At 38.5% G+C, this 125,128-nt stretch overlaps 1 protein-coding gene across 5 annotated transcripts; it reads left to right on the plus strand.

Annotated features, from left to right (window-relative positions):
• The first annotated feature begins 18,414 nt into the window (after positions 1–18,414).
• COBLL1 (cordon-bleu WH2 repeat protein like 1) lies at positions 18,415–104,837 on the plus strand. Of its 5 annotated transcripts, none has more exons than XM_055718409.1 (14): positions 18,415–18,494; positions 66,662–66,841; positions 73,570–73,771; positions 74,725–74,953; positions 76,599–76,637; positions 77,530–77,624; positions 77,761–78,000; positions 86,619–86,763; positions 87,776–87,844; positions 93,341–93,599; positions 96,121–96,206; positions 97,552–99,170; positions 100,180–100,362; positions 103,356–104,837. In XM_055718409.1, the coding sequence occupies exons 1-14, from the start codon at positions 18,430–18,432 to the stop codon at positions 103,440–103,442; spliced, it is 3,498 nt and encodes a 1,165-aa protein (XP_055574384.1). In that variant the 5' UTR covers positions 18,415–18,429; the 3' UTR covers positions 103,443–104,837. The 5 variants fall into 5 exon arrangements, with proteins under 5 accessions (XP_055574384.1, XP_055574386.1, XP_027666381.2 ...); XM_055718411.1 differs by lacking the exon at positions 18,415–18,494 and adding an exon at positions 18,505–18,631; XM_027810580.2 differs by lacking the exon at positions 18,415–18,494 and adding an exon at positions 52,507–52,615.
• Positions 104,838–125,128: the final 20,291 nt, after the last annotated feature.

The following is a 125,128-nucleotide window of genomic DNA, read 5'->3' on the forward strand; positions in this document are numbered from 1 at the left end:
TTGCCATCCTGTTAAGTCTCAGTCTATGGCTGTGACAACCTGTTGACATGCTATATTCTAGATGCTGTGAATGATATGCTCAGGTACTTTGAAACCTGGCAGCTTTACAGTTCCTGCTTTCTTGGATATTTCACTTGCAGACACCTTGATAAATGCCCAGTTCAGTTTATGCAACAGAGTGTGAAAAGGAACCTAGCTTGGGAGCTCTGGTAAACTCCACCCAAGGTGTCTAGTCTGTTTTTAATGTATTAGCAAGTTAATTAATGTGTTTTATTTGAATAGTAAAAGCTTAACACTGGCAGTAACTGCCTTGAGGTATCTGTACTGGAAAGAAGAGAGAGATTTGACAAAGAATCAAAAATGTGACAAATGGTATTACTGGTGACAGGCATTTTGTGAAGGAAGGATGAATTAGATTGGTCTTTGACAGGACAGGGATGTATAGAGTTCTAGTTTGCATATCAGTGGAGACAGCTACAGAACTCACAATTAATGTAAGTCTATGGCAGGTAACAAATTCTGGGTTATGTAAATTCCAGGAAAATGCAGGTAGAGTATGCAGTACAGTGGAGTTTAGTAAAAGTAAAAATTACAGGTGTGCATATACACACACTCATGTGCACGCACACACGCTTAAAACCAAAACCACCCATGCATTCTTTGGAAAGGAGAAAATGTAATTTAGAAACAGGGAAGACTTGTAAAACAGATAATTGACACAGCATGCAAATAAAACAAGGTACTACTGGTCTTTGTCTCTTGCTGCTAAGGCCATTGTTATAGACTTACCCTTAAAGATAAACTTTCCATTAGTGTTTCAACAGATGGATCAGGGGAAAAAAGTAAAGATTTATCTGCTCTTTGTTAGGTTGGGCGTAAAAGGAGGGTTATTAATATAGGACCTTCAAAAAAGCATTTTCAAGTAATCACAGTTCTTATAGTTGCTCTGTGTACTCCTCAATGCTTGGCACACCTGCAGCATCCATGAGAAGCATGTCTCTGTTAGGTTTTCTGCTGTAAACTACTAAAATTGCTGCATTCCCAGCAGAAAAAAAAAAAAAAATTACTAAAATGTAACTTAGGAATTCAATTAAAAACTGTGTAAGAATACATACAATGTGATTTTCACGGACCTGAAATATAACTTAAGATCTTTGACAGACTTGGAATGAATCAGACTACACAGCAAGTCCAAAGCCATGTATGTATGCAGACTGACTGACTTTCATGTATGCTGTGGGCATGAACAGAAAAAGGAAGGTATTTTTGTAACTGCCAGTGTCACAATAATCCAGTTTGGAAGCTTTGTATGCTGTGACATGTCTTTGAACTCAAAGCTGATCAAATAGTTTTCTGCTCTTCAGTTCTTATTCTACTGGCAGCTTATGCTTGTGTATGTAGAACATCTCTCTTTACTTTCTCAAATACAGGAATGAAGTCATTTGTTCGTGTTTTCGGAACAGACAAGCATTGTAATGGTGTATATTGATTTTGTGGACTGTAAGCATTACCTGAACTTCCATGGCAGAGTTAGGGACAAATACAAGCAAGTAATTTATCTATACAGCTAGAGTTTTTGAATGCAGCTATTACTGTGTACTTTGCATGAAGTTAGAACTGCAGCTTATGTGCAACTTGAAATCAAGGCCATTTGTTAGAGTGAATCTACCCCTAAGCAAGATGTTTTGGGCATGTTTTCATGGAAGTGGTCAGGAGCTCCTTTGGAAATAGCAAGGGTGACGGTGACTATTAAAATTAAGTAGGGCCATAGATTTTTCTTTGTCACATCACCATCCTTTCTTGGTTTTGATTTTTAGTACTTCTGTTGATTTGTTACTCTTTTTGCATGTGACATTTACTGTGCTCCATATGGTGTCCATCAGTCCTCTTATTCCACTAAAGACTGTCTTTAAAAGCCTTGTTTCCTGCTCCAAATTCATAATAGTCTTCAGTTTTATTCACATTCATCTTTGGCCAGGGATTGAGATCGTTCTTCTCTTAAACTGAGTGTACATATTTATATTTTTGTTGATCTCGTCCACAGTAGATTTGGCCAATCAGAAAACCAGCATGGGTATGCTGAGATAGAGGTCATGGGACTGAATGTCATGGAGTTCAGGCACGCAGTAGTTGCTGACTGCTGTTTTCTGTGGAGAATAGGACATTGCTATGACAGAGGCTCTGAAACCTCTGGCAACATGGACAGAGACAGCAGAGCATGCCTATATAAGGCTGATGGTTTAGCATCTGTTTTGATAATAGCTTCAACTGGAAGCTATTTTCACATGATGCTTGTGGGCTACCTAACACATGGTGTCCCCCACACTAAACTGGCCCCTCAGGAAAAAGCAATATTGGTTACCTCAACACCTGGCTCTTGCAGTAGATTATTGAGGCTTTAGAGAGGGGACTTTTCTCTAGATCAGAGACCACATGGCATAGAATTGGTTATGTCCACAATACCTATCAGTTGGCCCTTGGTGTCCCCTGGACACAACAGAGTACTATTCTGGCTGTAAGCATGATTTGTGTGTGCCTGCACGTGTGTGTGAGAGAGAGATGGTTTTTGAGCTCAAAATATTTAGAAGGATGTGCAGCAGTTCATGGGACTGGTAAAACACACAGAGATACCATTATACAGAGGGTATTTGAAAGAATACTAGCTGGTACAGTCAAACCATGCCAGGAGTGTTGTAACAGTTAAGCAGGTTTGATGAACAAGGCTGTGAGGTTCAGTATTACTCCATGTTCCTATGTAATTCAGCAGTGTAGACACAGCCTGCCTTTATGGCTGGTGAAAAGTCTGTGATAGATGATCAACTGTCTATCAGCGATATCAGGAGATTCACAATGCAACAACTGAAACATCAGTGTATTATCAACATTATTATTGTACTAAATCCAAAACACAGCACTGTACCAGCTACTAGGCAGGGAAATCAACTCTATCCCAGCTGAAACCAGGACATCACGTAAAAATGGTAAGCTGTATGCAAAATTACCATTTTTTGGTAATAAGGCTTATAAGGAGTAATATGGACTTCCTTATTTAGTACCTACTTAGTAAAAATAGGCAAACTGAAGTAAATTCCAGATTTATAGTGGTTTCTTGTTCTACCTGCAGAGGGCATTCACACTATACTGTACATCATTCCTCTCCAGCTGGCAGTGAATTGAAGAGATTACTTATGCTTATGTCAGTTAAGGGTGCATGAATCAGGAGGCTTTTGATACTTTGTTTTACTGAGCATACTTGCCTTCCGTAAAGACTCTGAGAACCTATGGCTAGGTGTGTATGAAACAGCTGAAAAATGTGCTGTGAGAAAAGTTGTAAGAGTCAGATAGTTTGCTAAGCAAAAATACTGTTTTGCTTGCTGAACTACTTTTTCATTTTATTTACAGATTTTAAAAAATTATTGTTCTTACTAATTTCTAACCCTTTGCATTTTAATAAATTCCTGCACACAGTGCTAAACTCTTAAACTCCTTTCCAATAAAGCTACTCCATAGAGCTTGCACTGAACTTGCAGAGAGCAGCAAAAGTTGCAAATATGAAAATTTTGGAAAAGACATAATGAGATCAAGCTATGGTTTAGAAAGAAGGTATTTTATTTTCTTGGAACCAAGAAGCATAAGAGGGAAAATAACATTATATCAGGGCTATTAATCAAAATATTTTTCAAAATATTTATTTCAGTTTTAAATTTATTATGAAAGTGTTCATTGTTGTTTTCTTGAAGAGGGAGCATGCCCCTTGGGGAGGCTCAGGAAGTATCTTCATAAAGGATCTCCCCATCCTGGAAGTGGTGAGGGCAAGGAATGTAGACTAGCTGGAAGAACAGGTCTGATAAATGGTAACCCAGGCCTATTGTATCAGACAATGGCAACTGCTGAACAAACACTGGCAGGGCAGTATTCGTCTGCACAAGAGACAAGCTAAAGCACAGAACACTTGAGATCCTATTCATGAGATAGTTGTTGATCCTTAGATGCCTCTGGAAGAGAAGATGACTGTTGGAAAGTTAGCAGTCTGTAACAGTTGAGAACAGAGCTTTAAGAAACAGAGAAAGAGAGAACAAGAGGAGTTTCTGCCTCTTTTTGAGACTAGTCATTCTACTTTTGGCCATTCATTGTTATCACAAGCCATAAGACAATATTCTGAGAAAGCCTGTATTCGTTATGTCAAAGTGACTGTGAAGTATATCACTGAGAATCCAGGGCACTGAGATGAGGATAAGGTGCTTGTCAGGAAGGTCATCCTTGGCAGCAGATGTACCTGTACTGCAGAACACAGTGTGGCTAGAACTGCGGTTTCCTTTCATGTAATAATCCAGTGTGTATTCATGAAACTGAGAGTGACTGAATGCTATATTCCAACTTCTAAGTGCCTGAAAGCTCTCCCCTTGGATGCATATATTTCTGTAGTCTCTTTGTACTGTCACAAGCTGTTTGACACATAGCTTTCTCCTCTGAACTCTCATCAGCTCTCTGACAAAGCTTATTGACTATTCCTTAGTGGAACTTACATAATAAATATTTGAGTGCAATCACTGCAGATGGTGTGCTAAGACTTGCTGCTCTCAGTCATATTTTTAATAGAGGCCTTTCTGCTTATTCACACTTCCAGTAAAATAGTTTATGAGCCTTAATAATTTGAAAAGTGACTAAGGTTACAGTGATTGCCAGGTGGAAGAAATTCAGGAAAGCTTTTCTTGTTGGCTGACACAGATCTCTTTCTGTACAATCCCCCCATTCTTACAAGAGGCTCTGTAGTATTCTAGTGAATGAGGCTTATAATGCCTAGTGCATGTATCAAGGTGTGGGAATAAAAAAATATTCTTAGGTCTGCCAGGTCAGATGTTGCTAAAGAGATTAAATTGCAAGAGTGACTTTTGTATGCCTCTGGGTAGTGAAAGGGAGAACCAGAGGAGTTGTTGGAACTTGCTGTTTGTTGTAAGTTTGGCAGGGGGTTCTACCCATCTTACTATTCCTCTTTGCTGTTTCATGTACTAAAGAGTAAACACGAGTGTTATTCAAGCAGGATCTGCTGGTGAGGTAGATCCTGAAGCAGATAAGGATGGAGATTTCTAGCAGAAGTGGGAAAAGGCATACCCTTTCCTTTACCACTAGTTTCATGGTCATAGTCTTAAACAGTTTGATAGATTAGATTATCATTCCACTGTTCCCAAAAGGTCCCATTTTGTCTCATGCCTGCTATGTGAATTTGAAGCCTGACTTCAGTGGTGTTGAGCTTCAGTAAAAACGCTGGGTTTTTTTCATTGGACAAAGTGAAACCATTAATAATCTTTGGAAAGTATATTTGGTCTTGGTGAGACTTCTCACGTCATGGTTTAACCCCAAGTGGCAACTAAGTACCACGAAGCCACTCGCACACACAGTGGATAGGGAGGAGAACTGGAAAAAGGTAAAACTTGTGGGTTGAAATGAAATGAAATGAGAACGGTTTAATAATTGAAATAAAATATAATAATAATAATGATTAAAAGAGAAATAACAAAAAAAGCGAGAACAATAAAACTCAAGAAAACAAAGTGATGCACAGTGCAGTTGCTGGCCACCTGCTGACTGATGCCCAGTCAGTTCCCAGGCAGCCATCGGCCTCTCCCAGCCAGCTCCCCTCAGTTCATATACTGAGCATGATGTTCTATGGTGTGGAATATCCCTCTGGCTAGTTCAGGGCAGCTGCCCTGGCTTTGCTCCCTCCCAGCTTCTTGTGCACCTGCTCACTGGCAGAGCATGGGAAACTTGAAAAGTCCTTGATTTGGGGTAAGCACTACTTCGCAACAACTGAAACATCAGTATATTATCAACATTATTCTCCTACTAAATCCAAAACACAGCACTGTACCAGCTACTAGGCAGAAAAATCAACTCTATCCCGGCTGAAACCAGGACATTACGTAAAAATCATAAGCTGCATGCAAAAGATGAACTATATACAATCAGGTCCTGCAGTTTTCCTGTAATATCCAGCATCCTTTTTTTTTTCATACCTTGCTTTTACCAGCTACTTGTTTTCTCCTTCAAGAAATTAAATCCTTTCTGTTAATCTGTAACTGAAGTAGAATGTTTGCAAATGAAATGTTACAGTTCTAATCAGATTGCAGTCTACTATGGCATTTTGCAATGTGTGATACTCGCTGGTATCTGGTGCAACCTGGGGAGATCTCTGGAAAGGCAGGTTTGCTGGATAAACACAAGGAATGAGCTGTGTTGCATAGAAGAATTTAAGAAATATTATTTCACTTTCTTCTTCCCAGCATCAGGTTAAAGTTACCATGGCTTAAGCACGATTCCTGGTGTTCTCTCTTGTGTCATACTGAATTTGGATACATTTTCTGTGCTGTACTTTTGGTTTTTACCTGGATGATATTTGACTTGCACAGTAGTCAGAGAAAGCCTCCAGATTTTACTCTTTTTTTTAAGGAATCTTAGATAACTTAGATCCCCATTTTGGTAGCTAACTGTTACATAATTGCTGCAGCTCTCAAGAGAAGTTTCTCTTCACAGTGGCTGCAATAATGAATTCTGAACGTTGCCCTCACTATCTGCCCCATGTTCTATTTTGCTGAAGATTGCGAAGTGCTTCTTTTCTTATCATACGCCCCAGATGTCTAGGATTCTTTCACAGAAGTAACTTTCAGAATATACCTCGTGATGTAATTTGGAGTTAAGAGAGAGATTCAGGTAAAACTAGAAAAATGGACATGTTTAAGGATAGAACTTCAATATATTATAAAATAGTTGATCTGAAATCTGCCTTCTGGCTTTTTTTCTCCTTCAGCACTGTTGTTCAAATCTTTCTCTGAACTTAGAGAAAACTGCGGAATGTGTTCAAAACTGACATTGAAGGAGCCTTCAGTTAGGGATGATCTTTGCAATGATCGGTAATTGTTATTGGCACCCTTCCAGGCACATATATATAGCACAGATGGAAATCCTGGTACCGATTTACTCAGAAGACAGGACAGTAGTTTCCAGCTGTTTGCATCGTGCAGGTGAACAGGCTTCTGATTAAAGTCTCAGTCATAAACTATGCATAACAAAACTGCTGTAAGTAGAATAAAGACTAGAAGTCTTCATAATAAAAAATATATATATGAGACAGTGTTACGTCATAAAGATACATGTTGTCCACAATAATAAAATGTATTAGGGATGAAAAGAAAAAAAAGGAAAAGCTTCCATGTACATTTAAAATAATTTAAGACAATTTCCCTGTCCTTGTAATGCCCCATGTAAATGATCCCTATCTAAGTCCTGTCTTTTGCCTGCCTTTATGAACTAATTTAAAGTGAAAAGGGGAATTAAGTATCTGTGACCTTTGAAAAGTTACACTTCTTAGCCTGAATGGTACAAAAAAGGAAAAGCTAGAAAACACTTATCTTGAACCTTGAAGCATCATTTAAATTTGCACCCCTAAGAATCACAAAGGATCCTGTCCTTGAAGCCAGTAGGTTGGAGTTCATCCATGGTGTCTGTGTGTTCTGCATTGGTGAATCAGTAGAATAGGTTCTCTTCTTTGTAGAGAGCAATTCCTGTTACATTTCACTGGAGAAACAAGAGATGTTTCTGTGACTCCTTGGCTCTTAGACTACAACAGATTCACTTCTATTGTTTACTTTGCTTTCAACAGAACATGTATTTGGTCTGATTTGCAATTCAGATGCAGCATATTAACAGAATAAAGATGTATTCAGGCTACCTATCAGTGGTTTAAATCTTTATGAACCAGAATTTACTTATTGTTACAGCTACAAATTCATTTTGTAACAGCACAGACCTTGAAGGGTACCAGCACTGAACTCTCTCACTCTTGATTAAGCATGAAAGGGGTGGCAAAATTCATACTGCACCTTCTTCAAGCACTCCACATTTTTTTTTTTTCATCAGTGGTATGTGAAGTGGGAAAAGGTGGCTAGAAAAAGTGAAAAAAAATTTAAAAAATTAAAAAAAGGCAGTTTAGCTTAATAGTCACTCTGATCTAGAGAGGATAGAGTGACTTGGGGATTAAAGCCTCAGTATGCAACGTTAACCAGCTGTCAAGCCTAAGAACATGATTTTTTACTTGCGCCATGGCTCTGTTCCTGTACCTTCATGTTCCTTAACCATGTAGTCTGGCCTTGGAGACATTTTTACCTCTTGGTTCTTTTCCTTTTATCTCAGTCTTCATATTTTATGCTGAAAAATGTCATGTTTCCTTCTAACACTGATAATCACAGTCCATGTTTAAAAACAATTTCCTTCTGCCCTCACAGGAATCTATCTCCTGAGCCACTGTGCAGCTTTATCTCCCTGGTGTTTTTTTCATTCACTTTAAATGTTTCAAAAATTTTCTGCCCTTGGGCCAAGAATTTTCTAAGGTGCATCTTTAAATACTTAAAACGGGTTATGCAGCAGGGTTCTGTCTGTAAATTCGAGACAAGAGTTGGCTCGCTAGGGAAATGCTTATGTAACTCAACCCAAACCGATAATATTGACCAGAATCTACAGCTGCTTATTTCTCAAATGCAGTTTCCTAAGTAGTAAAATACAAACCATTCGGGGTGACTCTTTATTTCTCCTTATTTTCTCCTGCTTCTGCATCTGGGCAGCTCAACCTTGTTTCAATCTTTTTTGAACTGTTTGGTCTAAATAGGCTCTGATGCATTTAATTAGCATATCTTTGTGAATCTTAGCCTGGAATGAAGCCCAAGAACTTGTATTTGACTATAATGGGCTGACTTTCAAGGTTCAACCAGGTCAATAAGCATTTCATACACTGCTAGGAGAGATAAAACATCTCCTTATCCCAGTGCTGTCACTTTCACACATGCTGGCCTCAGAGTTGTTAATAAGGCCATTCAGCATCACCACTTTACACAGAGCTTCTAAAGTCAATACCCAAGCAAGCCATTCAGCAAAGCTGTAATTTACCTTCTAACACCACCAAACTGCCTTTACCAGCTCTTTGAATGCCTAATGCTTGAAAGGCGTGGTGCATTATAATGTAAAAAATGAGACTGAAGGCAAAATCTTGAAATTATAATTACAGTAGGTTCAAAGAAACCACAGACATCCATAGCACTCCTTTACCTTTATTAAAAAATGAGGCTTTTCTCTTTTAAAGTCAGACTTCCAAACATATCCAAAGAATCTCAAAACACAAGGATGGCCCCCCTGTGTCAGACTGTCTTATCTAGGCCTGGTATCCTGTCTCGAACAAAGTCCGAATATGGATGTTGAGGGAACGCTATAAATGAAGGGAAAGCATATATACTTCCATAAATATTCCTATCATCAGGCAATCTGTGGTTCAGGAACTTCCTGAGCCAGGGATGGTGCTTTGTATTTAATAACTCCTGATAGATTTCTTTCCCATTTTCTTGCCCAGTCTTCTCCAGGAAGAGATAGGGGAGATAAAACTGGTGCTCTTTGCATTTTCTAACCTTTATTTCTGGGAAAAACATTGGCACCATTCCACAAAGTCAGAAACAGCTGTAGTGCTGTTATAGCAGCTGAGTGGCCTACAGGTCCAGTATAGAGTGACAATGGCAATTTCATATCTCCTGGCATAAATGTGTGATGCTACAGCTACACATTGGTCATGGAGTGGGCATTCAAAATCTTTTTGCTGTATTTAGTTGGGTTTTTGTTTTCAAAGGAAAAGTGAATCTTCAGATCTTTTAATTGTGCAGTTGTACTGCTATGCATAAAATATTGCATAGTCTTCCAAATCTGGTCTAATGCCCAAGTCAAATTTGTTGAGCTAAGGGCATTTCGGTTTGCCGGTTCCATAAGGAACATTTAAAGCTCTAGCTGAGGTTGTTTTGTTTTTCACTTTTTAAAAATTAAAATAGCTGGACAATTTCATGCAACCTTTGTCTCTGGTTAGTACACAGTACTTAACTAGAGTGAATTAATAGATGCTAATGTACAGTAAAAAGCAACGCAAACTGCTGCATGTATACATAGTAATTAGCATGTGAGAATTCTAAGCATCATTATACTTGTTTTTATGCCATAGTAAACAGAACAAAACCAGACCAGATTGTTAAGCCTTTTTTTTCTCACCTGACTGCATCAAGACTGGAATTAAATTTTCCAAGCCATGCCATACTCAGTGGATAGTAAGCAGTGACTTTAGCATAGCAGTTTGAAGGGAAGGAAGAATGAAATAATAGCAGCTCTGATGGCAGGAAGAGTGCTTCCTATGTTGTATAGACACAACCCCTTAATCAAAAAAAAGGTAAAAGTAGTGGTAGAAAATGCTCCATACATTTCTTAAATAAAATTAAAATTAAGATACAACTTCACTGCTTAAATTAGAAGTATTTCAAGATGCTGAACATATACACTGCAGCTTGGTAAATCAATAGCAAATAGTTACACATACAAGTTATGTTTTTGTACAACACACACAAAGGCTAGACAGCTTTCTCAGTCCTTGTTGCCGTGGGCTTATTCTTATGTGTGAGACTACTTTGATGCTTAATTACCATTTTTTGTTTACAGGGTGATACAGTGAAATATATACTGGTGCATACACACCACAGAATATACTTCTGCTACCCTTGAGCTGTCCTGTCCTGTGTACTGCTGCTAAGTATAGCCAAAGAGATAAAGAATTTCTATTCCATATTCTCCAGGAAACCTGGCTTTGAAAATGAGTTGTTAGCCCATGCTGAGCTTCACATAGCTGCTAGTTTCAAACTGTCTTTGACATGTCTGCACAAGCTGTGTTGAGAACATACAGATGCTCACTAACAAGGTAATTCTGTAAGGAGACACTGGCAAACTGCAGAAAAGAAAGAGTCAAAGAGTCAAAGCTGGGCTTTAAAATGACTTGAAATTATTTATGCAAACTCTCAAACTCAGATCAGTAATGATTTTTAACTGAAGGCCTCAAAGAATTTCTGCAATCAATGCTTCATCTCCCCCTGATGAGGCAAATACTAGATATAAAGCCACATTCAGCTGCAACATACAGCCTTGAGCTGCTGTCCCTGTTCATTCTTGCTCAGAATTACAGCGATAAGTGATATAAGTGGACAATGTGTTTGAAAAGGTTATGGGAATTATCACAGTTGGTAAACTCTGCTGGGCACTGAGACTGAAACTTTTATGTAAGTATCTGTTCATGACTTTTATTCAAATGTTTATCAGAAAAAAAATTTCCAGCTTTCTAAAATCTTGGAGTACTAATAATTTCTGGATCTATGAAGCAGCATGTGTGACTTAAATAGAACTTGGTGCAGTGTTATATTCTTGAAACTGCCACCATTTGAAGGTGGGTTAAGCCTTTTTTTAACAAAAAGATTTCTCCAGGTCCCTAGAATTCAGTGTATGTGAGCAGAATTATCCTGGATTTATCTGTACTGAACATCTCCATGTTGTGTTTAAAACAGACATGATAAATACTTCCCTTTGGAGCTCTCTTGTGGGGTTCATTCCAGCAGTAGGTCCCTAGAGCATACCTGAGTAAGCGTGCTGCACGCTGATCAGCGTCCCTTTTTTGTTAGCATTCCAGGGGATGAGTGCCTCTTCCTTCTCTCCATTTATTCAGTTGTCTAATCAGAGCATGCTATTCGTAACATTCAAGTTAAATGCTTAACTCCCTCTCCGTGCTTCAAAAGCGTCTTAATATATGGCACTAGATTCCACCTAAATGCATGTAGTGTCTCAGAGGATGTCCAGAAAGCATGAGCCCTGTAAAGTTACCCAGGCTAGTTCTGAGTGAGCTAGCTAAAATAACAAGAGATACAAATATGTGCAGCATAAAGTTCTTCTGGGCTAATATGTCTTGCTTTCATGATACAGTACAACCATAGCAATATAGCTTTCAGGACCTAAGATAACTCCTCTACTGATAGCTTAGCTATTGCCACATTTTCTGTATCTCTGTTGAAGAAATTCTCAAATCTCTTTTGGATCTAAGTATTTTTCTAATAGGAAAAGGAGATTATGTTTCTTTTTGTATTATTGTATGATGCAGTAAGACATAAGCTAATGCATTACTAATGACTTGAACAAATATTATGAATGTATTTTTGTCCAAAGGTGTTTTGCATCATAAAGGTGTTTTCCATCATAAATATTTATTTTTAATGTTTAGACTTTACAGACTTCAGTGTTAAGGATTTTTTGCACAGCATACATTCCTAGTTATATATGAACATTCATAATTTGTAAATTTATGGCATGATAGCAATTTAGTGAACTTGCAGTTTCTTCTAAACCCTAGGTAAAATAAACATTTAGATTCATTCTTATCTATCCTTCATTGCAACTGCTGTGGTTTACATGATTTGAAATCATTATACAAAGTTGTTTTAACAAATAATTAACAGTGTGACAGGGTACTTCGGGGATATGTGAGTCTGTATCTTAAATCACTCACTACTCTGCATCATCTGAATCTTCCTAATGTTACTCAAGTGCAAAGTTATTCCACATGAATACCTCACTAATTGTTATTTAATGCATTCCTGAAAATACGGTTCAACAAACAAAATAACTTACAAATCATGACATGTAATGTGGCAAAACGTTCACCTTGATGATCCAAAGGCAAAAATAAAACACCAGCAGCGTAAAAACATAATGGTAGCAATAAGAATTCAGCATGGTATCATGCTAATCTTAAATACGACCTAAAAGGACAACGTATCTCTAGGAAAGTAAATGCCTGTAATGTACACATTAGGAACAAAATATATTTGGGACAGTATTAATAAAAGGAAAAAAAAAAAATAGATCTGATCTTGCATTTATTGTTATATGTGGTAGTAAGTATTGGGAAAACCCTCTATAAAAGGCAAAAATGACTTAGTCCTGTATCTGACAGTATAGGGTGTAGTCTCATTTAGTTCATCTATCAGGCCAAAGCATTAAACAGATAACTGCATTCTTTACAATTTAGCATAACGTGATCTGTCTCCTTCTCAGGGTGAAACCCGTCTTTGTGTGGGTGGCCAGCATAGATATTACCTACATATAAATTAATAAACTATAACATTAAACACAAATGCTAAATGGTACTATCGATGTAATCCTGTTTATATTAGCACAGTCTGTGACACTTTAATTATTGTAATTGGACTCCGTTGCAAAGCAGTACAACAGTACAAACCCAGCTGTAGGGTAATTTTAATATTGCTTTGGGAAACATAGATAGGGCAGTCCTAACTTGGACTATTTTCTACTTGTTCTTTGTGTAAAAAGAGATAAATCATTCTTTTATGTTCCATTGCACTTCAACAATCAATTAGTCCAAGTGGTCAGGCAGTTGGACTAGATGATCATTGTAGGTCCCTCCCAACTGAACTATTCTACTCTACTCAAAAGAAATATATCACTAGCCCTACCATAAACTTAATATAATTCCATCAACATAATGTATAGGATGTCTTCATGCTTGGATGTTTATCAAATCCACGTATCAGCACCCTACTTGGTAAATCTCTGATGCAAATTTTGAGCCTACTCATTTTAAAACCAGTTTTATAATTTTCCATGTACTTGAAAACATAGCATCCACCCAGGCAGATGCCTTTTGTTATTGTAATCTAATTTTCTTTAAGATCACCTGCTGATGACAGTAGAGAATACAGCTGGTTGTGATACCAAGTAGTGCTATCCCAGTCAGGCTGTCAGCTAGCTGTAATTTTAGCAAGTCGTGTAATCTCCATTTATTTATCTTACCTAACATAAGAAAAAAAATAATTTTAACTTCTTTATAGTGGTAACATTTTACTGTTTAGAAATGCTCCCTGAGGTCCTTAGAAAATAGATGCTAACAAAATGTTTAATATTCCTCTTGTGTATTTATAGATGAGATCATAGAATCGTAGAACTGTTTACATTAGAAAAGACCTTTAAGGTCATCAAGTATAACCATTAACCCAGAACTGCCAAGTCCACCACTAAACCATGTCCCTAAGCGCTGCATCTACATGTCTTTTAAACACCTCCAGGGATGGTGACTCCACCACTTCCCTGGGCAGGCTGTTCCAATGCTTGACCACCCTTTCAGTGAAGAAATTTTTCCAAATATTCAATCTAAACCTCCCCTGGCACAACCTGAGGCCATTTCCTCTTGTTCTATCGTTTCTTATCTGGGAGAAGAGACTGACAGCCACCTTGCTACAATCTCCTTTCAGGTAATTGTAGAGAATGATAAGCACCCCCTGACCCTCCTTTTCTCCAGGCTAAACAGCCCCAGTTCCCTCAGCCAGTTCCCAGAAGACTTGCACTCTAAACCCTTCACCAGTTTTGCTGCCCGTCTCTGGACACACTCCAGCACCTCCATGTCCCTTTTGAAGTGCAAAGCCCAAAACTGGATAGAAGATTCAAGGTGCGGCCTCATGGTGCCAGGTGCAGGGGTATAGTGTTCTAGTGTTCTTCAGTTAAGTGCACAGTTCAGATGGGCACAAAACCCTGTCCCTGTGCCTACAGCAATCCTTTCCGTGGCTATATGCATGTGTGTGCATGCTTCCCAAAACCTCACCCATATGCTGGAATGCAAACACAGGAAAGGCAATGGTTCAACAAGATGCAGTGCAAGGTGATTGCCTGCTCTGTAGAAAAAAAATACATGCAGATTTAGTTTTCATTTAAACAAAAGCAAGAGTCATGTAATAATTCTTTGTGTTATCTTTATGCTGTAAGGGTAAAAACCTGATTTTTGTGATGTCTGCTATACTGACAGAATAAAACAGCTTTCTAATATATTTTAATTATGCATCATAAAATTAATTTAACAAGGAAAACACCCTTCAATTCCATATTCTATTTCACACCTACTTTGCACAATATTATTCAAAACAACAACTGTGTGATACAGTATGACTTTCTATGTACAAAACTACATTAAGAGAGCATTCAGCTTACATGCTTAAATCACAAAATGCCATTAATACGCTGTTATATATGAATAGATTTAAAAAGAAAGACCTTGTAAACAGACCTTTACAACAGTGAAAAATATTGTAAGACTCCTGTGGCATGTTTAACCTTTATAATAGCTTTCACCACAGGCAATATTGGGCATACCTGTTTGAAAATCATATACAGTCCATTACATTTCTGCAGCATCTTTCATCTCAAAATACTTGTATTCCACATTTCTGGCAACCTCGAACAGAGGAAAGCAACCACCAGCACTATGGGTGGAGGCATGGAGATTTTCCCAAAGCCATGTAGGACAACTCCTGACTGTTACGAAAAACGCCATGGGATATTACTGCTTTTTCAGAACAGTCAGGACTTTGTTTTTAGTAATTTAACTTGTATGAAAAACCCATAGTTAGTAAGTTGTCTGGAACTCCAGGTTAGACGTTCTTTAAATAGCAGTTTAAATAGTTAACAGTTCTCACTACAAGCAGAACTTGAAGGTTATGCTAACAGTAATGAGAACTGGGTATTAATCTACAAACATTTATACTGAATATACAATGGCACCAAGTACATTCACTGAGCACAGGGGGTGGGGACTTGTCACACAGATTAATGCCTCCAGATAAATGATTGTTTTACCTCAAACCATAGACAAAGGATGACATTATTGCAACTGTGTGTGCAATTAATAACCTGCCACTTCATTAACTGCTACAATGCTATCTTCACAGATCAGCTTGAAAAAGCTAAGGAACTTTTCTTTAAATGTTTTTTCTTTCCACTGTTCAATGGGAGAGAGACAAAGAGTGTTAATAGCCCACTTGGTTTTCTCTGCTGCAGCGATCTGTTTTTTGTGTGTGTGAGTTGTTTGCTTGATATGAGCAACATTTTGAGGTCAGGACAAAGTTGGGAACTTTATAAAAATAGAATAATAAAAAAAGAGCAGTTGACTCCGTCAACAACTTTTGAAACTCTAACGCAGAACTGATTTTCTATTATGAAAAAGCAAAGTGCCATAGGAATCTAGAATTTGTTTTTAGAAACTGAGATCCCTAGGACAAACGGTATCTCCAGAATCTTGTAAACCCAACTATTTTAAGGCTAGTCATAAAACTGTCACTGCAGAACATGGCCTTCAGGCACTCAAGTTTAGAGTCTACAGTGTTTCTAGTGATCAGTATTTCAGATCTGCTTAGTTATCAATGAAGATTTGGATAAGAGAAGTGGTAGAGTGAGGAGATAAGCATAACCTCCCCCCTCTTAAGTGAGATTGGCATTATTTAGTGAACTGCTTTTTGAAACAATTCCCCAGTCCCTGTCGGAGATCGCCACCACTGACAATTATTTTAGATTATTTTCCCAATGTCACTTTTTTTCCCTGGCATTGCTGAATTTCTATTATTAGCCCATGTGAGCTATTCAATAGATCGCAATCTTCTTGGCATTAGTACTTGCCAAAAGAATTAGACGATACCATACATTGGTTTTCAAATGAGATTTTAAAGAGAATGCTACAACAGTTCCTTATGGAGGTCCAGTAATGTTTATTAGAACGGATGACATTGCAGCAACAATTACCAGCTGTAATTATTCTAATATACAATCAGCTACAATGGTCTTCTATAGATTCAGCTATAGTTGAATCATCTCATGCCTTTCCTACATTGGAGTTTCATTACATTTTAGAAGATGCAGTCACCTAATGGTTTTCCCCAAGAAGTATCTGGTTGGAAACATGAAGTTCTTTTGTACTTAAACCGAGGCTACACACTGAAAGCAGAAAGTTACCCAACCCTGAGTGCCGGAATAGCCAGTACACAAAGGAATTTGTTAACCTTCTTCCTCACCTGGGAAGTGGCCAAACAATTTGAGGAGCGTGACAACAGAAGTGGACTGTCAAAAGAGAAAACAGGTCAGAGCTTTACGTAAGGTCTTCAGTAGGATTGCTCTTGAGATTCTTCTTACTGATCAATTTGTTGAACACCTTCTCTTTGAAAACTGGACCATGGGAAATCCATCTGACTCATCAGTGATTAATTTTTTGTCTAAGAAACATACACAGATTAGTGGGGTGTGCCTGATAATGGCATGTGGTTATTCAGGGTGTGAACCACCACTAGGGTCTGTCAAAACAGGCAGCTTCAGGGTTATTCAATCTCTATTGAAGAAGCAGAAAATAAAAGCAGAAGAAAATATTCAAGAAGCACAGTACAAATGAGAAAGGTGTACAGGGAGAAGCAAAATGTTATTGACGTACAGTATCTGTATTGTACCGTGTACAGTAATATTCTAAACAATGTTCATATTATGAATCGTATTAACATAGAATGGTCAATTATAATATTTTTTCCAGATGTGTGATGTCAGAACTAGTCAGGGCAAGGACATTTATACTAGAATGCAATGTTCTACTCTTTTCCTATTAAAAAAAAAGGTATAAATGCTTTGTCATTGGCTGTTTTTCCACTTCTGTTAAGCACTGGCCAAAGCATCACCTGCATAAGGAGCTGTTTGGCTGCGCAGTGCCATCCCCCGGCCCCACGGGCAGGGCGCTCCGTGCTGGCACGGCTGAGGAGCGCGGACCGCCGGGTCCGCTGGCTGGACGCTGGGAAGGGGCAGCTTGTCACGCAGAACAGACTGAAGTGCCGTCACGCTCCGAGAGCAAACTGAAGATCCAGCTGACACCGCTCCTAGCACGGTAGTTAGTCACCCGTGGCGTGGGCAGGTCACGCTGTGCCTCAGCCGCCGCAGGCATCCGCGGGGCGCAGCGCTGGTCCCTGCGGCCGGGGCGGGGGGCGAGCCCAGGGGGGCTGATTTAGTAGCTTCATTAATGTTCAAATCACCATAGCTGTTTCCAACATGTTCTGGTCAGGGTGATGATGCAGAGAAAATGGTTCTCTGGCCAGCGCAAGACACACACCCGGGACAAGTCCCCGGCGCGCTCGACGACAGGGACAGGGTGACCCGGCTTGGTGGCTGCGCTTTTTGCCTGAGGGCGCTGGATCACACCGCGGGGTCTGGCCGCCCCGGCCGGCTCTCCCCACCTGCGGGGATTTCGGCCCGCGCCCTGGTGGCTGGAATGGGGAAGGGCCGAGCCCGTGGCGGCCGCCGAGACGCTTCGCTCGGGGAGAGGAAAATTCCAGCCGGGAGGAGCGGCCCTGCCCCCGCTGGCCGCTGACAGCCCGCGGCCGGGGCCGAGCGGAGTCCCCGCACGGGCCGGGCGGCCGCTGGAGGGGGAGCCGGTGTGTGGAGGCGGGTGGGCGGGCGGGGCTGGGACGGGAACAGGGAGTCTCTGTTCCTCCGCGGGTGCCCGCAGCGGGGAAGGTTCCGCGTTTCAAGTTTCTCGCCACGAAGTTTTTGTGGTGTTTTGGTTTTCTTTGGTGTTGGGTTTTTTTTTTGGGGGGGGGTTTCCCCCTCCGCCCAAGGTGCGGCTTGGCGAGCGGCCGCCCCGGCGCAGGCAGCTCGGCGGGGCCCCGTGCGCGGCCGCCCCCCCGGGAAGGCGCCCCAGGGCCGCGCCGTGAGCAGCGGGGCATGCCCGGGCTCGGGGGCGAGGCGGCGCCGGAGCGGGGCCGTCTCCCTCAGCCCGCCCCGAGCAGGTGAGGCGGGGAGCCGAGGCGCTGTGCGGGCGGATCCCAGCGGCTGCGCCCGCCCTGCCCCGGGAGCCGACCTGCGCTCGCTCAGCCGCCGGCATGGACGGCAGCGCTCCGCAGGCGGCCGCCCCGCCGCCCGCAGGGTAAGCGCAGCTCGCCGCAGGGTGGGGGCGCGGGCAGGCCGGGAGCGCGGGGGTCGGGTGAGGTGAGGTGCGAGGGGCAGCTCGGGGCGCGGAGGCGCGGCCGGCCGGGAGCGCGGCGTCGGGGCGGCGGCCCGGGGCGCTCGGCGGCCGCCTGGCGCGGCCGGGCCAGTGCGTGCGTGCCCCTGCCCCGGCGGCGGGAGCCAGGCGGCGGCGCCGGGAGCGGAGGCAGGTGGAGCAGCGCGACCGTTAAACGGCTGCCGGCGCGGCGGGCGCAGACAGGCAGAGCGCCGCCCCGCGCCTCGACGGCACGTCGGCTGGGTCCCCTGGCCGGGAACGGGCTCTCCGGCGGGACGAGGCCGCGGGACGCGCCCGCCGAGTCTCCGGCGCCCTCCTCGGCGGTGCCCGGGTGAGCAGCGGCGTGTGCGGCTGCGGGCGGCAGCATCGGGCTCGCCCCTGGCCGCGGGCATTTCCGCAGGGACGAGCCGCGACCCGCCCGCCGGCGCCGCCGTCCGGGGCCTCTGCCGGGCTGCGGTTCGCCAGCAGCCGCTAGCGTCGTACCCCGCCGCCCCGCCGTGTCCGTGTGTGCGGGACGCGCCCGCCGGGCCCTCCGCAAGGTGTGCGAGTGCTGGCGGCGGCGGCCCCGGGCGAGCGGGGTGCTGTGCTGCTCGGGCAGCTGCCTGCGCGGGGGGCGTGCGTGGAATAAACAAGCAGGATCTGTTAGGAAAAGTAAAAGGGTTGTTTTGTTTGCTTTTAAATGTTAGACTCCTCTGAGGAGTTGCTTATAATCTGTCAGAAAATGTAACTTCAAAGAATGTGTTTTTATATCTAACCTGCCCCCTTTTCCGGACCAGGAGGAGGAGGGTGGCTTCCCACGAAGCATTCAAGTATGTGTGAAGAAAATTAATCCACTCCATAACTTCAGAAGCAAGTTGAGGGATTCAAAATACTATTTCTGGAGTTACCTGTAAATAGAAGGGGCGAAATACATGGTGACTGTATTTCTTTAACACCAAGATTTTTTGGAAGCTTCTATATTATATGCAAAAGTATTAATTGGATTTCTGACCAAGTGACTGCAGGGCAGGCGGGTGTACCTGGTGGTGGGTCAGGTCCCTGTGGTGTTTGCAGTAGCTATCAGTTCGGATGGGAGCTGTGGCTGTAGGGAATGTGGAAGGCTCATGGAGGAGCGGGATTTATTCGCGTAGGGCCTTGTGGAAGTGCCACATTCACGTATGGCCATTGAGAAATAAAGTGGATATTGACTGAATGGCTAAAACAGCACGTTTTGGAAGTCCGCAGTTTTACTTGTGGGCAGGGGCATGAAAACAAGCACAAAAGCACAATTAAGATTTTGGTTGTTCTGACAGTTTCTCTAGGCCTGTTGCTTGCCATGAAGCTGTTGGTTACGCTGGATTTTGGCTGCTGCTTGACTTACTAAGTCAGGAAAAATAGTTTGTTCCCTTAATGTGACTTCAAGCATCTGTCAGCATTCACGTCTCTGTTCTAAAAAAACACGTAGCTAACAGCAGTGCTCCTTTGCATTAGTCCTGCAGATATATTTTCAGGCCTTTTATCATCTGTTCCTATGTAATTTGGTACTTAGGAAATCAGTTTACCATTCCTTTTTTGTTACAACAGGAGTTCTTTATTGGCAGTCTTAATTATTTCCTGAAGATAGGCTCATTTGCTCATCGAAACGCTGGATCTGAGGAAAAAAATCTGGATATACCAGCAAAAACGGCAACTCCCAGTTTACTGAAAATGATCCACAGATATGTTTTTGAAGAGTAAGCAGTACTGTAATTCTCTCCCTGAGACGATAGGAAAAATTGTGCAATCTGGGAAGAATTTCAGTTGAAATAGCAATTTTCTTTAAATGTATTACCAAATGATGTGACAGTGCGGTATATCTCTTAACTTGTCTAGCCAGGTGGAGAATGCTGTTAATCCACAGCTGAAAGCTGTTTACCAGTGAATGTGTTCTTAAATCACAGTTTGGAGATATGTGGTGTAATTACTGATAACTCTTCACAGCTTAAAAGTCTATTTATGCTAACTGCCAAGAAGGCCAGAGGCGTTAAAGGTGTTTTGTGAGTTTTCAAGGATTGATGTTTATTTAGCCTTGGAACTTCTATATAACCTAATAATCGGTGGCTCTTCAATGTAGAATTTTGTTATCAGTTCTATGGCGACAAGCTTTGGGAAAGGATCCTGTAATTATATGTGAAAGACAATTTTTTTTGCATGCAGAATTATGCTGTCCTATTGAAAAATTGTTTATTAAAACTGGGTGTGGATAAAAATGTTTACTTGAATTTGGGGAAAAATATGCCAGTGCGATTTGCACTGTACAAACAAGGTAAATCAGTGAAGATTTATTAAAAACAGTCTCCGCTGGATATTTTTTTTTTTAATAGGGTGAATAGAAGGTGTGCCCAGTAACTAACTGGAATTTTTGTGGAATATAGTGAATAGGAGGTGTGCCCAGTAACTGGCTGGACATCCCACATAGTTTCTTCTGGTAGCAGAAGAAACTTGGCTGGACCTACTTTTAGGCATTTTATAGCTCATCTATCTTGCCCTGAGTCTGGGCAGCACTCATAATTCTGTGCTCCTGCTAGGCCAGTGACACAGTCTGCTCCTGTTCGTCACAGAGCTGAATTGGCTTTATGTATTGGCTGCATTACAGGATGATAGGAAAATGTGTGGTTTAATACTTTAAAAAAAATAATGGCTGTGGTTGGTATCCTACCTTTTGAATACAGTTTTCCTGCTGTTGCTGGATAGCAATCATGTACCCTGGAGTAAAAAATTTTTACTTTATCGAGTAGATTTCACTACATGATACAGGCTTTTATGATGAACTGCATTGTAAATTAATATGCTGTTAAAATATTGGAGCAGATACGGATTTCGGTAAATGGACAGTTGGTTTCCTTTGAAATATTAGAATGCACATTGAGGTTTGCTTTTAATTCAACTCTAATCAGTTCCTGATAATTTTACATTATTTCATTTGTTCCTTTAAATCACATTTAAAGCTGTATGCTTACTTTCAGAATAACGGCTTCTGGCCTGCTTTACCTAAGCAAAATCCCTTTGTTTTGTCATTTTCTTTTTGTGTCTGATGAAATCTTGCTTAGGAGATACAGCTGGTCTCAAGGGGCTGAAGATCAAGATGGTTGGGGTGGGGAGGGGGCAGAGCCCAACTGAGCTTTGGTTGTTAGCTTACTGTGAGAAACACTCCTTGTGTGTTTTCCTGCTCCTGTTCCCTGGTTGCTTGGCCCAGTGAATGTATGTGAAAAGTTTAATAAGATCAGGAGAGAAGTCTTTTTTCCATGGTTAGGGCTGTGTCAGGAATTGAGAGATGTTTTCAGAAAGAAAAGAAATTTATCTTTTCTCTTGTGTGTGTAACTGTTGAGTTTTTATCAAATTATTTCCATCAGAATATGGATCTCTGAAGACATCAGCTGTGGCTGTGTTAAGAAGTATCAAGCATCAAGCTTAGAATGTTGAGGTGAGCTCTCTTTTTCACGTTGTTGGATGAGCGAGTTCACAACGTTAGCCACAGGTTTGTTCAAGTAAAAGTGAAAGTCCTCCCTGTCCTGGAGTGTGGGATGGGACAGAAGGTGTAGAAATAACTTCAAACCAAGCATTGTATTGCCAAGCCACAGGAGCAGACTGGGTGTGTGTGTGTCTGAATTTGCTCAGTTTGGTGAAATTTAGGTCAGGGCTAAAACTACGTCTTTTTACCTTGCAATGAATTAGCTGTTGCTACTGCTCTGTATACTATGTTATTGTATACACTTACTTATGAACAAATGCAAGACCTTTTGTGCTTGTGGTTAGCACTATCTAGGATCAGAAGTCAGGCTGGGATGGGTCTAACAAGTAGTCTAAACTTAGATGTGCTTTATCTCTTAGACTGAGGAATTCAGGATAAATAATTTGCTCATTTTTTCTCAGCCCCATGACCCTGATGAAGATCAACTAACTGAGCAATAACAAAATGGAAAGAACTTTGAGTATTTGTGACCAGAGTTTGCTGCATGTTTGAAATGGGGAGTTAGCCACTTCATGGGTGGATGCCCATCAAGAGCCACTTGAATGCTAATCATTCCAGGGGGTAATTTGCCAGCTGAGTTCTGAACATATATGTAATACTTTGAGGTGATTATGTTGTTCTTTTTAATGTATCTGCCTTAACCAAGGCAACGTCAAACAGTTACATGACACAGAGGTGCCATGAACTGAATGTTGAGTTTAAAAACTGGTCTGATTACTCAGATTTTGTCAAGTCTGAAGTCATAGCTGTGTGCCTATGGAGTAGTCAGTGGTAATGTTCACTGTTGGAGCGTGTTGCTGTGGGAATGAGATCAAGGAAACATCAGGGGGTTGAGGAATGTGGATACTAGGGTGAAAAAATGTGTGGGAGGGTAATACACAAATAGAGAAATCAGCAGAGTTATTTCAAAGCTTTGTCCAAGTCTGATGATATTTTGTGAAAAGCAAAAGTGAGAGCTAGTTGGTGAGGTATCAGAGGCATGTGGGGGGGAAGAAGTGCTTGAGACTGGAAGGTGGGTTTCAGTGTTGTCTTAGGACAGGCTCTTTGTGTTGTTACTAGAGGTTTTTTTGTTTGTTTTTTTTTGTGGTGGTTTTTTTTTTTTTTTGTGAACTTTAAAGGAGACTACAGTGCTTATGTAAACCTGAAGATCAGCGTTTGTGTTGAGTAGGTGCATCTGTGTTGGGTGGAAGAAGAAAAGAGCCCATTGTAGAGGACTAGAAGCTTAGATTCCAGAGGAAACTGAAGATTTTGACAGGATTCCTGTCCTTTGACAAATAAATTAACTCACTAGGGATATTTTGGTCACAAATAAATGGTTTCTCCTGTAATCTGGCGTAACAAAAAAAACCCCCAAAACCCCAACCCCCCCCCCCCCCAAAACCACCCAAACAAACATATAAATAGCTCTCCCTTCATGAAGTCCAGTACTGCTTCTGACTTCCTTGACTGTGGCTTGGAAGAAAGTTTCTTCTAGCTTGACTGCTGTTGTTTCTAGCTACGGCTCTTGTAATTTTGTGTATGCTGGGGGCAGCAGGTGCCAAGTTATCCACCAGTCATTTGAGTTGCAACAATGTTACACTGCTCAACTAAATATTTTTGTTTTTCTAGCAATTAACAAGTCAATATGATCAGTTGCTCTGTTAATGTAGCCGGGTACAAGGAATGCTGGGTGTTCTCTTTTATGGCTGCTTGCAAGTTAAAACAGATCTGATTGTGGCGTGCTTTGCACCTGGCTCTTGCTTCCCCCACAGCTGACCTGCTGCTCTGATTTAAGTTCACACAGCGCTCTGCTGTTGGAGAAGGAGTTGCTCTTTACTATGAGTATTTGCTGTCACTATATACTACTTTAAAACTCAGAGCTGACGTCAAGGTGTTCGAGGATGACAAGAAGCCAAGATGTTGGCTCCTAGGCTCCTGTAGTGTTCTGTGGCCATGCCCAGCATTAGCACAATGAAGAGGAAACTCTGACAGTGCAGCATGCGACAATGGAGAGTTCAAGGGGGAAAACCACCCCTGCTGTTTTGAGCTGTAACAAGCAGCTAAAAAGTTGAGGTTTCACCTGAATTCTTTCCTGAGGTAAGGTCCCACAATGAAAAATGCAACTCTTTGTATGAAATTAAACTTAAACATTTATTAACTGGAGTTCCAGTAGATGCGTTCTGGCTTGAAATCTGCATGGTGATGGGCTAGTAGATAAAAGTGCATTTTTTTCATAGTTTAAGAAATGTTTTTTTTTTTATGCATGAGAAGTGGAATACCATGTGAATCTTTACAGAATTGGGAATTCCTGGATTAGTTTTTCATTTGCTAGAATGTTTTCCAGTTCAGAAGGGGCATGTACATTTATGTGTGTCTTTTGGTGGTTGTAAATGATTAAAATGCTGTGGGTGGTTGAAGGATGGATCCCTAATCTATCTATGAAATATGTCCCTTGGGAGCTTGCATATATGTCGACTGAGATGCAAGACTAGGGTTGTCAGGATTGCTATTTTCAGTTAAAGAAAATAGAGCACGTGAATATTTTTAGCTAGGCATAAGCTTTCTTCCATGAGAAAGCATCAGTTTTCTTGGAAGCTTTAGTTTTACAGAGGTTTTCATTAAAGAAATAGCTCCCAAGCTGGACTTTCTTATCTGTATTTAAAAAACCCTTTCTGCACATTTCTTTGACTTTTATTTCTCTTCTGGAAATATAGCTACTTGGTTTGGAAAACACAGATAAATCTCATTTAAAAACAGACAAGCAAGCAAACCAACCTCTCCTCCTCCCCAAACAATGCAAACAATTGCTCTGTGCTAGAAATGTCATGAGCTTGAATTTTTCTCAAATACCAACAATGGTACAGTTTTGTTCTTTGTCCTATATCTCTCCTATGAAGTGATATGGTCTTAATTAAAAAAAAACACCACCACCACTCTGTCTCAAAATAGCAGCATTAGAAATGTGGATATCCTTCTTTAAAATAAGATTTCCTTTAAATTCAATATTCCTGAATATTGATTTACTGTTTTAAAAATCTTGTTATTTTCATGGGCCTTGGTTTCCCATTGGGAATTAATTTTTCATTTTGGTACTTTACATGGCTTTCATGTCAGACCTTCAGGTGGATTTTCTTCCAAAGACTAAGGCTCTGTACATGAGTTTTTAGCAGGTAACTTTTAAATGTTTTGCTATGGGTAAGGCATAAGCATCTATTTCAGTTGTCCCTATAATACAATTATTGACAAAGTTGCCTGAAGGGACTGCTTTTTCTATTATTTTTGAAAAATTGATTTTTTTTCATTATATGTTGCATCCAATTTGACATTATTTTTTTTCCTAGGTTGATGTGCTGGGGGCTGAATAAAGTGAGTTAAATAAGAATGTCCAAGGATAAGGGACCATCAGTAGGGTAGCAGTGCAAACTTTGGGTTACTGTTGCCCAGATGCTTTTCATGTGTAGGTATCAGGGGAATTAGAAGGACAAGAGGGAAGAATACAGTTTGACAAACTTGGCATTTGTCATTTATTATTTTGCCGTGTGTTTAAGTATCATTGTGTATTGCTCTTGACTTTTGTAAAACCCAGCGCAGTCCCTTCTGTACTGTCAAACTAGACTGACTAAACAACTGGATGTAATGCTGCAGGTAGAAGTTAATCTACTACTGAGGTGTCTGTTGTTTGACTATTCTTGTGACAGAAATGCTGAAAGCATTTTTTACTTGGGAGGAATAATGTTTTGCCTTTCAATCTAGTAAAAGAAATAAAGGAGCCAAAATGTCTGTTAGTTAGAAAGTTAAGAAAACAAATGTTTATAACTCATTGTGCTCAGTTGTAACCCCTTCAGGCAAAAATGACGTACATCTTTCTTCGGTAGGAGCTGTGGACTTAAACCTTTTGTTCTTTTCATTAAAAATGCATGTTGTGCAGAATTAAATATGAAACCATTCTGGTTTTGAGAGCATAAAAACTATTTGCATGGATGGATTTTTGTGTGTGTGTGTGTGTGGTTTGGTTTGGTTGGTTTTTTTTTTTCTTTTTTAGTTCTTCAGTTTGAAAGACAAACAAGGCCCAGAGTGGAATTTCTGATGATTTTCAGGAGTTTGATTGTGTAAAATCACAAATTCAAGCCATAACAGAAATCTGGGCTTTGACTCCTTTTGATTTTTAGTTCAGAAACTTTTAATTCCTCAAAAAACATGTACCACTATGTTGTCCCTAGGTTCTCAAACTTTCATTTCTGAAGAGTTATTGCTTTCTCCATCTATTCTATGAAGTCTCCAGACTCAAACTTTTCTGTATCCTCTGCTGGTCTCTGATTCATGGTCTCTCGCTTCCCCTTGCCTGCAGTTGTGATCCTTTCCTTCCACCCACACTACAAAGCAGCCTTAGTAATTCCATCCTTGGCACCCTCCTTGAGCTATTTTTACCTCATTCAGTTTTTAAAGTACTCACTACTTGGAGAAAGTCCTGTTTTGCTGAATCCTAAACTTTGATGTGCTACTGCTTCTTTCCTAAAAACCTTTCTCCGTAGATCATGCTTAGGAACTTTGACGAATTTTAACAGTTCCTAAGGCACCTTAACTGTAGTGGTTTTGCAGATTTGGAAGGCAAGGTGGACTTTCTCCATTGCTTCATTGTTGGCAGATACTCTGGAAGACAACACTTGGGTTTTGGGTGGGTGTTTGGTTTTAGTTTTGTTTGTTTTTTTCTCTTTATGAGGGGTAGTAGATTTCTTCCTCCTATTACCTTAAACTGTTTTGAAGTGCATGACCCAGTCCTTAAACTCTTTCATAGACTCCTTCTATTTCTAGCTTTTTGGATTCTGTTTTTTCACGTTCTTTTAAATTTTGAGATTTAAAAAGAACCTGGCCCTTCACATTGGTCCTTCCATCTTTTTTTTTTTTTTTCCTGTGTCCCATTGTGCCTGTATCTGATTTCTCTTCCCCTGACTTCATGCTGAAACTATAGTTGTCTTTTCATAAATGTGGCTTTGTGTTTAAATATTATGTATCGCGTTTTACCTAGGTTAATACATCTTATTCCCTTGTACTTACATGGGCGTGGAGGCTATTTTTGCTACAGCATTTAAGGGGTGAAGGGCTTCGCAGGCCCTTTCATATAAAGCTTTAAGGAGGGGTCATTGGCTGTCTTTGCAGTTTTTGTCTGCTTGCTTATCTGTGGTTGATGCCTTAGACATCACAGGACTTGGAGCTGAGATCTTAAGGCAGCAGTGATAGCTAGAGACATGAAATAGGGTTTATTTTATTATTTTTCTACTTTCAACTAAATCAGAGTTTACTTACAACTTTGTTGTGACAGTAGCAGTAATTTTCTTAATGTATTAAATGCTGTCCTTCCTCGGAATTGTATATATTGATGTCTGCATGACAGGTTATCAGGACATTTGTTGTAGAAGTGAACTGATGGAGCGGAGTCAGATGTGTCTTTCTTCCTTCAGCTCCTTAATGCTTCTCTCTTGTTTCTTTTTGGTTAGTTGACTGGGGTTTTTTTGGGAGGTGGTGAGAGGGCTCTGTTTTGCTAACAGATGATATGTACAGGGATCAGAGGATTTTGGAATCTGGGTAACTTTTGGGGTTTGTTTTGATTGCTCTTCTGCAGTGTAGGGCGCACATTCCCCCCTCCCCGTAGGTATCGTTGACCTTGACATGTCAGATAATGCTTGTTCAATTTTATAGAAGAGCAAGGTGAAAATCTAGAAGGTATGGAAACCCAAAGCATTTTATAAGCGCTTCTTCACAGCTGATTGTTGATAGTGAGTGGGATAGGAGAGAATCTGAAGTAGCTTATTTTGGAAAAGTAATAAGGATCTGACATCACTGTCTGAACTGTTGGAATCTCTGTCTTATTTCTAAGCATCTTTCTTTGACTGTTCTCATATTTCCACTGCCCAAACATTCTTACAAACTTTCCAGTCATCCTCCCAAAATACACTGCTGTAATGCCTCTTTATCCATAAATCTCAAATGAATAAAGGAGAAGGAGAGAAACGCAATGAATTGTAAATGTTAAATGAAACCTTAAAAACATACAGTGATTTAATTTGGGAAAAAAAAGGGGTTGGTGCTATGATAATTTTAGAAATAGTCAAATCAATAGATTTTTATTTTTACTTTTTGATGGTGTTGTTTAAGATACTGCTTATAGGCTTCTGTCTCTTTTTCTTCCTGCTTGTACTTACCAAAAGTTTTCCTGGATTCTGTAGCTCCAATATGTAAAGCCTGCCAGCTAACGGGTTTACAGGATTTTTTTTTTTTTTTTCCTAACGACTGTTTGCCAGCACTTAATCCAGTATAAGTTTTTATGGTAGAATTGAGAATGTTTGGAAATAATGACACATAACATAAATGCTGAAATTTCATCCTGTACAACGCCAAGCAGTATTTTATACGCTTTGACTGTAGATGAAGATATTTTAAAATTACTTGGTACCCTGAGTGGTCTTGTGGAAAGATCTGTATGGTGTCTGTCAAAGCTCTGCCCCTCTGCAGAAGAGACAGATGTCCTGCATGCTGTCTCCGCTAGAGATGAAGAACTGGATTTTCCTTCACATTTCCTGAATGAAATCTGTCCACACTCTGACAAGCTGATGCTGCCTCTTCCTGCTCATGGTGCAGAGATCCGTAGTAGGAAATGAAGTGCTCAGTGAATTATTTTGTAAATAAATATTTGTCAGAGTCACTTGGAAGAACTTTAGCAACTTAAGATAGAAATACCCTTGCAAAATCCTACCCTGACTGAGAAATGTGCGGTTAGTTTGTCAACAGCATGCTCTCAAGAGAGGAAAGATGGTTGAGTGTCTGAAGAGTTTTGCTACGTGTAAAAAAAAAAGCTCCAGGATTAGAAATAATCATTTCATGAGGTTTTAACTTTAATTAAAAAGAAAAAAAAAATAGTCTGGAATGCTCTATCTACGGTTACTGGCCTTTCCCGCATCCTGTCACATCATGTTTCACCTCTCAGTCATACACTGAGAGTGTTTCCTTGAGTCAGCTTGTGGTATCATGTGAATAAATGCTCAGTGTGGTAGGAAGATCTCCAGTCTGTTTGTGAAAGAGCTCGTTGTACTTTATCAAAGGTAGGAAGAGATAGCTAAACATGGCATAACATTTGTTGAAATTGTGAAAATGCAGTTATTAAGCTTAACCCATTAAAAAAAATTTGGCTTCTGACAGTAAAATGAGAACCATCAGAAAACATGAATCACATCCTCAAACTGACGTCACTGTACCAGTATTATGTACTGTTGTGTTTTTCTGTGGCTTTGATTAACAAATATTTTCAGTTAAATATTGAAGTGGCAGCGAGAAATAAGTAGTTTGGTGACTTTAACGAGAAAGACTGATTCATTCAGAGATCTGGTGCTGGAGCTGGATAGGAATGTTCACTTTCTTCCCCCCCCCCCCCCGTTTTTTTTTCTCCATTTTTTTTTTTTTTAACAGTAGTAGAATAATTAACAGAGGTTGCATAACTATCTCCTTGGATAATCTAGGTGGAAGGAAGTTTTAGTGTCTGCTTCTGAGTAGGTTTGTGGCTGCTGTTGAGCTGGTGGAATGTTTGTTGCAGCTTGGAGAAGTCAAGCTGTTTGTAATCACAGAAATACACAGAGGTAATTCCTTTTTCTCTTTTTAAGGTAAGGCAATGCTTTTGTTGCTTTAGGCCCTCTTCCCTTGCCTGTATTCACCTTAGGATATTCTTTTAGTTTGGGGATGTTTTTGAAGTGTTGGCTTTGAATTTCTGGATCGGAAGAGAGCCTTTCTGCTTTAAGCTAGCACTGTTGGTAGTGACTTTATATCCATGTAATAACATGACAATGACCAGATTTTTTATAGTTTTTATGTGTGTCAAAAGAACAGCCGGATGGCCATCAGCCACAACTTGAATTTCTTCTCTGATGTGAAGCCAGAGCTTTCCATGGTTTTCCTCCTTTGGGTGATGTTCGAAACCCAACCCTTACTTGCTGAGAGAAGGAAAATGTGGCACTTAGGAGAGGTCAGTGGGGTTTTGGATTACTGGCATTTAGAGTTTTACTGGGTATAGTGAGGGTGGACCTTTCAATTTCACAGAGTTTGCAGCTGAATTTTAATGCTCTCTTGTTTGTGTCTCTTTCTGCTTCTATCATCTGTGTAGATAGCTGCCCGTGAGCTTTTTTTTCCAGATTCACTGACTCCTCTGCTTTTCAGCACGCGAACTTTAGTTTTATAACAACATTCTGTGAAGCGCTGACCGACTGCAGTTAAGTTTGGGGAAATTTGAACAAATTTTGAAGACATTTTGTCAAATGAACTATCTGTAGCTTGTCCCTGGCATAGCTTCTACCACTGAGGATGAGAGCTGAAACTTTGGTCTAGCTGATCTACACACCTTGTCACTGAAGCTTCTGTTGCTGTAGCTGTGTTGGTGGTAATTTTGCCTATTCTTTACCCCACCACCCCACCTCCAGGCCTTTTTTGCCCACTGTAGACAAATTCAAGGTTCTCAAGTGCCCTTTAATCAGGGTCAATACTTTCTAATTAAGAAGTTTGCACTATATTGGTGTTAGTAATTGCCTTTTTGTTTCCACTGGCATTCTGCTGGAGTGCTACTTACCACTTGCTTGAAGGTAAATCAGTAAAAAATGTGGGTGACGTAACTAGTGAAGCATAACTCATTTCATAAGTTTTTAGTGACTTAATGTATTCAACAAGCAATGTTTTCTTCTAAAACTGTTTTGAACAAGTACAGTGGTTAACAGTTAAGCAGTCTTGGTCTTTTTCTAAAGTATGACAACATGTCAATGGCATGTTCATGAGTTACTGCATGGTTACAGAATAGGAGCGTGTAAATCAAAATGCGATTTGGCTGGTAGGAATGTGGAGAATACTGGATTTCTGACAATATTCTGACTGTTGTGATGGCACAGGAGAAGTATGAAATATTTGAAATAATCTGAGAGGTATCTAATAAAAAAAAAAAATCAATACATACATTCTTTTAAGCATTTTACAGAGATTCTGTGTTATACCCAGGGAGCACTTACAGAAATAGTTTCAGATCTCAGGAATGTGTGTGTGTGTTTTAAGGGCTTTATGAGATTTTACAGCTTAGATCATTCTTGCAGTATTTCTGTCCTTTCCTCTGAAAACCATAAAGTAAGAAAATCCTCTTCCTCTGAGTTTTCTTTGGAGTTTTTAAATGACTTCCTGGGTGGGAGAATATTACTTTTTTTTTAGTTAATATTTATAAACTAAGTCACATTGTTTCAAAGCACTTTGGCTACTTCTATATACTCTGTAGATCGGGTAGGTACCATATTAGAATTTTCAGAAGGAAAGACCCAGAAAGTTTGAAATGCTGCTAAGTTGGAGGGTGCCCTCTCCCATAATGAGAAGGCGCTCAGTTATAGGAACTCTGATAAATAAAGCCTGTAGACTAACTGCCCATCTGTACTTTTAAGATGAAAACAGGATGTTGGTTGTATTGCTGGAGGACTACTGTATAAATCAAAGGATATGCTATTATTTCTGGGTAAGGAAGCTGTACTCCCTTAGAGTAGTTCTGTATATAAAAGAATGGTAATTGCCATGCTTATCAAGGACTGGCAGCTCTCCTTTGCTAATTGTGACCTGGTGAATCCACCTCTTGTTCATGACTTAGAACAAAACGTTGCCAGTTATTTTAATCCCCTATTCAATAGGACAAAGAGAATGTGGTTATTTTTATCTCTTTATGGTTCCTTAGATTATACAAATAGAAAACCCCTTTCCTCTATTCAAGCCAAAGGTGGTTTACCAAGAGGGATGTGGGTCGTTTCCCCAGTGCCCGTTAAATCCTGCCAGTTCAAGTTGTGTCCACTTAGTCATGTCACCTGGAAGTGGCCACGTGGCTTTCTCCCCTCGCTGATGTCTGATTATTTCCTTCTGCTAATTGTGGTGTTTTTTTTGTTTGTTTGTTTTATTATTATTCACTTCTAGCCCCTTTACATTTTTGTTTGATAGGCTAAGCTGTTTTTTGTTTATTCTCAGAAGGAGCACTTCTCTGCACCTGTTGCGCTCTGTGTGCTGTTGTACTGTTCCTCAATGCCGACTAGAATGATGTTGCCTTTAACTTTCTTTTTAAAATCGATTTTATAGTTAAACCACAAGAAGTTTGTATGCTTCTAACCATTTTATCCAAATACACTTTCTCTCTTTAGGAAGGAAATGTGTCAGATTACTTTTCTGCTTTTGTTTTCCACCAGCTTATTTTTCTTTTTCAGAGAAATCATAGAACTGTTTGGGTTGGAAGAGACCTTTGAAGATCATCTAGTCCAGCCCCCAAGGTAGATCTGCAGTACACTGTAGGATAGTCTAGATTGTTATTTAAGAAATGTAAGTTTTTCTTAGGCAGAAGTAGCTGAATCTGGAACAACAATAAGTGCATGGATAAATGTTAAATTGATGATCCTGTAATATTACATGTGTTTTTATAGAAAAATTTTTGGGATGAGTCCTCAAAATGAGAACTGTTTTGGTAGAGTCATTTTAGCATAGGTGTTTACACTGGTTAGTATAGAGCTGTCAGCCTCTCAGTATTTGTACTCAAGTGCAGAGTTAGCCTCCCTGCAGTAAGACTCCTGACCGTGAATCAAATTTGAAACAAGCCCATGCTGCTGATGCCTAGATGGTAGAGGAACGGCCTGATAAGAAAGTGAGAAGGTGGCAATGGTAAGTCAGTTGTGCAGGACTGTAAAGGAAAGCAGACACGCTTCGCTCCTGAAAGAATCTTCACTCTGGAAGCCTTACATCATAAACTTAATATTGTTTTAATATTGATTTTACATTATACTGACTTATAAATTAATCTTTCAGATTCATAATTTTCATGAAGTTTGATATTCAGAGTGACTTTTCTGTTGTTCACTATCACTTATCTACAGTTCCCTGAAGTTCTGTGAAAGATGTTGCAGGAGCTGTTCAGGCTCACGTAACAGGTCATTGTAATACCTAAGGAAAAATATGCCTATAATGTAATGTTCTGAAAGATGTTTCAGTTTTGTTCAGATGGTAACGCATTTGCAATAGCAGCTTCTTTAAAGGGCTACATAGTGCTGTTATTTTGGAACACTACTCATTACTCCTATAAATTTTTGCAGCTGAGAGAACTGGTTGTGTTAGGTTAAACAAGCTACACACCCCGTGGTTGAGCTGTTTTCTGAATCACACTTACATGGCCACAGATACCTATTGGAACACTTTCTGTCATTTTTTTTAACATAAATGCTGATGGAATAACTTCAGATTTAAAACTGGAATATAATTATGCCAATATCAATTAACAGATATATTTTTGAAGAAGTAAGGCCTCGCTAATCTGCTGCTTTCTGCTTTTTCACAGGGGTGGATTAGGAGGCAGGAGTCTCAAAATCTCGAATTTATTTCACGTCTATACTAAATAGTTATAGGAATTAATCAGGAGTGAAGTCTTTTTGTTGAAACACAATGAGTTCTGTAGTAGAGATTGAATCGTATCAGAGGTACTTGGGAGGATACCGTATGACATGTAGAGATATGGGATTTCTATGGAGGGAGAACCTTTTCTGAGGCCACAGACTAGTTTATATGAAAACATATTTATCAGTTATCAGATGACTTAATGTTTGCAGTCGTTCATCAGATAAGAGTGGCTACTGATTTAGGGTAGACCAGTGATTTTGAAAATGCATGTGACTTTTTGGTAGTCGTGCCTGTGGTCATTAAAAATAAATCTTAAATTCTAGCTGTTCGTATAAACACATGGCATTCTTTAACAGGCCAGAAGCATGGTTATTGGGAGACATGCTGTGGAATTACCCTGATGTGACCTTTAACTGGTGGATTTGAAAAGCATTAAGCATTATTTGAACTGGTCCAGTACTCTGAAGGCCCCTTAATTATACTGCCAGTGTTATTTTCCTTAAAACTTCCAATGAAGGGGAATGTGTTCTGGAGTGCTTGTCTCAGTTATGCACTCACAGTTTTCACTGTGCAGGTTGTATTGTACCTTAAAATGGTTTTGATTTGTTTGTTTTTTAAAATTTTTAAAATTTTAAGCTAGTATCACAACTTTTCACCCACAAAGCAAATAGCTGTTGCTTTTGATTAGTAACTTAAACCTTGGCAAGTATGTAAATTCCTCAGCAGGGCACTGGTCTTGAAGAGCTACTTAGGTTCCAGTGAGAAATCTTTTGAACAGATTGCTTTAGAACATGTGATTTTTATTTATTTTTTTAAACTTTTTTCCTGCTTCTGTACTACATTATCTGCACTGATTTACTTCTTTCCTCCAGGAAACACATTTGCATTAAAGATCCGGTCTTCTGTTTATTTTGTTCCTGCTGCTTTTTGCTTCCATGGGGTCCTCTTTGACCTTACAATTAACAGAAAAATAACTGTTATCCTGGGAATTAGATCAAGAAGAAATTAAGTACAAGGGGCTGATGAATTCTGATGAATTCTTTCACTAATAAGCTTCCATTTTGACACGCAAAGATCCTCAATTATAAAAATAAATAAAAAGGTTAAAAAAAAAAACTCTTAAGGAGCACATTTTTATAGCGTCTCTAGTGTTTGCTGGAGGGCTTTACAAGTCAGGGATACCACAGGTTTCTACTGTTACACGTTGGCTTTGTCAGCAGAAAAATTCGAGTATATTTGCTGGAAGGTGCTCTATCCTGGCCTGAGCCATTTTTTATTTATCTGATCTGTTTTGGCTAATTGCCTTCTGGGTAGAGTATTTGCATTGTACTGTAGTGTTTCATTGGCCCAGCTGATATAGCCCGATTTGTATTTTAAATTGATCTGCAGATATAAGGGTTCTTGCTGCAGTTATGCAATACTGAAAGAGTAGTAAGTGTAAGAGATCAGATCGCTCAGTATGCTTTCAAGCTTAATCATGTACAGCAAATCCATTGAAAGAACATTGATAGTTCTGAGGTCTGCTTTGTTTGTTACTTTATATCATATTATGTTGTTATAACTATTTTGGAGATAAGACTGGTGAGAGATAAAACTGGCATATCGAAGAATTGAAAGGGTTGATTGCAACGTTGTCTGCTTAATGTCTCTTTAAATGGCTAGGCTTGGTAATTTGTCTGATTTGAACCTAATAGTGTCAGGTTCGAAAGCAAAGGATGTCAAGAAGGGAAGGAGATGATTTACATCCTTTAGCTTCAATAAGTAGGAGATTCAGATTGGAGTTTTGCTGTACAATATTCAAATTTTTCAGAAAGAGCTACATGATAAAACAGCATGGGGTACCAAGGCCTGCAACTGGATTCTTTGGCAACAAGGCTTCTATGTACGTTTTCCAAAATGTAGGAAAGGGTCTACTCTGTGTTGGCAAACAGCCAGTTTCTTTCAGGATCTACCTGAGTTTTACAATGTACTTGCTTGTTTAAAAAAGCCAAAAACCTTCAGGCTAGTGTCATAAACATGTTCTACTGTACATCCTCAGACTGGACTCTCTTGCTACATACTCAGACTAACCTTAAATTCTGGTTAGAAGACCAGAGGTAACAATACCAAACCCTAGCACTGGTGAATATGTGGAGTTTTGTTTCATTGTGCTGATGAAATTACTCTATCCATTCTTCCATCCATCTGTGTTTGTTTGTGCCATATAAGCAAGAGTATGTTTTGCTGGTGAAAGGATCTAATTCTAAATACTACTAGAATCACTGTTTACTTGTTCGACTCGTTCTGTTGATTTATATGTGCTTACATATACTTATATATGAGCACTCACTGACAGTTTTTGAGTTCAAGCATTTTCCTCTGTGTTATAGAGCTTCATCTTTCAAGTTCTGCTATTTTCAGATAAAAATGTTGTATATCTTGTCACTGTTGGTAGTTGCCAACAGTAGAAATAATCTGCCAAATGTTAAAATAATGCTGATTACACACTTTTCTTAACACAATGCCTAAAGAAAGCTAATTGTCTTGAATTATAAGTACGTAAACCGGTATGCTCAGTATACATATTCTTCAGGAATCTGTGGTTACAGCTGTCACTGACCACAGCATGGAGCTACACATAAGCTCAAGAAGAGTAGCACATTCTTCTAGTTTCAATTTTTGTTCTTGTTCACTTCCAGCCCCCTCACATAAGAAGTGCGGCTGGCTGGGACTTCCAGCCAGCGTTACCCAGTGCGATGTTGTGGGTTTACCCACTACGAGCAAGCAGGGACAATTTCCTGTCTTCTTTAAAAAAGAAAATCAAAGTAATATGAACAGGAGTGGACTCTATGATCTTAAGGTTTTTTTCCAACCTAAATGATTCTATGATTCTGTCTTTTCCATCACTAGTCACCTAGCTGCATCACTTGGCATCAGTTGTGATAATGTTATGCAGCCATGTAATGGGCTGAAAAAGACCAGAGGAAAGATAGAGAAATGATAGCTTGGCCTAGCTGTAAACTTCATCTTTCCATTTTTCTCAGACACTTAATGTCATTGTTACGGTTCTTAGCTTTTGACAGCTGCCTGGTATCCTTATTAGCCACCTTTGACCCCAGAAGGCTAGTGGTATCAAATATTTTAAAAGAGTGCTGAATCATACTTAAACTTATGGTTTAAATAAATGCTTCATGTTATCTGCAGTGTTACTGTGACAGATGTGTCCCCTGTTCAACCATGTTTCACATCAGCGGATAAGGAGAAAATAGAATTATGAGACTAAAAATGATGCTGAGCTTGAGGAATTGTGTGACTGCACACACAGGAATAGTGAGTGCACTGGTGCAAAGTGTTTTATGAACAACCATTATTTAGTTGTGTTAATTTTTTTGGTTTCTTAGAAAACTGATTCAGCCAGGTTGTTGTGAGTAGTTAGAAGGTATGGCCTAGGAATTCATACCGTGATTAGCAGCGGGATCCAGTGAGACTGTCTAGCCAGTGGCTGGTCCTTGGATATAGAAGATCATGAAAGGTTGGTGGACCTTATGAAGAGGAGGAGGGTGCAGACATCCAGAATCACATTGTCTGTTTCCTCTGTTTACCTACTGCAGTCCCCAATTTGACAGTTGAATTCTGGTACCTCCTAACAGTAAGTTATAGCTTGTTCGGGCCTCTATACTTACCTGAAGTGACAAATAAAGCTGTAGCTTATCTTTCTGATCCCTTCTGTGTGTATGAGTCAATGCTAAACCAACTTTGTCTAATAAACTCAATTTGTGGCTGTTCTAGCACTTTCAACACAAAACCACTTACATATTATGATAGCTGCAGTTACATGATTATATCTGTTTTCCATGCATGTTCACTCCCTGGTTCTAATGAAATTATTAAAGAAGTCTTTGTGTATGCAGGCTATGTTTCAAAACTGAGCAGAAATCCAGGAGTGGAAATACCTTTTTTGATCCATTATGTAATCTTGATAGCTGTTATTAATCTCCCTTTTAAGTAGATGATTAAAATACATCTATTTCCACTAGAAAAATGGGGAAAGCTTGCATGAGTTTTAGTCGTATGTCAGCAAATGACAGAGACAAGATTGTTGTAGTGTGATATGGTTTCTACAACATAGTTTTTGGACTCCTCCTGGGAGTGATCTGATGATAATTGTCACCTGTCAAAACTTTCTGATTTGGCAGAATTTGTACTCATAAGATACTCCTGGTACTGTTCAGCGAAACAGGAGCATTGTATGATTTTTAGCTTATGCTGTCAAGCATACCATACTAGCAATACAGATATTTTTGTCTTGTCTGGATTTTTTTTTGATGATGCAGTAATTGGTTGTTCTTTTAAAGGAAGACATTTGTGTTCCAAAAACAAATGACACACGCAGCTGTGTAGCCAAGTGACCTAGAGAAAATGAGTTCCCATGATCTATGTGTATGTGCAAGTGATGGGGACCAGAGCTTGTTCTTTGTCCAGTAGTTCAGTTGTGCATGGCCTCAAGGGAATATGTGGCAGTGTTCCTTGTACTATTAACTTTCTGTGGGAATGTAAGAATGTGTCTCACAGTGCTGGCTAGGAGTAGTTGTGTGGAGTATTTTGTTTCGCTGTTTTAAATTTGTTTTCTACATTGCTGTGGGTTGTATAGAAATTTGGGCTATATATTGATTCCACTTTTGAGGAAGAGCATAAGATTGTGTGATACTGTAGATGTTATTAATTGGATATAAATGACTTGCATGGCAATGAGAAAAACTATGCAGCCATTTGATTTTTGTTCTTTTATGTTCTTGAACAAATACTTGTGTTAAAGGATATTTGAAAAATGAAGGGAACTGTTTAGTCGTCTGCGTAAGTAAATAGATATGAAGTTCTCAGATACCCAAGATGTGAAAATACAGGGGTTTTTTTGTTTGTTTGTTCCACAGTGGATGAGACAGGAATAGGATTGGCAGAATCCTTTCTTTGGTATTTAATTTTTGGGAGTTAATTTTAGTATTTCTTTTTTTTCTTTTTAAGAAAAAAAAGTGTGTTTGTATATAACATCTCATCTAGAATTGAAAAGTTTGTAATAGCAGATCATAGACAAAGTGCTGTTCAAGTTACTAAAGACCAACTAGGTAAGCTTAATGCATTGGTTAGTTTTGGAGTTATGATTAGCAACTTGATTATTGGCAATATGATTAGCGATTTAATTGCATAGGGTTACTAGTGCCATCCTGAGGCGTTATTCTAAACTTGTGCAAAATATGTACAAATAACTATGAACACTTCTCTGCCGTAAGGAAATGGAAAAACAAGAAAACAGAACTCAAACAGAAGACATGCTAGTTACTACTTCCATATACCTTATTACACACAGCTTTCTCAGAAGCTATACTTTTAAGGGTATGGCCTTAATGAGCAAAGTACCTGCTTCCTCAGTTTGTCTAGTTCCATTTAGCTTTCCATGAATAATGGTATAGGTGGCAATAAAAGTGGACATAAAACCTATTTGAGGCACTATATGAGATTGTATCCAGTGTATCTTTTAAGCTTAAATAATTAATTTTATTTAGAATGGACCTCACTTTCGTTAGTTGCATCAGCACATGACCTTGCTGTGTTACATGTAAACAGTGTCATAGTTGATGTAACTGATGAACTGGGAAGTTACTGTATGAAGTGGTGAAAGTATAGTTACTCACTGTCTACAGGCAAACGCTTCAGCAGAAGCCCCTGCTTTCCAACCCAAACAGAGAAAATAATAATAGCTAAATCTTTTCAGTAGTAAGTATTTCCCTCTGTGTTTTGTTGGTGGTTTTTTTTGTCTCTTAAATACTTTTCTACTAAATATATGGTTTTTAAGAAATGCTGACTCCAGGCATTGAGGTTTTGATACCAAAATCAATATATTTTACCAGGTTACTAACTTGTTAATTTAGTATTGGTCAGGCACATGTTCTGAAACCATTTATTGGAATGTAGAATGCTTCAGTATACGAGACAGTAAAATACGTCAATAATATGCTCAAATCAAATTTGCAGAGCTTTGGACATCAGTACTAGTATATCATCATCTGCCCTATCCAATGTTAAAGTACCCACTATCTTGTCACATTTCTTTGCCAATATATTAATATCATGCTATTTAAAAACAAAATAATTTCCACATACAAACAGTTTAAAAAATACAAGCACCGATCTTGTAGTGGAAAGAATGGTTTATAGTTTCTTGGCAGTTGAAACAACTACCAATCCACTCTTGAACTTATGTCTGAGGGATTAAAACTTTCTGTGTTTTAGAATTCTTGCCCTCTGGGGTAAGAATAATGACAGCAGGTGAATTGGTGTTCTAATTTATAATATGATGCAACTGAACTAAAATACAACTTTTTGCTTATTTTAATTTATTTTTAGAAACATGGACAAGGAAGACTGTTACTGTTCATACCTTCAGACTGAAAACTTAAAATGATCTAGGACTTCAAGAGACTAAAAAGGTCATGCATAGTCATTTATTATCTGTTAGTTTAAAATCTACTGAAATATCAGGTTTATACCTTGAAGGAACCTTTTGTTTTATAAAGTGGAAAGTAACTGTTGCAATCTTGGATGACCTCCAAATCTCCTTTGAAAATCAGTTTCTTCATTAAATGAACGGGAGTAGGTTTTCTTGCAAATGTTTTGGCTTTTAACTCAAATGCCAGGGATTTGAAATTTGGGGGAGAAGCTACCAACAAAGCAGATTAAATAGACTGCTAAGTCTAGCTTTGAAATACTGCTGTAGTAAGTCTTCTGTTTTGGATAGAATGTTGTTTCTTTTATACATGAGAATGAAAATGTTTTAAAAAGGATGTGGTAGGGCTGAATGTAGTATTAAGGCTTTTTCACAGACATTCATTCATTTTCTCATAAGTTAATACTGTCTGTCCTTTCAGAGGAGAAGTGTTTAGAGATTTTGCCATCTCAACTTTGATAAAAAGTTGTGGTGTGAAGCAAATTCTTTATTTTTTTATGAAAATGCACATGCTTTATGCAGATTTTTTCTTAATTCATTTCAGAATGAACTGACAACCCCCAAATATGTATCAATTATTAGAGCACCTTTACAACAGCGTTCTTGTGTTCATGTTCTTAAATACCATTTAATGAATTTGTAAAATCTCCTGGTATCTCTGCAGTAGAGTACCTTTTTTAAGATGTGATTCATATTCCAGGGATGTTTGTGGCTGGACAATGCAATGCTTGAAAAACTAATGAACCAGTCTGCTGCTTTATACAGATGGGATTAGATATGCTCTGATTTGCCTGGAAAAGAGTAAGAAGCCAAATAGTTTCACAATATAGCCTACCTGCAGTGCCACCCTGTGGCTTTTATTTTCATGGCTTCTCTTAAAACTAAGCAGTTTCTGTTCCCTCATCCCCAGCTGGAAGATTACTTGTGAACTTCTAAACTCTCTGTATTCGTGACTGCAGACCTGGTCTAACCAGGACAGTACAGCACATTTCTTTGCCTAACTTTTGTGAGATGGCATTATTTTTGTCCCTGCTGAAACCTGCTTAGATGGAGAACCAGAAAGAGGATTCCTGAGCAATATTGGTTCATTTATGTACTGCATCAAATTGCTAAGCAATGGATGGTTTGGTCATTGAAATGGAAAGATCACATTGGAGCTGGAAAGCAAAAAATGTGTCAATTCACAGTAGTAACTTGAAGGAGCGTGTTAACTGGTCTCATCTGTTCCAGCAGTGCTACGTATGCATATGGTTTATTTCCAAGTAGTCAGTTTTCTAGAAAGATGGTTTCATTTTAAAATTAGACTGTCTAGGTAGATGCAGCATTTCTTATGGAGATAGTTGATATTATTTTGCATTCAAGACATCTGCATTTTTGTTGACTTTAACTGAAGGATGTCAGAGGGACTTTGCTCTTAAAAGCAGCATTATGCTTTGAGGGATATGTTGTGCTTTGCCTTGCACCATTTTGAAGAGTTGCTCAAATCCTGGTGGGGTAGGTACCTTCAGGTTTAAGACTGTGGTTTTCATGTATAGAAAGTAATACAATGTTGAGGATATTTCATGCCAAGTAAATATATAGGAGGGAACTTTCCAGCACTTCACCTGCCTGGCCTGCCTTGAAGAGCAGAACCTCTTTTCTTCCTCACAGCCAGCTTAGTTTTAGCACCATCTCTGGATGAAAGGCAGGGTTTTTCCTGTCGGTCTTTTCTTCCTGCCTTTCTGGCAGGGAACAGAACAGACTTTCTTGCCCCTTCTGCTTACGTGGCAGCAGTAACATCATCATTGAGTGCAGGTGTTGGCAGCAGCTCCCTGTCATACCTCTGCAGCCCACACTGTCCGCAGTGTACCAAAACCTGACGGGACACTCCCTAGTCCAAGGAGAGTGTTTGGCTACATTTTTGAGTGTTTAAAATAGGTGCTTTTAATGTTTGAAGAGTTTTTATTGTAATGCTTTGAACATGCTTTCAGTATTTTCTTGCTACAGAAGTAGTTACTTCATGAAATAAACTTTCTATGGTTTCGTTGCTCTGCTGCTGCTGCCTCAGTTTCCTGGCTTTTGCAGCGCACCCGCTGCCTGCCGCGGGGCTACCCGTGCTGCGCGGAGGCTGGGCCAGTGACTAAGGGGACAAGTCGAGTCTGGGCTAGCAAAGCCTTGGTATGTGTTAATAGGGCACTTCTGGACTTTGGCATCTTCACTAAGGTCTTTCTATTTTTCTATAATAAAAATGTAAAATGCGAGAGCATGGTGAGTATCAAGCTGTGTATCTAATGTGTGTAGGCTTTGTCTGATGAGCAGATGCTTACATCCACGTTTGTGTCCCAATTGCAGAAGTTACATGTGGCCTTTTCTAGAAAGTGAGTATTTCTTTTTCTGCGTTTCATATATCTTGCTTGTAAACAGTAAGTAGAGGCATGTGAATGTGGGCTGAGTTCTTCCAGAATCTTAAAGCCAGCAGTAGAAATATCTGGTACCACAGTCCGTACCTGTAGACTGTACTGTTTGTTATGTGGGGTTGGAAAGTCTTACATAGTGAGAATTAAAAATGGATTTCTTTTTCCAGTGTGGGAGAAGGATTTCCATTCTTTGGCAAGTGTTGCTCTTTTTTAATTATTTTAATCTGAATGCAGTGTCTAAGCAAAATGTTGAACAAAAGGCTTTAAAATAGTTAAAATGCTGTGCTTTATTTTTATAAAACAGTTTTAAGTGGTTTAATGCTTGCAATTAAAAAGATGCTTTTGGAAGCCTGGATTTCTAGGTAGTAGCAACTAAAGTTAGAAGATGTGGATATGAGGGAAAGTCACAGAGACATTTTCAATTGCTTGTCTTTAATTAGGAAGCTTGTTTGCTGCTTTTGCCACTCATCAGGTTTCTGTAGTATTGGGCAAGTGTAAACTAAAGTGTCAGTGATTTGAGGTAGTTATTGCAGAATCTCTTCAGGCTGCTGTAAACTGCAATGGAAGGAACAAGTTCATGTACTTTAGATCTTGGGTTTTGTTCAGTGGGTGTTTTTTCAAATGACTCAAATGTAAGTCACGGACAATTCTGATTACTCTTTATTAAAACAGAAAACAGAATACAAAAGCGTACATATACATGTACATTCTTGTGTATCACAGGTCCTGGCTTGAGTCCTTCCTTTGTTAGGATTTTGGCTAGCAAGATGCCTCACTTCATACCCTAGATCACAAAAAGACTGCAGTTTTATTTTAAGAAAATGCATTTAAAACATTGCACTTGGTGTGATTCAAGTTCTGGTAAGACTTCAGTGTTGTGAATAAAAGCCTTTTGGTGTCTGTGATGGCACCTCATTTCATTGGGAAAGAAAATCTGTACTCGCTGTTGTGAAAGTGAAATTCATGACCTTGCTGTATGCTCTTCCATGTCTTTTTAATAGGTACCTTTATTTATATCTTTCTTTATAAAAATATTTAAACAGTTGTCACATGAGCTCATCTATAAAACTGTCTTATCTTTAGGAAGCTTTATGAAAAGATGCTTTCTGATTTTTATGGACAATCCACAAGGGGAGGGGAAAAAAAACAAAACAAAAAATCCCGCCGCCCCCCCCCCCCCCCCCCCCCCCCCCCCCCCCGTTGGTATATGCTATTCCTTCAGTTCTTTGATACGCTAACTGGGACTGTTTGATAGAAAAAAAATATATGGCAGAAATAGCCACCTAAAATAACTGTTTGTCTTTCTGTTGAAGGCTTGCAGAGTTTACAGGGTTAAAGTAGAACACTGAAACATAAAAACTTGGTGTATTGTATGCCTAAGTTTAGAAGTAGATAATATTGGCTAAGCAGACCAAAAGTTCTGTGGCTGGTATATTGCTCTACAATAATGTAATGTGATTTTAGCAGCCCATCAAGAAAACGTTTGTGAACTTGCTATGGCATAGGAGGCCTCTTACTGTATATGTCAATATTTTCCTTTTTCTCTCCCCCCCCCTCCCTTTTTTTTTTTTTTTTTTTTTTGGTCCAGCAGAACTCAGCTTTGTGGAACTGTGCTGTTGGCATTTCTTCTTTCCTCCTGCTTTCATTCATTTTGTTCTTTGTAAGCTTTCTCATTTGACAGGATTTCAGTATTTGCACTCCATACAAATAGAAGTGTTTGAATACTTATATCACCTTTTTTTTAATCTTTTCGGAGTCAGTAGAAAATAAAGCTGACAGTCCTGCTCTGCGAAGAGCTTATAAGAACTTGGGATGTTTTAACATACAACATATTGTTAAGCATCTGTTTTGTACTGTTGCACAGAGGAGATGGTCTGTACAAGTAGCATATAGCACTGTGTGATGAGCTGTACACCCATGCAGTATAGGGTGTTGTACCTAGTTTCTAGAATATCTGGTTCATCTAGTAGCAATTTCAAGGAGTCTATGAGCTTCTGTTGTGGTAGCACAAGGAAGGTTTCCACATTCAAGTAGGTGTTCCAGTAAAATATTAGAATGGTGGAAGATGAAACGTGAGCTCGATAAATTTTTGCTGATGCAAAATATGGATTTTTTTTTCCCTACATGATAGCTCATGGCAAGAGCATTTTTCTAGGATTAGACTGGAATATAAAATAAAATACAATATAAAAATAAAAAAGTAAATTCCCCATTACTAGAACATCTGTAATAGAGATTGAGTATGACTAGAACAATTGCACTTCTGAATATTACTCTAGGGTTATGGTTTGAAGCAGACAAAACTGAACTTGAGCCTTTTCTTTTTTAATTTTAAATCATAATGGTGCAAATAGCACTTTCAGGGTGCTAACCTGTTAAGTTTCATCGTCTTGGAGATATTTTAAACTGTTTTGTTAATGGTACCATACCATCTCTGCTATATTGAGAACGAAGCCTGTATTTTGGAAGACATTTTCTTCTCTTTTCTTCAACGTTATTTGAGCTTTCTTCTTTTGAATGCTAGAGAGAAATCCCAAACAAGCTTCCCCTCCAGAAGCTGGTGTGGTACACTCCCAGTTTAGTTGTCTGTGATACTGATTCCAAAGATAGGTGCTTATTTGAATTAAGAAGTTTGTGTGCGTGCCTATTATGTAAGAAGGAACACTTATTTTTCTTCCTCATTCCTGTCTTATGGGTAGTAGGGTACCTGAGGCATGTTCTTTCCCACATGCCATCTTTGCAACCGTGAACTATTGCTGCCCAGATGATGTCTTACCCCTTTGGAACACAGGCCCTCCTGTAAATAAATTTCAGTGCCTGTAAAAGAAACTTAGGTCTAAATGATTTGATATCATCATTAAAAAGGAGGGTTTTTCATTACAAATTTTAGTATTGATCCCAGTGTGATTAACTGTATAATTTTTCCATTGTCTCATGTTTACTTCAGTTTGAGGAAGTACCCGAAACTTGCATGACAAAGTTATAACTGTAGAATAATGTTTGCTTTTGTTCTTTTTTCTATTGTTTTGGGTTTTTTTTCTTTCTTTGTAATTTATCATCTGATAAGCACAGGAACTCAAAAGATGGAGAATGCCACCACTTACATAGTTCTGAAGAACAGAGTGGGGGAGTGCTGGATGAAGCAAACACAAGGTGTCCTTGCTTCACAAACTGTTTAGCATTGAAATATTGCAATTATTTTTAACTTTTCATTTTAGGAGAAGAGTGAGTGTTACTGAACTTGAGCAGAGGTACAGATTTTTAAAAACAGGATTATACTACGTGTAAATATTCAGAACAATGTAGTCTTAAACCTACATCTGAAGTCCTTACAGCAACAGTGTCATAAAAAGATCCATCAAAGTACAGTCTATTCAGTAAAGGAATGGATGTGATTATGAAAACTTGTATGTGAAAGTGGATCTGAGAGTTTCCAAATTAAAGCATGGGATTTTCCACAAGAAAATCATTGTGGGAGCTTTATTTTCTCTGTCATTTTTTATTTTTTATTAACTTCCTAGGCCTCTGAGCGTTTTTTAAGGAAGCGCAGTAACTGTTTGGAGCTGTAGTTCTCGGATCTCCAAGAGCACTGCGTGTGTTTTTTGCTTGTCTGTTTTTGGGTACATTTGATTGTGGAATCCCATAGTGACATTTTAGTGTTCCAGAAAGTCTTTGTTGTGCGCAGCTACTGCTTCTGCTGGTTAAGGACGATAATACTGTTTCAGTTCTCCTTAATGTTGTATAAATAAATTAAGAAGAAATGGGAGGGCTCCAGAAACTTACAGAATAGTCATAATAATCATGTGTTTGTTAAATAATAAGGTGTTTGTTAGAAAATCCGAATTCTGTTTCCCTGCGGTTCTCTGTCGTAAGTGATTTTGAGGGCTTAAAAGCTACTTTTGGCATTACAATTTTTGAATTGTTGTATGCGGTCCCTTTTTAACTATGTAACTTCAGTCACAGGTCAAGTTCTCCACATTATGCTCCTCTTTTGTGATGGCTTGGCAGTAGCTGTCCTCTTTTCAACCTCTAGCACCGCAAAAAAGCGGTACGGTTGTTTCCCTTGGTCTGTGCCTGGTAACCTGCTATGTTCTTGCTTGTACCGGAGTGCTGCGTTTTCTCGGTGTCGATTTTTGGTGATGGCAGTTAAAGAAAAAACCCAACAATAATATTCAGTAGTTTTGGGGACCTGGTTCTGCCATGCTACCGGTTTCCTTGTGCCATAGCACCATGTGGGTATCAGTTACGGGGCGTGGGTAGGGCTCTGTGCCGCAGCGGGAGTCCTGCAGCATGTGGTGCCATCAGTTAGTAACCAGCGTGTGGATTGCTAAACCCCAGAGGGCTTTTAGCTGTGAATACCACATCCTTCACTACTATTTTAATCATACTGTTTAATTTACAATTAATGTGATGTCTGTGTTAAAGCAGCAGCTTTGTTTACAGAAATAACCGGAGTACAAGATTTGCGGTGATTCTTTTTTTTTCTTTTCTTTTTTTCTCTTTCTAGATCCCAGATTTAGTGATACCTTGGTGTGCTGCTAAGCATACGTCGTATTTGAAGCTTTTGTGGAGGATTATAAACTGGGATTAAAAAAACCCCAGGAATTATTTAAGCATTAACCAATGATATTATAATAACTTTGTAGCAATAGGCCAAGAGTTGTTGATCCTAGCTTTTCTGTAGTGTTCCATGTAATGCATGTTTGAAGAATTCTGTAAGTGTAAGTTAGTATCTCTAAAATAAAACAAGCTGAAACTTCCCAGGGGCAGCTGAATTAGGCCTGTTCATGGCTTTCCTGCCTACACACTCCACTAAATAAAATAATTCAGTTGTTCCACAAACAGAGGGAGGGTTATAAAGGTAGCTTTACTGTGACATCAGATCTTTCTGGAGAGCTTTCCCAGAAATGTGAATATAGTAATTATATGATTAAACAATAAGGAAACTTTTTGGGTTGTGCACTTCCTCAGGCTATTAACCTAACCACTAATTAACCAACAGGAAATTCCAGACCTGAAAGTTTCATTATTGCTATGCTAAACTGTGAAAATATAAGTGTGCTAATGAGGATTTCATTATAGCCATCTGTAGCTTGTTTTTAAATTGTGTCAAAGTAGGAAAAACATAATATACCATCTGTTACCTAGCCATATCAAGTTGACATGAAAAATATTAGAAAAAAAAAATAATCCCCCTGTTGGTAACCTCATTTGTCTCTTATTTCTTATATTTTATTTGTGGCAACCATGAGTGCCATGGCAGTACTACAACCATAGTAATGTGTTTCTTACCCCTTAAAGGATGTATTTTGTTTAGTTTCCAATGTCTATGTTGTAATTTCAATATTTGGGGAGATGGAGGTGTTAACTTCCCAAAATGGTACTTTCTAGGCAATTAAGACCCCTCAGTTTCAGTGTCATATTCTCAAATATGTCTGAATTGCCAGAAATCAGCAGCTGAGGATTGTCTTGCCATTTACAGTTCTTTTTGGCTTTAAGTATATAAAAACTTCTGGATTAGTATTCTCTCTTTCTCCAAATAGTGAATGTGAATTGAAGCTTCTTGCTTTCATCAGACGCTGGAGGTTTTGCTGCTCCTTTTACCTTAACCCTTGTGTTACTCTATGGAGCTTAATCCATACAGAATTTTTTAAGTCTCTTGATTTGGTTCTCTTTGACCTTAAAAAGGAGGGAAGTTGTAATGTATTACACGCATGTGCCAAGAACTATTATGGATTCTTAATTGTCAGATGTTTGTAGTTATAATGCAAGTCGAGCCTTAGGTGAGGAGGAGATGGTGGTCGTGTGGAAAAAGTTACAAAACCTGCTCTTGGGAAGAAGGCTGGCATAGAAGAAAATACTAAAACAGCTGTGGGGCAGTGGGGCAGATCCTTAGCAGCTGAGATGAAATATGACTAGGTAAGATCATAAAAGTGCTAACGTTTGTATATTACCTGTTGTGCTGAGAAGAGAAAGCAGTGGTCTGTGATGTGAAAATGAGGATGAAAGGTTGTAATTGAGATAGCAAGGTGGAGAGGTCTCGCAGCAGTTTAAGGGAAGTCACGCTGTGGACAGGCAGCCCAAAAGGTGGGCTTGTCCTTTTGTCCCCAAAAGTTTTCTGAGTAGGCACTCTCTTTCTGTACTGAATTTGCACAGCAGCTAGGACAGCTTTGGTGGGGGCTCTTAAGAACTACCTCAGTATTCAAGATAAACTCTATGTTTGGTGGCTGAACTTACAAACAAAGTCTGGTTTTCTGCAGATTGTGATGCAACAAGAACACTTAGAATAAAATAAGGAACTCTGATATATCAGTATAATACAGTGTAAATGTCTTAATGCTGTAAAAATATAAAAAGAATCTAAGTGCTGTGCTGACTAACTGAATGAGGAAAAGTCAGCTGGCGGTCTTCCTGGTCCTTCAAAAGCTTTTGCTAGTCTCTAACCTAAAGCCTTGTAGGAAAATTGAAGAAACATGACATAAGATGGTAGACCTTGCATAGCTAAATAATTTGCCCCAAAATAAGAACCAGAGGTATGGGAAACTGCCTACTATGAAAGTGAGGGAGGCCACCTTGGAGTTCCACAGAGATCTATGCTGGAACTCATAGTTCAACATGTTAATAATCTAAAAAAGCAGCTGAATGACAGTTTGGTGACAGTAAACATTTATTATACATAGTAATGAGAGGAGACATGACTCTGAAGACTTGCAGAAGGATTTTGCAAAAATAAACAGATAATAAAATGATACTAAATTCACTTCAGATAAATTTAATACAAATCAGTTTGCCATGTGTATTAGTAAAGGAACAGAGAAGAAAAGAGAGAAAACATGATTAGGTCACTGTATCTAAATCTATAATGACATTACAGCACGCAGTTCTGGTCTGCCATGTCCAAAAGGAAATAGCAGAACCAGAGAAGGTTCAGAGAGGGTTGACAGGGATGGTCAAAGGTGTGATACAGTTTCCATATAAAGGACATAACGACGTGGGCTCTTGGCTCATGTTCTTACATTCGCCATTTGTACATGTACCAGTTTGTTGTGTTCTAGCCGTTCCAAGTAAGTAAAAGGAGAACATACAACAGAATTGTCTAATGTTGCTGCATAAAATCCTCAAACCAATGTTAAATAATGGAAAAATAATTGCCTGCCTTAATGTTGAGTGATTATACAATCGATAATCAACTTTTGTTGCTGATGTGTGACTTGCATAAGAAAAACAAGTTCTTGGTCTGCTTCCAAGCCATTTGGAAGCCTCTTGTCTATGCTCTCTTCTCCAGTTCTTTTTGATAGAACGAAAACTATTTGCCTTTCCCTGGAGACTTGAATGTGTTGATCCATCACAGATAAGATGTCATCTCAGTAGGTACAAAGGAACTGAAGAAAAGGAGTATTTAATAAAGCAGCAATTTAATCTGGAAGAATGCCTATTTTTAGTCTAGTAATCCAGGTTTCCTGCTATTATTGCTGCTTTCAGACTTTAGTTTCTCATGGATATTATTTTTTTTTTTTAAAATAAATAATTACTGTTTCAGGGTTAGATTAAATATCAGATAGTTTTAAAAAATAGTCTTTTGTTTATAACAATAGAGACAATAGGTTCAAAGAGCTCCCAACTTTACAGATGTGTCCATATTGGGGTTTTTTAAAAAACAGATAGTAACTCTGACCAGCTTTTCCATATGCAGATAATGGATACATACCTGTTGAGTTCTAACAGCCTATTGGGCTTCTAGAGTTTGGTGGGTGGTTTTTTTTTTTTTTCCTGCAATGCAGAAATACTTGATGCTCTGAGAAATCACAGACAAGTGAATCTGAAAGTATTAAAGATCTAAAAACGAATATTGGGAAGCTTTTGTTTTACTGCCCTCACTAGTATGCAAATCTTTGTATCCTTTTGGTCTTGGAAACAATTCTGTGAATTAAAGAGCATGAAACCTCTGTACTAAAAATGTGACCTATACAGGGACCTTTTTAGAAAGTGTTTTGTATTTATCGCTATAGTGGCAATGTGTCTGGCAAAATTAGATTGTTTACTTCTTTTAAAACATACACACAAGAAATAAAAGAAATTCCATGTTTATGATCTGTTCACATGCATTCCACTTTGCTGCTGATACTAGTCAGTTGATGATTCCTTTTTAGGGAATGTTTGCTAATACAGCAATGCCAAGATGAGTAATTTAAGTAGATGCATTATGGAAAAACGAGAAGCATTTTAATATGCTAATCCTAAAGAAATTCTAACAGAACATTTTAATTCCATTCCCTTCGATGCTGCATTGGTAGGTTTGGTTTTTTTTCCTCCAATGCCCTGTCTAAGCTCTCATCCCACCCCATCTTTTAAAACTCCACATTTTATGTTTCACAAGTTTTCTAGGAAGTTACAAAAAAGAATAAAATAGTAGTAGCCTATGTTGAGTGATATCGGTGGGGGGAAAAAGTAACCTCTGTAAGATGCAGGGGAAATAGCCAGGTACATACTTGTAGAAATGGAAAACATTTCCTTTCTTGCCTTTCAGGTTATCTGAAGTGTTGGGCACTTGCTTATTGTGGTCAATAGTATTACACTCCATTGGTGACTCTGAATGAAAAGCACATGATTTTTCAACAGTGATAAAATTACTGCTTAATATGTGAAAGCCATAAGAAGGGAATTGTAAGTAGATAGTGTGTAAGATTTATTACCTCAGGATACCAGGAGGACAAAAAATAAATCAGATATTTTTTTATTGTGACTATAAGTTGATTATTTCTAGCTACAGCCCTTAGACCCAGATAGTAATTAATGCTTCCAAGTGGAATTCCTGAATGTTTTGTCCTGTTCAGGACACACTAGCCATAGGGAATGTGTTGGTATTTTAGACAACATCGATACCCTGTCTGCACTGAAACTTGTATTACTGGTGGTCTAGTCCTGCAAGCTTGGCTGCACCTGTGTTATGGCTGTCCCCAGCTTTTTAAGCAATTGAAATTGCTTCAAGGATTTCTGTGCTTGTATTCTTAACTCGGAGTTTGGTCGCAGAGTGCAGTTGACTTGGAACACAACCAACTGATCTGACGGTTTCATTCAGCCTTGTGTTAGGTAAAACAAGAGTTAGATTCCTGACTTGTCTGACATAATGCGGGATGAATGCTGGTGACGAGACTTCTCAGGTAAGAGAGGCTATATAAGGAATGGTCAGTAACTTCGCTCAGCACACGCACACTCGTGCAGGTGTTACCCTCTCACTGAAGTGGTCACCAAGCCACTTTGAAATACTGTGCCCTGATCCCAATCCAGAAGCAACATTTACCAGTGATAGAGTCCTGCAGGTTGTTGCTGTTGATGGTAGTGCGTTAACTGCATCCCTTCTCGGTCCCTGAGCAGACTTAATTGTAAGCAGGCCTCCCATGACTGTATGCGTTAGGTTTGACTTTGGGAAGAGGTAACTGAAGTGAGAATTGCTTTTAAGCAGCTTCTGTTTTTAATTGACAGTGAGGTCAAGCTTCTATAAATTACCCTACTTTCAACCACTGCTAAGTTGTTTTTTTGTTTTCTGGATAGCATAAATACTGTACTTCTGTTTGTGAAATTGATTTGTCAGGATCTTAAGCTTCAATAATTTTGTAGGTAGTACTGATGATCAAATTAACTGGATGTAAGTGGGAATTTGCCTCTGCTATTCCACTGCTCACTAAACTTTGCCTTCCTGAACTGTTTAGCCGGGTGTCTCACAGACAGAGAAATAGGGAAGGCTAAAAAGCATCAAGGGAAGGAAGAGTGCTAATTCTAAAACTTCCCATTGAAGTTGTTTTGCAAAAATGAGTGCAGAATACAGGATTGGTTTCTTTGTATGGTATAAAGCCACAGAAGACATAACAAAGCTACTTAATACTCTTTTGAATTGGCTGAAGTAGGTATGTCAGGATTAAGGGCTATACAAATCTCTAGATGTACTCTGTAGGCCGTTTGGTCAGGTGGTGGGATTATAAATAGGTAGGCTTACTGATGTCACCAGCAGCAGAAGGGAACAACAGTGAGCTTGCCATGCACACGCACACTCCGTCCCTTCTACCTACATATGCTATTGAGAGAAATTCACTTGATTTTAATGGAGAAGAAAAACCTGTGTTATTTTGGAGGTAAGCAGAAAAGTAGTGTAATCAGTTGTAGCTGTTCTTCCCTCTCCTTGTGTGGATGATCAGCAGAATGGCTGCAGAGCAATACTTGTGTAGGTATAACACAATAACAATAATTTTGTTTGCTATACGTGGATAAAACTTTGACCTGCAGAACTGTTTTGGTTGCTGTACATGGGTTTCTGGATGCATTTGTTGATGTGAAGTGACACATATTTTACAAGACTAAGAATGCAGATGTTGGTGTTTACACAGCGTTTCCTTGCTGCTCTGGTTGAACTTAGGGTCCTAACACCTGCTGTGAGGAAAAATATTTACCAATAATTACATATCTGCAGCAGCATTTAAGTCATTGTTTTTTGAGGAAAGGGAGAATTTGGGTGTAAGGCAGAACATAAATTGCCAGAACTCATAGGCCTGCAAAAAGAAGGAAGAATTAATGTCTGTTGTCCTGTTTTCAGGTAAAGTATGTAATTTTTGTACACCAAGTTATGAAGGCTTTTTTTTTAATCCCATTTCTGGCTCAAAGATGAGGATGTATAAAGACCTAAAAATTTATCACTGCAGATGGACTACTGAAATTTCAGTGGTGCATTTCTGAGTATAGAGGCTGTTGCATGTTTTATTTTGAGTTGATGATGGGGGGCCTAGAAGCTCAAATGAGGTTACTGAGATTATTTTAAATGAGAAATGTTGTTATTTCATGCAGACTGTAAGGCTTTTCCGACTTTGTCTTTCATCTGATTTTGATCTAAAATTTTGCTTGGAAAAGAAACATTACTTGTTTGTAGTAACCTGTAAAAGTCAACGCCTTTAATGTTTAATATAGTAGAGTCCTTGCTGTGTATTCTGTGTATTTCTTGAATATTATATATCACTTATCATGGAAAGCATTTAATCAAATTGGTAGTACCTAAACAGACTAAATCCCTGAATAGCAGCAGAATGCCAAGATGCACTTTGCTTACCGTAACAAAGAAGGAATTTAAGAAATCTTGTTCCGTTGTACCTCTTGTAAAAGTCAGTACTTTCTGGCACTGAATTGTATGTTAATATATGTTAACAACTCAGCAGGGAAAAATACCGGGTGTAAACCTGTGACAGTGAAATTTGAAAAGGGTGGGGGGGTGAATACAGGAGCGAAGTGCAGCAGTTAGAGCAAATGATTCATCAGCATAGTTGTAGAGGAGTTTCTCTACGTTCCCCAGAGCAGACTGCTGCTGCTGATTATAATCACTATAAAGGTTAGTAAGAAGTATGCTTTTCCCTTTCCTAAAGAATTTTTTCCTACTTTATAGTTAATGCTGAAGTCCTGTACCCTTTTTTCAAAAAGAGCAGAGGCTTTCTGACAGAAGTAATGGGTCATCCAGAATAGCTCTTGTGTTAGAACCATCGTGCAGGGAGCCAGCTTTCTTTGAAGGAGTATCTTCTTTCTTCCTTGCCTGTTGCAAGAATCCAGTAGGAAATGAGTCTAGGGGATGTAGAGTGTGCAGAAGAAAGTGGAGAAGGGGGCTAAGAATAGCTCTTGTATGTAGAAGGGGATGAGTTTGGGGAGGAAGCAGCATCCATTTGGGGCCCTGAACTGGCAGCCAGTGGGGGAGCTGAAGTAGGTAGGACAAAGGGCAGGGAGCTTCCACTACCGGCGAGAGCAGAGGTGCTTGTGATAACTGTTGGTCATCTTACGCTGTGAAGAGAGCTCGCATAGAACTTCTGGCTGTGCTCTGTACCCATCGCCCCTCACACAGTGCATAAGATATCAGGCTTGGGCTCCAGCACAGTGCTGACATGTGAGGAGGTACCAAATGCGACCCTGTTCCTGAAGGTACGGGGATTTCCCACTTTGGTTTCTGAGGAGGATGCAGGGAGGGGAGTGGGTGTTGAGGAAGAAGCTGTGAAAGATGAGCAGGAGAATGTGGTGGCACGTAGGTACACAAAGCATTTGTTCTTCGTTCTGGAAGAAGTGTTAGCTTGAGATGCTCAGTGCTTTTGTTGGGGGAACTAAAGCTACGTTGGTCGTACTCCAGGAGAAACCTCTTTATTACATTTTGGCTTTCAGGATATTGGCTGCCAAGATGCCTCTCTTGCAATCTAGTAATATAAATGCTTGGTTTAGTACAATTTCTTAGCCTGAACTTTTTCTCTTTCATTTTCTGTCCTGTAATGATCTAGGGTACATTATTTGCTGATGTAGTTGTGTAGGAATTCTCTGTCCATTCTTCATGTGTCACACAGCATCTGTGTGCATATATATATAATTTATTTTTTAAGCTTCTTGTTCAGGATGGGAAAATTTCAGTGCTTCCCATTCCCTTCCAGTGCTTAATGTCGTGTCTGTTCTCCAATTTACTAAACCCTTCTATTTCTTGGTTATGCAAACATACAAAACATTTTGAAGTGTTACCCAACTAGGTAGCTAAAGGACGTAACTGCAAAGAGCGAACTCCCGAGTGGCTGAAGAGCTTTCTACAAGGGAAAAAGCTTGTTCTGTTCCAGACACCTGCATGAAAAACAGAAATTAGCTGCAGTGCTCTCCAAACTTACCTTGCTGCGCTTGTCTCAATTATTATTCCTGTATCTGAATCTTGAGTTGGGAAAGGGAACTGCTGCAGTTGAACTCAACCTTCTATAGCAGCTTAAAGGAAGAGGGAGCGAAGTTTGTCTTCCCTGTTGTTACTGCAGAGCTTCCTAGCTGCAGTCCTGCATTATTTTATCTATTATCTACCCACACCAACACCCACGTATCTATATTTGAGGTATGTGTGTATGTGAGGAAAACGGGAAGGGTCTTTCCTGGCTGCAGGGGTACTGAGTGGCTCTGCTTTTATTTTTCTTACCTTTCCCAACCTATAAATGCATCCAGTGCCTGCCTCCAGTGTTACATCTGAAAAATGATTTTGGATAGGAGAGAAAAGCAGCAGCAGAAAAGCTTGGATAAATTGCCAATTCTGACCTCTACTGATGTTCAAAATAGAGCTGAAAAAGCCATGAGCAGAGTCAGGTGTTTCATCTGCAGGCTTTGAAAAGACGGTGGTGTTACACCTGCTTTCATGACTAGGAGATAATGGCCAGAAGGGCAGATTCAGATTTTGTTCTGTTTGAGAGCCCTTAATTGAACTTTTCTTACTGGTCATGGGAGAAGAACATCTGTATGAGCATCCTTTTATAGCAGCTCTTGAAAAAGATTTGAAGGTTTGTTCCTAGTGGAGGTAACATATGTTTGTTTGAGTTTTAAGCATTTGTTAGATTTATTAGTGTATCAAAGGTTAAGCTCCCCCTTCCAGTTCAAGCTGCTCTTTGTTTTCTTTTCCTGTTTATTCAGCCAGTTATATATTACTCAATTACTGTTACAGATTTACTGCTTTCTCTTCCCTGCTGCCTTTCTATCAGGCTGTTTTGATAACTGTAAATAAAGGCTAAGCAGGTCATATGAAGTTTTATTAGTTTTGAATGTCATTCAAGTTTTTTGCACTTTCTTTTGGTAGCAAATCTACATTATTTTTTACATTTTATACTTCATGAAGAGGTTGCAAATAGCTGTAAGTATCTGCTTACTGCAGAGCTATGTTGCATGTGGATATGCCAAGCTTCTATTTGTATTTTATGTTAGCCCTATTTACTTCAGAAGTCTATGTTCTTAACCTCCTTAGAAGTAACATCGGTGGAACTGCTTTTCCACTACACCTCTTCTTTTTGTTTGGGTATTTATTTAAGGAGGAAAAAGAAATACTTGCTTTGGCACAACAGAATGTGCTGTAAGGGAACATTTTTATTGGAACATGTTTCTATAATTTCTCAGTAATAATAGTAAACTTTATGCTATTTTGTAGCGTGAAGTATTTTTTTATCCTCTGTTGCCTGCTAGGATTCTGAGCTCTTGGCTGTCTTCCTAACAGTGAGGCAATTCTTACGCCTAGAGAGGAACTATGTTTTGTTGAATGGTGTGAGACAGCACCAACTCGGTGGTGCTCTGTGCTCAAAAGCTTGGGTAGTCTTTGGGGTGTTTTAAGTGAGCTAGAAAAGGTCATCGTGATAATAGTTAAGATTTCGCTTTGAAGGGCAATGAATTATTTTTCTAGGAAAGTTTAAAATTTGTATTTGATGTAATTTACATGTTTATGCTGGAGTTGGTGCCCTATAATGCTAGGAGGGGCACAATTAAAAACATGCCTGTACTGTACAGATTTGTGTTTACATTGCTGCTGAATCACCCCTTTCTAGTAAGGGAAAAAGTTGCATGAATGATGGCTTGAATACAGTCTCTTCTGTTTTAAAGACTGCCACTGCCATGGGGACAGACAATCAGACGGGCAAGTGTCTGTTCCAAATGGTCTGGAGGGAACTGAAGGATTCATTTGCTGCTTTCTCGCTTTTAGTGTGAAAAAGACATCCAAAGATTCCATTAAGCTTTCACCTTACTGTCATGGTTACCATCCCAGTCCTGTGATTTATTTCTCGCTAGGATAAGACTTTTTAAAAAAATCTTTTCTTCAGAGCTATGAGGCTAGTTAGGGGGGGTTTTACACATCCCAATGACTAGGAAAAACTTTTCCCTAGGAAGAGTTTTGAAAACATGCCTTGATTCCAGGGATGCCTTATTTTCTTGATCCAATTTATTTATGGAAAGAGAGTGGAAATGCAGGTATTTTACATTTTTTGCTTTGGTTGTAGCAGTCATCTGAATATAGGCAGAAGTAAGAGAACATCTGCATAAGATTTGTTGCTTTCTGGAACCTCACTGAGTAAACCCATGGAGATAATCTTCAAAGATCAATTTATTAATAATCTCATCACCTATAACATTACTACTGGCTTGTGAGGTGGTGTATTAGTTACACAACATGTTTTTGTGTTGGGAGAGCTGTTTACCCAGTGCGTTATTTCTAGTACAATCTTACCCAGTATTTTTAAAATATCAGTATTATTTGCAATATTGGTCTCCTTTCAGCCCTGGGAGTCTGTATAGAGAAGTGCACTGTGAAATACTCCATTATCAAAAAAGATTTAGAAATTGTTCATGCTTGTTCCTCTACCTGTAAATTGAGCTTAAAATGTGGTTCTGAACCTTGGGGTTTTTGTACCTAGTGAGCCACCTGCTAGACACAATATCTATACAATATAAACTCAGAATCCCCCTCAATAACTAAGTGAATGAACATATAACCTGAAAACTCGTATTTCTCTATGGAGCAGCTACAGCAAATATTTTCCCTTTTTGTCCTACATGTATCATAAGCCTGGTTTGAAGGGGTAACCCAAGAGTGGACAGTGCTTGACCATCATTGATCCATACCTTGATGTTAACATCCAGCTGGTGCTTTTATAGTAGAAACAGATAGACGGTGTACCAAACGGGTGAGACTGATCTAGATATGAAAGCCTAGTATCAAGGCTGGTAGGCATGCTATATAGATGTTATGAGGCTGGTACATTAGGTACTTGGTCTGCTTAATGTTAAGGAAAAATATCAGAATACCACAGTACGTTAAAACTAACTTAAAAGTAACCTTTTTTGCACCACTTCTGGCAACCCAAATTTTGTGTAGAAGTCTGTATGCCTGGTAATAACTTAGTCAAAGTGAACAGAACGTGACATTTCAACTAGCCAAAATTCAGTTAAAAATCATTATTCTAAGTTCCACAAAAAAGAGGTGCCTTTCATGAGCAACAGCAAACTATTTTTTGAGCACGATATTTAAACATTACCTTGTCATATATTCAGTCAGCTCTAAAAATAAAAAACTAGTAATTTTCAGGAGCTGTAGGGAAATAAATTCAGTGTAAATTCTCATTTATTGAACTGGTATCAGAAATCAGTAGGCCTACTAAATTTTAAAAACCGTAGGTGATTACAAGTTAGAGACTCTGGAAGTCTTCAGATAAATATTAAATGTTTTGATTTATCTTAGTGTAAGAACGCCAGGTGTGGTGAAAAAGCCCCATTAGCAATAAATTTAGATAGTTCTTAGATTAATTTTATGTTTATAGTCCCATTTGGGTCTCTGTTATTACAAAACATCAGCCACAGACCTATCAAAGAAGTTCGGATGTCTGGTTAGAGAGTGGGAAGAAGTGTTTCCAGTTTAGAAACTGCTCGTTATGGTCTGCTGATACTTTAAAAACAAAATTGTAAGTCTTCTAATATGTGGAAAAAATCTTAGTGTTTTAGAATAGCTTTTCTGTCATGTACCAGAAGTTGTTTGGTCTTAAGGATTGTGATTAAGAAAACTGTATTGTTTTAAGACCCTCATTAAAAGATGAATGTGGACAGCGGATTAAAGCGTTAGAGAAGAAAGCAACGTACTGCCGGAGGGGTCTCTTTTCTGTGATCCAAATGCAGTTATGTGAAAACAGAGTAATCAGTGTCCAGAGGAAGACACGATATTATCAATTTTGTGATTAATTTTTTTTTTTTTGAGATTCTTGGAAAGCAGTGCTGGAATTGAAAGCAAAATCTGAATGTGCCATTCAAGACTACCTTCTATGTTTCATTTTATTTTCTTTACATAAGAAAAATTTGGACTGTTTTATGTAAAAAGGGAGGAATAAAGAAATTTGGTGTATATGTACAGCCATAGATCTTAAGCAAAGATAAAGATTCATACTGCGTGTAATGATTGTATACCTATTTCACATATTACAAAAAGGTGAGTCAAAGCTGGGAGTGGTTGTGATGCTTTTGGTGCCTGCCATACTGTGGTACTCGCTTGAGATGAGATGTCTGGACTCTTCAGTTCTGTTTTTACAACAAAGCTACTACAACCACGAAAAAGCGGTCTGTTTTTTTCCCTTTACATTTTCAGCATTTTAGTTTGTTTGTTTGGCTTGCTTGGTTTCTCTAGCCTATAGTTTATTTCAAGCTTAGTTCTTGACCTCCGTGGAGGTTGTTGTGATTTGCTTTCCCAGTTTATCTGAGAGTTTTTCCTTGTTCAGATGTTTGTTTGTCTTACTCTCTCAGTGCAAGAACTGAACACACTATGGACTCTACCAGCAGGCAGGAACTTCACCTGAAGAAAGGATATGTATTCACAAATGGCAGCTGCTTAAATTGAACCATTGCATGGGCTTCTGCTGTAAACCCTACACTGAGGGTAGTTTTCAGGAGTTGCCTCAATTCTGTATCTTCATGCCCTCCTCAAGGCGGGAACTCTGGGTCTGAGGAGCAAAGCCTGCTTGTCGACTGTTAGTTCTGTGAGTTTGTCTTCATAGCCTAATGTGCTTAGCAGGTTGTAAAGTGTCTTGATCATTTCACATACCTCTACTGCATGGTGCCCATGGCCTGCTATGGAATGGTCACGGTATGACTTCTGTTTTGTAGCAGCTTTAGGGCAAACCAGCACTGAGCATCTGGAACTGACAAGAGTGACTGACGAAAACAGAACGAGGAGTGGAGGTGGTGTATTAGTCTCTGAATGGTTTGTTTGGTGTTCTTTATCTCAGAGGTTTTCTTTCATTAGGAGGTGCTCTTAAAAGCATACTCTTCTGCAATAATTATTCTCAATTAGATTTGGCTTGCAGTCTTATTTGGAGGAGTATTAGAGATAAAATTGGGACAATGCAACTTTAAAGGTAGCAGAAGGTGAGTAAATTTAGGTACTTCTCATTTCAAGCCCTGATCAGAGGACCTAAGCAGTGAACTGTAATTTGCCAATGGGTATGCCATAACATAAAATGTGTTGTATAGAGCAACTGTATTTTCTCTAAAATGTTAAGATATGTGCTTGCAGTAACTGTGCACATACGCCATTGTAGCTAGATGCAGTGTGACATTGTTGACTTTAACTGATTTTGTGCAATGTTTCCACATAATGATGAACAGATAATTTAGGAACATGGGAATTTTCTGCTCTTTGCTAATAGCACACAGGAAAATACAAACTTGTATATTGTAGGATGTGAGCTATTAAGTAAGGTTTTGTTTTTAAATACAGATTTGTAATGAAAATATGTATCTTGTTACACATTACTCCTTGTTAAATTCTGTGTTTTCACTGATCTCTAGATTTGTTTTCCTTTAAGAGACTAGATGCCAAATATCAGATCACAGACAGGAAAAAAAGCTTCACATGCATAGAAGATAAATCCTGTGCTCATATGTAGGCTATTTTGCTGCACCAGTGGGTATAGGGGTGGGAAGAGTAACAGTCCTATTTCTTGAGTATGTTAATTTTGGTCTATCACGAGGTTATGCAGAGTGTCTTTACAACACCTGTCTCTATAGCTACTATAACTACAAAAGCCATATATTCCAGTTCCCAGGCTAAAAGAAAAATTCTCCATGTGGAATACGTATGTCAATGCTATTGTTAGTATTCAGATTAAGAGCAATAAGGATGAAAATAAGAATGAAAATTGCATTCACTAAAGGAAAGAAAACAAAAATATTCATGCTTGTACTGCAGATGAAACCGACCTTTCAGACTGGCCCATAAACAATAGACACTTATTTTAAATACTCAGTTTTTCATGTGTTTGATTATGTAATTATAAAGTCCCAGTTTGGGAGCTCTGCCTTGCAAACTAACTTAATGTGGTTTACTGAATATTTATGTCTTAAAAATACTTGCCCTCTATTTTTCTTCTTCTTTTTATTTATTTATTTTTAATATAGAAGTTATCGATACATATGCCCTGAAATATATATAGCTGATTTTTTGAGTGACTTGCCTTGATAACTTCAGTCATTTGCTGGACCATGGTGAGCAGATCAGATAGTAATGCTGCAGGTGTTGTCTCCAAGCTTTTCCCTAGCAAGTAGTGTTTGATTTTGAAGATGTGCAGTGGTGGTGCTATGAAACCATAATCCCTGAAGAAGGAACTGAAGAAACAGGAGGAAAGCTGGTGCTTCCATGGTCTTTGTTTAGTGTAGAAGACAAATTTGTTCTGTGAGTATTAAAGATGAGTATTGGGCTGGGAATGCTTATAGGCAAAATTAGGTTTAAATATTTTTTTATAACTGTTGACCAAAACTGATGTATTATTGTAAACAATGGTAATTATTGTGCTTAATGTGGGTTTGAACCCTTGTTAGCTGTTCCTTGGTTGATTTGCGAGGTTTTCGCTGTGTGCTATAATGGTGTAGCAGCATTACTGTAATAATGGAGAAAGCATTATAATAATTGCTTGGGGTGAGAGGTCAAAGGCAAGAAAGAGCTAGAAGAATTTTATTTCAGTGGCCTTTTTCCTCTTGTGATGTGATCTTAGAAGAACTTGATCCTTTTCTGACTTTGAGAATATAATGAAGTACTGCTCGTACTTTTGGCATACGTAATTTTGTAAAGTTTGATACAAAAGAATGTGTAGTTGCTCATTGCATAAACCAATGCTCTTCATGATGCCATAAGTCAAATTAACAAATAAATCTATCTGTTTTGCAGTAGAAGGTGTATAATGAATTTTTTCAGTACCTGAGAGATGACTGAATTTCAGGTGATGGTTCCTTATGACCTTTGCTGTCCTGGGTGATTGCTATAGAAAACTTGAGAGATGGTGAGGGGACTGTCAAGCTGTCTTTGTATAGCGTCTCATGTAATTGTGTTCAAAATGGGAAGTGTTGTAAACGTTAGTATTTCTTGATGCCAAGATTTGAAGAGGTAGATTTTTTTTTTTTAAAAAATGCTGTAGTCTTTGGTTATTTACAAATCTGGCAGATAATTTCCTCTCTTTTTTCCCTCTATTTTTTTTTTGGGGGGGGGAAGTGATCCTTATCAAAAGGAAATGCTTGCAATAACTGGAACATCCAGGTCACCGTCAGTTCAAGTATTTCTCATTATTTTAAAGTGTATTTGTCTAGTTACTGATGGTTAAAAATATACTGCTTGTAACTTTCTAACAGGAATTTTTTGAAAATCAAATAAATAGAAGTTTTATTTATTTACTGTGCTGGACCTTTATTTTAAAAAGGGCTTCCACACATTCAGATCTCTGACACTATTATTTCGTTTGGCAAGCAGGAAATACGCTGAGATACAGCAATGACACTTTATTCTGTAGAATTGGGATCTGAAGCACATAAAATGTTGACTTCATGGCCTTGCATTTGATTTTAAAAGATTTATTGTTTTTCTTAACAAAATAATGAACTCTTCTACCTGTATTTGGCTGAAAGAATTACTTAATGTCTTTACAGAAACTGTATTTTGTCACAAAGACTGGTGGGAATTGCAAGTAGGACTTCAGAAATTTAAATTTCTAAGCAATATAAATCAAATACCTTGGGAACAATATAATCTCACAAGATGAGGGCTAGCTGAAAGTCTTGGTATAAGCAGTGGGCTCCAGGTGCACTATTACAAGGGAAATAAAAACTCTGCCCAGGCTGCACCAGCTTGTGTCTGTGGGACCCTGTGAGAGTGCTGCGGGTGTCCCTTTGGTTGCCTTTTTCAGGCCAAGCAAGAATCAGAGAAGAAAGATTCTATTTACTGCTTTCCTGCTTTGTTTTAAGCAATGGATTAAACAGAAGATGACATTCAGGCTGTTAAAGCATAATACGTAAGTGGGATTGTTTATCTGGTGATAAACTGTGGAGAGCACATCCCTTCAGTTGAGTTGAGATTGGCAGTTTTAATGCCTGGTGTAGGGAAGGTCAGGCTGGTGACGGGGCTGGACCCTATGGAGATAAGGAATGAGTGAGGACCCGCATTGTATAGGATACTGCAGCACGATCTCCAGAGGAGTTCTTATTATGAGCTGTGGCTTTATTTGGTTACAATTTCTCTTTTAACTCCATGTCAGAGCTAAATAAATTGGACTTTGATTCTCCCTGCAGCTTTCCTGTAGTTCTGTAGTAGCAACGAAAAGAAATAGAATGATTTTGGTTTTTCTAACTCCTCGTAATGTTTACTTTGAAAATTAGAATAGGTCTGCTTAGCTCCTTGCACACCTGGAAGTTATCTGAACATCAAAGGTGCTGTGAACGAGACCATTTACTGAACCTCTTTTTTCTGACCTCTGAAGTGTTGTTTTTATACGATTAGGAATTTATACTCTTTGTTATGGTTGTATTCTGTATTGCTAGAAATCATGAGTTTTCTTTTCAGGAGAAAAAACTATCTTAACCACTCTGTCTTTTTAGCAGCTCTCTTGGTTTGCCAAGTATCTGGTAGAGGTGAAGAGGCAAAAGAGAACTGGGCTTTTGTTTGTTTGTTCTTTACAATGGATAAGTGTTTGAAATTACGGCATACTCGGAGTTACTTGGATAATGCTGGTTTTATTTTTTGGTGTTTGAATAAAATGCCATGTGGAGGATGCCTTTGTCAGAGAAATCATTTGTGTCATCTTCATGGAGGCCCCAAAATGCAAAAGAGGAGGAGAGGGTTTGTAGGTTAAAACTACCCCTGCAAGTGTATTTCCACTGTCCTGTTGCTTGCTGCTTTTGATTTGCACCTGTAGATGTAATCATGGTAAACCTGGATTTTTCTTGCTGCCCAGTACCAGCTGTGGGGCACAGGAGGTGCAGGCCTTCTGTGGCAAGACAGAGACACAAACTCAAGAAACAAAAAAGCTGTAAGACCAAATGTAAATACTTTGAGCTCAGAATGAGACATGAGTGAATTGGTAGAAAATGAAGTAGAGAGACACACAGCATCTGGAAACAAAATGAATGTATTGGCATCCCTGTTGTTTAATAAGGGTTTGCCAAAAGCTCAGTGTAACTTCTGAGAAAGTATACTTGGAGATTTTTCCTCCTTTGTGTGGGGTGGGAAATGTTAGCATAACTAACCATATAAGAACACCCAGACGTGCTAGAGATGGGCAGGGTGCATAGCTCTGCGGTGGTGTGTGTGGGGATTCAGCTGACCTCACTAGCAGACTGACCCCACGTGTTGTGTGTTCTTTGTAAGTACATGCAACCTCAGCTATTTAGCTGTTGCACATGAGTTTTGACAGGAGTATTTTATTGGTTCTAGCGCTCTACAGTGTAAGTTAGTGTACAAATAGAGCTGCATTTTACTGATGTGGACCATGCACGTATTGCCGTGTGTGATTAAGCACTCACCAATGATTATGGAGCTCCAGCAATGAAATTGCAGTCAGCTGCTTAATGGAAAGTAGAGGCCACTGGCATTTGCAAACAAATCTCTGTGGCATGTACTCTTCAAAGATTAAAATCTGAATTCAGACGTGATAAATACCTTTTAACAGTTGTTTGAAATCACTTAAAGATATAAGAATGAGTAAAAAAGGGGAAAAGCAGTAGTGACTCACTTTGGGTTTAGATTTTTTTTTTTTTTTTAATTCATGTCATAGGGTAAGGATTTTTTTGTTGTGGGTTTGGTTTTGTTTGTTTGGGTTTTTTTTAAGGTTTTATTGATGCTTTGTATTGGCTAATAGTTCTTTTTGGTAGTTATATGAAAGCTAAAAATCACACAGAAAAAAAACCAAATGAGGGAGGAGTAAAAAGTTTGATTCATACATTTTGCAATGTTCATGTAACCCAGAAACAACCCAACCAAGCTGCTGTAGAGACAAAAGTTAAATTTGCAGCTAAGGCCATACATCTTGAATTGTATGCAGAATGCACCAAAAACCTAATTTAAAACATTCATAGAGAGGAGGTATCAATTTTGATGGCAAATTCTCATTCAGTGTGTGTGGAGGTCTGTGAGCACTCCCGATCAGTCTGAGAGGCTGTGAATAGTTAATTATTCAGCTCGGAGTTCTGAAGTTCAAAACTCTAAGCACTTTCAGCAACGGATCGGTCATGTGAAGTCTCATTACACAGTCGTCTTTTGCAGTGCTGCTCTGGACCTTGTTTGCTCTTCATTGTGAGTGACTTTAAACTTTTTAATTTTCCCAGGGAAGATGTGTGTTTCGAATTGTTAGATCTAATTGTTGTTCTTATTGCTAGATCTTTTGTTTCAATTCTGTAGGACAATTATAGAAGTTAATTTATTTTGTTACATTTAAAGTAAACAGACTTTGGTACAGCTCCAGAATCTAAATTGCCAGCGTATTTTTTGAACCTTTGTGCATTACGTTTGAAATGTATTTTGAATTTTGGTGAATGTGGTTCCATTCAAGCCTTTTAAAAGAATGTATAAAAAATTTAAAAGTTCTCATGAGGTAATGTGTCTCTGTGGTGTGGTTTTGGTTTTGTTTCTAATACTGAAATTCTTAATAATAGTAGCTATTCGTTGTGGCAATATCAGTGAATTGTGTAAAGTTATTTGAGTAAGAGGGAATGCCGGACTATATGTTGTACGAAGTGATAGTCCTGCCTTCAGATTTTACTGTAACATAAACATATTTAAGAGATGTAGAAAGTTTTCCTTTTATACCATTTTGGATTTTTTTTTTTTTTAAGTGAAATGAGTGAAACCTATTTAGTGGTCACTCTGCATTCAGGAGTATACTGGTTTTTCTGTAAGATGGGAAAGGATAGTGAGAAAATTAAAATAGGAAATCAGCTTTTGTGAGCGGAAAATACAAAAGCATATTATGACTGAAATGCCAAGAAGTATTACAACACAGCAGTATTGGTTATACTGTTGTTTTATTACTGTATAGAATTAAATAGACTACAGCTGGTACGATTTGTTGGAATGATTTTAATAATCAAAAGAAAAAATCTGGGGAGGAAAAGTGTGATTATTCCCTCTCCTATCCATGCTATATATTAAACCTACTGTCAGTGCCATGTGGCTTCATAATGCATAGTACAGTGTTTCTGTTTATACTAATCCATTAAATCTGTTTGGAGAACACACAAACAGGTCTTTGCATAAGTCGAGGGAAAACAAAATAATTTATCTTTTTTAAGATATATTAAAAAAAAACATTTCTGTTTGGGGTTTGGTTTATTTGGGTCTCTTTTTTTTTTTAATATATATATATATATATACACATAATGGATACCTTAGCCTGTTGTATCTTCTGTCACCACTGATAGTGTTTAAAATATTCTGTCATCCCTTCCTTGCACATATCACTTACACAGTCCGGGTGAAAAGAATGAATTGTGATTCATTCCTGTTCTGACATTTGTTCGCTGGTATGGAATCATATATATAAAAACATACTTGACTTCTAATATTCATCCATTTATTTCAGAAGAAAATCTAAAGCGCCACCGCCTCCATCTGAAACAAAGCCCATTGCTGTTTCTCCGTTTGATAAGACGGAATCAGCCAACCTCATAATGGAACAGAAAGAGGATGTGGTTGATAAAGATATTGAACTATCCGTGGTCCTGCCAGGAGATGTGATCAAGTATACTACAGTAAATGGGAGGTAAGTTACACGCAATGACATTTTTTTGTTTAATCTTCTTTTCTTGCTACAATTTACTGCAACCTTCACCCAGGTTTTAATCACTCAGTAAAATGCAGGAGTTGTGCAAGCCTGAACATAAGTGCGTCCAAAGAATGGCAATGAAGCTGGTGAAGGGTCTAGGGAAAAAGACCTATGAGGAGCGGCTGAGGGAACTGGGGTGGTTTAGCCTGGAGAAAAGGAGGGTCAGGGGAGACCTTATCATTCTCTACAACTGTCTGAAAGGAGATTGTAGTGAGGTGGGTGTCAGTCTCTTCTCCCAGAGAAGAACAGACAGAACAAGTGGAAATGGCCTCAGGTTGCACCAGAGGAGGTTTAGGTTGGATATTAGGAAAAATTTCTTTGCTGGAAGGGCTGTCAAGCATTGGAATAGGCTGCCCAGGGAAGTAGTGGAGTCACCATCCCTGGAGGTATTTAGAAGATGTGCAGATGTGGTGCTTAGGGACATGGTTTAGTGGTGGACTTGGCAGTGTTAGACTCTATGACCTTTAAATGTCTTTTTCCAACCTAAATGATTCTATGATTTTACTATGATTTTTGGGTAGGTGTGGAAACATACACGTTTATCTGCCTTTTGGGAAGACTGTATTTTGAGATTCAGAAATTCCGTATGGCACCTATCAGGATGTATAGCCATACCGGTTGTTCTTTCTAGTCACTCCACATCTCTAGAAAAATATTGGTTTGTGTGAGTCACTGAATTTTCCCATGTGTTTTCCCTGTTAGACTTAAGGATGAGTTCTCGCATCCTATTTGGGTACAGTCATGTGTTTGGTACTTGCTCAGCAGTGCAACCTATAGACTACTAGCAGTCCTAAAAGAAGGTGTCATCACTTCAGGCAAGATCTATAATGCCTCAAGGAAATAGTTTCTAGCTGCAACTTCGGAAAAATTATTTTTTAACAAATATATTTTGCTTAATTTGGTTTTAATCTGAAATATATATTTCAGTCTGCTAATTGGTATTATACATTGTGTGTATAACTCAAGTCACCTTTAGCTGGGAAAGATGTGGACATTGACTGGTGAGGTGAAATCGTAAATCCTGGGACTTAAAATGTTATATTAATTATCATAGCAGGTCTACTAAGAAGGCTCCTATGCAAGTCCTTGTATGGATCAGAACAATGAGGATGCCAGTTTGTTGCTTTTCTAAGCTGAAATAAAGAAAACTATTTGTATGTGTGCTTGTGTTAGTGTATTGCCAGTGTCTTTGCAACTGAAAGCAAGCAGGCTGATTTGTTTTATCTGTTCATTCAAACCAGGTAATGTAAGTGTGTAGTTACACCTGCTTCACTTCTTAATGAGCGATAAAGTCTGGCTTGAGCCTGTTTGCATGTTTTGTCATTTGCTAGAGTTCATGAGGTCATTGCTTAGACATCAAATACCAGCTTGTTCACAAGAGCTGCAGTGGAGGAACTTTTGTGGATCCTCACACACACACCCTCCTACACACCCTGACCTACACACCACCTGTGATTTTCAGGATAACTTAACTCTGAGGTTATATTTCTCAAAAGAAATTATCTGAAGTAATTGATGCCACTATGATGCTTTATGGTATTCTTGCTAGTGTGTTTGCAGCAAGGAATATTGCTGTCTGTAAATGTGATGCATCACTCTTTTTTTAAATTTCTTAAAGGTGAGACTCCATCTGTACACTGTCAGGCACTTCTTTTAGCTTCCTTTGCCCACACTTAGGAGTACTGTGTGCCCTCTGTATTGCTTTACTAAGAACAAAGTGCCAGAAAGGAACGTTGTATGTATCTTCACTCAGTCAAATTATGTTGTGTATAATTACCCAGTGTTCATGACAGGCCCTAGGCTTATCAGGAGTTGCACACATTTCCCAATCAGTTTTATTATCCCACAGTTACTGGTTTTTTTTTTTCACAATCAAGGTACTCTATGTGGTTAATCACATAAATGGCTCTTTTGCAAATAAGATCCTATATTAGCACTGCTAGGCTCCCTCAGAATGAGAGCAAATACTGTGCAGGACCTGCAGCTCGCTGTGAAATGTACTTCAAACTAGTTTTGCTCTGTCTAGAAATGACATACAGATAAATTGCTAATTTGTCTCTTTCCTGTTCATAATCAGGGATGAGCAGCTTCAGAGCTCCTGAGGAGAGAATACCTTATTTAAATCTCATACTAGAAAAAGCAAAACTGTCAGTTTCTATAGCCATGTGCTCAAATGTCATAGTCCCCTAGAAGAAACTTCTCTAGTGTTCTCAGATAAAACTGTGTTGGCTTGCTCCCTGATTTGGCATAGTGGATAGCAAGAGCTACGTAGAACAAAGCAAGGTGTTATGTAGATGAATATCCCAAGTGGGCAGAAGTAGGCAGAAGAAGATCAGAATGAAATCCAAAAGGGGTTTTAGAGAAAAAGATTACAAGAGAGAATAATTTTTGATCCTTGATTTGATCTATAAAACTAAAGCAAAAACTGAGAGACTTAAAAAAGGAAGGAGGACTGAAATAGCACATTTCTCATTCTGAAACTTCAGGCAGGGGTGGATTCTTTTGTTTAAGCCTGGGCATCAATTTGTATTTTGTATTAGTTGGTGATAGTGATTCGATTAATCTGCTAGGAGAGTGCAAATGGCACTGCAGATTCTTATCACCAGGATTCCTGGGAGGGAGCTCAGGCAAACAGTTATTTAAAACCAACCAACTCCCCCAAAAACACAGTAGGAGCAATGAGTGGTAGGAAGTGAAGGTATGTTGCTGCTCATGGTAAGGAATAAATGAAGCTGCCTTTTTTTTTTTTTTTTTTTTTTTTAAGTGGGAGTGTATTTCAGAGTGAAGTTTCTGTTTCTTCTTCATTGGTTCTAAATACAGCATAAGGCTGAAGAATTTTCTGTAGCCAAAGAAAAAAAATAGCTTGAAGTATTTTATTTAGCAGTCTGATCATAAGTTAGTTTCTTGTTTTCCCACAAGGAAGAGATGCAGAGTTTGAGAAAGTTTTCTTGAGATTAATTAGTTTCAGTTGTATGCATAAGTAAATTAATGTAGAGATTTCAAGGGCCAATATGTTAGTGATGTGCATTTTATTTGGAAATTGTGTCAAACATAGTTTTGCAGGGTAGTATGTTTAGGGCTTCAGTTTCAGACACCTTCCTGAGAGACCTTAGCTTTGCTGAGTTTGTTTCTTAGAGTCCTTTGTGTGTTTCTATTCGATCCATTCTTGAGTATTTTCAGTCATTAGGGTATTCTTAATAAACTGTTGATTTACTCCGTATAGCTAGCTAGTGAATAACAAGCTTTGTGGTGTTGCCCTACTTTTCAAAGCCTATTGTACTTACGTTTGTTACTAACAAATTCGGGGGGGATTGGTGATGTTTTTTTGTTGTTGTTCTCCATGAAAATAAATGTCTTTTTCTCTTTAGAGAGTAGGATTAGTAAATATTTTGCAAGGAAGGCCATGAAGCCATAGGCTTACATGATCAGAGTTCTATAGAAAGCCACACTGTGTATAGGTTGGTTTCTTCTCTACTCCCCCAGCCCCATTCCATCCCTACCTAGGAATACTTCTGGTGGCTTCTCAGTTTTGTTTGTTCAGTGGTGCTTACAGTGAGTCTCGTGATAGCAAGACCTTGCTTCGAAAGTTTGACTGTGTAAGAATCTCACCTTAAAAAAACAAAGTAGCAAATATCTAACCCTTGTTTTTGGAAAGCAGTGTAGGAATTTGGTGCATTTTTTCCTTTAAACAATTAATCCAGTAGTTGAAGTGACACCTTTCACTGTTGGTTACAAACATGACATGGTTTGAGACATTCTACGCGAAGGTTCATCATTTAACTATCAACTGATGTAATGAGAGGCTGCTATTAGCTTAGGCAGGTAGGAGTGACCAGAGGAAAACAGATGAGAGATGGAGGGGTGCAGAAACATGTACGTAAATTTATGATCAGAGGTTTCCAGAAAACTAGGTAATGTAATGAAGTTAAAGAAATTGCAAATAAAGATTTTACTGAAATTAAAGGAAGACAAGTAGGTGGTGAACTCAGAGACAGCTGATGGCTACTTCTTTGCGTTTTACTAAATATTAATTATGGAAGTCATTAAATTTGCTGTGATACATGTATTCCTCTACCTGCAATCCTTGAAGCCTTTAGCAGAAAATAGTCTTACAAGTTTTGGAGGATGTGATTTCAAAAAGAGATTGCTTTTGGTACCACTGTAGGAATATCTGTCTAAAGCAGTTGTTAAAAGTGTCTTGGCCTCCAGTGGAGGGGGGGAATTTAAAATCTAGCATCCTCCAGTCAAGCAGGTAATTTCTGGAAGTACCAGCAGAAAGCAAATTTGCACTGAATCGCTGTTTTCATGTACTAATTTGCATGTACCTGTCTGTTTGTGAGCAGCTATGTTTCTTGCTTATCGTTCTGTCACTTCTTGTGACTGTGCTTAATGTGAGGGCTTGCCCCTGTCATCGTGGTGCATTTCCACAGGACGGCTTTTGGCAATCTTTGCGTGTGAATTCTCGTCCTGGTCATCTTTATTGTTCTTACCCTTTTCCAATAACTGAAGGCCAGAGTAAGGGCAGCTTTTAAAGCTAGTCAGTGTATAAAAATGCACCAGAAAAAAAGTAATGGGTAACCTATTGGACAGGCTGATAACCAGAAAGGTCACTGCAGAAGTGGTGTCTGCTGTCTGCGCTGGCTCCCTCCTCCCCTCCCCTGCTCTGCCCCACTGTGAAGTGGGGGAATGACATTCTCTGCATTTGCAGCTTCGTTCTTGTTAGGGTGAGATGGATGTACTTGTTCTATTATGGGTTAGGCTAGAGTAGTTCCTTCTTTCTTCTAACTGGAGCATGTTGTGATATGTGTGAGAGAAGAATTGAAATAAACTCTCTGGTTTAGCTATGTCTGCAGTGCTCAGTGTTTTTCTCACGGTATTCCTCAAACTGATACATATCACCTAGACAAAGGCACAGGAATATATTACATTCTTCTATACCTCTTCAGACCATCTGATAGCTGCTTTTTTGACACCTTGGAGCATTATTTCTATATGGTTTTTTGTTTTATTGTTCCTTTCCTCCTGCCTTTGTCTCCTGAGGCAAGTATTCTGCCACTTAAGTAGGTAGAAAGTTCCCTCTGAGAAAGAAAAAGAAGTAACAGGTCTGCAATACCTTTATCTGTCACCTTTCCAACTCTTTCCGTCTTCTGGAGGTGCAGCATGTACACCAGAGAGTCCAGCCCTGCTTCTAGTAATCAGAAGACAATTTGCTTAAAGACTGCTTGTTCTTTAAGACCAGGTGAAAGCAGACATTATATTCTACTATATATAATTTTATATATGTGTATATATATATAAAATTAAAGGGGGCGTGGGGAGAACAACACAGCGTGCACAGTAATTTCTAATGCTGAGTCATTCTTAATTCTTTTTACAGAACTTTATCATATGAAAAGTCTGGTTTAACTTCCTACTTAATAAAGGTATTCACAGTCTTATACTAGAGTTCTGCCTTGTTTGATGGCTTTTTGTAGAGAAGCTATCTATTTCTGCATTTGGCTATACTACCATAATACTTGCATCTGTTATGAGATTACATCAAGATATTAAGATTTCTGATAAAGCCATACCGGACAAATCCTGTATTAATTTTCTTAAACACTTGCAGTGTTTTTTAACATAGCATTTGATTGCTTCACAGACTTTTAAGTTATTTTCATAATATCCCTGCCAGACAGAGCAGGTGATAGTTTTCAGTTTGTAGCTGTAACTGAGAGGTGCAGAGAGCATCAGAATGAAATGCTTCTTACGGGTGATTACCTCACTCTAAAAACTGAGGAAGGACCAGTTCCAGTGATGTGATAGTTCTATAACCTTATTCAGTTGTTGTAACATGCAAAGTTAGGATACTCTTCTTACCTTTGATCTCTTTAAACTTTTATGACACTTCTGTTTAAAGTATAGCTTTAATAAATTTATTCTAGTAGCAACTGGGTATGTTCAGCCTATCTTAATATGCTGTTCTGCACGTTCTTCATTGAGCACTGAGAGAGCAAGGATGTACAGTTAGTGACTACATATGAAAAATTTGGTTTGCCATACTTCATTTTGAAAAGGACGTCTGTTGCATCACACAGAGCTGCTCAAGAAAATGCTTTCAACTGCTATATAGTCATTTGGCTTCCTTCCCTCTGTATTAAACACCTGGCTCTCATTTTGGGATCCCTAATGCAGGACCTCTTTTAAAGGTGACTTCCTCAAACTTTATTTCTCCTGCTTCATCCAAATGGCTTACACTCAGAATTTCTGAAAATAGAGTCCCTTGTAACCTCAGAATGGATATAAAAATTTCAAGCTTTGGAAGGAAACTGTTCTTAATGAATAGCAGGGCATTTATCACCGCTGCTACAGTTCTTATTGAATGTCAAATGAGGTGGCTAATCCATATGTCCCTGCTGACCTCAGGGAAAGCAGCACTTCACACAAGCAAAAATATCCACCTTTATTCAAGTGCTTGGCATACTTTTGTGCAAACTATTTTCATTTTCTTTTCAGTGATTTTTCTTGGGTTTGGTGCTTTTTATTGTTGAAGATATTTAAATTTGGTGCCTGGCAGTAATTATTTAGTCAGGGAAGGATGCCTTGAGTTAAATGTTTAGCAGCACGTTTTTGCTATAGCCTGCTTAATTGTCATCAGTTGTGACAGTCTCATTTGTCTTTCACAGGAAGCCCGTGATGGACTTGCTGATCTTTCTGTGTGCACAGTATCATTTAAATCCATCAAGTTATAGTATAGAGTTGGTATCAGCAGAAAATAGCCAGATTAAATTCAAACCCAACACGCCAGTGGGAACGCTTGAAGTGGAAAAGGTGATTGTAAAGCCAAAACAAATGGATAAGAAGAAACCTGCCCCAGTTATACCAGAGGTGAGAACTAAAATTAAAGCATATTGAGAATTAGAATCACTGTTGTATTCAACAAGTTTTGCAGTTAGCTTGGCTTTGTTTCAGCTTTTCCTGTTGTCTCCCATGCTCTCACCACTCACTCCTGTGAAATGCTCGGCTCCATGTTCTTCATAACCTCATCTTAGGTAAAATGTATCTCAGTTTATTGCAGCAAACTTCTTTGTTGCCGAAAGGAGGAAATATGACAATACTATTTGAAATCCTACACCTTACTGTCCTTTTGACAAATTATGCAGATGAATTGTGGCTGAATACAGCCTTCCACAATCTGAAAATCAACAACTTGTACCATCTTTCATGTTGTGAAATATATGCTCTTCTGATTGTGTGTTCATTTTCCTTTAATACATACTGTACTTTTTTGGTTGTTACTGGGCTTTTCTTTATATACCCTTAAGAAGGCAGGAGGAGCTTTTAGAAGTACTAAAGCAGCTTCTGGGTGTTGCCTAAATCTTCCCTTCCACTTCTGTCCTTCTGCTGTATAGAACAATCGTAATTAATTTATTTAGTAATAGTAATTAATTTATCTAAAGCACTTACACAGGGCCAAGGTAGCTCTGCTGCTCCCCTTTTTACCTTCATCCGATGTGTGTGCACACAGGCATGCACTCGTGGCTCCTTGGCTGACTCCTACAGCTGCCTAATGTAACCCAGTAGGGCATCTCACTCCAGGCAGGTGTCCTGCTGGACAGGCAAGGAAGGGACAGGCGCTAGAGAAGGAGCAGGCTCTTTCATGTGTCCTTTCACTGCGTAGAAGGGAATTGCAAAATAGTTTCTCTTGTAGTGTTTCTGAATCTGTAACACTGCTGAAATTGGCCGTTGGTGGAATTTCTGTGATTATTGTAAAGCTGTTATAAAAATACCAGTTGTTTCAGAAGTTGTGCTGGTATTTATTGTAATTTTCTTCTCTTTAGCAAACAGTAAGGGTAGTGATAAACTACAAGAAGACACAGAAGACAGTAGTAAGAGTCAGTCCACATTCACCCCTTCAAGAACTCATACCAATTATCTGTAGTAAATGTGAATTTGATCCTTCACACACTCTGCTGTTGAAGAATTACCAGTCTCAAGAACCCCTTGATGTGACAAAATCTCTTAATGACCTTGGACTAAGAGAATTATATGCCATGGATATCAGTCGAGGTAAGACAACTTATAAAAGTTGCAGTTACAGAAAAAATAATTGCTTAATATTTCAACAATGTGTATGTTTTGCTGGGATTTTTTTTACTTATGAAGAAATTAATTTCTAGCAATTTAGTACATATTTCATTAGTCTTCCACAAAATTGAAACTGGGAAAAGTTTACTTGTACTTATGTTTGCGAAGTACAATATCAAGGTTTTATTTTCTAACAGAGTGTTAGATACCAGCCAAGGTGGCCAAGTACAAATAATCCCCTAAAAGCAACTCCTTCCTTGCCTTCCCCCAAAAGGCCAAACCCACCGTATTTCCCGTAGCTCACAGAAAACACATAGATCATGATAAGCTGAAAAGAACAGAAGCATTGGAGAAATTTAGTTTTGTTTTTAAATTATTTATAAGGTATTAGAATATTGTGATGGTGTTCATACATGTTTCTGAGTGCTGTTTGCTAACTTTGTACGTTGTGAAGGAATAATAATTCTCTTTTTAATTGTGGTCCAATGGGGGCACAACGAACTAACTTCCTTATATTTGTACAGATTCCTATGCATATTTTCAGCTTCAGCTGTAAGCCTGTCTTTCATGAAGGGTTTATTGTACTGTGATTAAAAAATTCTATAGAGTGTGGTTTGTTTCAGAGACCTATCACAGGAAATTTTATCTCAGTATAGAATGCAGTAATATTGGCTCACTCCTGTTCTTGACCACTGCACTATTTGCTTGTTTTAACTTCTGCTCTGAAATGCGGGTGTTTGGGTTTTTTGTTTGTGTCTTTTACCTCGCTTCTACCTAAATACCATAACCTTATCGTTTGGTGTTTACAGTTTCAAGAGTTCACTCAGTTACTTCCCAAAGGCTAGTTACCTTGAACAATGGGAGAATGACAGATTTGGAAAATATGTCCTTTTTCCTGTGGAGAAAACAAAAATTTAATCTCTCTTTCTTCCCCACTGGAAAACAACATATTTTTAACTTGCCTAAACAAGTTACTTGGACTACATGTGCCCATGGTGCATTGCCTTGCTTGTTGTCTGGCTACTGCTTTCATTTACAGGCTGGCAGAGCTGCCTTTTGCACAGTATGATGTGTGCTTCACTTGAATCAACAGCCAGAAATCCTTAAGAGAGAATCTGAGGGCATATATGCTTCCTACATGGCAGTGCTCCGCTGGGAAATTCAGATACACTTCAGTTCTCTTGATACAAAGTAGTTCAGCATCATTTCAATTTTGCAGACATCTTCAAAGCTCTGAATTTACCGCTTTCTTTATGAAAGTGAATGGTGAGGTGTACCTTTTACTTAACAGAATTTAAACTCAAATTTTATTTTATTGAAATCATATTTTAATTCTACGTTCTTCTTTGTTTTTCAAGTTTGGACTGCCAGACAATCCAAAACTTACAGAGCAAACTATTCTATCTCATTCCTTAATTACAAGATTCCAGTCTGCGTTACTGTCTTCAGGCTCAAGTTCTTAAATGGCTTATAGCACTCAGTAGTACAGATACACATCCTTTCGCTGCGGGAAAGTACCCAGTTACTTTTTCCTAATGTTGAAGATTCAGCTTTCTGTGTTTGTAAGTTATAACTGCATCCTTGATTTAGATTCACATTTTCTGTCTTTCTTTTTGTCTTTCTGTAGCCACATCACCAGTTGATTTAAATTTACCGTCTTTGCAAGGTACGATTTACTGAAATAGGCAGTGAAACTGTAGCATTTAAGTTCCTATTATAACATCTGCTCAGCTGTGACCTGTGACACGAGTAATTATCTCTGTCCTGTCATAAATGCATATTTTAAAAGATAACGCAGAAGTGGTTATACCTAGCTATATATAAGTATTTCTGTGTAGTTTTAGCCGAGATAGACTGATTAAATTTGAAGTCATGTTTATACTGACATGTGTACCGTGAACCCATAGTGGCTTTGCTGATTTCTGTTGTTTATTGCATTTGTATTCAATGGTATTTCTTTAAGAAAGTTAAATCTAGTAAAAACTAGAGACACAACCTTTAGATTTACAAATAGTCTGCATGAATACAATGTAAGGAGGATAAATTCTGCAAGATACCAGAATGGACTTGACTGCCTTTACTATGACTGCCATGCAGTTACACAGGGCGTCTGACAGGTGTTTCGGTGATCTTCCTCCATAGTCATACCATGTGCAGGTGTATGCCTGACTTGTACCACTTCACACTTTGCCATGAGTTTAAACTGCTAGGAAACTGCTAGGAACTGAGAACTGGAGAGGCTGATGTTCTTTTTTCCTTTTACAGCCTATGTGATATGAACCATAACATATGACAAGTAGGATGGGCTGTATTATGTGCTAGGGGTATAAATAACAGCTGAATCTCACCTATTCAGAGTTCTGAGAAAGACAGGAAGACCACGGGTGGTAGGAAACCTGTTCATTTTGCAGTGTTTAGAAAAAGTGTTGATGCAGGTGATTTATGATGTGTTTTGTATATCCTTCCAGGAAGCTTATGACAGACAGTGAAATAGTAAGAATGCAGGAGAAATAATCTGTGCAGTAAATAACATGTAGAACTGTTGTCTTCTATTTCAGACTCCTATCAATCTGAAAACTTAGATGTTCTGAAGGAGAAAGAAAACAAAGGGTTCTTCAGCTTTTTTCAACGAAGCAAGAAGAAAAAAGAACAAGTAAGGTGTAATTTGGTATAAGCAAAACTTCTAGAACTATATTATAGAACTATATTGAGCAATCAATACTGTTGATTGTTTTCCAGAAAGTGTAAGTAACGTGGATGTTTTTTCTTTCTTCTCCCTGTACCCCAAGGCTGCCAGTGCCCCAGCAACTCCATTGATGAGCAAGCCAAGGCCAACATTTATCACGAGATCTAACACTGTTAGCAAGCAGTATGATTCAAACACTCTGCCATCTGAAATGCCAAAGAAACGGAGAGCTCCTTTGCCACCTATGCCGAATTCTCAGAGTGCTCCCCAGGACCTTGGACAAGCCCAAGTCAGACCAGCATCTGATACTGTGAAATCTAACAGCCTTGATAGGAACGAACAGGTTAGTTACATTTGTTTCACTTTCTTAAGAAGTTTAGACATAATAATCCTGATAACCCTGTCGGTATCTGCTGAGGCTTGAAATAAATGGGAAATAAAAGTATAGTACTTGCATTTAAAAATTTTAGTTTGAAAATAACTATGGAAATTGAAAGATTTGTTCCTTTTAAACTTTATAACCTGTCTCCAAAGTAGCTGCCGTATTTTGAAAAGGTAAAACCAACTTCTTATATAAGTCAGTATTGTGAGCACCTTTTTTTCTTTTGGATGAACAGCTTATGTATTTAAATATGAGAACATTGTCTCGCTTTACCTTGTAATTATGTTTTGATATTTACATGGGATAATGAGTAGTTTGTTCTTTACATTACTGGAAAAAGGTGGAAGTCTTGGGGAGTAGTCAACATTCTTGTGCTCCCAGAAAGTCAAAAGTAAGAATTTTATTTTAGTCAAATAAGGGTGCGTGTTTAATTGAAGCTATGAGATGTGGACTACGTATTTAAGTAACCTATATATCCTATGCATTGCAGAAATTCTGCCAACAGAATTTGGGAGAATTGATGCATTAAGTATTATCTCGATATTGCACATATTGTCAATTGTGAATTCCAATTGAAGATCAAGGCTAAAACTGTTGTTATATTTTTTTATTATTTCATGCTTTGCTTTGAGTGCGGTATCTAAAGGTGGTCTTTAGTGAGGTAATTGGCATGCTAGAAAAATAAAATGCAGAACTAAATGAAATACAAGTCTGAGGGATTAATTTTGTGTTGGACTCAGAGACAAGAAATTTCAGACTGACTATACAATTATTTACTCTTTCACTAATGTACGGAACCACAAGAGAGCACTGTTTAACAGAAGTTCTGAATTTGTGTATTGTGTCCTGCTGAAAAGCTTTATCATTTGAAGAAGACAAAGGTTTCTTTCTGTATTTTAATAAAAGGGACCTGGGGAGGGAAGAACTTTTTTTTACCTCATCATGTTTGTCTTTTAATTGAATTCAACTTTTTTTGAAAATAATTTATTAATGTCAACATGCTTTAAATGATTAATATCCTATTATATCTAACAGTAATGTATGACTGCTGGGCTAGGATCTGTCACTCAACAAAATTGCTTAGATTTATTATTTTGTACTGACATTTCTTATTCATCTAAAGTGATTTGACTGAAGTTGAATTGCTCACAAAGAAAGGACAGAAGTCCAGAATAAGTTATATTTCTGTGTGTATTTTCTATTTTGTGCTTCTTTGTGCACGTCCCTTAGAAGCCTTTGACATGTGTTTTTTAAGGTTATTTCTGTTTCCGATTTGATTGCACAGTGATTTTTCAGATAAAACAGAGCTTGGGACTTAAATGTGGGTTGATATTTGCTCTGTGCTTTGAATTTTATTTATTCATATAAAATACTTTGTCTTTTTAGTACCTGCTTTCCAATAAATACCATGTAATGAATGAATTTGGACTGCATAGTACATACTGCTCAGCTTGATCAGGGAACTCTGAGGAGTGTTCCTATGAGAGACTTCCTTGGAGGATAAAGCTGCTGCTTGGAAGAGCACTGAGATATTTTCAGAGACATCCTTCCTGCAGCACAGGAGTGGTCCATTCCCCTAAGTGGGAAAAGGAGTAGGAATAAAAATAAATAGTCTCATTTGAACATGCTTCTGAGAAAGCTCAAGTGCAAAAAGAAGCATATGAGGTATGGGAAGGGGACAGAGTAATTCCCAAAAAGAAATGCATTGATACTTCTTTGACATGCAGAGATGCTGTTAGGAATGCAAAGGCAAGCCTGGAGCTCAAAGTGGCAAGAGGTGTCAAGAATAACAAGAAAGGCTTTTGTAAGTTAGCGGCAAGCAGAAGTCCAAGGATAAAGGATGCGGTCATCCACCTTTATTTTAGCACGGTGTTTTTCACAGTCTACCACAAAAATTTTTGTTGAAAAAATAAAGTATGGACTAGACCCATGAACCACAAGATAGGACAAAAAGCTGGCTAAACAACTCAAACGGTGGTGGTTAATGAATGGCTCAAAGTTGGACTGGTTGTCAGGTGGAGTTCCTGAGGAGCTGGTAGTATGGCAAATACTGTTAAATACCTTTATAAACAACCTAAATGATGGAATTGAATGCACCCTCAACAAACTTGAAGCTGACGCGAAACTGAGCAGAGAGGGAGGTACACCAGAAGATCCACCATTCAGGGAGACAGTGGTAGGGAGGAACTGAATGAAGTTTAAAAAAGATGCATGTGAAATTGTCTGCTTGGTATGGAGTAATCCCAAGTACCAGTACAGGCTGGAATCTGGGTGTGTGATCCCCTTTGAATCCAGTGTACTCAATACTTTTTAGGTCACAGCTGTACTGCTATGTCCAGATTTGGTTTTTGCAGTTCCAGGTAGAGATTAAAAACAGGCAAGAGTCTAGTGGAAGGCCATTATGATGTTTAAAGAGAACAGATCTAATTGCAGTCTTTCTAGACACCTAGAAGGTGTTACACCTAGAAGGTGTTACAGGGAAAGTACAGGTATATGCTTTGCCTGGATGCATGGTGACAGGGTGAGGACCAATGGGCACTAGTTGTCAGAGGAAATGCCATTCAGATACAGAAGGAAAACTCATCACTGTGAGAACAGCTGAACACTGGAATAAATCACTCAAGTGGGTAGAAGCTCCGTCACCAGAAATATTTGAGACATACCTTGACAGGCTCCTGCAATAACCTTTTCAAGGACCTTGTGTTCAGCAGAAGATTGGACCAAATGATCTTCAAAGGTCCCTTCCAAATTAGACGTTTCTATTTCATGTGGGTGAAACAGACTCTTGATTTTTCAAAACTGTATGCACGTAATTAGAACAGAAAAAATATGATAGGGCTCCATCACTAACAGAAACCAACAAATACTTGTTTTTGCTGTGAGATCAACCACTGCATGAGTAGTACTGTCAAGGGAAAGATTCAGAAGCTTGTTTCTCAGAGTTTCTGCTGAAGTCTCTAAAATAAGCAAAAAGGTGTATCTAGCTATTGGGACTTCTGGTTTCTCTTAACTGTAAAATAAAGGGCAGTTCTTTTAAAAACAAGGTGCTAGTCAAGGCACAATGTAAAACATTGTTACTTAAATAAAAATGCCATTTACAGGAATTGCATCTTCATAAATTAAATCGGGCACTATTTAGATACATAGAATCAGTCTTTATTCAAAGAATTGGCATCATAAATATAGAATTTGAGGTGATACATAAGCATTGTAAAATAAAGTCAATTTTGATGGTTGGACAGCATTTTTTCATTTGTATCATGTGAATTAATGTTTCTCAACCCAAAGTGACCAATTTATACTCACTTAATCCAAGTTAGTTCTCAGTAATGAGGCAAGTACAATGGTCACACTAGACCACAGTTATTTCATGGTAAACAATATAAGAATTTGGTTTCTCATATTCCCCACTGTTGAAAATGTGCATCCTGCTTAGTAGGATTTAAAGTCTTTTTTTGGGTTGCTCACCAGGCTGAATGGTGTGTTTGCTGGGATAAATATAGTATGCTTGGGAATTTCACTGTTACTGCAGTGTCCCATTAAGTTAATGTACAAAATTTAGGAGATAATTCTGCCCCTCCCCCAAGGGTTACTTTTTATCTGCTTTTGCCTTACAAGAAGCGTTTTCTTGCAACTCGTATTGCTTTTAAGAATGCCTAAATTCTGAAGCCTGCCCTTCAGTTTATTTGGCAGACTGGATACATACTTTATTTCTTCTATGGACCAGGATGACTTTCTGCATGTGCCTTATTATAGACAAATCTCTTTTGTAACATCCACAAGGAAGACAAAGTGCAATGTCAGTTTTGCCTGGATAAACTGTTTGCCTGGTTTTGATAGAAACATACCAAAGCAGTAACATCAGACAACAGTGAAATGAGCCAACTTTAAGGGAACAAAGTTCTCACTGTTGTCTGTCTTCAAATTCACAGTGTATTGTAGTCCAGTTTCTCACAGTATGAAGAAGGGTTTTAATGTTTACCTCCTACAGCTTCTCCACTTCTTTTCTCTTAAAAAAGAAACTGCTTTCCCTTTATATGAGCAGTTACATTATGGTACAAGGGTTGGAATTTTTTTTGCCTCATTTTCAGAGTGATTGTAGCATTAATTTTTGGAGATATGTTCCTACTTTTAGGGGGTGCAATGGATGTAAGGGTAGGTTTTACAAGCTATTATGTAGCATGATTTGCTCATTCTATAGGAGACTCAGAAGATGGCTCATAAGCCTAAATAGTTAATGTTTGTCCAGCAAATTTCTGTGTTAAACCAGATTGGAAATGAGCATGTTGGTGTCTAATATCGAAATAGCTCACTTATTTGTCACTTTTGATTTTGGGTGAGATGATGGGTCTTGTGAGAAGTATGTTTAGAACTAGCAAGTTAAAATACACTTGCAAGTAGAGAGGACTCAAGGGTTTTTGCAAAGTGCTGTTGTATAATGCACTATGTGTATCTTCAGAATTTTCATACAAGTGGATGCAATTTTCTAGTAATAACACTTCTTTATAAGAAATTTTCTTTTAAAGAAAGAGAAGTATTTGATTATGTCCAAAATGCCATTGCTGATTTTCTTCCTAATGCTTTATTTATAAAAACTAGACTACAATATCTTCATTTTATCCCATGGCTGTTTGTCTCCTTACACTGTTTTCAGTTATTGTAAAGGAGTGTACGTAAGCTATGCTTGGGTAGGAACAATTAAGTGGAGATTTCTAGTGAAAACACTGAAGTTTTAAATGATGGATCTCAACTCTAGAAATACAGCTTGCTTTTATTTACACAACCTTAACTTCTAAAGAAATTTAAATCTCCAGTCTATTCCACTGAAAAGAAATGGATAAGATGGGAGAATGGGGGAGGGATGGGAAGCAACTAAACTTTAAAGTATGTCTGAAAAGGTCTTATTAGCCACTGCCACAGAACAGCTTGGTTAAGATTTCTGGGAGGGATGAGTTCCATACTTGTGAAATTACACCAGAGGCTCAGTTGCCTGAAACTTGATGGTGAAAGAAGTTCGGCAATGATGCAGTGAGCGCCACGAACATCAGGGAGGTTTTGCACAGAGCCAGGGTTACCTGGGAGAAGAAAATGCTCAGAACTGCCTGTTTGCTCTTGGTGAAGTTTGCATGAAGATCATTTGATGTGATTCTGATACGATTCAGAATTGGTGGTGAACACTGTATGCATCCACTTCTTAGTATAGCAAATGCATAACTTTGTCTCCTTATTGTATTTACTTCTGTACTGGCAAGTGTGTAGATAAATCATAGGAGAGAATAGTAGTATTGGGTGTTTGGACAGAATAACACCAGCTGAGTTTCTCGAAATGTGTTTTGTATGTCCTTTCTTTCGAATAGGTCAGAGGGATATTACTTCATCTGTAGTACTTGGGCTAAATTTAAGTATTTTGGGAAGCTTAAGTCATGTAATAGAAATTGACTGCGTTAATCTTTGTAAGAGCAAATACAGTTTTTCCCTGCCCCGTTACTGCATGGACATACATTTACCTACATACTTGTACAAAGGGAAGAAAGAAATACTAGCAATATGGATAGCAGTGTGCTTTGTTATCCCAGTCGCCTGTATATTTTCTGTTAAATCTAGTTATCTGTGGAGCAAAAGAAGTAGGTACTGGTCATATGAAAATGTGTATATAGTTACCCTTGGTGTGAGGTACGCTTTCCAGCATGCTGAAATGCTCCACTACCACTACATTCTTTCCCAAATACTTTTCCCCCCCCTTCCATTCCAGCTGCAAAATTACCGTGGCTGAATTACCTTTCTTTTGCTTTTTGAAATTGTAAGAAGGACCAGGCACCATGTCTGCTACTGCTTGCAGAGGCTGGATCTGGGGAAGCACTGGCCTCTATGTGTCTGCTTGGGGCGATGTGGGATTTGGTGCCAAATTTATCAGTACACATTTGAGGCTAAAAAGCTTCATATCCACCCTTGCTTATTGCAGGATGAGGAGAGTGTACAATATTAAAAGTTGAACTCCTGCATATGTTGTGGAAGTTACGACAGAGTTCACTGGTGTTTCTGCACGAGCATGATTAATTACTTCAGTGATGCTAACATGAGTTTTAATTTAAGTGTAACTGATAAAACAGTGGTTATCACTGGCAGTTGGTGTGACACATGAGCACCCAGATGTATATTCCAATACTTTGTCAGATAAGTCTTAATAACATTATTTTAATCTTTTTCCATCTGTTTAAAGTACTATTTTCACATTACAGCCTTTGTTAGGATTTGAAAGCTCTTAATATTCATATGTTGAATAATTCCTGAGAAAATCTGTTCAACACTTGAACCTTAACTGGAACATTTAGTACTTTCTCGAAATCTCTCTTTGCAAATTGTTTATTTCTTTGGATGCAAAGGGCAGTAGAAAGGCTTATAGAAATCTTCTAGTAGCATTTGTGCTCTTATGCTGAGAACATTATTTCCCCCCTACACACATACTCTTTCTGTGCAGGAGGGAACTCTGGTGACATCTGTTTAGCTGAGCGAGTATGCGCAGAGCTCTGTGCCAGCTAAGTCAGCTGAGGGAGCCTGTGTGAAGCAGATGAGGGTGCAGACCTTTGGACAGAGAAACCATGTCTCTGTGCAGAACAGAGAGGCTGCAGCCTCATGAGCAGCTACCGAAGAGGAAAAAAATAGAATTGCCCAACAGCAAGGAGGAAAACGATTTAACAATAAAAAAAAGCCTAATTTGGGGAAATAATGTTATATTTGACATCTCCTCCTGCATAAATTCAGGTGCTGATTTTTTAAATTATGATTATTTTTAGAATTATTTGGGAACCGTAAGAAGCTATAAAAGCATAAAGCGATTTTTGTTCTGTGACGCTTTAATCTAGAAACTGATTTCTTTAAAAACTATTCAAGCATGCAAGTTTTTTTTAATTAGAAGTAGAGTGCTATGTCCCTATCCTTTGCTGCTTTTCAAAGAACATTTCACCTGGTGCTTTGTTTTGTCTCCTTAAAACCCTGAGTCCTGCTTCGCTGCAGAAGGTTTGAATTGGTTGCTTTGGCATTAAAGTAATTGGTAGTAGAATTTTGTGAACATTTTGGATGGTGTTGCACTGTACAGTACAGTGAAGTATCTAAGGCATCTGTCATACCTGACAGTGAGGTGGGACAAACCAGATGACAGTACGCCTAGGGAAGCTCAGAGGATGGTTTTCACCATCCCAGTTCATTCATTCTGGTATTGTACTGAGGTCTAACAGGAGCTGCCAAACACTGCTTCACAGACATGTGGTGCCAGTATCTTTCCTTTTGTGAGTAATTCTCTTTATACTTTTTATTGTGTACAACCAAGTACTCTAGCTCTTGGTCTTTAAAAGCTGTCTTACTGTAGGATGGGTATTTGTTCAATGTTAGCTTTCTAATGATAAGCATCTTAGTCTGTGGATATTGACACAGTCAACAAATCTGTTATCAGTGATGTTTTTGAAAGGATGGTCAGTGAAACAAAAACTTGTAGGTGTATTTGTGCCATCTCTGTTCCTCAGTATTCTTTCTGAAGTGGGCTGGTTAATTGAAGCAGAGAGAAATTCTCTGAAGATGACCCCACATCCAGTTGCTGTGTGGATCCTTTTACCCAGAAATGAATGCCACTGCAGGATTTTATTATATGGCCGAGTAGACAGGTGATAGGGATCAGAATTACTACAGAAAGTCAGCTGTGTCTGGTGCCAAAATCCAGTCCTTTATTGCTGGCATCCTGAACATTATTATTTTAATAGGTGTGGAAAAGCAAGGTTCCTTCAGCATATAAAGCAAACTGCAGTTAGTAATGGCAGGCAAATTAACAACCACTGTCTTTTTGAGAAACAGAACGTATTTTTAAAACAATTTAAAATGAAATTGGATGTCTGTATCATAAAACTATGAAGTCTTCAGCAGGCAGCCTTTGTCCAGTTTTTAATGGTTTTGATTATCTCTGAATTAGGAATTTTTTTTGTCTTTTGCTACAATAATGAGGACATTGTTGAACTTCAACATCAATAGGTACTATAATTATTATTTTTATAACTTATTACAATTTAACTTCAGTAAGTATTAAGATTCTAAGACAGTTGTACTTTCCAAGATAAGTTTTGAAGGCTGGCATTCAAAAAATGTGTATAAAAGTTTAAGTATTTAAAGTAGGGAACAAAAATCACAGTAATTATCTATAGAGCCTAATTAGGACTGCTGTTGAAGGAATGAAGAAGGAAACATTGTGTCATGTCATTGCAGTGGGGTGTTGTTGAAGCTTCTTTCCGCAACAATTTTTAGCTACTTTTAGAAAAGAATTGTTTGGAGTTTGTAGAATAACCTTTGGGCATAAAGAATTCAAATTCTCTTTTGTACTATGTGTAACAACTGATTTTTTTTTTTTTTTTTTCTTGAAAACTCTACTCCTTGGAGGAATTAAGACGAGAAACATAATACGTTGGGTAATAGGTATATATTCACTCTTTCCCAAGTGTATTTTATAAATACCTTTGGAGCGTAATTACTAGAACTATTTTGCTGTTTTTCTTTGATTTCTAATAATCTTCATCCTCCCCTATCTCCCTTCCTAGGCCCCTCTGGGATTAGTACGGAAAGGTTCTCTGCCGCTCAGTGACACAGCTTCCATCAACTCCTCTCTGCGGAGGATGAAGCGCAAAGCACCCTCACCACCCTCTAGAGTACCAGAAGATCAAAGTGAAAGCTGTAATGAGACTGGTAATCTTTTAATGCTGTTTAATTGGGAGGCAGCAGAAAGTATGGCAGTTTGGCTAAACTTGAAAGAAATACCAGCTCATGAGATAAGAACTTCAAGTAAAAATACGTGTGCCAAACATCTTCAGGTTGTAAGGCACAGTAAGACTACTTTATGAGATTGGCTCAGGTAGTGTGTGTGTCAGCGGGAAGCAGGAGCAACCACAAAACCAGTGGTGAAATGCAAAGAGTAAATTTATTTTTGTTACCTGGCCAGCCGGGGGATCCCTGGAGCAGTGCCCCGGCAGAGGCGCGGAGGCACAGGTGCAGGCGCTGCAGAGCGCTGGCCATGCCACCTGTAATTCACCCAGGTGTGGTTTACCACTCTGCTTTGATCTTTCCCACGGCAGGAATCTCAAGCATGATCAACAGGGTGCCTCTCAGGTCTATCACAGGCCTGTGTTAGCTCAGCGCAGATGTTCTACTTCCCAAAGATACAAGTCTAAGCAACCATTAGTACGGTATGCGTGTTTTTCTACACCCCAGCTACAAGTCGCTTGAGTGTGTTTACAAATCCTACTCGCCAATCTTCTGTTACTTTCCGACAAGTGTGAGAAAGTAGGCGGGTTTGAGGGCACGCAGCTCAGAAAAAAGCAGAAATTATCAAATTAGTTATAATTAGGTTAACTATAACAAGACTGTGTTTGTGTTAATCAGGTGGACAGCTTGAGGTGGGGAGAGAAGGTTGGGATCAGAGAGGATTTAATAGGAAATGGACTGAGAAGAAGAATTTTAAAGGATGTTTTGTATCGTTCTTTTGTAATTCCGTTTGATCAAAAATTCAATTATCTGGTTCAAAAATACCTAGGAGTTGAGATTAAATAATCTGAGAAGCGTGACAATATGCACCAGATGCTTAAGAGAAGGTGCATTTTTGGAAGAACTCTATAAGATCACAAGTCTAACGTTTTATCTAGAACTTTTGTTGGTACAGAAATTGAGAAGCAATAAAAAAGCCTGTTACTTGACTTTGCAGTGACAGAGTCAACAGAATCAGCCCCTGCTAAAGTGGAAGAAAGAGCCACCAAAATGCAGTCTGAAACAGGTTGGTTTCTTTTCCAAATGCATTGACAAAATCTACTTCATAGCAAGCTATGATAATTCATAGTAATAAATTACTATACTATGGATGTGTGTCATAAGCATAGAACTAATTTTAATGTTTCAGATCAGCTAACTTTTCCTTTGAAGTACAAATACGGCTTTCTAAACCACAGATGTTTTACCTTTGCTGTCTACATTTTGGATTGGTCTCTGTGCTTTACATTTCATAAAAGAAACATCCCTGTTTTCTCCCCTCCCCCACAAGTTGTAGACAAGAACAAGCCAGAACTACTGTGATGTGATTTTTTTTTTTAATATACCTCTTAACAAGCCTTTCAAAAGCCTAAAGCCCAGTCTTGTTTTCAGAACCCTGCCTCGTGCTGACCTTGAGCTGCATAACCTAGGGATAAGGGATAGGAGCGAATCTGTGTCTGTCTTTTGGTTTGCATCTGAACAGCCTTTGAAAACACAAGTTATAAATATAACCTGCGTGCATAAATGGTAGTTCATACCTTAAATTATTTGTTGGGTGCTACGGAAAAAATGTGCTATATAAAAGTATAGCTGTTTAAAATGAAAGACTTTAGCTGCTGAACATAATACTTTTTTAATTTATGCAGTTTGTGCTGTAAAGTACAGTCATTTTTTAGCATCAGACTATAGGGTTCGGATACAAGATATGGCATTATGAGCATTCTAAAATTTGTAAAAACTTTTTAAATAATCACTGGCGATACAGTCTGGAAAAATCACTCTTCAATGATGAAAAAGAGAAGGAAAGAAAAATCACTCTTCACTAAGAATGAAATACATAATCGCTATAGATGTGGCATGCCACTGGCATTATGTGAGGCGAAACACTCAGTTCCTTGCTAGTTGACAGGAGCTCTTAAGTAGTTTTCCAGCTGTTTTATTTGGCATGCCAATCAAATTGTTTGGAGTGGTAAAACACAAATGTGCCACAACAAGAGTTAAAAAAGTCACCTGCTGTCCTATGTCTCTGGCAAAGGGGAAATAATTTGTAAAGTTGGGCTTGGTTTATATTTAGGGTAGTTTATATAAATGGTCCAAAAATAACTTTGATAGAAATAACATATAACTTAATAAATGGGAAGTATTGACTTATACTGGGCAGTCCAAGGCTGAAGACATAATGATGCTGTAACCTTTCCTTTTCCTAGCTGTTGTAGCAGATGAAAGAGGATAGTCGTGACTTTTGTTAGTATTTAACTTTCTGTGTTGAAGTCTGTGTTTATGTGATGGTGTCTAAGTTGATGAGCAAAAGTGATCATGCTACAATTTAAAATCAAGATTCTTTTTATTTTCTTGAGCTTGTTTCTATCTTAAGATTGTACATCCATGCTAGAACTGCGTTTACTATCACTGTAATGTCCAACTGCTGCATAGATAAACAGCCCTGAACTTCATAAAAATGGCTTCTTTGCTTTTCCATAGGTTTAGCAAACTCTGCTTGAGGCGTTTGAATTTTGTAATTAAATATTTTAATTTAAGCTGTAATAGAAAGAAATAGAAAAATGTCATCTTCTTCACTGGGGTTAGAACAGTCTGTACTGAGCCCTGGGATTTACCTCTGCAGTTAATGCCAGTCTTCATTCCGTAGTTCTGCTGCTGATGTCTTCATGCAGTGTCCTTTGCTGAAGACCTAGTACAATACATTTGGTTTTTTTTTTAAATGCAGAGACAAGTCACATAGCACAGCTTCACTGCCTTTTTTTTTCTTTTTTTTTTTTTTTTTCTCATGGGATACTGCTGCTCTCTGGTGGCATCTCTGAAACTGTCCTGAGGCCTAGAATAAAGGGTCCTTTTAGCAAAGCCCATTGTGCTGTGAGAACCAATATTCACCTGCAGCAAAATCAGTTGCAGTACACTTGTCCTATTTGTAGTCTGAAAATTACACACATTTGGGTATTGTTTTAAAAGGATAAACCAATTCAAAATCTCTTTAGTTGCTAAGTTGGACATAATTTTAACTTCACAAACTCAGTAGTGCTTTCCTCCATTTGGGTTGTTACTGCTTTGATTGTGAGGCATCGAGAAGTGTTGTGATTTTTTGCTCAGCTGTGACTGGCATTCCCAAAGGAGTTCTGTTATGTGTTGTTGCTACTTTATCAAATAATCAAGAAAAGTTGCCTTCTGCCCTATAATGAACCATTGCAAACATTCAGTTTGGTGTCTTAAGTAGTGCATAGCTAAAAGACATATATACGTTAAGTGGAATTATGCTATATAATTTGAAAGAGGCAATATTTCTGCTGTGAAATGACAGTTTTCCCATGGTGTTAAAACAACCTGTACCTTGACAAAAGTGGTTTGAAGGCATGCATCTACTAGATTAAACATTGACAGAGAATTAATTTGAACATTTGGGATTATAAACAACAATTTATTTTCTCAATTATGATTTTTTCCCCCTTCCCAAAGTTTAATTAAAGCTCAGTCGTTTTTCTAGGAAAGAGGGTGAAATGTTGTTTAAAAAAAATTGCAGATTTTTAAATAATTTCCAGTCAAACAAATCCCTTGATATAGTCTTGGTTACAGTATCTCTTAAGAACCTTTTTAAGGACTGTTGTGTCAAGAGCAAAACGACTGGCAGATTTGCATGATGTAGTCAGGCTTTCTGACTGGTGCTTACAAGCACAACAGCTCGCAGAGCAGCGTCAACCTGTTCTCTGTTGGGCAAAGAGTGTTCTTGCCGTGGCAAAGGAGCCTTGTAGTTGGTATGTCAAGGTACGTCTTCACAATGTCATCCTCTAGGCTTTTAACAATACTTTTTAGGGCTAGTTAAAACTCTGTGACTAATGTTCATAGAGAATAATTTATGCATAAACAAACCACAATTTATATTTTATGTAGACTTACATATAGCATATATAAGCAATAAGGCAACTGTATGTAGCCAGTATTGACATCAGTACTTCCTAGCAATATGTTGCATATAAAAACTAAACTGAGGGTTTGGAAACAAGTCATAAAACCTGAATTGTTCCTCTGGGGAGTTAACTGCATGATGTAAGTGAAAGATGGCTGTTAAGTGTTGCTTATGTATCAAATGCATGCAGACTTTATTCTGCTGCAGCAGTGGTGGCCCAGGTCTGGAATGAGATCCAGTAACAGATGAAAAACTAGATGAAATTAACTCCAAGCAAGGCCGGTATCATGCTGACAAATGAAGTAGAGCATTTTGGAAAAAACTGTGAGGGTGTGTTTTGTTTGGTATTATGTGTTTGTGGGTCAGGTTAGTCTACTCCGAAGCTTGGAAGTGTTTCTTGCACAGCAAAGGACAGACTTACACGTAGCAAGACTGTCTCCTACCAACATGTTAAGTTTCCATCCCATCGGTTTAAGTACAACCTGGCCTTTGTTAAACTCCTCTTCAGAGGAGGAGCGACAGAGATGACAGCAGGGTCTGGGCACAAAGCCATAGCAACCCCAGAATGCTTCCATTTGTCTTGTCAGAAGCCCTGGCTGTACTTTGTTGTATAATTCAGGTTTCTACAGAGTATTTAGACCGAAGGTCTTTAGTCTCTCTTTGTTCCTGTGGCTGGTGATGGCTCAGGCCTATGGCATAGTAGTTCTCATTGGATCAGGAGACAGTGTTCTTGAGAGCTGGTTATGGGCTGTGGAATAGTCTCAGCGGGTTTGATGTTTGCCCACATTCTGTTATGCTTTGTTTGTGCCTTATGACATATGTATTTATCTTTGCACACATAAAATCATATTGCTATCACTAAAATAATCTCCCAAAGTACAAGGCTGCTGGCATGACTTTTCTGTAGATAGAGAAGAAAGGATTTGGTGGGGGGGAAGAGAGGGCCCTTACTAACAGTAAATTCTTAGGGAGTCCCAAGTCCCTTTAATACTGGTGTGGTGTATTTGTATAAACCTGTGCTTAAATCACATGGAAGGAGCTCACCTGCACCACTTTGCAGTCTTGCTCCTCTTTCCCTGGGGGTCTAAATCACCTCTGCATTCAGTGATATGACACATTGATCACATTGCTTAATGTGTAACCACAAAGCATTACTACAAGAGTGCAATACGAAAAAATGGAATTAAATAGTAAAATGTTTGGCTTTTGTAGTTGCCCTGTAACTGTGAATGAGTAATTGGTATTACTGAAATCTTAACTAATGATTCTGTTGGGAAAAGCAGTTTCTGTTCTGTACTGAGACTTTTTTCTACATCTGCAGTCCTCTGTTGTGTTTCTATAACAGTGTCCGTCTCTAGAAGTACTGGAAGCATTGTAGGATACCAGTCTGTAGAAAAAAAAGGCAATCTAAGATTTTTCATACTCTGGAATCTGCTACTTTCTGGTATTGCTTGGTTGAAGTCAGTGTTTTGTTTTCAGTGTCAGCCTTGGTTTGCACTTGGAAATTTACTGTTACAACTTAGAAAAGTCTGAAAGCTGGAAGCCCAAGTGCAAGGCGTGTACCAAACAGGGACTGGTGTGTGCAAAGCTGGCAGGAATTTCCCTGGTCAGGTCAGGCAGAGTGCGTTGCTTGTATGGCCTGGTTGTTTCCAGTAGCCTTCCATGGCACCATATTGCACTATATAGATGGAATTACTGTCTTTGTATTATAGAATGCAAGTTGCAAAGCCAAGAAGTTAATTGTATGGTCTGTATCCTACTATTTGAAAAACGTCAATCATCAACTCTTTGTAGGAAGAGTTCTGGCAGGGGAAGTAAAGCTAGAGATTGTTAATCCCTCTGGAAATCAAAATAGGTGGATTTATTAGTTTAACTTCAAGTACACTTTTATGTGTGCCCTAATGCAGTTACTAAACCTTTTAGTTTAACTGTGCTCTAGCTGCAAACTTCAGTATTTATGTGGATTAACACTTTTCTATACACTTTGGTTTTGTTTATTTCTACTGTAACACAGGGCACTGCACAAGACACTTCTGTTTTACGACATTAGGATCATTACATGAAATTTTTGACAGTGATGATCAAACTTGTTCAAACCATGGGCAAAACTGAGATTTGCTTCACTCTTTAGTCCTCTAGCATGCCTACTCTGATATAAAAGAACCATTTATTTTAAACCTTATTGAAAACTTAATGTGGAAGTATTAAGAAATCTGGGTAAAATAAACTGTCTGCCTCCATGAAATTTGGGATTATGACATTTGTTAAATGTATTTTGATCTATCCTATTCCAGTACTGTTAAACAGGAAGAATGTTATACAGCAGTTACAGATGCAGAAACAGATGGACAGGAGCATGGCAATGAGCATGTTCTCATGTAAAAAGAAAGAATTGGAAAGCACCAGAAAATACTGTGACGTATAAATTCTGAATGACTCTGTCTTTTTATGACCTGAAGTATGAAAATGTCTCAGTTTTCCTTCTTCAAACTACTCTAGGCTGATTTCACCAGTCCCTTTGCATCTGCACCCTGCATTGAGAGCTGTGGGTTGGTTCGTTGTTTGGGTTTTTTTGGTTTGTTTGTTTTTTTCTTTCTGTGAATGTAGGTGTAAGGAGCTTGGAATACAACCTGGAAGAAATTGATGAAAGGGAAGAGACGAATGTGCAACAGAGAGAGTACAGTGAAAGTACAAATACCTCTCTTGGGATAGGAGAGGTTACTGCAGCCTTCAGCTCTGCCGAGGTACCACTGGAAACTGAAAAAAATGATGCTGCTTCATCAGCTCCAGCTCCTGGCAGTGTTTCTGTAGACAACTCGCAAAGCTTCCAGGAAGAAAAACAAGAAAATATGAGCACAGATGGCAAGTAAGTACGTTCTGTGACAAAGAAAGGAGCACTGGGGAGGGAATGAGGGAGGCAAATAAAACGTAGAGTGCTGTTTCATTGTGGAGTGCAGAACAGAGAATTGTGAGAGAGGAATGAGCTTAATATGCTTAGCTTTCATTGTAGCACTCATCTGTGCACAGTAATTCATGAAGCTTTTCAACAAAAATGACAAAATGTTCTGCAGGCTATTCTGTGTAAGCCTCCTTTTCCTTACTACTCAAACAGCTGGGCCCCAGAAGAGCTGAACCTGGCTCTAAAATACCCAGCATATTTACTAGAGCAGCATGCTGTGAAAAAATTTGGATTGATTAGTTAAATGAAAACTTACAAATTCATTCTTATGGTTGGGGAAAAGCAGGTAGCTTGGCCATTTCTGTTCTTCTGGGCACAGTTATCTATTGCTTGGATATTTGTTTTGGTTTTAATTTTTTTTTTTGTCTTTTCCTTGTATTGACCTGGCTCCTGATCTGCTCTTAGGAAAACAAGTTAATTCTGCCTTTAAAAAAAATAAACATGTTAATTTCCTTATTCAGTCTTTCTTCCCTTCTGGTGATACTATACCTTTGCCCTTCAGCATGTTTGTTAAACTACCTGACTCAGCAGGTTTCCAAAGTGAGTTAGTGCCTGCTTGAAATAAATGTTGATTGTCCAGAGAAGTCCCATTGTGTTAATGTAATTCACTATTTCTCTGTTCCCTGGGGCAACTAAACTGGCTACTATTCCCAAATCAAACTAAAAGAATTATTGTACTGAAGCCGAAATGTGTGACAGCCTTAGTAACCAAGAACTTTCATGGTAGTACGTAGAGCTTTGACTTGTATTTCAAGGGTCTTTTTTGTCAGTCCAAGGCCAAATGGGGCTTTGCAAAAATCTTTGGTACTCCGTCCTGACAAGTATTGTGCCAGTTGCTTTGGTGTCTCTGCTCTAATGGGGATCTGCAAGGAGAAGGATCAGCCAAGTGTTATTTTTTTTTTAAGTTGTGTTGAACTTGCAAATTATCAGACCGGTGTTATTGGGCCAGTTTGGCCAGTTGTCCAGGGGATGTTTCCCACCCCCCTCCACTAACTTGTAATAGCCTGTCATGGTCTGTGATCCTGGTGAGTATCACCGAATATGTGCTGCTCTCTAACCTCAGAGTTTGGCAATCATTTATTTTCTGAAATATCACAGGGATTCCAGAATGATGGCTAGGGGGTTTCTTTGACATTATGTTTCTGGAAACCTCTTGATAATTCAGACCATTTATATAAGATCTAGTTACTTTGCAGAAATGCTTTTTAATCAGACCAGGGATATGTGTAATATTCCAGTCAAACCCACTGATTTCTATAATGATACTCTGGTGTTCTGTGGTGGTGTGTGTTTGTTTGTTTGTTCGGTTGTTTTAACAGTTCAGTCTGTGAATACATGTAGTTCAGTCCTTCAGCTGTGTTCAAGGGAATGGAGACAGGCAAGAGTACAGAGTACAGGACTGAGCTTTAACTTTCTTCCAACAATAATTTTAAGAGTATATGCTCCTATTTAGTGGTTTATTGGACACTTACAGTGCATTTTGGATTGTACAAGCAACATGAGGTTGGATGGCTATTGAGGAGTTTAACATTTTAAATGATTCAAAGCAGGTATTTCAGCTCAAGGCACTACTTCCTGACAACCAATACACTTGATGTGACGAATTGGAATCTTCATAATCGCAGCATTTGTAACTACAGAAAATAAAACTATCTTAAACAGAGATACAAGTTTGAAGTTCTAATAATGTTTTTGAAGAGAAATTTTAATTATTTTAAGCCTTTAAGCCTTTTTCATTTACCTTGTTAAGCCAAGGACAATATTTTCCACCAAAAAGATGAGGGTTTTATTCAGCACTTGTGCAGTTCTCTTGTCCCCCGTGATCTGAAGACAGAAATCGTATGCACTTGCAAAATGTTTGGTATGCAAGTAACATGTTTGATGTGTGCTTCTTTGTTGTTCTAAAGCTATTTCTTGAAAGAGACAAAGTTTTTCATCACTATTTTGAAAATATAGTACTGCACAGTTCATACGCAGTCAGCATCTTGTGCAGCTTCCTCTGTATTGTGGCAGGGACAAACGCAAGGGCATGTTTCTGAATGCTGGGTGTGTCAAAAACACTTCACACTAAGAACAGTTATGTGAATGATAAACCATTGCGGCTTCATTGAAACTTGAGTCGTGCAGTTTGAACAAGCCCCTTTCCAGTAACGAGTTTGGAGGGGGAGAAGAGAAAGGAAAACTGATCGTCTGCTTACACAGAAGAGAGCGAAGCTGCATGTCATTTTGGTAAAATACCATAGCAGCATTTCCTCTTGTTAAAAAAAAATAATAATATATCTCTTCTGTTGAGTACTCCAATGTTTGGCTGAGTGATTCTGTTTTGTCCATCTGTGTTTGGAGAATATTGCCAGTTCTCTTGTATAGTTCCTAGTGTTTACTGAAAGGAATGATACCAGCATATTTAATGTACTGTTGTGCTTTGCAGAGGACTACAGACTGAGATAAGCAGTGAGCAAGCTGCATTTGAAAAAGACAGGAAGCTTAGAATTTTGGATCAAAATAAAACTGATGGTGAGTAGTTCCCACTCATTTTTAATACTTCAAAGCAAGGTTGAAGGGAACTTTTCTATTCCTTTGAAAAAAATGACAATACAATCAACTCTTGAATTGCTAGTATGAGATTATTTGCTTTGTACTTTCTATAGCTCTGGCGTATCCTCTTTGAGATGAGGTGACAAGAATTGACTGCAGTTTTGGATTTTGGGGGTTTCATTTTTAATATTTTTTTATTATAGTGGTAGTGAAAGCTGCATTGTGCTGTTGTAGGGCAGTATGGTTGGAGCGGTGTGGAGGAGAGGGAAGGCTGGACAGAGTCCTGGCACGGGGTGTGACATGGGCATTGCACCCCAGCAGGGAAGGAGGGGTCATCAGTTGTTCTTTGCTTACTAAATTAGCATAAGTTTTCTGCATGAAAATATTTTTAAACACGAATAAAACAAAGTGACATGCTGATTTGTAAAGAAGTGACGCCATCCTGTGCATCTGATGGATCATAAATTTTTCTGCGGATTTAGTGACCTGACTGATTTATTTTAGCCTTTTGTGACACTGATTTTCAGATTTATATATTAGGCCTTCCATAGTCTTTTATATTCAGCACACCTCTCTTTATAAATCATAACAACATACTGCATGAGTCCTGTTTATATGTGATATAAGTTTTAACTGCCATTTTATAACCTACTTGAAATGAAGACTTCTTTCTTTTTTTTTTTTTAATACCACACCAAATGATTGTTTTATATTTAAAACAGTTTGACGCAAATATTGCTGTGTTTTGGAGAGGACTATGTGTTTAGTCTGAGGGTAGAAAATTGAATTATCTGACCTGCTAAACAGTTGGAAAAATAAAGTTGGAAGATTGCTGTTGTCCCTATGTTTTCCAGTTGTTCCCATGTACAAATACATAAGGTGTAGTTGACACATAATATTTATAATGTTAAAACTAAGGAACAGAAACCACAAAAGTATGGAAATAACTAAGAATTGCATCTAATTTAATATTGAATAGTCCTTGAGCTCTTGAAGTCACTGATGCCCATATAATCAATTGAAATTCATTAGCACTTTTAAAATGTTTCTAGAATAGGTTTTCTTATTAAGTTGATGCATGACACCAGTAGCCTGTTAATTAAGGAAGAATACCTGAGTTAGAATACTATTATTTGGCAATACTAGTCAAAGATACGTATATCTTAAATACCCTTTAAAAGCAAGTGTTAAGGAAAATCTTAATATTAGCGAGGAGGCAGTCCTTGTAGTTAAATACATCGGATGTGGGGCTTTGTGATGTAAGGGGGAAGACTGAATCTTTCTGGCATTTGTATTAATTTTGGAATCTCTCTTTAACTTAAAGATCACAGTGATACAAAACTCCTTACAACGACGGAAGAAAGAAAAGAACTTCAGACAGCCAAAATTAAAGCAATCGATTTTAGAGAAAATAACAAGCTTGAAGTTGACAGACTATCAAACTGCCAGGCATGTAAAAATGACATCTCTGCAAGTCATAGGAATTATCCTCAGCTGAATCCAGAAAAACAAGATCAGAAAACAGATCAAACCACCCTGAACGCTGTAAAAACTCAGGATGTTGCAATCCAGACAGGTACATCGGATAGCAGTTTAGGAAGGACTACACAGAAACAAATTGTTGTTCCTCAGGACTGTGAATCATCCACATTCAGAGGACTGGTCCCTCAGCACAACACAGATACAAACAACCCCCTTCTTCAAGTGACACATGGAATACAAGAGGATGAAGATGATTCAATGGAGCAAAATCTTGAGAGACAAGAAGTTACCCATGAAAAAGTAATTTCCATAAAAGATCAGAGTCACATTTGTATACATGAAAGTAATTTTGCTTCACCAGAAACAACTGTAAAAATTGCAGATGGCTCTCCTGTAAAAGGTCACCCTCTTTACAGACAGGACACCAAACCTAAACCCAAGCCTGCAAATGAAATTACAAGGGATTACATACCAAAAATTGGAATGACTACTTATAAAATAGTGCCTCCAAAATCCTTAGAAATAATGAAGAGCTGGGAATCAGAAATTCTATCAGATCATAAGGAACAAGAGGTATCTACTTTGGAAAACCCTCTGAAGCATGAAGACCCCAAAGAATTCCTAGTTCAAGCTGAAATTCCTCAGCTTCCAAAAAGTGTGGGTCATTTACAGGCTGGTTCCCAAAATGAACCTGCAGCAGCAAATGATCTGCTAGACAGAGTCAACAGGGTTTCTGAACATGTGATATCTGGAGCTGAGATTACTACTGAGAGCAATCGGGTGGAAACAGAGTCTTCCAAACAGCGTGTCCCATTGATACTAAGCTTGGATAATACAAATGCTTCCTCTGAGACTCAGGACAAGGCAAATGCATTAAGTCCTACAATGAAGCCTAGTTCTTTTTATCTGCAAATGCAACGAAGAGCTTCAAGTCATTATGTGACATCTGCAATTGCCAGAAGTAGTGTTTGTGCTCCTAATTCCATTCAAAATGAAGTTAAGAATACAGAGATGGGAAAAAAAATCTCACCACCTGATCCAATTTCTTTGTCTTTACGTAAAACAAATACTTCCTTTCCTCCAGAACATGAAGAAAAAGTTGATAGAAAAGAAACAGAACCCTCCACTTCTCCTGTTAAAAGCAATAAACCTTCAAGTTTTCCCTCCTGTCCACCAGCACCACTGAACCTTAGAACTCTAAGAACTTTTGCAGTTCCAAAGCCGTACTCCAGTTCGCGACCATCCCCTTTTGCTCTTGCTGTCTCATCCGCAGTCAAAAGGTCACAATCATTCAATAAGACACGTACAATCGCTAGCCCCGCACCGAGAGAGGAATGTCCTGTTGAACTCTCCCCTGCTGCTTTGGCAGCTGAATGCTCTTCAGCTACCTCTGTGCCTCAAGTGAAAACCCCTTCCTTACAGACCATAACAGGCGGGTCACAAAATAGTCTAATGGAAAAGGTAAACTTTATTTCCAATAGTGGTTGGTTGTTGATCCACTGTCAGTCCTGTGAGGAGCAGCTGAGGGAACTGGGGTGGTTTAGCCTGGAGAGGAGAAGGCTCAGGGGGGACCTTATCACTCTGCAACTGCCTGAAAGGAGGTTGTAGGCAGGTGGAGGAAGGTCTCTTCTCCCAGATAACAAGCAATAGGAAAAGAGAAAACAGCCTCAAGTCGTACCAGGGGAGGTTTAGATTGGATATTAGGAAAAAATTTTTCACCAAAAGGGTTGCCAAGCATTGGAACAGGCTGCCCAGGGCAGTGGTGGCGTCACCATCCCTGGAGGTATTTAACAGACATGTAGTTGTGAGACTTGGGGACATGGTTTAGTGGTGGGCTTGGCACTGCTAGGCTTACAGTTGAACTCCATGTTTTCCAGCTTAAATGATTTTATGATCTAGTGCAACCAGTCTAGAGACTACTGTCTGAACTGCTTCCTGGTCAGAAAGTGCTGTATTCACAGTGTGAGCACCTTGTGGTGTCTAGCAGTAGCACAGCATCATAATGAAATACAAGAATACATGGAATGCAAAAGTGAAAACCTCATTCAGGTTATTGGAAATAATTATTTCTTGTCATAATTAGCATCCCCCACTTCAAAGAACACTAAACCAAATAGAATCATTTATAGGCTGTGTACCTATTTTTATGTCTAGAGTGCTTATGGTTTGTTCTTTATGGTTCTGTGTTGGTTTCTTAAGTTTAATTCTGAGTAGTGTGATCAGTTTGGCTTCAAGTGATCATGGCACACACACACTTGAACGGGGGTATAAAATTTTCCTGGCATAATTTTCTGAAGGAGAAACTATGTGCTATAGTGGAGATGTGGCTGATCTCTGAAATCTTGAACGAAGCAAACACCAGAAAGGTGGCACTGACATGCAGCCTTGTGCCAGGTTGACTTCATTTTCCATGTATGACTAATCCAGATTAAAGGGTTTTGTTTTGCTTTTCCTGCCACTTCCTTTATAGAAAGGCAGCAGTGTGAACAGTGAGCAGAAGAGTCAGGCACAGTCAGGTGTTTCCACTGACCACCCACTCCCTGTCACTAAGAGACAAACCACGACGCCATTCCAGCGCGCTGACCCAGAACAGATCCACCAGAGCTTGCTAGCTGCAATCCGCTCTGGAGAAGCTGCTGCCAAATTGAAAAGGGTGAGTTTTCTTGGTTGCATCCCTAACAATGAACTCATGGTACTTCCTTCAAAATTGCCATATTAATGCCTGACACTAAAAGCAGTTAGCTTCAGCACAGAGTGCTGCCAGGAGGTCTCTTTAACAATGGGAAAGGAGGTAGGGAAGAGCGTTCAGTTTTGCAGACTGAACTTGCACACGCATAGTTTCATACGTCCATGTTTCCAAACAGTACAAATCCAATGGGAAATATTCCTGAAATTAATTAGAAATCTGTTATCAATTCAGTATCTCTTCCGTAAAATCGGGAGCATAATTATTTGTTTGTGATTCTATAGTTTGGAGTAGTATGGTTTTAGACACATGCTAAGCAGCTTCACCCTAGACCTGATATAGCTGCAATCTTTTGCCGGCAGATGACATACCTGAGTTTTGAAGGTTGTATTTTTCTATTCATTCAACTCTATCAGATCCTTAATTCTTCAATGTACTTCAAGCCTCCTGCTGCTTTTTGGTGTCATTAGTGAAGTATTTCTTGGTGTTTTGTCAACAGTCCCGATAGTACCATCTTCCCCCACCCCCTCAAGTTGAAACTGTGGCTTAAATTTTCCTTTCTCTCCTAAAATTCACCTATACTTCTCTCATTGGGCAAAACATTGCACACTTTAAAAATCTGCATTGTTTTAAATTTGTAACCAGGGAATTTATTGAGTGTCTCACACAAAGCTGTCTTGACCCAGCATTAATATTTTGCATTATGTATTGAGGAATAGTTTCTCATTGCAGAAGGTTAAAGAAATTCAGTAGGTTTTGTTTTTCCTCCCTTCCCACTTGAAACTTGAAAGAAACAAATGATATGTGGTGGGTGGATGCAAGGAGTGTGTTTGTTGTTTGTTTCATGGAACTCTTTGTTTCCCTAGGGTTGAAATCTCTTAGTATGATGGTTGATGTTAGAACAAGCCATTTCATATGTAAGGTTTTGCTTCAGTGTAGCACTGCAACAGCCTCTCTGAGGCTTGTAGACCTCCCATCATTTCTACACTGAATAGGAAGATTCAGTTTCCCAGAAAGGTTACAGGCATGCTCAAGTAGTTTTTTGACCTCTAGTCCATAAAAGTGGTACATAATACACCATAGTGTTACATGTCACTAACCACAGCCACTTTAAAAACAGGGTAAGATACAGAAAATGCTGTATTGTTCAGTCCACTAGAGGTCAAATCTATCTGTTCTACCAGAAATATTGTTAGGATTTTGTTTGTGTATGTTTTTATTGAGGGTGGGGTTTTTTCCCCTCCAATGCATAATTACATTTTCAATAATACTGAACTTTATTGATTTTGTGTAGTGTGTGAACTTTTGTTTTATGATTCTATGGAAAATATGCATAAGCATGGCTGTTGGCCCGGTAGCTTATAACTGTTTTAAAACATAAAGTTTATAATGTGCTTTTCAAAATCCAAGAAGTCTGTTTTTACTAGAAAGAAAATTAAGCAAAACTTCATGATGTGGTTATTCATTCTTTTTAAATAGAAATGTTTTGGGGTAGATTTGACCCATATACTCTTTGTCACTCTAGGTACAAGAATGGCATTGGAAAGAAGTGAGAGATGGTGATTAAAGTCCTTTTTCCTCTCCCTTTCTTTTCTGCGGGCAGGAGATATTCTTTCTCAGTATAGTACATGTTGAGACAGGGGGTGAGGCAAGGGCTAGACTTCCTAAAGAGAAATTACAATAATGAAAATTCTGTAGCCGTGAAGAAAAGCTTTCTGCAACACAGAAACCCGAAACAGGCTTCAGAAAAACCCTGAAACAGGCACACACAAAATGCAATGAAGAACCCACTGAAATTTTGCCAAACATAAAACTGAACATGCTGTTCTTTTTCACTCTTACCCAAAGCATGTGTGCTGTGGTACAGGTATGTCTGACGACAGAAAGAGCTTTTTTGGCCCATGGCAAATTTAATAAAAACATGGTCTTATTTTGTGTTTAACATGGAGGACTGGCAGTAGGACACAGAAACAAAGCGTTTTGTATCAGTAACTTATTAGCACCCAGAAGTGATTTCCAGTATTGAGAGGACTTTTTAAATGCATTCTCCTCATAGCTTCCGCTATCGTTCTGCACTCATTAAAAGGAGTAATGATGTGATCCATTTGAGTTGCGAAAGAGGTCTGTCAGGTACTTGCTTCTCTTTTTACCTCTTAACACAATCTCCCTTCTTTCAGCTCTGTGAAAGAATCGTTAGAAAAATAAAATGTTGGCACCGCTAGCCAGATTCTTTATTTTTCCCCTATTTTACTTAATATGTTGTGAATATGCAGTGCTGAGATCTGTGGCCTTTTGTGTTGCTGGTCTTTTCTGTTCAATAGGGCCCTCAGTAATTACTAACCTAAAATGGGTCAAGTGAGGTTTCTTTTTAACCATTTTTCTTTTCAGAATGTTTTCATTGTGTTTAGTAAACTGTGTGCTGTGGTATGTGGTTTGCATAGCTGTTGAGCATCCACAACTCCCATGACCTCCAGCTGGAGCTGTTCGTTATGCAGCTCCCTTGAAAATCAGGTCTTTGCTATCTATTCTAAAAGTTACGGTTTGCTTCTGATAAAACAAACATTACCATGGTATAAAGGAGTGTTAGAAGATTTTATAAGAAAGCAGCCCTGTGTAATATTTTATAAAAAGTGTTTGGTTAAGTGATGTTTTTTCAAGTATTTCTTTGCAGCCAGGTCTGGAGAAGGACTAAAGTTATGCGTGTTTTCAATAATTACACACAGAACTTTTAGATACAACAAAGTATGTTTTTAAGTAATTTCTTATATTACCACTTCCATACCATCTGTGCTTTGTTCAGAAATCATATAGGAGATCTTTCATTGCAATGAGAAAAGTGCTAACTGAAGGAACGTTATTTTTCTTTCCTTGAAGTAATACTGTGTTACATACTACAAAGAAAAGAATCTGAAAAGTTAGGTTAATATTTCTTTTATCTTGTTTTCCTCCCCTGCCTCCAGGTTGGTCCTCCATCAAACACCATATCTGTCAATGGAAGAGCCAGGCTTCCGCATTTGTGCTCCACAGAAGCAAAAGCTAATCACTAGATGCTGTACCAAATATTTTGCACTTTACTACTGCTTCATAGGCCAACTTAATACTAACTACACATTTTTGAAAGTGTAAATGCAAGTATATGTTAATATATTTTTGTCAGTTATAGGAATTTAAAGCTGGGTCCTTTGATGCCTTGGAAAGGTTATTAGAATGTGTAAATTATGTAATATTTTGCCTTTTTCTCTTTATAAAGCTGACTATGCTGCTAAAAAGGTTTAAGAGAAGGTGCAGATGAGCTTTCCTTATGTTAGAATGAGAATCAAAATTTCTTGATTTTAGCCTTCGAGACTGAACAATATGTAGCACTATGCTGAAAATTACAGATTTAAAGCAATCTAAGAATTTTAGATCATTAATTTTCAATTGTTCAATTTAACAGATTATATGCATTTAAATCTGTCACATGCTGCCTCCATAATCCTTAGTTAAATTAAATTTGTAATTAATAGAAAAACTTAATTATAGATTGTTTTGTTCCTTCAGCTGAGAATAGTTGGGATAAAGATCTTGATTTTTCTAATATCCTTCAATTTTTTCCTGGTAGCACACACAGAAAAAAAAATCAGGACATAAATTATTGGAAATTTTTGTACTACTTTTCTTAACAGTAGCACTACATGACGTTTCTCATCTACTCTTTGAGCACCTGTATATAGTATTTACCTAGTGCTCAGATAAGCAATACTTTTTGTGAACTAGGTATATTTTAAAGTAGTCATCAGCATATAGTCACTTACTGATAAAATGAAAATTCCAATTTTGATATGTAATGGAATACAAGAACATTTTTTTCACTGGAAGTGTGACTAAAGAATGAACTGCTTTGGACTTATTAATGTAAAATATTTTAATCTTAAAACAGCACAATAACACACTTATAAAGCATTCTTGTGTCTGAGAGTGTCTATTTATAGATTAAGCATTAAATACCAAAATGGCAATATATATTAAAAGAAAATGCTTCATGTTATGTTTTATCTATTTTTCATTTCTTGTCAAAGTTATATATTTTGGGGAGCGGGTGGAAATACGACCACACTCATGAAATAGCTACGCTGTGGATGCATGCAGCAAGTGCTGGGGTATTTGCTATATTTTCTTGCTGGACTTGATTTAAATAAACATAATTGTGTTTAGTTTTTATTCTTTAACAATATATTTATTTTGTACTTTGGAGACATTCTGTAACAGTTTCAGAAACTGATCTGTATGTGTATTTCAAAGGGTTATTAATGGTTTGCTGCCAGGTTTTTGTGCAATAATCGCAAAGAGGTCTCTTTACTTTTCTAGTATAGAGGCAATTATTGATTACAAATAACAGTGTTAACTTAATGCTGAAACCCTTCAAGGAATGTTTTAGTAAATAAAAATTCATGAAGAGCTGATGAACGTTTGTTCACTGCTGTTCTCTCCTGCACCTTAGTCCCCTGTCAGCGCCTGTTAGCGCTTCCTTCTCCTCCTTGTTCTTGCCTGCAGCCAAGGGCTGGGGGAATCCACGTGGTAGTTCAGAAGATCTGCTTCAGGGTGCAGTTGCAAAAGAACGCTTCGTCCTTCACTTGAAAATAGTGAGGCAGAAGAGGTAAGCTTTTTTCTGGTTTCTAACTGGGGCTTACATTCTAGATTCACTGTGTCTTGAGGGACAGACTTGAAAATTGTACCTGGCTCCCAGGATTCTAGTGTCTGTGTTCATCACGGTAGTTGAAGCCCGTGTTTCAGGCATTGCTGTACGACATGCTGGTCTGTAACTGCCACAGAGAGGTTGCACTGGGAAAGGAACCTCCGTGTTTGTGCTTTGGGTGGGGAGGGGGTTACATGTTTTTTCTCAAACCTTGGTATTCTTGCCAGTGTGGCTGAAGTTATTTTAAAAGACTAATTTAATCTTCATCTGTGGTAAAACAAGTCTATATGACACTTTTTCAACCAAATCAGTGGAGTCCAATTATTCTGGCTTGGGGTAAAGTTCAACTAACTGTGTTTTGTTGTTTTCTTTGGTTTTGACTACAAAACTATACTGCTGTATGTTCCTTATTCCCATATGTTGAAAGTACATTGCCCTTTTATGTGAACTTCTGAAGGCAAGTATTGTCTTATGTAACAGAGATTAAAACTAAAACCACTTTGCTTGAATTTTAGTTTCTTGTCTGTGTAACTGAAATTGCTTGATAATTAACTGAAATGTCTAGACGCACTATAGTACTGTGAAATTCTTCAATGAGATTTTCTATTACTAACTGGCAATATTGTTTAGCAAAACTTTCTCTTTCCTCCTTCTTCCAACATACATATGTAAAACATTTTTAAATATTGCTATTATATATCTAGAGACTATTTTTTTCTTACACTCTTTTAGTAAATTCAACCAGAAAAACTTTTTTATGAACTTGACATGTTTATTCATTGTACAAACAAGAAAACATTTCTGTTCAAGTAACAAGTGTTTCTAGCAACTTCAAGCCTAGGTTAGACAGCAGTAAACTTTCGTTGTGGATGCCTTAAGTGCAGGGAAGGCAGACTTTTACAGGGGCAAGAATACTTACACTTTGGGCAACCTGTATCACAGATGTCTTCCAACAGGAGGCAACTGATTATGCTGTATCACTTAAAATCCCCTTGCTGCTTTTGAATGGCAGGTAAAATATTTAGGAAGGAAAGTCAAGATATTGTAGTAAATGAAATGTCAGTGAAGTTGTGCAGACAAAAAGCAGGACCCAATAAAGGTGACTTACTGTCATGAGTTCTTTGAAGAAGCATCAGATATCCATGTAGCACAGTGGGATCTTGACCTAGTTCATACTCCAGGACTTTATAAGCAAAGGAGGGCTAGGAAAAAAAAAAAAGGCAGTAAAAATTCTTATTAGTTATTATAGATTATATATTTTTTATTTATTTTACAGAAGAGTAAAACTAAGGCTACAGATGCTCCCTTCTCCAGGCACAGTTTTGGTGGTAGAGCATTACCAGATAATAATTGGAAATATGATTAGAGTTTTAAGGCTAAGACAAGAGCTGTCATACTTGCAGCTGAAAGATGTTAAACCATTGGGTGTCTCCCTTTTTGGGACATCTATTTAGTAATCAGTGCCCTAGTTTTTCCCAGCTACTTGTAATTTGTGCCTTAGCATATTGTGGCATACCTCATGAAGGTTTCTAAGGAAGACGTGAAAATGACGTGGATATGGCCCAAGAGGCATGGGATCACACATACTAGGTAAAAGATGACAATATAACATGAGAGCAGCTAATGCTTTCAATTTTAAGTTTGTACAGACACCTGTTAGCAGCCAAAGCAAATATTTTCAGTTGGAGCTGCTTAGAATCCTGGTTTAATATACAGTTGCTGAGAAGGTTGAAAGAATTCTGTTAAATAGAAGCAAAGAAAAGATGATGTTGAGCAGTAGGGTGTACATTCTTGAATTCTTGGCCAGAATGCATCTTATCACTACATTGAAGAGTAACTGTGACTTAAGTTGATGGGCTGGTAGCCAAGCAAATAGAGCTATTGGCAGAGCAGAAGATGAGCCTTAATCTAATTGTCTATGTCCGTGTTAACAGAATGTGTGGCTGAAATCAAAATCATGTGTTCAGACCACAGCTGCAATCTTCCCAGGCACAACAGCTGTTTCTGGGCACTGTGAATATCCTGAGGCTCTGAAGCTGTGATATTCTATGAGCGCTTGGCTGCTGACTGGGTAGCTGAATCTGAAACATCACTTGTTACAGACGGATTTCTTATGATGTCTATTTCGATGATTAAGCAAAGCTGTAGCAGCATCAATGGAAATGCTTTACAGCTTTTAATTGAAAAGGATGCTTTCTATGGAATATTTTATACAATGCAGTTGAAAACCACAGCTAAGGTAGATTCGTGCCCCCCCCCCAATTTCTTATTAGGTAGCTTTGTGAGAGGGAAGGTGTCCTTGTTAAAATGATATGAAAATTGCAAGTAACAGGAAACTACACTTTTAAAAAATACTCTTTTGCTTTGTCTTCCTTGAAAGAGCTATGTGATATGGTAACTAACACAATAAACTGTGTGTTGAGCATCTTATCACAATGTATTCTACATAACATTGCATTATTTTGTCAGCTGTTCCTGCTTGTTAACACAAGCACTTAACACCTTAACATTTTTGGTGTGTATGTGTCTTCAAGGAGCTGATTTGGAAAAGACTTAGTTTTCTCTTTCTAGCAGTATTAAACCTCACATTCACATAACAGTACAACAGCTAGTGTTTAAGTGAAAAACTGAAAAAGAAACACTTCTTTCTCCCCTCCCTCCATCACCCTGGAAAGACCACTAAAACTGTTAATGGACTTAGCTATTCCTAAATTATTCAAGACACTTAAGAGAATAAAATTAATGGGAGTGGGGAGGAGAGGGGATGAAGTAGAGGAAAAGGAATTCTTCTTTTCCTGATGTGGAGAATCACCACTTCTGTGAGGACAGGCAGAAGGATATTTGTACTCCTCCCCTGTTTAATCCACAAAGGAGTAATCTTCTGCAGGCAAATTATCAGTTGAGGATCGACTTCACTTGCTTCCCAGTGGAAGATGTTGAATGAGTTTGGTATTCTTCATCGGTGTCTTACAAAAGGAAGTGCTGCTTCTCCCCCCACCTTTCACATCTTGTGTTTTCTGTTTTGGTTTCAGGGTTCTATAAATATGATACCATTTTGGAACATGGGTACAAGCCAGAAACTAAAAGCTTAATTCTGAAAGCCTGGTAACTTGTGATCCCCATTCATGTAATTAGTGCGATGATGAAAATGCCATCCTGCTCAGGACAGGCGTTGTTCTGCGTTTGCTAATATAGCCATGAAAGAAAATCCCTTAGCATTGGCAAAGGGAGAAAAAAACTCTATCTAAAAAGAATGCTAAAACTATTAGGAAAATTGAGTTACATCTATTGGTAATCATTTCAGATTGTCTGTGTATAACTTAGGGCCTGGAAATAACAAGGGCTGTATCATCTCCAACAGAAGTGGATACAAATCTGGTACCAGAAAGATTCCGAAAGAGTTGAATTTGGGATGTAAGTTGCTAACTCCTCTCTGCACTTCTCAAACTTTGAGAACAGTCTTGTGTCAATAACGTACTACAGCCAATGTGAGTATACACAACTGCCAGTGACTTCTACCAGTTACCAGTTTCTGATTGCATGATTAGTGTATTTTTAGTAGCTGTTTTGTTGATATCAGCTGCTGCATGTGAAGAACAGCTGTCTTCTGTTTCAAGAAATGATCTGCTTGGTGATTTCTAAAGCATTAGTTTCCACGAGTGGACAGGCATTCCCAAACAGTGCTTAAAACAGGAGTTTAGGGTCAGGGTGTGAAGCTAATTCTTAGGTTCCTCCTTAGTCATTGGAATACTCCTCAGAGCAACTGGTAAAACAGATGAAGAGTCTGAAGAAAACTTATTCCATCAGATTGGAAGACTAGGCATTTCTGAAGAATACACTATAGTCTTGCCTTATATGAAATGTAAGGTAGCATTGTTTTGTTATTCATATTAATAGCAACCCAACTCAGCAAAAAGTGGGCATCAACAGGTGGGGGAGGTTGGGGTGAGTGAGGGGGAGCTTCAAGATCAATGTAGTTGAACTCCAGGAAAAAAAACATAACTTGCTGATTGAACATTCCCTTGTTCCTTCCGTTGAAGAGAATAAACTGAAATGCCTAAAATTCAAAGCCTTCATCTTTGTTTTCATTGGATTGGCACGATTCTTGACAGTATACCTAACTATGTGCTATGTATGAATTAAGTATCATATTCCTTTAGTTATTTAGTGGCAAGAAATGGAGATAGATCACCATGTGGAAAATTCAAAAGTGCAAGAAATGGAGATAGATCACCATGTGGAAAATTCAAAAGTATTTACATAGCTATCAAACAGTCACAGATTTAATCTTAGGATTTTTCCACATTTTTATGCAGCTGTGTTGTCTAGTTGCATCAGGTTATATGAACTGTAAATCTGTAAAAGTCTCCTATATCTCAGTTTACTGTGAAGATTAGAATTTGCAGTGTGCCAAGAAATGCTCATTAAACATTCTATCAGTCTTCAAAGTTTCAAGCTAAACTTTAAAAATAGAGCAATTGTCAGTATAGAAGGTTCTGCTTCTGCTGTTGCCATGTTCAGAGAATGTTAAAGCGATGGGGCATCACCTTGTTACAAGTTTGTATCTATTTGGGTTTTTTTAATCTAAATTTCATAATGAACTTAAATGTTGAAAACATGTGCAATTGTTAAAATGTTTTAAAATCTTCAACTATGAAGGATCCCCAGATCTTTAACAGTATATAATTAGGTGGACCTAATCACTTCACTCATTAATGAAATACTGTCACTTAAGGTATACAGTGGCTTTGATTAGAGGGATTCTGTTATTAAATGGACTAGAACAGCACCTGAGGATGTCTATACCATGTCAGTGATTGTTGAAATACTAAGCTATTCTCTGTTTTTAGTGGTCACGGCTCCCTTACAGCTGTCTTTGGTCATTTTTAACTTGTAAATTCAAGACTGCTCTCATTTATGAATGAGAACGGTGTGCTGCTGACACTAATGCAAGAGTAAGTGCTGCTCCGTAACTTGCATAAGGAAGTCAACATTACTAATGTGAAAAAAATAACCATTAAAGCAACTTCCCACAAAAACAGGTTTAATCATTATTTACATTCTGTATGTGAATTGAGATTTAACTTGATCACAAATTACAGGCCTGATACAGAGATTACTGCATGAGGTTATGTAGTATTACCATTGCACAGGGTTAAATGGTCACAGTGGTACGTTATTTTCATGTGGGTGTCTGATACTTGAATTCCTACATGTAATAATGGAAAAAAGTGTACTCAATATACATATCAGAAAAAATTGTTAAATTTGAAGTAAGCTGATACAAAAGCAGGGAGAGAAAAATAAAACATCATGATGTATAGCGACTTTTAACTGAAAAGACAAAACATCAGGTTATGCAAGTACTTTAAGGAAGTCTACCAGCTGACATTTTTTTGTTCAAATAAGGATTGGAATGATTTCAAATACTGAAACTGAAGTCTGTGGATAATTGTTTTGTACTTATCAGTGAAGTGTATACTGTAGCACTAAACTGTAGAAGAATCTTTTGCAAGTATCAAAGGAAGGTTGGATATGGAGAATATAGTTACTTAGAATAAAATATGGCTGGACAGCTGATGTTTCCATCTCTACAGAACTGATTTTGGCATGTCTAGTGACTGAACAGAGCTCTTAGTCCTCCTCTTGTGTCCTGTTTTTTTATAAATAAATTTTTAATGCAGCAGGGTTTTCCAGAATTTTTACCAACCTGTAACACAGTAAATGAAAAAACAAAATACCAGCTACAGGTAATGCAGCACCTCTCCTGTACCACGCAGAGGGTAAGGACTCTTGTTCAAAGTCTTCCCTCTGAGTACTAAGTGGGGCTGGCCTTGCTTAGCCTGTGATATTTTATATAATCATAGCCAGAGCAACAACACCACCCTAAAACACAGTACACACAAGGAAATTTTCGCAAGTGACAAAATAGTTAAGCGGGAATATGAGAGAATGGGCTTGCATATGTGATAGTGAATATCCAGAGGCGTAAAGGCATTGAAGCATACAATCAGCTCTGGGCAGGGGGAGAATTAAGTCCACAGAACCTGCCGTTGCAATAGCAGTTGAAGGAAAAATCTGGCCAACAGCATCTATTTGCAAGTACTAGTGTACTAGTGCTGGTGTATGTTAACCAATAGTGTACTTAATAATGGTTAATGTATTTCTAGTTGAAAAAAAAATAAACCATAGTTGGACTCAGAATTTCATAATTACACACATACACTCGCCCCCCCCCCCCCCCACACACCCCAGTTATATGTGTGTGTGTGCGCCTGTTTACTGTCTTCCCCCGCTGGTCCTCCACCATGTGATTCTGAGCGACAACGAAGACATGATGGCTACAGTGGTACTGGAGTGGTAAAGCAAGGACAAATGGATTTATTTTCACAGTTGCTTAAGGCTTTATATAGCTCTGATTTATCAAAAATACAGTGGAAATAAATCTTTAATACAGTTAAACTGTTTTCAGTTTTCTAAATGAAACACTCAAACTAAACAGGGCAGGGGGATGAGGGGGAAGGAAGGTGGAGAGAGCTGCAATTGGTCACCTTGGTTAAACAGCATGGCTGATCCCATCAGCAGATGATATTCCATTTCTTAAAATGCTAAAAGCTAATTAAGCACTTGTGTTCTGCAAACTGAAGTGTATATGGCCACACATACGTGGATCACATCGGGGGATACCTGCAGCTACAAAGCGCGTGTACCAAGCATATACGTCCCTAATGTATGCATGCCGAGCTGCTGCAGTTCTGAACTCCAGCACCTAAGTGATACAAAGAGGTGAAGCAAAGGCTGAAGGAGCGGATTGCAGATTTCCTTTTTCAGTAGTAGAGGACTGGGAGAAAGGTGAGCACCCAGGCAGCTACACAAGTGCCTCGCTTTGAAGGATTGGCATACTGTTAACCCTTATTAAAAGCTGCAGTACTGCTAGGGTTAATTCTTGAATGGTCAGAAGGTCTGTTGGGAGACAGCCAACAGGCAGTCGAGCTGATGGTGGCCCCAACTCTCAGATCTGGCATGTTTTAACCATCTCCAGAGTGCTCAACACAAAGCTGTGACACTGTTTACCTGAGTCTCCCTTTACCAAGATGACTGAGGGGTGGGAGCAGGAGAGCATTATAGTTTGTGTAGCTGGTGGTAACTGTATAGTAACTCTTACACACAGCTGTGTGAGAGAGCTCTACCAGAAGCTATCATGAGATGAAGGCACGAGCTGTATGCATGGTGTTCACCTGGGGCTGGCCCATCAGGACAAGGGACTTTAAGAGGGGAAGGTTTGGAGGAAGTGGACTTCAGGGCTCTACCTGGAAATGGTGTGGGTTTTCAGTTGTTTTTTTGGTTGGTTGGTTGGGGTTTTTTAATTATTATTATTACTATTATTCAAACTATGTCTACCATTAATGTTTGGGTTTTTTTAAAAAATATAATTTTCAAACTGGAAAAAAAATATTCTGGGCTGTCAGGTGTGCTTACAAGTTAACTAGATATAAAAGGCATGTTCCTTGGTGCCCACTAAAGATAAAAGGCTGAAAAGAGAGGTAAGGAAGGGTCTGCTAGACCATGTTGTCAGGAAAAGGAAGTGAGTGAGGCTTTTCTTGGGTAACTATTACACTAATTTAAAAACAGTTTGGTGGGAATGTGAAATGTGAGTTGCCTGATGATCAGTGGGGAAAACAACATAGCAGAAATCAAACTGGAATGATTTTGTTTCAGAAAGTGGAAAAAAAGGCGGTTAAGAGCAGCAGATATTTTAGATTGAATTCTGACTCTTTAGATTGATAATCTAAAGGTGGAAGGCAATTTGGGTGAGAGAGAGAATAAAACAAGAGTTATAAGACCTTTAGAAAAGATGTCAAGAAAGATTAAAGGAATGGGGTCGGTTTAGCGTATTAGAAAAAAGAAAAGAAGACTGATCAGGATGACATAACCATGTTTCAATACAAAAAAGTTGCTATACCAAGGCAAGTGATTAATCATTGTATCTTCAAACAATAGTCTGTTCCAGCTTCAGAGGATAAAGGAAGCATGGATGTACTGGGTCAGACTGAAAGTTCATTTAGCCTGTTACCTGGCTTTTGACAATGATCAAAAATTTATGCCTAGGTTAAAACCTAGGATTATAAAACACACAAAGTAATACTTACCCCAGGTACACTCCACCTTCAACAATTTTTAGTTCTGAGAATACCTAAGTGAAGATGATTTTTATGTATTAGTAATCTTAAATAGTCATCTTGTTCAAGAACTTGGCTACTCATTCTTTCAGCTCCTGTAAACTTTGAGCAGTGACAGACAGTACTGTGTGGTAAGGAGTTCTTTGACTTAATGACACACTGTCTGAAGAACCATTTTTTTGTTTGTTTGTTGTGAACTTCCACTTGCTAGCTTAATTTTAGCCTCTCCAATTCTTTTTCTGAAAAAGACATTAACCCATCAATCCCCATTTGTGCTCTCTATGCCACTCATGTCTTTACATGATGTAAGAGGTTGCACCATAGGCATTTGTGACTTGTTTATTTTTGCCATTTTATCTGTTAGATGTCGTTGAGGTTTGTCAAAGCAAAAAGGTAGGTCTGACCATGCCTTATGATTCACTTCTCTCAAGATCTTGAGAAGAGGATAATTTGCCTTAGCCACACTTACTTTTCAAATCTGTCTCCTTTTGCAGCTATTTGCCATAGCAAGTCACCTGCAGGATACACCTATCCTCCCTACAAGATCAAGAGTTTGAGAGAAGTTTGTGTGTCACACTTCTAAAATACAAAATATCCAGATGAACAGAACCTGCAAAGTCCTCTTTATTTACAGATGTGCTCACCCAATTAACATAGCATCTTTTCAGTTCTCTGGCCAGTGAACAAAAGACTTTAAAAACTTGAGAATATTGCTCGCTTTACTGTGATAGTTGTTCGTTAGTTTCAAAATAAAATGAGAATCCTTTGGCAGCAAAAATGTGCCATCTTTACATGTGAAATTTCAGTGTTTTCCTGATAAGAGTTTCTATTGAAATTCACTACCAACATACAAATATCAGAATAGCTCATCTAACGTTTCTAATTCATCCATTAGCAAATTTCCCAGGAAGTTAGCAAGCCATAAGTTTATAATATTTCCAACAGTGAGATGAGAAATGAAGAAGCTTAACAGTAAAAAAAAAAAAAGCAACAAACAAAAACTACCCACCCTGGGCAAACAAACATTCCTGTTGCCTCCCACCTGAGCACCACGAGCTGGCTGTTGCTCCCAGAAGGCAGGCAAGTCAGAACCCAGCATGGTAACACAGGGCCCCTGCTGGGCAGGGCACTGTCCCACCACCCCTGAGTGAGGGAGCAGGGCAGGTCTGGAGACAGCAGCCAGGGTCAGCCAAGAGTCCAGGCTACCGGACAAGTCCATAGGGAGGAGGAAGAGGCTGTGGCTCTGGGTGCAGACCAGCAGGTCCATGGCCAGATGCAGGCATGGGGTCTCAAGTGGGGACCAAGCACTAGAGCCTCAGACCAAGAGCATCTCCCCGGGAAGGGGACAGCCAGCCCTGGCTGCAGCCTCCCCACTGAGCTGTCTGAAGAGCCTTCCCAAGGTCACCAGCTGCAATTCCTGGCCTCAAGCTCAGGCAGCCAGACCCACGAGACAAGGGAGGATGCGCTCAGGGCCTCCCTACTTTCCATCAGGGCCAGGTATTCCCTGAGTGGAAGGAGCTACAGCAACATAGTGCTTGAGATATGCTAGAGTGCACCCCTGGAAAAACATTTTGCTAGCAGATGCGCACCAGGTCTAGCAGGAAAAGCAAGGAGTTGTGGGCAAACTACTAACACTGCTGTGGTTTTTCTCACCCTGCTTCAATCCCCATCCACCAAGCTGAATGTGGCAGGCAATCTGACCATATTTCACCCTCCCTTTCCCCTTTTTTAAAATCGTAATTGTGCTACACTATGCTGAAGGATACTGTAAAGCATCAGTTAAATGAAAACCATGTACTTGCACGATGAGCACATTTTCCTACAAATACAGATAGCCATTCAGAAATCTAGAACAGGGAAAAGTATTGCCCTAAGTTTAAATGTTCTTTCTAGTCTGGCTTGCAATCAAACACAGTGTTTTCTCCTGAACTATTTCTGATGATTGACTATTAACTTTGTATTGCAGTGTTAAACTGAAACATGTTTCTTTAACTCTCTTTAAATGAGCTACCTTTGTGGCAGTATTTTTAGATGGGTCTTTTGATGCGTTTTTAATGGTACATTAAAACTTAATGAATGCTGAGTAACAGTAGAATCCCTATGGAAGCACATATGGTATCTACATTAATACTGAATGAATGCATAATGATCAGTAAAATTTCTGTGATTTCCACATGAATCAACACTGATGAGCCACTTAGTGTTACACTCAATTACATCATGTTTAATTTATGTAGCATTGTTTGGACATTGTGTTTAAAATGTCTTTAGTAAATCATTGAGACTCTAATTGAGCCTCCATTTCAGTGACAAATTGCACTGTAAACATTAAATTCAGTTTTTTACACAACAATTAATTTATGTCGAAGCCTGCTTGCAAAGGGTCAACAATTTGATATATACTCACTATTACTCCCTGAAAAATGGAATCCTAGTATGAAAACAAGTTGTGATAACCTGTTAAATTATTTCTGTTCCCTTAGTTATGCCACAGCCGGACACTGGAAATGCATTAATTCCCTGAACTCTGGCAACAGAGGCAATACCTCAGCTGTTCCATGTGAGTGCTGCCACGCAGTTCAGAAGACCTTTTCAGGTCAGAGCACCTTGTCCACATCTATGCAGCAGACTCAGAGTTCTCCACAATGCCTGCCTCACCGTGGTATCACCCCACTTCTCATGTATTTGGGAGGCCCTTGTAGCCCATCCATGACTCAACTGCAGTGTATATACGGCACAGCAAGGTGGGCCAAGAGCTTTTGAAGAGTGACTGTACCACCGGTCTGCCAGAGGTAGCCAAAGAGGTGGTGAGGGAGCCCACAGCAAACACACATACTGTCTGTCAGCTGTTCTCCCATCCTTTGCAGGACCAGTAAGCAAACACTTCCTCCCATGGTGTCGATTGCTTGACGGCCTGTGCAGAGGAATATAATCTTGCCTTGCTTCCAAAGCGTTACAAAGGTGTGAGGGCCCACTATCTCACTTTGTCTTTCCTATTCTACCTTGTCACACACTGAACATGGGCTGTTGGTTGCATAGGCCCTGGCGTTAAGGCTCTCTGGAAGGCTGCCAGTGGTAAGAGGACTCTGTAGCTGCAGCCCTCCACTGAAGTTTTCCACAGTAACTGCTGCAGCAACAGGATTTGGACAGAAAGAGGGCAGAGGCTTATCAGGGGATGCTGTGCTAGGCACCATCTTTCCAGACTGGCTGCAAGTGAAGACTAAAGATATGCACATATCTGATGACGGTGAAAAATAATACAAGTAAACAGGCTTTGTAAAGGAAAACCGGCAACAAAATATGCATACTTCAACCCTCCCTAGGAACAATAAACATCTGCTTGGCTTTCAGTATTTCCTGTGAGGTACTTCCAGCAGATAAGCTCCTCACACAGTTTCAGTGGGTGTCTGCTTGAGCTGGTTTTGGAGAAATTCCAAGGCAGGTCTGTAAAGATCTCCTCTGAATCAGGCTGGGGTTGCCTGTTTTACTCAATCAGCTCAGTTACCTGAAGAGCCATCTGAACTTGTCTGACTTCTGGCAGGGAAGATACCCTCTTCCACTACTCTAGAAGGGATCTTGCACTTTGTTCTCTCAAGTTGGTCTTTCTTACTTCTAGTTCAGGCCAGCAAGGTCTTATCAAGAGTCTTTTTTGGCTTTAATATTCTTCCTCAAATAGCTGTTCAAAATACAGTCAGCTTGAGAGGTCTCGGCTTAGGGGAGTTTTTAGTCCTGAGAGGTTGTCCAGTCCAGCTGTCTCAACAAGAAGGACTGGGGGGGAAGAGAAAAGGATTTGGAGAAAAAATCTGATCAGATATTTACAAACAAATCCATCAATATATTTTTAGCTTCTTAAAATTTCCTGCATTAGCTTCTAGCATGAGGCACTCCATCCAGTTATTTTAGTTTATAGAGGATTTACCATCTGTGAGTATACAAAGCTATCATTTTAATTTGCTGTTCTTTTTGATCTGCTATGAGATTATCTGATAACTGGCAAGGCATCTAACAGACAGCTGACCAACAACTTTGTTAGAAGATCTACAGACAAAGAACTTTATAATGGTAATGATCATAACAATAGCTGCTCTCATTTCTCTGGATTGCTGAAAAATGCAAATTCAGACCTTTAATAATTGCAGCTCAGGCTTTCATTTCTGACAGCAAAGTGAGGGAGTAAAAAATCTTTCCATCCTAAGAAGCTAAGAAGCTGTAAAGGAGGCTATTAGATTATTTTTTTTTAATTATAATTCACTTCGTTCTTATTAGAAGAATTTAATAAACGGAGTATAAGAGAGAAAAGATACTTATGGAGAACCTTTTCATTTTGTTTTAAAAGTCCTTTTTTGGTTTATGTTGATCATTTTAATGATACTGTTCCCACGATTCAGGAATTCTATTCTGTGTTAATTTAATTCAGCTTTAATTTGAATTGAATGAAATATTGGCTAGCTTGCTGGCTGCAATGATAAAATGCATGTACTGCTTAAAGTGTTTGAAATATATAAAATAATCTGAAATACACTTCTCTTCAATGTATGCCTAATAGATTTTAGTGATGTAATTATTTCTAATTTATTATGTAGCTATATATTTTTAGAGCCTGCCATGTAAGACTGTTTTTTAAAATTAGATGTAATGAGGTTATAACCACCATAGCCTTTGGAATAACACCAATATAAGAAACAGTACAAGAAAATAATTGAATGTATGCCTTGAGCTACATGATGACTGTACAAACAGACTTCACGGCAAATTAGATTTCTTTGACTAGTGTTGTGGTTACAGTGATATAATTCATGTTTCATAACTCTGAAGAAATAATGAAGACATTGTAACCAGAAATGTGTCAATTTGAATAAATTTATTATGAATTGCTTTGCTTCTAAAAGCTCCCAATATGTTATAATAGAAGCCTACGTTCTTGCTTGAGAGCCAGCCAAACTCTCTGTAGAAAACGGAATGGGGTTTTAATGTCTTAACAAATCACTTAACGGTATATTTTCCCTTCAAATAAACAAAAGCAGAAATCTTCTGAAGGAACTGTGCTAATAAAAGAGATTGGAATATATTCTAAAGCTACTCTGAAAGTAGAGTGTTTGGAGGCCTCATATTTAGATGGTGGCTTCTTACTCTGCACAGAAACTCAAAACACTGTTAAAACTGTACATCCACTTTTGCCCAAATCCAAGCTGCAATGAAGGAAAAATTAACCCATGCACCAAGTAACTCTCTTTGCCCATTGCTGAACCGCAATTACATTTGGATTGAATGCAAAATTCAACGGGCTACCTCCAGCTACAGTACAAAGTAACTTCTCCAACTGAAACCATGCAGACTGGTGGAATTTAGTTAAGGCACCACCTTAACTTGCACAAAGTACAATTCATGAGCTAGGAAGTTTCATGTGTCACCTTCAGTGACACATTCGGCTTTAATGTGGTTCCTTGGTCAGAGGCTTGGGATTGGCTTTGAGGCCATGGCTTGACAACATGCTAAAATGGGCTTGAGGCCGTGAAGAGTTGCCACAGGAATCAGAATCCTCAAACCCACTTGGTTAGTTCAGATTTGTTAAGAGATTTTTCTTTGGGCTGAATTTTTACCAGTATGCTTTCTGCCAGGTCGGATACTTTCTGTCCTCCCACAGCCTGTGTAACGTCAACACAGAAACATAAAGGTGCTACAGATTCTTTATCATGCGCTGTAGCTAATTTGGCAGAAATGTGGCTGTGTGCTTATTCTTTCTGTGGAATGGGTATGTCATCTCAAGTGATCCAGTAGTACAGAAATGCAGTCATGAGAAACACCAGCTTTTGTACCTAGTGTGGATTTCTAAAAGCCTGGACTTTATGAAAATAGAACATATTAGTCCAGTAGTTCTTCTTGGATGACAGGATGAAAGTTCAAGTGGGTTAAAAGTCTGAAAACTGCAGTGCTATTGTTTTCTAAAGTAAGTTCAAAGGATGTAAAAAAAAAACAAACCACCAAACTTATATTGCTTTGTCATATTTGAATTCTCAGACAAGTACAATGGATTGAGCTAAATTTATGGAACTGATGGAGAACCCTGAAGGTTGAAATTAAAAGGGTTGAGTGGCTATAGCAATTTTCCTAATTTTAGATGTGATCTCAATTTGTACTCCTGCTTCACAAATGCTTCAGATACATCAGATATTAAATTTCTTTGAAGTCAGTTGTAAATTATTTATGAACTTGTTCAGTAGCCAGCATTTTTCTCCTCTCCCCTCCCACCCCAAGGGAAATTTTATAAGACTTTTTGACTTTTAAGTAGAATTTACAGGGCCACTATGTGTAACACAATTGTCTGGAATTACCTTGTACGTTATTATTCATGTGTTGTGTAATGTCCCCTTCATAAATACACAAAAGTGAACTACAAGGTTGTTTACATTCAGTGTTATGAAATTGTTCTAGTTGTCACAGTAAAGTTAGGACTATTAGAAAAAAATTGCTTTTTAAATGGAGTAGCTACTAATCAACTACAGAGCACAGCTTCAGTAAACACGAAATCAAAGGAAAAAGTACTTTTTTCTCCAGCTCAAAGGCAGACCACCTTTTGGACCAGATTTAAAGCTGACTTATTGTCAGGAGTACTGAAGTATTAATACATTTTACCTTTTTTATTTTTAGAAACAAGAAACCTTCATTATTTACAAAGAAGGATGGCCTGATTGTTAAAGTACTAATTTTGGACTAAGAGTTTCCATTCCTTACTCAGCCATAAATTCCATTAGGTCTTGAGAAAAATCACTTAGCAAATTAATTGTGTTGCCTAATTTCCAACAGCTAACTGAGATGCCTAAGTTAGAAGACAGTCCTCCCTATGTTTCCCACATAGTCAGAGGAAACAAAAAGTTATTTGAGGATGGCTGTCAGTACTAAAACCTGTATGTATTTTTTAGTTGACCTTTGGAGTCTTCTGTTTCTCTCCATGGAAGTTCTAAGTCCCTATGTTAATGGCCAACTCTAACATGCCTAAAGTCATGTACTCTGAATACCCACACAGGGTTAATTTTTAAACATCTTCAGGCATATAAAGATGCAAACATTTACTCATCCGCAAGAAGGGAATAAATACATAAAAATGTTAGGAGCACTGATGTTGTGATAATTATGTTCATAATAAGTGCTGAGATTGTCGCTGTATTTAGATAGGGTTCCTGAATTACAGACATTTGCATGAATAACCTTTTAATAACTTCCAAGTAGTCAACACAATGCTTTTAATACATGAACGGTAGGTTGGTTTTTCAAGGTTTATTGAATACCTCGTTCCCTGAATATAGACTTCTTGGAAACACTCTTGAGACAGAGCAAATACCCCTTCTCTGTATAAACCCCACGGGATGAATTCATTCCAAAGAGTACTAAATGTCCTACCAGGGGATGTATTAAAATGGTGGCAGATATATTATCATACAGTGGCACCACCTTAGGAGTTCCAGCTGGCCAAATAAGCATTTGTTTGTTCTGCTTTCTGTCATTTGGGAGGAACATGATGACTCCATCATTAAGGTTCAGCAGAGCTTTTCATTTCAGAGTTCATTTCCAAGGCATTTTAAATTGCACATGCACAGGTAGATTGATTTGGAAATTGCTTTGCTCGGTCAGGGCTGGTGGAAATTTGGAGGTGCAAATCTAGGCTAAGTTATCCTAGTGATTTTGGAAGAGTAAAATTCCTCCTCCTTTCACCTGTATGCAGATATGTATACAATCACGTTTAAAATTTCTTACTATTCCCAGAATTAGAGAAAAATCTCCTTAGATATATTGAAAGCTTCCAAAAGCCAATATCACAATGCAATACATCTGAAGTTACTAGACTTTCATTATGTTTCCTAAAGTCATGGATAGCCATTGTGAGCTGCATGTTACAGAAGCAGGGATGAAACAATATGACTGAAAATCAGGCCCCTAAATACAAGTGTCTGGTGCCATATTTCATGTCCAGTAACATCTGAAACATCCAGACTGGGCTGTCACGTGTGACATAGGATGAACAGGAAACCCATCCCTTCTTAAGGCACGGTAGAATAGGTATCTATATTGGAATTAGATACCTACATTTAGGCAAACAAATTTCTATACATAAGTCTTTCAAAATACAGAATTCATTTTGTCTTTACATTTCATGTGTCAGCCTTGTACTCTGATAACAAAAGTGGAATGTTGCCTGCCTTGAGTCTGACCAGGTACGTTGTTTCTTTTTGCCCAAAATAACTCTACATCTCCCTTCCTCTCAGCATATCTCTGGAGAGTCATTGTGCTTTGTCTGGTACTATTGCTTCAGTGTCCTTGGCAGTAGCTCAGACAGAAATGGCTGAGACTTATGAGTGGTGTGGCTGTTTGGGAAAAGTCATTTTAGTTAGCTCTACATTTCTTGGGGTTTTCTTTTTCTTTTTTTTTTTTTTTTTTTTAATGCTTGTATTTTGTTTCCCACTCTGCAAAACAACTAGTGTTAAAACGATGTCAAATCTCATTTCCCAACAACTCACATTATGGAAACTGAACTTCTGTGCTGGATAAACACAAGGAGTACCTTCCCTCCTTAATAATTACATGTTTCTGTGCAGTATTCTGAAGGTATATAAGGTCAGAAATTAAGTTCTTTGTGTAAAGTGGAGTTCCAGAAAAAGGGCTGTAAAAACTATCAACAGTATCAACTCTGCCATTGCATCGCCTGTTTAATTTACCTAAATAATTTATCACTCGTGATGTTTAAAGTTGTCCACTCTTGTCAGAAGTTATTTCAGAGGAACTAATAAAGCATTAAATTATCACAAATATTTACAAGGGATTAATAAGAACAGAGAAATGTACTAAAAGAAAAATGTTCCTTCCATTACAATACTATCATTACAAATGTTTGGCACTGCTAAATCAGTTCCCTGACATTCATCAATTCACTTTCACAAATAACTGCAGCAGTGTATTATGCGGTTCATTCATCTTTAACTCTCCAGATTATATCTAGTCCAGTAGATTTAGACCCATTAGATGAAGACCTAGGCACTCTAATCTATACATATGTAATATTCACCCTTGACAATTACAGTTGTCTCTAGGAAGGAACTTTATGCCTTCTAGAAGTTCAAGGTTGGCCAGTGCAGATTGCATCATCTAATGCACAGTTTATTATAGACACTGCTGAATGATTGATTTCATGCAGCCTTAGTGCAAGGGAGCAGAAGCCAGTATGTCACATCTGACCTGCACCTCAGAAGCCCTACATGCCACTGAGTCAACTCTATGCTGAACCTAATTATTTGTTTTTAGCTACAGTGACCTTTCAGAAATCATAAGCTCTTGATTTGATGTGATTGGTTTGAAGGGTATCATTCTTATTCTCAAAACCCTGCACAGAATTTAATTCTGTTCTTGTGTTACAGTTCAAGGCAAAATTCCAGCAGGGGGATATTCTCGGCTGAGGACAAAGCTGTCACAGGGAGTCACAGAACTTGCTATTGAAATAGCAAATGCTGTTGTCAAAGCTAGCAATAAAATCCATCCCTTTGCTCAATTTTCTTATGCAAGTATGCTAAAGTATTTGTGCTTTTCAACAGGTAAAAAATTCCAAGCCCAAACCAAACAACACAGAAAACACTGTGAAAATCTGCTTCTTGATAGTAAGTGCAGAAAGGGAAAATAAGTCAGGGGAAACACTAGGGTGTTACTGTGCTGTGGCTTGTGAAAGTGCGTAACAGAGGAATTTTCTGATTAGGTTGAAAAGCAGCTTCTGGAAACAGCTGAGACTAGTGGTACTGATTTAATCCCTTGGAACCTTTTCCTTATCTGCAGCGAAAGATACACATTTTAACAGTCATTCTAAACTTAACATTCGGTGCGAGCTGTAATAACAGGCAAGACTCCTCACAAAACATTCAACCACAGATAATTTTCGGAGTTATGCACTACTGCCAAGAAGTCAGCTACTGGTATCTCTGCTTGTGCTCATTGGCTAAATTTGGCTCTTGTGAGGTACTGCCCAGACAGATGGGCCAGTTTTCAAAGTTAAAAATGGGCTTTTGCAATACTCAAGAAGGAGCAAGGATGCACAGCTCATTGTATCAGGACGGTAATAAGTGTAAGTGTTCAACATATTTGAAGTACAATGAGATAATAAATACATATAAATTACAAATTCAGGCTTGCCTCTTGGGACATGCCTTTTTAACTGGACAAATAACTTCTTTTTTTTTTTTTTTTTTAGGTGATCCTCTATATCATTACATTTGATGCAGTTTCTTTTGGGGTGCTTATAGAGAAAACATTGTATTTGGAGACAAGACTTGGGCCTGGTTATAGCCTTGCACTGGAAAAAGTATCTATTTCTGTGGCCTCTATCTAGTACTTCAGTAGAGGTTATTTTTTCTCTGCTACTGCAGCTATGACGGAAGATGGTGTAAGATATGATATTTTTTGTCTTTGTGTATCCATCTTTAAGAAATTATAATGAAGCTTTTTATGGTGAAGCCATTACACATATAAAACCACATTTAAAATAACTTGATAAAAGTAAGGGGGGTGGTGTGGAAGGGTGAAATAAAAAAAAAAACCACCCAGCAAAAACCCTCTACAGTTCTCAGAGATAATCACAAATACTTTGAATTTTTTGAACCTTCACTTTGTCAGTAATAGCTGTGAAAATTTACTCTAATTAAAGGCATAATTTTGTCACATTAATCAAGTGCTGTGGTTCTAAATAGCGCACAGGCTTTTGAGAACTGGAGAGCTTGACTTTCTGGAAGTGGGGTGCATACTGAATAGCTTGACTCCATTGGGTTTCTTCTCAATTTATATTTTTTATTTTACTTGATAAACACCTGGACCTGATCAGGGCTATCAAAGATTAAATCAAAAGAGGAAAAAACTACTGGGTTGAGGATTGAAGAATGGCCAGAAATTTAGTTTTAGGGAAATGTTAAGTCTTAGAACAAGGACTACTGTGCTGCAGAAGTGTAGCAGGTATCAAAAACCAGACTAGGTAGCTTAGGTGTATTTATGATAAAAAGGAAACCAAGTCACACAGCTCAACAAATATTTTTGAGTCAGGCCTTCGCAGAAACCTGCTAGCTTTTAATATCAACACTATTAATAGTCCAGAGATTACTGGGCTTGTTCAAAGAGAGAGTTTAAAAAGTTTACACTTAAACAGAGTCTAGGTCAAACGCTCTCAGATATCTTTAGCCAAGCTCAGGCAATCTTTTTTATCCTTGCAGTTGTTTGCAAGGAGGGACAGGAAGCCAGGAGAAACTTTAGTTTCACATTCTCACCTATGCAATGCTGCCAGTGCTACACTGGAACAGTCACGTAGATCTTTCTGTGCCTGTTTTCAAATTACTGTATTTTTCTCGTACAATGCTATTCCCACAGAAAGCACAGAAAGCAGCAAGCATCAGGACAGACTACGCGTAGAAAAAAATAATTAAGTCAATTTGTTTCTTAAATTACTACATTCAAGTGAAATTATAATAGCATTTCATTTTTTATTGATCTTTCCTGCAAGTGGCATTTTTGCTGTCATGACTCAATCCGAGCAAAGTTATTTTGAAACATAGAAGTATTTAATTTGTTTGCTAATGTTCCTTCTAATTGTGTTTTTTATTTGCCTGCCATTTCAAAGCAATTACATGACTAAGCCAAAGAAACAAAAAGATACCATGTATATCAGGTTGTAACTATGTAACAAGTTGCACCTGGTGCTAAGTGAAAACATACTTTCTTTTCATGGCTGAACTTCTAAAATGCTGACTAATATCAGCATGCAATTGCCACCGAAGGCTTTCATCCCTTCCTGACTTCAGTATTCTACCTAGAGCACCTACGCCACTTGTCCTTTCTCCCGCTGCTTTGAAGACAG

Source organism: Falco cherrug, chromosome 8 (genome assembly GCF_023634085.1).
Source record: "Falco cherrug isolate bFalChe1 chromosome 8, bFalChe1.pri, whole genome shotgun sequence".
NCBI classification, from domain to species: Eukaryota; Metazoa; Chordata; class Aves; order Falconiformes; family Falconidae; genus Falco; species Falco cherrug.

What these genes read in the sequence shown, in the direction of transcription:
- COBLL1 (XM_027810580.2), top strand. Translation starts at nt 52,521, where the DNA reads ATGCACACGCACACTCCGTCCCTTCTACCTACATATGCTATTGAGAGA. An exon ending in TGCCATGGATATCAGTCGAG is followed by an intron (nt 74,954 to 76,598) that starts GTAAGACAACTT and finishes GTCTTTCTGTAG; the next exon opens with CCACATCACCAGTTGATTTA. An exon ending in AAATTTACCGTCTTTGCAAG is followed by an intron (nt 76,638 to 77,529) that starts GTACGATTTACT and finishes CTTCTATTTCAG; the next exon opens with ACTCCTATCAATCTGAAAAC.